The sequence below is a fragment of the Salvelinus sp. IW2-2015 genome, linkage group LG19 (assembly GCF_002910315.2).
Source record: "Salvelinus sp. IW2-2015 linkage group LG19, ASM291031v2, whole genome shotgun sequence".
Lineage (NCBI taxonomy): Eukaryota > Metazoa > Chordata > Actinopteri > Salmoniformes > Salmonidae > Salvelinus > Salvelinus sp. IW2-2015.
In genome coordinates this window covers 462268-606446 of record NC_036859.1, presented here as the reverse complement: position 1 = coordinate 606446, position 144179 = coordinate 462268, and the positions used below count along the sequence as shown (strand labels likewise).

Sequence of the window (144179 nt, the reverse complement as noted above, 5' to 3'; positions counted from 1 at the left end):
GCGCAAACCAGATTGGATGGCATATCACTGCAGAATACTGTGGTAGCCATGCTGTTCCATACATAGAAAAAGCTTCTTTCTCTCAAATTTTCTGCACAAATGTGTTTACACCCCTGTTAGTGAGCTCCAATAGGAGTGATAGCAACAATTACAGACCCACGTCAGACAACAGTCTTCATACAGGTTGTTGTAATATATTAATATGAAGACAACATCACCAATATTTCCCTGGAATAAAAACTTGAAGCACCACTAGCCTTAAGTGTGTGAACACGGGAAAAAAATACAACCCAAAACCATACTCTGTCTGTCTGCTATGCTAATGTATGGCAGATAGATAAACATTGGAAACTTATTTCTGACTAATAAAGTGGTCTCTCTCATACACACTTCTCTCAGGAAACTGTCCTATAAAAACGTCATAGGGTTAAGCCTGCACTGTCTCAATGGATAGGTAACACCTCTTAGATGGATCTAAAGATGTTCCACTCTCCTCATGTTCTACGTTGTATGCATCCCAAATTCCTTTATAGTGCACTACATTTTGTCAAAAATAGTGCACTATAAAGGGAATAGGGTGCCAGCTATAGACACACACTGAGGCAGACATGCTTTCCGTTCTTACGTATTAAGACATAAAATCAGATAAGTCACAACAGAAGTTTGTTAGCTTGTAAATTAGCCATTAGAGTAGAGCTCGAGCTGTGGCTACTGTTATCATTGTTGACTTACTCTCTTCGGACAAAGAACACTGTGGTTGTTGCCACAGATTGAGCTGCTTGCCTACAGAGGAAATAGAATCGGTTAAATCGCAAATGGCACCATATTCCCTATATTGTGCACTTCTTTTGACCAGAGCCCTAGTGGCTCTCTGGCAGTACAAGTCAAGGTCTGTACATCACATCCTCCTTTATCCTCTTCCTGTTACTGCTTCTCAGGACTCGCTCATTCACACTATAGGGCCAACCTGATCTGTACTGCACTGGCTCAGACATTTTCTTTTTACATTGTCCTTTCATCCATTCTATGGTGGATAGATAACCAGGCCAGCCCAGTACAGCTCAACTTGTGTGTGTGTGTCTCTCTCAAAAGACTATCTATCTTAGTCCTGTTCTTCCTGGTCTCACATTGTCCGTGGAGTTGTCTGAGTGAGTGTGTATGTGTCCTGTCGTCACTGGTCTCACCTCGTCTGTGGGGTTGGCCATTTTGGGTTTTGGGTTCTTTCCCAGGGCCGTCTACTGCGTCCAGATCAGTCAGCTCCATGTGGAACAGATAGAAGATGAAGCCATAGAATGCTGGGCCCAGACTGTTACACAGACCATGGATACCTGTTATCATCCCCTGGACCACGCCTAGAGACAGACAATGAGGAGGTTACACAATGATCGAACACAGTAAACATACTACAAATGAAGGTGGTCCATTGCAATGAACAAGCGGAACTTTGCAGGTACCACCGTGATAACGCTGGTTTACTTAAAATGCTACTAAACGGGAGATTACATGAACCTGCACGTTAAAGCAAACTTGATTTCAACCAAAAACCCCCAAGGATAAACCAGCAGTTCAGCTGAGGGTCAAGTGATTATAATAACAGACAGCTGCTTCTAGGTTACATTTTCAATTTTCATTAAAAAAATTAAAATAAATGTTGACTACATTTTCATTTGATAAAAAAAAAAGATTATAAAAGGCCTAACTTAATCACAATTGACTTGATGTAGTTACACATTTGGACAGTCCAGGGATATTTTAGAAATATGAAATATGAACAGTCCAGAGATATTTTACACCCAATCTTGATAAGAACTGACCATACCACACATGTTTACTTTAAAGACAGTTGTCAGGGTAGCCTAGTGGTTAGAGCGTTGGGCCAGTAACCGAAAGGTTGCAAGATTGAATCCCCGAGCTGACAAGGTAAAAATCTGTCGTTCTGACCCTGAACAAGGCAGTTAACCCACTGTTCCTAGGCCGTCATTGAAAATAAGAATTGGTTCTGACTTGCCTAGTTAAATAAAGGTAAAATAAAAATAAAGAATTTGAAAAATAATAAGAGTAGGCTAGATCAACATTAGTTTTTCATTCGTAAATTGCCACAGTAAACAAGGAAATAAGCCTACAATATTTCAGTTATACGGAATGATTGTCAAATAGATAAAAGCGCCCTTAGTCCGCTCAAAAAGTAGGATTAAGTTGTTTCCGATTATAATACCCAACAGAGGGCGAAATTCTTTGAAAAATGCTTGATACAGTAGCAAGCAGGATTAAGGTAACAGAGAGCGGTAATGAGGTGACCAATAAAGATTGCAATTGAGATAAACTGTGCGGGTGAATTCAGCTCATATTGGCGGTTTGACGAGAGATCTGCTGGCGATAATCTGGTGGCCATCGATGGTTGCAATAGACCCAAAGGCTTTATAGGGCATTCATAACGCCTTCATAAGGACTAGATAAACGCTTCAGAAAACACAACTCCATTTTCCCGACCATTTGCATGTGTGTGTGTGCGCGCCGAGAGAAACCTCAGCTCAAACCAAACAATCGCTGTAGAAAAATTAGGTTTTCATTTGAGGTAATTCTTTAACAAAGTATTTTCCAACTCCGGAGAGGAATCAGCAGGCAACAAATCAGACTGTACGCACATAGTACACTGAAAAGGTCATATAGTCAGGAGGTGGAAACATGGAAATCCTCCTCACAGACCGATATCACAGAGACAGGACTAATCTGGCCTGTATTCAACCTCTCTTCAATGCATCTATCAGAGTCAACACTAACAACAGTAACCGTCCTAAGACCACGTTCAGAGCATCAGGACTGCATCAGGACTACCTTCTCTCCCCTGTCCTCTCAGTCTCCTGGTTCAAACCACTAACAGTAGATTAGTGTTAAAGCCAGAACAACAAAGTCAAATCAACTCTCCTCTGCTGACCCCAAGATAAAGGATCGTCGCAGTGTGACCTGTTCAGTGCTGTGGATCATTGGGATACACTAGATGCAATGCTCTGGTCAGTGAACTGTATCGTTGTTGGTGTTATGCTGCTCTCTAATGGCCTGACAGGATAGCGCCGTTTAATGCGACACGGTATACTTTGTCAACTCATGGAAATTGTATTCCCATTTCATTTCGGGTTGATTAGAAGAAAAGAAAGCAATGTCTGCTCACTGTTTGCTGACTGCTCCACAAAAAGTGGTGCTTAAAGGGGTTATTGTGACCAATATGTTAGGGTAAGGCCTGGGTCAAGATTGGTGATAGGGACAGTACATTAAAAGGTAGTTGCTATTGTAATATCTGGAAGCCAAGGCCCAGTAGGATGGTGTTCTTATTCCCTATGGAGCGCATCAGGATCCCGAGAACCACCGTCTGACACAGAGAACACAGCAGGTAATCAATCATAAAGATCATCAAGGACAACAACCACCCGAGCCACTGCCTGTTCACCCCGCTATCATCCAGAAGGCGAGGTCGGTACAGGTGCATCAAAGCAGGGACCAAGAGACTGAAAAACAGCTTCTATCTCAAGGCCATCAGACTGTTAAACAGCCAGCACTAACATTGAGTGGCTGCTGCCAACATACTGACTCAACTCCAGCTCACTTTAATAATGGAAATTGATGGAAATTGATAAAAAATGTATCACTAGCCACTTTAAACAATGCCACTTAATATAATGTATATGTATATACTGTACTCTATCATCTACTGCATCTTGCCATCTTTATGTAATACATGTATCACTAGCCACTTTAAACTATGCCACTTTTATGTTTACATACCCTACATAACTCATCTCATATGTATATACTGTACTCGATACCATCTACTGCATCTTGCCTATAGCTTATGCCGGTCCATACCATAACCCCACCGCCACCATGGGGCACTCTGTTCAATGTTGACATCAGCAAACCGCTCGCCCACACAACGCCATAAACGCTGTCTGCCATCTGCCCGGTACAGTTGAAACCAGGATTCATTCGTGAAGAGCACACTTCTCCAGCATGCCAGTGGCCATCGAAGGTGAGCATTTGCCCACTGAAGTCAGTTACACGCCTACCTGCAGTTAGGTCAAGACCCTGGTGGGGACGACGAGCACACAGATGAGCTTCCCTTTCTGACAGTTTGTGCAGAAATTCTTCAGTCGTGCAAACACACAGTTTCATCAGCTGTCTGGGGTGGCTGATCTAAGACGATTCCGCAGGAGAAGAAGCCGGATGTGGAGGTACTGGGATGGCTTTACAGGTTACAGGTGGTCTGAGTTTGTGAGGCCGGTTGGACGTACTGCCAAATTCTCTAAAACGACATTGGAGGTGACTTATTGTAGAGAAATTAACATTAATTTCTCTGGCAACAGCTCTGTTGAACAGTCAGCATGCCAATTGCACTCTCCCTCAAAACTTGGAGACATGTGTGGCATTGTGTTGTGTGACAAAACTGCTTTTCGACTTTAATTTCCCCCAGCACAAGGTGCACCTGTGTAATTATCACACTGTTTAATCAGCTTCTTGATATGCCACACCTGTCAGGTGGATGGATTATCTTGGCAAAAGAGAAATGCTCACTAACAGGGATGTAAACAAATTTATCCGATCTCAACCCAATTGAGATGGTTTGGGATGAGTTGGACCGCAGAGTTATTTTTAAAATTTTATTTCACTTTTATTTAACCAGGTAGGCTAGTTGAGAACACGTTCTCATTTACAACTGCGAACTGGCCAAGATAAAGCAAAGCAGTGCGACAGAAACAACAAGCAGAGTTACACATGGAATAAACAAGCTTACAGTCAATAACACAATAGAAAAAAAAGAAAGTCTATATACAGTGTGTGCAAATGGCATGAGGAGGTAAGGCAATAAATAGGCCATAGTAGCAAAATAATTACAATTTAGCAGATTAACACTGGAGTGATAGATGAGCAGATGATGATGATCAGATGATGGTGTGTAAGTAGTGATACTGGTGTGCAAAAGAGCAGCAAAGTAAATAAAAACAATATGGGGATGAGGTAGGTAGATTGGGTGGGTTATTTACAGATGGACTATGTACAGCTGCAGCGATCGGTTAGCTGCTCTGACAGCTGATGCTTAAAGTTAGTGAGGGAAATGTAAGTCTCCAGCTTCAGCGATTTTTGCAAATCGTTCCAGTCACTGGCAGCAGAGAACTGGAAGGAAAGGCGGCCAAAGGAGGTGTTGGCTTTGGGGATGACCAGTGAGATATACCTGCTGGAGCACGTGCTACGGGTGGGTGTTGTTATCGTGACCAGTGAGCTGAGATAAGGCAGAGCTTTACCTAGCATAGACGTATAGATGACCTGGAGCCAGTGGGTCTGGCGACGAATATGTAGCGAGGGCCAGCCAACTAGAGCATACAGGTCGCAGTGGTGGGTAGTATATGGGGCTTTGGTGACAAAACGGATGGCACTGTGATACAATTTGTTGTGTAGAGTATTGTAAGCTATTTTGTAGACGACATCGCCGAAGTCGAGGATCGGTAGGATAGTTAGTTTTACAAGGGTAAGTTTGGCGGCGTGAGTGAAGGAGGCTTTGTTGCGAAATAGAAAGCCGATTCTAGATTTGATTTTGGATTGGAGATGTTTGATATGAGTCTGGAAGGAGCGTTTACAGTCTAGCCAGACACCTAGGTATTTGTAGTTGTCCACATATTCTAGGTCAGAACCGTCCAGAGTAGTGATGCTAGTCGGGCGGGCGGGTGCGGGCAGTGAACGGTTGAAAAGCATGCATTTGGTTTTGCTAGCGTTTAACATTTACATTTAAGTCATTTAGCAGACGATCTTATCCAGAGCGACTTACAAATTGGGTTTAAGAGCAGTTGGAGGCCACAGAAGGAGTGTTGTATGACATTGAAGCCTGTGGTACCCCCATAGAGACTGCCAGAGGTCCGGACAATAGGCCCTCCGATTTGACACACTGAACTCTATCTGAGAAGTAGTTGGTGAACCAGGCGAGGCAGTCATTTGAGAAACCAAGGCTATTGAGTCTGCCGATAAGAATATGGTGATTGACAGAGTTGAAAGCCTTGGCCAGGTCGATGAAGACGTCGATGAAGACGGCTGCACAGTATTGTCTTTTATCGATGGCGGTTATGATATCGTTTAGTACCTTGAGCATGGTTGAGGTGCACCTGTGACCAGCTCGGAAACCAGATTGCATAGCGGAGAAGGTACGGTGGGATTCGAAATGGTCAGTGGCCATTTCGTTTATTAACTTGGCTTTCAAAGAATTTAGAAAGGCAGGGCAGGATGGATATAGGTCTGTAACAGTTTGGGTCTAGAGTGTCTCCCCCTTTGAAGAGGGGGATGACCGCGGCAGCTTTCCAATCTTAAGGGATCTCGGACGAAACAAAAGAGAGGTTGAACAGACTGATAATAGAGGTTGCAACAATTGCGGCGGATCATTTTAGAAAGAGAGGGTCCAGATTGTCTAGCCCAGCTGATTTGTACGGGTCCAGGTTTGGCAGCTCTTTCAGAACATCTGCGATTTGGGTGAAGGAGAAGCTGGGGAGGCTCAGGCAAGTAGCTGCGAGGGGTGCGGAACTGTTGGCCGAGGTTGGGGTAGCCAGGAGGAAAGCATGGCCAGCCGTAGAGAAATGCTTATTGAAATTTTCGATTATCATGGATTTTTCGGTGGTGACCGTGTCGCCTAGCCTCAGTGCAGTGGGCAGCTGGGAGGAGGTGCTCTTGTTCTCCATGGACTTTACAGTGTCCCAACACTTTTTGGAGTTACAGGATGCAAATTTCTGTTTGAAAAAGCTAGCCTTTCCTTTCCTGACTGACTGTGTGTATTGGTTCCTGACTTCCCTGAACAGTTCCATATCACGGGGACTATTCGATGCAATTGCAGTCTGCCACAGGATGTTTTTGTGCTGGTCAAGGGCAGTCAGGTCTGGAGTGAACCAAGGGCTATATCTGTTCTTAGTTCTAAATTTTTTGAAAGGGGCATGCTTATTTAAGGTGGTGAGGAAATTACTTTTAAAGAACGACCAGGCATCCTTGACTGACGGGATGAGGTCAATATCCTTCCAGGATACCTGGGCCAGGTCGATTAGAAAGGCTTGCTCGCAGAAGTGTTTTAGGGACAGTTTGACAGTGATGAGGGGTGGTCGTTTGACCGCGGACCCATAGCGGATGCAGGCAGTGATCGCTGAGATCCTGATTTAATTTTTTTTTCATTTCCCTTCACCAATTTTGAATATGTTGTGTATGTCCATTACCTGAAATCCCCCAAAAATCCATTTCAATTACAGGTTGTAATGCAACAAAATAGGAAAAATACCAAGGGGGATGAAGACATTTGCAAGGCACTGTATAGCGTACATCTAAAAAAAAGTAGGGACGTGTATTAGAAAACCAATCAATATCTGGTGTGACCACCATTTGCGTCATGCAGCGCGACACATCTCCTTCGCATAGAGTTGATCAGGCTGTTGATTGTGGCCTGTGGAATGTTGTCCCACTCCTCTTCAATGGCTGTGCGAAGTTGCTGGATCTTGGCGGGAACTGGAACACACTGCCGTACATGTCGATCCAGAGCATCCTAAACATGCTCAACGGGTGACATGTCTGGTGAGGATGCAGGCAATGGAAGAACTGGGACATTTTCATCTTCCAGGAATAGTATACAGATCCTTGTGACATTGGGCCATGCACTATCATGCTGAAACACGGGGAACTATGGGGCACTCTGTTCAAAACATTGACATTAGCAAACCACTAAAACGACGTTGGAGGCGGCTTATCATAAAGAAGTGAACATTCAGAGCAAAAGCTCTGGTGGACATTCCTGCAGTCAGCATGCCAATTGCACGCTCCCTCAACACTTGAGACATCTGGCCTCCCAAGTGGCTCAGCGGTCTAAGGCACTGCATCGCAGTGCTAGAGGCGTCACTACAGACCAGGGTTTGATCCCAGGCTGTATCACAACCGGCCGTGATCGGATGTCCCATAGGGCAGCACACAATTGGCCAAGCGTCGTCCGGGTTAAGGGAGGGTTTGGCGGGGGGGGGGGCTTTACTTCGCTAATTTCTGGGATCTTGTATTTCAGCTCATGAAACACGGGACCAACACTTTACATGTTGCATTTATATTTTGGTTTAGTGTATATTAGTATTTAGTACAGTATAGTACTCACAGCGAAGGGGTCAGCCTACTCACAGCAAAGGGGTCAGCCTGCTCCCAGGATATGGGTGCCCCCCAGGAGGCCGGTCTCATCTTCTCAGGCAGTGACTCAGGGACAGCTACCAGGATGAAACAGATGTCTAGCAGGGCGATGGCAGTAGCCAGGATCACTACCAAGGTGTCCGCATACGTCACAGACAGGTACGCTCCGATTGCTAGGGCTGGTCACTAGGCTAGCTGCAAACGTGGCCGACACCTGGAAGGGGAGAAAAGGGAAAGGAAGTGGGAGAGGAAGGGCGAGCGTGGAGGAAAAAGGAGGTGAGGAATAGATGGAAGGGAGAAGAGGGAGACCTGGTGTCATTCTAACATTACGAGAATATATGACAGCAAAAATAACACTGACAGGTATTCCATCTGGGTTATCATTAAAATCTAGTCATTCAGCATCACTCATTCAGCATCACATCACACCAAACCATAGGCTGTGCTCCTCTCGTGTTCTGCTGTGATGTCTGCCACATACGCAAAGATCACAGAGAATGTGACTGCAAACACACCGGACATGGATATGGCTGCAAAGTACCACCTGAGGAGAGGAGGAGAAGAGGAAATAGGAGGAGAGATGATGAGGGAGAAGAGAGGACAGGGAGGAAGGAGAGAGGAGGAATGTTAGCAAGTCTGTAAAGCTCTATCGTGGCTGTGGAAACCACTACAGTGATGGTCCACTTCAACATAGGTTGAACCACAGCAGAATGCCAGAGATTTAGGGCCAGTTGCATAGACTACTCCTAGAATTTAAAACATGTTCATGTCTCTACACACTTGAAGTTGACAATGCTTTTTATTCCATGAGTAGGCTTAATCCGCCTCAGTACAATCACAGCCCATAGAGTAAAGTGTGTGTTATCGTAGAGGTGTTCTCACCACGGGCTGATCTTCACGAGAGGAATGGGGGCGCAGGTGAAGAAGACTGTTAGCAGTAGAAATGACTTCCTCCCCCGTACGTCTGACAATGCTCCAATCAGAGGAGCACTCAGGAACAACAGCAGACCCTAGGGAAAGGAGGAAGAGAGGGGGGGTGGAGAGAGGGCGGGAAGAGAGAGTGAGGGCGAGAGGGAAAGAGGAGAGAGAGAAAGAGAAATAAAGAGAAGGAGGGAGAGAAAAAGAGGAGAGAGGGGCAGGAAGAGGAGCGATAAAAAGAGAGGGAGATAGAGGGAGAGAGGAAGGGACAGAAATAAAGAGGGGAGGGAGAGAGAGGAAAAAGAAGAGAGAGAAATAAAAAGGAGAGAGAGAGAGAGGAAGAGAGGAGAAGGAGAGAAGGGGGGAGAGGAGAGAGGGAGAGAAATAAAGAGGGAGAGAGAAGAAAAAGGAGAGAGAGAGAAAGAGGAGAGGGAGAGGAGGGGCAAGAAAGAGGGAGGGAGTGTGAGAAAAAGGGAGAGAGCGGTAAACACAGAGAAATAAAGAGGGAGAGGGAAGGAGAGAGAGGAAAAGGAGAGGGAGAGAGGAGAAGGGGGAGAGAAAAAGGAAGATGGAGCAAGAGAGAGGAAGACAGAAAGAGATGGAGAGAGGAAGAAAGAGGGAGAGAGAAAAAAGGAGAGGAGAGAAAAAGAGGAGAGAAAAAGAGGAGAGAGGGAGAGGAGAGAGACAAAGGGGTGAAAGAAATGAGACCTCATTGAGCTGTGCACTGAGCTACTGAGTAACCAACTACAGTTATGTACAATCATTTACACATGTAGCTCTATTCCAGTAGTCCATGCTTTCCCATGACATAGCCTACTACACTGAGTATACCAAACATTAGGAACACCTTCCTAATGCTTCCCACAGTTGTGTCAATTCGGCTGTATGTCCATTGGGTGGTGGACCACACAGGAAACCCATCCCCGTAAAAAGGCACTTAAATATTTTGGTTTGCCTATTCACCCTCTGAGTGGCATGCATACACAATCCATGTCTCAAGGCCTAACACACCTTCTTTAAAACTGTCTCCTCCCCTTCATCTACTCTGAATGTGATATCAATAAGGGATCATAGCTTTCACCTGGATTCACCTTTTCAGTCTATGGACAGAGCAGGTGTTCTTAATGTTTTGTATTCTCAAGTGTATACTATCCATACTGCCATCATCTACACACCCCACTAAACAGACCACCGGAGATTAAAATGTAACGTTTTGAGTTTAGGCTACATGAGATAAGATGCCATGCACTACTGCAGCTGTCAGTGGTAAAACAAACACAGTACTTGGCAGAGAGAGTTCTACCATGACGGGTCTCTCTCTTATCTAACCTAGTGAGTGACGAGTCTCCTCGCTAGGCAGCGGCTAGCTTAGCGTTTTCTTACCTACAGGGTGTCCTAGCTACAGACTAGAGCAGGGTTTCCCAAACCTCTCCTCGGGGATCACCAGACATTTCACATTTTTGTTGTAGCCCTAAACTAACACGCCCGATTCAATTAGTCTAATAATTAGTCTGTAACCAAACTGTTACAGACCTATATCCATCCTGCCCTGCCTTTCTAAAGTCTTAGAAAGCCAAGTTAACAAACAGATCACCGACCATTTCGAATCCCACCGTACCTTCTCCACTATGCAATCTGGTTTCCGAACTGGTCATGGATGCACCTCAGACACGCTCAAGGTCCTAAATGATATCATGACCGCCATCAATAAAAGACAGTACTGTGCAGCCGTCTTCATCGACCTGGCCAAGGCTTTTGACTCTGTCAATCACCACATTCTTATCGGCAGACTCAATAGCCTTGGTTTCTCAAATGACTGCCTTGCCTGGTTCACCAACTACTTCTCGGATAGAGTTCAGTGTGTCATATCGGAGGGCCTGTTGTCCGGACCTCTGGCAGTCTCTATGGGGGTGCCACATGGTTCAATTCTCGGATCGACTCTTTTCTCTGTATATATCAATAACGTCGCTCTTGCTGCTGGTGATTCTCTGATCCACCTCTACGCAGACGACACCATTCCGTATACATCTGGCCCTTCTTTGGACACTGTTAACAAACCTCCATACGAGCTTCAATGCCATACAACACTCCTTCCGTGGCCTCCAACTGCTCTTAAATACTAGTAAAACTCAATGCATACTCTTCAACTGATCGCTGCCCGCACCTGCCCGCCCGACTAGCATCACTACTCTGGATGGCTCCGACTTAGAATATGTGGACAACTACAAATACCTAGGTGTCTGGTTAGACTGTAAACTCTCCCTCCAGACTCACATTAAGCATCTCCAATCCAATCCAAAATTAAATCTAGCTTTCTATTTCGCAACAAAGCCTACATCACTCATGCTGCCAAACATACCCTCGAAAAACTGACTATCCTACCGATCCTCGACTTCGGCGATGTAATTTACAAAATAGCCTCCAACACTCTACTCAGCAAATTGGATGTAGTCTATCACAGTGCCATCCGTTTTGTCACCAAGGCCCATATACAACCCACCACTGTGACCTGTATGCTCCCGTTGGCTGGCCCTCGCTACCTATTCGTCACCAAACCCACTGGCTCCTGGTCATCTATAAGTCTTTGCTAGGTAAAGCCCCGCCTTATCTCAGCTCACTGGTCACCATAGCAACAACCACCTGTAGCACACGCTCCAGCAGGTATATTTCACTGGTCATCCCCAAAGCTAACACCTCCTTTGGCCGCATTTCCTTCCAGTTCTCTGCTGCCAGTGATTGGAAAGAATTGCAAAAATCACTGAAGCTGGAGACTTATATCTCCCTCACTAACTTTAAGCATCAGCTGTCAGAGCAGCTTACCGATCACTGCACCTGTACACAGCCCATCTGTAAATAGCCCACCCACCTACCTTATCCCCATATTGTTTTTTTTGTTGTTGCTCTTTTGCATCCCAGTATCTCTACTTGCACATCATCATTTGCACATATATCACTCCAGTGTTAATGCTAAATTGTAATTATTTCGCCACTATGGCCTATTTATTGCCTTACCTCCCTAATCTTATTACATTTGCACACACTATATATAGATTTTACTATTGTGTTATTGACTGTACGTTTGTTTATCCCATGTGTAACTCTGTGTTGTTGTTTTTGTCGAAACTGCTTTGCTTTATCTTGGCCAGGTCACAGTTGTAAATGAGAACTTGTTCTCAACTGGCCTATCTGGTTAAATAAAGGTGAAATAACATAAAACATTTATTGAAAAAACGGTTGTTATCTTACCTAAAGTGTCCTGGCTCCAGACTAGAGAGCAACAGGCTAGGCTGCTGTTAACTGTTGTTATCTTACCTAAAGTGTCCTGCCTCCAGACTAGAGAGCAACAGGCTAGGCTGCTGTTAACTGTTGTTATCCTACCCAAAGTGTCCTGGCTCCAGACTAGAGAGCAACAGGCTAGGCTGCTGTTAACTGTTGTTATCCTACCTAAAGTGTCCTGGCTCGAGAGAAACAGGCTAGGCTGCTGTTAACTGTTGTCATCTTACCTTGACACCGTGAACAAGCCCATTCATCAGGAATGTGTGTTGAGGGAATGTTTCATGTAAGACCTGGGAAATAAACACAGATAAGACATTATCAACTTTTGTGTCCATACAGTAGCCTACATTAAAGTGACCCACACAGTACAGTGACTGCTATACACTTCAGCATTCGTCAAACTAAAGCAAAGGAAAGCACACACACACACACACACACACACACACACACACACACACACACACACACACACACACACACACACACACACACACACACACCAATATAAAGTGACACTGAGAAAACAAAACTGTTGTGTCCATATTAGTACAGTGTAACAGATCTTTGTAATGACATACAGTGGCTCATGTTGACTACAGGTAACTTCTGCTAGTCAAACTACAGCACACTGACCTGACGGTACCCATTAACAATATCCGCTCCATTACCTAATAGTGACCTTTCTGGGTCTGAGATACTGAGGGAACAAACTTTCAGCTAGATAATGGAAACTGATATAGAAAAGGTTGAGGGGAGAGACTCTAGCACACTGTGTAAATGACACACTTAAAGTAAACCTTTATTACCTAACGAAATGTACTCTGAAGCAAGCAGGCAGATGGTATAATTTCCCTCAAATTCACAAACAGAGGTCAGGCATGATGGTGCAAATTCAGCCTAAATCAATGTGACGCAGTTCAAAGTCTACAGACAGTATTGGCGAGGAACTCCGTTTGAGAGCAAGTGAGGGAGGGGTGATTGACACCAGTAGGATCATGACCCTGTGAGTGTTTAGACAGGACTAAGAGAACAAACACATACAGGGTTTGACTATTGGTCAGGGGCACATGGACCAAACCAAATGCAAATGGAGAGGAGGAGCCATTCAAGGCCCCTAAAACAGGGTTACCCAAACTCAGTCTTGGGGCCCCCCTTGGGTGCACATTTTGTTTTTTAACCTAGCACTACACAGCTGATTGAAATAATGAAAGTTGATCATCAGTTGGTTATTTGAATCAGCTGTGTTCTAGGGCAAAAAAACAAAAATGTGCACCCAGGGGGGGGCCCCAGGACCGAGATTGGGAAACCCTGCCCTGAGAGAGTTTTCCTGCACAGATGCCGAATACAGTGGGTTTGGTGAGGCTGAGAGAGGCTCTGGCTGTGGCTAATGAAAGTGGGAACCTCAGTGGGTGCAGTGAGAGAGGGTGATGCATGCGAGAGTACTGTAACAGCAACAGGTGAATGGATAGAGCACAGTGGGAGCTCACTGTGCACCTAACTAAGGAGGACCTGATTGGAAACAGTGAAGCCGGCGTCTCTTTCCACCGCTCTCTGATTAACCCAACACGCAAATGTTAACCGCCCCCTGGGAGATCCAGTAAGTGGAACAGATTTTCATAGTCAGAATAAGCACCACTAACCCTCCACACAGACCAGGGTCGTGTTCAGTGGGTGCGAAACCGAAGAAAAACAGTCCGAAATGGAGTAAAACGAGATATCTCAACTCGTCCAGTAAGAAACACTAATGAACAACACATAGCACTGACTTCAAACAAATCATTTGAAACTGACCATAATGTGGGCTGTAGATTTAGTTGTTTCTCATTTGTTTGGTGGGGAAAAGTAGCCCAGCTGTAGTGAAGGTAAATGTAGGTTCCAGGAAATGGATGAAAAACAGATCTCGTGGTCCTGAACACAAACAATGCATTTTCAATTCATATTCACTACTATATAGTTTGTCGGACATGATTAGTCCGTCCATTGAGGGGAGTCGTGTGTGCCCGGATGCGTCTACAACATCTATAGTCGAACAACAGCCCCTCACTAACCTTCTCTCTCCCACTCCCTTTGAGAAGCCCTTTCAAAAGCAAAAGATACACTACTCAAAGTCTTTTTCATATTGCTCAGCCAAGTATCATCTGTCGACACTGAGCCTCTCATTCCCACAACACAGGCTGCATTATCAGGCCCTGAACATTTGATTATCAATTAAATTATTCATAGCTGTTTGTGGAGCCGTTTGTTGGGAAATGTCACTCCCTGGTAGTCTGGTTGGGTTTAGGACAGAATTATGAAGGAGTGGGGTGGGAGGAATGAAGGCATTATAACCAGTCATTATGAATGCATTATAACCAGTCATTATGAATGCATTATAATGCATTAAACAGTCCTGTTGGGGGGATGTGATTATTAACATACATTTAGGTCATTTAGCAGACTCTCTTATCCAGAGAAACGTATAATGAACGTGTGTTTAGTAGGGCTGGGAATTGCCAGAGAATTCACGATACGATATTATCACGACACTTTGGTGCCGATACAACGTGTAACAAAACTCACAATTCTATATGTACTGTGATTTTATTGCGATTCAATGTTGCAAACATGTTGCTCACCATATGCCTGTTGCAGAGGGATGAGAGGGAGCCATGAGAAAACACGTTTTTGATCAGTCATGGAAATGAAACTGCTGAAAACAAATTGGCTCCCTTATTTAAAAAGAAGATGGAGAACCAGCTATGAGGGAGAAATACTGGATCTTTGGTGCAGGTACAGCCAACTAGCGCCAAAATAATATTGTGATATTGTGAAAACGATACATCGTCAAAAACAATATCCTGATATGTAACTGTATGGATTTTTCCCCCCTTCGCTAGTGTTTAGTGGCGGGTGTGACTCAGAGACTAATACAGAGATCTGAGATATTGATGAAAGACATTACATCGTAATGTAAGGCTCTGCGTTAGGCTGAGTATGCGGTTTCTCATGAGCAGTCACACATTATAGTTATGAGAGTAGAGTATTACTTCATTAATCCCAATTGGTTTTATTTTTATTTTTATCACAGCATGCATCATCAATGACAGGACACGCAACAATGACCAACACATGATGAAACATTTCAGTTGTAGTTTACCCTGATCATGGGCAGGGTGAGCAATGAGCATGTATTGTACAGGAAACTAACATAAAGTGTCTTAATAGGGTGTTGGGCCACCACGAGCTGCCAGAACAGCTTCAATGGGCATTGGCATAGACTATCTGTAACTCTGTTGGAGGGATGCGACGCCATTCTTCCACGAGAAATTCCATCATTTGGTGTGTTATTGGTGGTGGTGGAAAACACTGTCTCAGGCACCGCTCCAGAATCTCCCATAAGTGTTCAATTGGGTTGAGATCTGGTGAACTGACACAAAGAGGGGTCTCAAAGGACCAACGTTACCGAGATCTCTTCTTCTAGCCATGGTAGGCAAAATAAATGTGCAACTGGGCATTTTTATAGGTGACCCTATGTATGATGGGATGTTTTAATTGCTTAATTAACTCAGGAACCACACCTGTGCGGAAGCACCTGCTATCAATACACCTTGTATCCCTCATGTACTCAAGTGTGTCCTTTATTTTGGCAGTCGCCAGTACATCCCAACTGTATGTATCCCTAAGCTAGGGAGGGGAGCAGTTGGGCTTAGGTGCATGTGTCACACTTGAGCCCAAGTTGTGTTTAGTCTAGCATGACGGGGTCCTGCGCATGACGCTTGCAACGCCAGGCTTGTGGGCTAGATTCCCACGGGGACCAGTACAAAAAAGTATGAAAAATGTATGCAGTTTCTCAAACTCGGTCCTCCTAAGCGGTACACGTTTTGGTTTTTGCCCTAACACTACACAGCTGATTCAAATGATCAAAGCTTGATGATTCGTTGATCATTTGAATCAGCTGTGTAGTGCTAGGGCAAAAACCAAAACGTGCACCCCCTGAGGTCCCTAGGACAGAGTTAACCCTGCTCTACTGTAAGTCGATCTGGATAAGAGTGTCTGTTACATGACTCAAATGTAAACGCATGTGTTGTCTCTACTGTATGTACATTATGTACCCTACTATGTACTGTAGCCCTAAGTAAGCTTGTTTTCATACAGGATGTAAGGGGAACAGTTGGTGGTTAACCTACTTACAGTGATCATGGGCGTGGTGAGCATGTGTTGGCCTATACCTACTGTGGGTAGCACAATGTACAGTAAGCTTGGGAATAGGTGGGCTCAGGTGTGTGGACGTTTACTTACCATGAACATGGTGAGCATGTGTTGTGTCCCTACTGTAACGTAGGCTTAGGTAAGCTTGTGTTCCAGCAGGTGGGCTCAGGTGTGTGGTGGTTTACCTACCGTAAGCATGTGCGTGGTGAGCAGCCCCTTCTGTACTGTATGTATCCCTAGCTAGGCCTGTGTTAGTGGAGCGGCTGGGTGGGCTCAGACGTGCGGTGGTTGTTTACCTACCGTAAGCATGGGCGTGGTGGGCAGCCCCCAGGAGAAGAATTCCAGGAAGATAACCACCACAGCATGGCAGACGCTGGGCTCAACCATCCCCTGCGGCTAAAGCATGGCGATGAGAGAAGAGGATGGAAAGACAAGAGAAGAGAGGGTGAGAGAAAAGACGAGAGATTAGGGAAAACCGTAAGCTGACAGACAATATACATTTCAAAAGTAGTGTGCACAAAATCCACCACATTTGAACAGGTGCTGGGTAATAGGTTAGTCAGTGAGTGAGCGAGCGAGACTGCCCTAAGTGTGCACTTGTTCATTTCTCTTCATGGATTTAAAAGCAAATGACTGGTGTGAGACATATGATGAAAACTCCTTCTAGTCCAGCCCATACTTACACCAATCCAAGGCTTTTTAAAAGCACAGGGAGGAAGCCAACGGTGTACACTTCCCAGAGAGGGAAGCAGGGACATGGGAGCCTTGACGGGGAGGTGTGAAAGCCATGGTGGCTGTAAAGTAGGGCAGGTCCAGCTCAACAAGATAGCGTGTGTGCGTTCCAGACCACAAAGTATGCAATACAATGTCAAGAATGGCAACTCTGACTGACATAGCCTAGGTCAAGGATCTTCAACCCAGTTCCTGGAGAGCTACCATCCTGTAGGTTTTCACTCCAACCCCAGTTGTAACTAACCTGATTCACTTTATCAACCAGCTGAGTATCATGGCCAAGCCTACACTACCGTTCAAAAGTTTGGGGTCACTTATACATTTCCTTGATTTCCATGAAAACATGCATGAAATGAGTTGCAAAATGAATAGGAAATATAGTCAAGACGTTCACAAGGTTATAAATAATAATATAAATAATAAATCATTGAAATAATAATTGTGTCCTTCAAACTTTGCTTTCATCAAAGATTCCTCCATTTGCAGCAATTACAGCCTTGCAGACCTTTGGCATTCTAGTTGTGAATTTGTTGAGGTAATCTGAAGAGATTTCACCCCATGCTTCCTGAAGCACCTCCCACAAGTTGGATTGGCTTGATGGGCACTTCTTACATACCATACGGTCAAGCTGCTCCCACAACAGCTCAATAGGGTTGAGATCCGTTGACTGTGTTTGCCACCCCATTATAGACAGAATACCAGCTGACTGCTTCTTCCCTAAATAGATCTTGCATAGTTTGGAGCTGTGCTTTGGGTCATTGTCCTGTTGTAGGAGGAAATTGGCTCCAATTAAGCGCTGTCCACAGGGTATGGCATGGCGTTGCAAAATGGAGTGATAGCCTTCCTTCTTCAAGATCCCTTTTACCCTGTACAAATCTCCCACTTTACCACCACCAAAGAACCCTCAGACCATCACATTGCCTCCACCACGCTAGACAGATGGCGTCTAGCACACCTCCAGCATCTTTTCATTTTTTCTGCATCTCACAAATGTTGTTTTTTTGTGATCAGAACACCTCAAACTTAAATTTGTCTGTCCATAACACTTTTTTAATCTTCCTCTGTCCAGTGTCTGTGTTCTTTTGCCCATCTTAATCTTTTATTTTTATTGGCCAGTCTAAGATAGGGCTTTTTGTTTGCAACTCTGTCTAGAAGGCCAGCATCCCGGAGTCGCCTCTTCACTGTTGACGTTGAGTTTTCAGCTGTGCTAACATCATTGCAAAAGGGTTTTCTAATGATCAATTCACCTTTTTAAATGATAAACTTGGATTAGCTAACACAACGTGCCATTGGAACAAAGGAGTGATGGTTGCTGATAATGGGCCTCTGTACGCCAATGTAGACATTCCTTTTTTTATTTTTTATTTTATTTTTTATTGGCCATTTCCAGCTACAATAGTCATTTACAACCTGAATGTCTACACTGTATTTCTGATCAATTTGATGTTATTTTAATGGAGAAAAAAATGTAAGTGACCCCAAGCTTTTGAACGGTAGTGTACATTGTCCATCCTAACAATTAGGAAAAAGCAAAGGCTTTGATTTCTTGTCAAACAGATGGAAAAGGGGTCTAGAAAATATCTACCAAGAAAGTCTTAAAGGTATTAGAAATATACATCAAATCACAATAATGTTGAAGTAAAGACCCCTGCCAACTAATATTTTTTTTTTAAAGTAATCCGTTACGTTAACCGCAAAAATATTGCAATCAGATTACAGATACTTCTGAAAAACTAGATTATTACTTCTTGGATTACTTTGAAATTCAGAAAGGATGTTCACAAAAAAACAGAATATGACACCGGTTTTCTCAATTACATAAAATGTTAAGTTTGTTCCAACCCTGGGTACAGCAAAAAAAAAGTGGAGTTGAGTGCAGCACAGTATACAGCAGAGCGCACTAGATTCGAGAACACTATGATGTACTGTACTTTACTGCACTCTACTGTTCTTTGATGTCCAAACTTGTGAAACAGTCGTCTATGATTGGTTCAGATTTGGTCCGGACCAACCAAATTTGGTCTTGTTTGGTGGCGGAGCTCATTAAAATAATAACAAGTGAGTAGAATAATACCAAATATGCAAAGGCGGATATTGCATATTCATATACCCATTTAAGATACTCTCTTCATGGTGATTGTGACATTCATATCCATAATTATGCATTTCTGTGTAGTACAGATCAGGGGTCCATGATGCAATTCCATTACCACAATTATTTTACCAGATGTAAATCCACTTCACTTAGTGTAGTTCAATAACCAAAAGCTATTTTTTTAAACTCAAGGTGTCACGTCAYAGCTGACACCCCACTGTGTCTGCAGACATCTTTGAATCTGTTTTCAGAGCAGATATTTTAGAGTTTTTAGAAAACGTGGTCACAAACTGAGGGAGATTTTACCAAAATTCTGTTACCAAACTTTGCAACTGCAGTGAATGTGTTTTTGTAAAATGTTCAGTGAAAATTGTTCAAAATGATCGTCGTGTATAGAGTTGTAGGGTTTGTTAAACTTTGAAATCAAGGGTTTTTGTTTGGCATACATTTTAAGTGAAACATCTGAGCCTCAGCCACGTGAGCTGTTGAGCTGTCAGAAATCCCGCTCATCGCTCTACTTAAGCACCGCTCTGGCACTCCACTTCCTTTCCAACCGCTCTGCTAAAAACCACTCATCGCTCACAGGAAGAAAAAAAAAACTGCGGCTCCAAATTCAATCTGTTCATTAAAGTCACCATTTAACCAACTACCTGGACCACCTGGACCTACCATTTGGTTTCGAAGTATTGAAACCAAACTATATGATTTGAATGAAAAGTATTTTAATAAACAACATGAAAAGATGACTAAGAAGCGCTCATCATTTAAAATAGGCTACATGTCATACTAAACAGCAAATAAACACAAATAGGTCAGGAGCGAAACAGGTAGCCTAAAATGAATTTAGGATATACTATTAGCCTATTATTTCAAGACTATAGCCTGCAAAATAAATAAATTGTGAAAAATTTGCGAGAGTGACACACTAGGCTGGCAAGAACATTAAGGCTATTAAATCCTTATATAGGCTGTGACTTAGAATTAAATAATACTGCCTTATTAGGCTCAGTGCCTGGTGAGCAGGCCAGCAGGGGAGAATACCCTCTCCGCGCTTGCAAAGCCACTGAGGATGCTAAATACTCGTTGGGCCACTCTTGCCAGGCTGGGCTGCATAGTTCTTTTGTAAAAATGTTTCTATAGGTAGGCCTAAAAGGTTTTTAGGCGAAATAACCCTAATAGAATGGAAAGCTCCTTGAAAAAGGTCATTACGTCAGGCCTATTGAGGCAAAAATCAACGATAGCCTATTGTATAGATCATAGAACATAAATGAAAATCAGATTTTTTTGTTTATACAGTGCATTCGGAGTATTTAGATCCGTTGACTTTTTCAATATTTTGTTGCGTTAGCCTTATTCTAAAATTGATTAAATTATATTTTTTCACCTCAATCTACATACAATACCCAATAATGACAAAGCGAAAACAGGTTATTTATTTATATACAAAAACAGAAGTATCGTATTTACATAAGTATTCAGAACCTTTGCTATGAGACTCAAAATTGAGCTCAGGTGCATCCTGTTTCCATTGATCGTCCTTGAGATGTTTCTACAACTTGATTCGAGTCCACCTGTGATGAATTCAATTGAGCGGACATGATTTGGAAAGGCACACACCTGTCTATATAAGGTCCYACAGTTGACAGTGCATGTCAGAGCAAAAACCAACCATGAGGTCAAAGGAATTGTCCGTAGAGCCCCGAGATAGGATTGTGTCGAGGCMCAGATCTGGGGAAGGGTACCCAATTATTTTTTCAGTATTGAAGGTCCCCAAGAACACAGTGGCCTCCATCATTCTTAAATAAAAGTTTGGAACCACCAAGACTCTTCCTAGAGCTGCTGCCTAGCCAAACTGAGCAATTGGGGGAGAAGGGCCTTGGTGAGGGAGGTGACCAAGAACCCAATGGTCACAGACAGAGCTCCAGAGTTCCTCTGTGGAGATGGGTTGTCCTTCTGTAAGGTTCTCCATCTCTGCAGCACTCCACCAATCAGGCCAGATGGAAGCCACTCCTCAGTAAAAAAGCACATGACAGCCCGCTTGGAGTTTGCCAAAAGGCACCTAAAGGACTCTCAGATCATGAGAAACAAGATTCTCTGGTCTGATGAAACCAAGGTTGGCCTGAATGCCAAGCGTCACGTCTGGAGGAAACCTGGCACCATCCCTACGGTGAAGCATGAGCATGGCAGCATCATGCGGTTTTTCAGAGGCAGGGAGACTAGTCAGGATAGAGGGAAAGATGAAAGGAGCAAAGTACAGAGAGACCCTTGATGAAAACCTGCTCCAGAGCGCTCAGGACCTCAGACTGGGGCGAAGGTTCACCTTCCAACAGGTCAATGACCCTAAGCACACAGCCAAGATAACAAAGTCTCAATGTCCAGGCAGAGCATGGACTTGAATCCGATCAAACATCTCTGGAGACCTGAAAATACCTGTGCAGCAACGCTCTCTATGCAACCTGACAGAGCTTTAGAGGATCTGCAGAGAAGAATGGGAGAAATCCCCCAAATACAGGTGTGCCAAGATTGTAGCATCATACCCAAGAAGACACGCGGCTGTAATCGCTGCCAAAGGTGCTTCAACAACGTACTGAGTAAAAGGTCTGAATACCTATGCAAATGTTGATTTCAGTTTTTGTTTCATGTATTTTTTGGCAAAAATGTATAAACCTGTTTTTGCTTAATGGGGTATTGTGTGTAGATTGATGAGGGGGGAAAAATATTTTAATCCATTTAAGAATAAGGCTGTAATGTAACAAAATGTGGAAAAAGTCAAGGGGTCTGAATACTTCCTGAATGCACTGAATATGCAGATATTACAGTAACAGCACATGAAGTGTTATAGGCAGTACTGGAACTGCAGTATTCCAGGCACATGTTTTAACTACTACTGTGCCCATCAAGAGAGAACTCTTACTGACCGCAAAAGTAAAAAAAAAAAAATTATAATAATTTGGTGTGTCTAGTTTAAAAGTGCAGAAGCGTTAAAAAAATGTCCCATTGAAGTGAATGGGACGTTGCAATTCACTAACTAATTAGCAAAATTCATAATTATTTAGTATTGCTTTAGGAAATTGTTACAAGCTCTCAGTTCTGCATAAAACATCAATGTATGTTAATATGACCACCTTACTTGAAATGAATTTCCTTAACATGCTTTTAAAATTCCGTACATACTGTCACGTTCTGACCTTTATTTCCTTTGTTTTTGCCTTTATTTAGTATGGTCAGGGCATGAGTTGGGGTGGGCAGTCTATGTTTGTTTATCTATGTTTTTCTATTTCTGTGTTTGGCCTGATATGGTTCTCAATCAGAGGCAGGTGTTAGTCATTGTCTCTGATTGGGAACCATATTTAGGTAGCCTGTTTTGTGTTGGGTTTTGTGGGTGGTTGTCTTCAGTCTTTGTGTGTCTGCACCAGATAGAACTGTTTCGGTTTTTGCGTTTGTTGTTTTGTATTTTGGAAGTGTTCAGCTTATTGTCTTTTATTAAACATGATGAACACTAATCACGCTGCGCTTTGGTCCTCTCCTTCTTCCACAGAAGAAAACCGTTACACATACAAATTAGCGTAAATACCTAATTTGCATAAAGTAGTATACAAAGTTGTGGTTCTTGCTGTTTAATCTGCCCACGAAAGATTGCTTGACCCCTAACACCCCTCAAAAAGGTCAGTGTTATCCTGTATCCTTGGGACGTCTGAAGGACCCCTACCGTAACCATTTCAATGGAGTAGGTATTAAAAAAAATATATATATTAACAACAAATCAATACAGGAAGTACATGTGGGAACACAAGTATATATAAATAATATACAAAGGACAATTGGGCTAGGGGGTACAAGATCACATTACACAAGGACCTTAAGGGGCATACATGCACTTATAATTCTAACAGCTTTTTTGTTAGTAGAGTAATTGTCTAAAAATATAGTTCAATTTCTTTTTGTAAGGTTAGAAAATGTGGTGTTTTGTTTGTAAATTTACATTTGTGAATATGAAATTTGGCCAAAAGAATTATTAAATAAATTACAAAATTGTTTCAGCTTATTTCTAATCGCAGGTAAAGAATCCAAGCAGTACATCTCTCCACAATAGTGTAAAATCTTCATAAATGTGTTCAATTATAAATCTACTGATGTCTTGCCACAGTTTCCTTACATGAATAGAATGCCAAAAAAGATGCAACACTGTTTCTCGGTGGTCATTACAAAAGGTACAATTTGAGTTTGTTTTCCTTAAACTTCTTCATATAGTGGTTGGCAGGATAATATTTACAAACCATTTTAAAGGAAACTTCCTTAATTTTAAAGTAGGTATGTGTGTGGCAACATCCAAACATTTTTCCAACAGATATTATCAATCAAACAATTCCAATAAGGCATGACATACAACATCCTGCTGAAACAAGGTTGGTATCGCTCTGTTGTTGAATGGACCAAAAGAGAAACAAATCTTTCCTACTGATGAGTCAACAGGGTTAATGGAAGGTAAGCTCTGAGGGTCAGGTCTTGACACGTTCCTGAATAATAAAGCAACACCTAAGGGAATGGCATCTAAAACAATTGCAAAATCTGTAGGTGTTACAGCGAACTTGTAAAGTGATAAGAATTCCTTATAACTAAGTAAAAAAACCTCTGCATTTACAAGTAGGCTCACCAATAGGATATTATTTTGGAACCAATTGTCAGGTCCCGGTGCGAGAAACAGTCACTAATAATCGTCAGAACCCAGAAGATGAGGCAGACACAGCAGTACTAGAGATGGTGGTTTAATTAAAGAACAAAATCTTCAGGCAAAGAAAGTAAATCCACAATGTCCAAAAATAAAGCCAAGAGGCACAAAATGGAAATCCTCCAAAATACAAAAGAAACTCCACAAAGTGGTAAAAAACAGCAGGGAAAAACAAACCTCAAAAGACTACTCAAATAATACACAAGAACTAAACCAGAGAACCTCTGGAAAATCCAACAAGAGAAATATCTGTATAAAACAAGGCTTGGGCTGGGGCTGGGTGCTAACTTACAAACACTGAGCAAGGAACTAAGGAACACACAGGGTTTAAATACTAACAAGGGAATGACCTACAGGTGCAAACAATAATTAGAGCAAGAAAAACAAAAGGTACAAAAAAGGTGCAATGGGGACATCTAGTGACCAAAACCCGAACAGTCTTGGCCAAAACCTGACACCAATATCCTAAAAACAAAGAAGTATTTTTATACAATATATCCCGATTATTCCATATATAATATCTGTGTGGAGAAATATTATGCTTATAAATTAAGGACCATGGCAAGTAGAGGTCAACCGATCGGCATGGCCGATTAATTAGGGCCGATTTCAAGTTTTCATAACAATCGGTAATCGGCATTTTTGGACACCGATTATGGCCGATTACATTGCATTCCATGAGGAATGCGTGGCAGGCTGACCACCTGTTACACAAGTACAGCAAGGAGCCAAGGTAAGTTGCTAGCTAGCATTAAACTTATCTTATAAAAAAACAATCAACCTTCACATAAATCACTAGTTAACTACACATGGTTGATGATATTACTAGGTTAACTAGCTTGTCCTGCGATGCATATAATCAATGCACCGCCTGTTAATTTATCATCGAATCACAGCCTACTCCGCCAAACGGGGGATGATTTAACAAAAGCGCATTCGCAAAAAAAGCACAATCGTTGCACGAATGTACCTAACCATAAACATCTATGCCTTTCTTAATATCAATACACAGAAGTATATATTTTTAAAACCTGCATATGTAGTTAAATGAAATTCATGTGAGCGGGCATTATTAACTAGGGAAATTGTGTCACTTCCCTTGCATACAATGCAAGCAGAGTCAGGGTATATGCAGCAGTTTGGGCCGCCTAGCTCTTTGCGAACTAATTTGGCAGAATTGTACATAATTAGGACATAACATTGAAGGTTGTGCAATGTAACAGCAATATTTAGACTTACACGGAACCCAAACCGGCTGCGCGCGTGTGCCATCGTGCATAAATATATTTTGTCCCCCTACACCAAACGCGATCATGACACGCAGGTTAAAATATCAAAACAAACTCTGAATCAATGACATTAATTTGGGGACAGGTCGAAAAGCATTAAACATGTATGGCAATTTAGCTAGTTAGCTTGCACTTGCTAGCTAGCTAAATTGCCATACATGTTTAATGCTTTTTTTTTTTACTGGGAATATTGAACCACCAGTTTTCATATGTTCTGAGCAAGGAACTTAAACGTAAGCCTTTTTACATGGCACATATTTCGCTTTTACTTTCTTCTCCAACACTGTTTTTGCATTATTTAAACCAAATTGAGCATGTTTCATTATTTATTTGAGACCAAATAGATTTTATTTATTTATTATATTAAGTTAAAATAAAAGTGTTCATTGAGTATTGTTGTAATTGTGATTATTACATAATTATTATAATAATTGTTTGTTTTTAAATCGGCATCGTCTTTTTTGGTCCTCCAAGAAATCGGTATCGGCATTGAAAAATCATAATCGGTCGACCTCTAATGACAAGAAAACCTGCCGATGAAAAGCAGTTTCACTGGAACTTTGTCAATATTATAATTGCAAACCAACATGAAGTTAAGGCCACCAAAAGTAGAGAAGACATGATGAGGAAAAAAATTCCACATAGAAGTGGATCTTCTTCGGAATTGTTCTATCCAATTGATCTTAAAAGTATTATTTAAGGTAGTAAAGCCCACCATACTCATGTGTTCATTACAACAGTTTTCCTAATGTAATGGCTACGGTTTCTCCACAGAAAGTTGAAAAGCATCTGGTCTATCGCCTTGCTTATTTTACCGTCAAGATATAAAGATAGAGCGCCATATGTTAGTCTAGAGATACCTTCGGCCTTGGTTATTAGGACTCTTCCTTTTAAAGATAAGTCCCTCTTTAGCCATTGATTTAGCTTCTTCTGTTTTTTTTTAATAAGAGGGTTAAAATTTAGTAAGCCTCTAGACTTCTGATTCTTTGTAATGGTTATGCCTAAATATAAGTTATTTCACTGGAATACCATAATATGAAGGTGTCACACAATCTTTGACAGCCATGAGTTCACATTTATTCATGTTAAGATATAGACCAGACGCTTTGGAAAAGGATTGTATCACATTGATCGATATGGGAATTTGGTTAGCGTCTTTCAGAAAAAGTGTAGTATCATCAGCCAGTTTTATAATAATTGCCTAATTCCTCTCTTTAACTCAAATCTAGGTGAGGTGCCATATTTCAATTTGATAGAGCTGTTACCATTTGTATAGAGAGTCTTAATAGCCTTACAGAAAAAATCCTTAAAGCCAAGTCTCTCAAGGGAGTGGAAGAGAAACTGATGCTCTACTGTGTCAAATGCTTTATAAAAATAATATGAAGCTATCCTCGGTTATTAGGTCTGAGTAGTCAAGTTTGTCTAATAGTAGTCTGATATTGTTAGAAATATGTCTGTTCCTCATAAAGCCAGACTGTGTTTCATCAATGATTGCATCCAGGACTTCTTTAATTATTTTTGCAAGTAGTAAGGCTAATATCTTATAGTCATTATTAAGAAGACAAATTGGACGGCAGTTATCGATGAGCAGCACTTCTTTGTATTTAGCAATACATTTTTGGTCCTCTGTAATAACACCATCAATGTTTAACTTTTGGATAGTGTTATTTGTAGAGYGAAATTTAGGATGAATTCTGTTTTCCCTCCATTTTTTCCCTAGATCTAATAAAGGCTCCTTCTGCTTTTAATCTATATATATTATCCAGTTTATTTTGTAACTCAATCAGTTCCATCTTCTCCTCCCCCCAGGGGCCGGCTGGGGTTCTCTGAGAAAGGAAGTTATCTTAATGATCACCTTTTCCTCCTCAGCTCTTCTGGTCTTAGCAAGATTACTACCATGTTTCTAAGGTATTTGGACACCTACATTTAAAGAGCTCCCAGTTCTTGCAATTAGATTTTTGTTAAAGTAATGTTAAAGTCCCCTCCTATCAATAATAACAAAATGGGAAATTTAGGTAACCAATTAAGTATATGTTTCTCTACATATTCAAGCAAATCATCCTTCTCATTTTTGGTGTTGTACCCGTAGAAGTTTCCAGTAATGAGCGTAATGTCATTGTAACTGATCACAAGACAAATAAAGTGACCAAAGGGGTCACATTCCGAGTGTAGAATTTTAACACCAAAGGTATTTTTCATTGTAGTGACACCAGCGGAGCGTTCAGATCCATGGGAAAGCCAAATATTGTTGCGCCACTGTGACCTCCAGAAGTTGGCATCAGCAGAAATTGAGTGAGACTCTTGAAAAAAGCAAAAATATGTTTTTGTTTAGCAAATAAAAATAAGGCCTTTCGCATTGTTTCGTAACCCCCTAGCATTAGGAGAAACTAGACAAAGACAAACCAACAAAGATTATATAAAAGTATAAACTGTGGGATGAGTCAAAAACGTAGGAGTAGTGAACGAAAGCGATAAGGAACCGAGATCTGCGCCATTTAAGTCAACTTAAAGTGTGAAATAGCTTATACCATAAACTCTGAGTTAGTTGTTATCCGGCTTTTGAAATTCAACTCATCAGAAAATTATGTTCAAGACCAAACCAAGGGTTCTCAGTAGTAAGAGAGACTAAAAACCCTCTTTAGTGTAATCAGGAACTACTCTGAGAAATAAAATACAAAATAATAATTTAAATAAAAAGGGTAGGTACTATTTTAAGTGCATATGAAAACTGATCAGAAAAAAATTGAATAAAAAATGTTTTACATATACACGTTCCTAAGACCTTTTTCACTTGGAAATAAGTATTAATAACTAAATAGAACAATAACCGTGCAAATTAAGTAGGGAGGAGCCAAGGATTCCGGAGAACGCGGACAATTCCCAAAAAATCCGTGACCCAGAAGTGCGATCAGGATGCCTTGGGTCTTACGATTAAACAAATGTCACGAGGAAAGGGAAATACCTCGTCAGTTGTACAACTGAATGCCTTCAACTGAAATGTGTCTTCCGCAGTTAACCCAACCTCTCTGACCCCCCCTCACACCTTATTATGAGCAGTACAGTAAACACATGCTCTGAGACTATTGTTCATTAATTGGTTAATGAACAATAGTAATTTTTTCATATTTTTTTTGCATAGAAAAAATAGCAGAGACTTGTCCATCAAATAATATGTAAGGGAAAACCTTCATCTAAATATCATAGTCTGCGTTTACAGAGGCAGCCCAATTCTGGTCTTTTCCCCACCAATAGTTTTTTTTGCCAATAATTGGTCAAAAGATCAGAATTAGAGGAATATCACATTGTTTTTCCAATAAAATAACAAATGATCATATTAATATGAGAAACTCACCTGTGCTTTTCATAGTGAGAGTGAAATTGGATACAGTACGTGTTGTTTATTACTGGTTCTACATAATCACACATTGGCCAGTGTAGAGATCACACACACATAAGTCTGTGTGCTTGAAGGTCCACGTAGGCAAAATCAACTCCAACACTGAAATGTCTGTTTATTTCGTTGAAATACAAAACACTAAGGATTGCAAACAAAATGTATATAATTCTGAATTACCCCATTCATAATACACAGACATGCTAAAATGGATGAATTTGTGATACTTGGTAAAGTACTGTACAAAAAGACGTTCTGAGCAGGCAGTTAGTCAATCAATCTATTAGGAGGCAGCGAGGCGGGACGACCACTACTTCCTTCAAAGCTGTGTCCTTCTAGCCTACTCCAACTGAGAGGAACTTGAAAGAACTTTTCTTTACATCACAATTTATGTCCAGCAATATCCACTAGTGTTGCTGCAGCTAGAAAAAACGGTTAAGGTGTTTTGGCAGTTGCTGGACCCGGGTTCAAGTTCACTACAATATACTTCCATGGTTGGTTTCATTGGGTACGGTTACAGGCACACAAGAATACGATTATTGTTAGTCAGATTAATGTAATAGTTTGATTAAAGCGTTTACATGCTTTGCGAGAACGATCGCCAATCAAAATAAATGTTCTACTACAGCAACAATCTTCTTTTTGGGAATCCTATTTGATTCGGAGTTTGGACATATAAAGTTTATATGTAAAACCTGTCTAAGATGCATACTTTCAGTTCTTCCGAACTCAAACTTGCGTTGTTGGTGCTAGCACATGCACAGATCACATTTTTGATTTATTTAACTAGGGAAGTCAGTTAGGAACAAATTCTTATTTACAATGCCGTTATTGTAACTCAGATGAAGGTGTTAACATGCTCTTATAATTCGGAAAGATTGCTCAGAAAACCAGGTGTTTTAATCAGCGTATGCTTACTTTGATTATGACCACACAGCTATTAAGATAAGCTGAATAAGGCGTTTACGTGACTAATGCATACTCGGTCTACTGCAATTATCAGTTTAATATCAAATTATTAGTGAGCATGTAAACATACTCATTGACTCTCCCTTTTAACTGCCCTTAATTTACCCATTTTTAGCAACAACTTCCGAGTCCATTGGAGAGTATCTGCTTAAACAAAAGTGAGGCGTAGAATAGTATTCCCTGCTAAATAATAGTTTTTGTGCGATTTAATATTCACAGACCTACGCCTCCCCTGAATCAGATGATCCCCCGCCAAACACACAGGCACAACCACACACATTGATTGGAGACAGCTTGTTTCAATTACAGAAGTTTCCCAAGGATTTTCTACCTGCAGCAACACTAGTGTAGGATAATGGTGGAAATATTGGTAAAGCACAGTGGCTTTATATCCCTCACTTTTACATAAAAACGGGGGAAAAAACATATACACCCACTAATAACCCTAAATACAATCTTGCATTAGTTTTATGTTAATTATTAATCAATAAAATAACAATTTATTTCACACAGTACCAGAAAAAGAAAAAGACAAGCTAAGCGGCATATTAGTAGTCCATTACAAAAAAGGCACTTGGTATAAAATATTAAAATGATTTGGTCCTCGTTACAGTATTGTCCACAGGCAAGACACATCCAAAATACTTTGCTTTAAAATAATATGAGAATGTATATGGCTAAAATCAAAGGCACATCTCTTTACTTGGGCTGTGTTTACACAAGCAGTGCAGTTTTGGGCAAAATACCAATTAATGAGGAGAAAAATCTGAATTAGGCTGCCGGTGTAAACGCAGCCTTTATGGTTCATGATGTATTGGTACAATAGACTGCACTGTGTCTTGTGTTATTCCATTATGTTTCCCCATTAGAAAACCACAACCGCTTTGGTCATTTTACACACACACACACACACACACACACACACACACACACACACACACACACACACACACGAGTTACCATCAGTACCAGAACACATGCACCACATAGTCAACAGTGTAGTCAGTTTCCACCATATAGTCAACAGTGTAGTCAGTTTCCACCATATAGTCAACAGTGTTGTCAGTTTCCACCATATAGTNACACACACACACACACCTTAACGGACGTAGAAAAATGTACAGAAAGTGCATGGTTCTTGTTTGTGGTGCCATAATACAGCTCCACTGATTACTCCTGTATTTCAGAGGTATTTCTAGTTCTCAAGTTGACTGCAATTGTTTGAAATGACAATTCAATATGTAACAAAAACAGACTGGCACCCAGACTAGTCCTCCTCATCTATGAAGGGGATGTCCAGGTCTGAGAGGTTCCTGCTCATTGCCTTGGTGTTGGGCTGGGGGTTATGTCCATCTGGTTGGTCTCTGGGGCCTGTGGCTGTAGTTCTTTGGGCCAGGTCAGCAGGCTTAGGAGGGCACTCCTGCCTCTGGCTCCTCCACAACAGGTTCACTCTGCCTGGTGGAGACACCAGTCTGGATTAGTCTAATAGTAGACAGCCTGGTAGAGATACTCTGGATTAGTCAAATAGTAGCTGATCCCAGATCTGTTTGTGCTGGGCATGACAATTATAGTCAGAGGAGTTCATATAATATTATACATGTAGGCAGTCCCGGGAATAGAAAACCCAATATCCTGGGGTTGCAAGCACCATGCTCTACCAACTGAGCTACAGAAGACTAGTTGGCTAAAGCGCATACAGATCTAGGACCAGATTAGTGTTATGATATGGGGGTAATTTAATGTTAGCACACAATTAGGCAACACACTACCATGACACACATCCACACTCCATTCCCAGGTGGTAGCATTAACCGAATAGGGGCTGGAAGCCTTGATAAGTCCACATGTGCGAGAAATCAGTGGATTAGCTACCTGTGACCAGAGGCCTCTTGGCCTTTTTAGTTCAGGCATACCTCTTCGTAGTTTTCTTTTTGTATATCTTTTTTTTGGGGGGGGGGGTCACCCTTTTGAACAACAAACAATAATTTGCTTGGACTGGCTGATCTACAAGGTAATGACGGAGCTGATGCCGGTAAGTTTGCTGTCACCTGGGCACATGTACATACAACACAGTCCTCATAAGCTGATTTGTCACCGTCCTCTGCCGATTTTTGAACTTCAACTCCTATTGAATAGTGAAATCCTAAGTATAAATATGTTTTGTGCAAATGTTTTTTTATTTTTTTATTTTTTACAATTGCAAACTTCAAAGAATAGGGCATCAAGGAGTTGGTCTGATGGTGCCTGCTGATGTCATTGGCCTCACCACTTGGTTACAGACCAGTTAACTAGGCCTAAGATTGGCGCCGTCTTCTAGAAGAAGAAGAACATGGCTGACGTTTTACATTCTCCCAACCAATTGTGCTATTTTGTAATTTCTTTTGCGTTTGTGTAACTTATTTTTTTACTTATTGTGCACATAATGTTGCTGCTACCGTCTCTTATGACCGAAAATAACTTCTGAACATCAGAAAAGCAATTATTCACCGCAGACTGGAAGAAACGTATCTTTTAACGAGTCAGACGAGAAGGATTTCCTGCTTTCACTGGAACAGGCCCAGATCCATGCCTTTAGCGTGAAGAAAAGACGCCGGAAAAGAGGACGCAGATCGGGCAGACTTCTGAGAATCCGGGGGCAAACGAGTAAACTCCCACTGCCTTCCATTCTTCTCGCTAAAGTGCAATCATTGGAAAATAAAATGTATTACCTACAATTAAGATTATCCTACCAACGGGACATTAAAAACTGTAACATCTTATGTTGTTTCACCGAGACGTGGCTGAACGAAGATACGGACAATATAGAGCTAGCGGGATTTTCCATGCACCGGCAGAACAGAGACGCTACCTCTGGTAAGACGAGGGTGGTACCGCGATGTCTAATATTAAAGAAGTCTCGAGGCATTGCTCCCCTGAGGTAGAGTACCTTATGATAAGCTGTAAACCACATTATCTACCAAGAGAGTTCTCATCTATATTATTTGTAGCAGTCTATTTTACCACCACAAAACGAAGCTGACACTAAGACCGCTCTCAACCAACTCTATAAGGCCATAAGCAAAGAAAATGCACACCCAGAAGCGGCGCTCCTAGTGGCCGGGGACTTTAATGCAGGAAAACTTAAATCAGTTTTACCAAATTTTACCAAAATCCTAGATCACCTTTATTCCACACACAGAGATGCATACAAAGCTCTCCCCCACCCTCCATTTGGCAAATCTGACCATAATTCTATCCTCCTGATTCCTGCCTACAAGCAAAAACTAAAGCAGGAAATACCAGCGACTCGCTCAATACGGAAGTGGTCACATGATGCGGATGTTACACTACAGGACTGTTTTGCTAGCACAGACTGGAATATGTTCCGGGATTCATCCAATGGCATTGAGGAATACACCACCTCAATCATTTGCTTCATCAATAAGTGCTTCGATGACGTCGTCCCCACAGTGACCGTACGTACATATCCCAACCAGAAGCAGTGGATTACAGGCAACATCCGCATCGAGCTAAAGGCTAGACTTGCCGCTTTCAAGGAGCAGAAGACTAATCCGGACGCTTATAAGAAATCCCGCTATGCCCTCCAACGAACCATCAAACAAGCAAAGTGTCAATATAGGATTAAGATTGAATCAAACTACACCGGCTCTGACGCTCGTCGGATGTGGCAGGGCTCGAAAACTATTACGGACTACAAAGGGATACCCAGACCTGAGCTGCCCAGTGACGCGAGCCTATCAGACGAGCAAAATGCCTTTTATGCTCGCTTCGAGGCAAGCAACACTGAAGCATGCATGAGAGCACCAGCTGTCTCAATGATTAGTGCCGCCCCGTGGCACTCAAATCGGTAGACATGAAGTGCTTTGAAAGGCTGGCCATGGCTCACATCAACAGCATCCTCCTGGACACCACTCCAATTCACATACCGCCCCAACAGATCCACAGATGACACAATCTCAATCGCACACAACACTGCCCTTTCTCACCTGGACAAAAGGAACACCTATGTGAGAATGCTGTTCATTGACTACAGCTGAGCGTTCAACACCATAGTGCCCACAAAGCTCATCACAAAGCTAAGGACTCTGGGACTAAACACCTCCCTCTGCAACTGGATCCTGGACTTCCTGACGGGCCACCCCCAGGTGGTAAGAGTAGGCAACACCACGTCTGCCATGCTGATCCTTAACACTGGGGCACCTCAGGGGTGTGTACTTAGTCCCCTCCTGTATTCCCTGTTCACCCACAACTGTGTGGCCAAACACAACTCCAACACCATCATTAAGTTTGCTGACGACACAACAGTGGTAGGCCTGATCACCGACAACGATGAGACGGCCTATAGGGAGGAGGTCAGAGAACTGGCAGTGTGGTGCCAGGACAACAACCTCTCCCTCAATGTGAGCACGACGAAGGAGCTGATCGTGGACTACAGGAAAAGGAGGGCCGAACAGGCCCCCATTAACATTGACGGGGCTGGAGTGGAGCGGGTTGAGAGTTTAAGTTCCTTGGTGTCCACATCACCAACGAACTATCATGGTCCAAACACACCAAGACAGTCGTGAATAGGGCACGACAAAACCTTTTCCCCCTCAGGAGACTGAAAAGATTTGGCATGGTCCCCGGTTCCTCAAAATGTTCTACAGCTGCACCATCGAGAGCATCCTGACCGGTTGCATCACCACCTGGTATGGCAACTACTTGGCATCTGAGCGTAAGGCGCTACAGAGGGTAGCGGGAACAGCCCAGTACATCACTGGGGCCAAGCTTCCTGCCATCCAGGACCTATATAATAGGCGGTGTCAGAGGAAAGCCCATAAAATTGTAAGAGACTCCAGTCACCCAAGGTATATACTGTTTTCTTTTCTACCGTATGGCAAGCGGTACCGGAGCGCCAAGTCTAGGACCAAAAGGCTCCTCAACAGCTTCTATCCCCAAGCCATAAGACTGATGAACAATTGTGGCGGAAGAATCAGAATTAGTTGTGTAACATAGATCATTAAGATGTCTTATCTGCATAATATGCTTATGTGATATACTTGTTATTAGAATGTATCCCTTCGGACCTCGTCTTAGGGGCCAAACTGAACGATAATTTATAGCGAATGCTATCTGGCTACGGGATACTCATGGCTACGGGATACTTCCGTTCAAAACATCTGTGGTTTGTTATGTGGACTAGGGGGTGGATCTTTGCTATAAAAGATCTCAGTAGCCTTTGTGTTGGCGCTCTCAACGGATCATCAGAGATGGTGATTCGTCGACCAGCCATCGCTATTGCAAAGCTCTCACTATTAAAGATTTAGTTTAAGTATAACTCTGACTTGTGTGATAAGTTTGTCTCTCCTCATTTGATAGTAAAGAAATGAACCACCAAACAATTCATCAAATCGCCACCGGACAATTTACATCGACCCCCCCCTCCCTTTTGTACACTGCTGCTACTCGCTAGTTGTTTGTTACCTATGCATAGTCACTTCGCCCCCACCTACACGTACAGATTACCTCAACTAGCCTGTACTGAGAGCATTATTGAAGCTAGTAGTTGAGTACAATTTGCTAAAGACCAAGTGGCAATAATGTTTTTGCAGATAGATTTGGACCCATGCAAAGCGTTAAGATGGTCTGCGGTAACAATGACTATCCATTTTATAAATTAACTAGAGAAGTGTTTTTGCAAGTGCAGTTCCATTGGGATTTCACTAAAACAATTTAAGAAATGATTTATTTGCAATCGCACACTGACTCGGTACTGGTGCCCCCTGTATATAGCCTTGTTATTCTTATTGTGTGTTACTTTTTATTATTACTTCTTATTTTAGTCTACTTGGTAAATCTTTTCTTCTTGAACTGCAATGTTGGTTAAGGTCTTGTAAGTAAGCATTTCATGGTAAAGTTTGATTTGATTAAGACCCTTAGACTTAGCAGGTGGAACAATATTAGCAAGCTAGTTAATCGGTTTCGTAACACTTGTACAACAGGGACTGGCTGACAGTCGGCCTGCTTGTGATACTAATACAAAAAGTCAGTCAGAAATGCAGTAGATTGAGCAAGCACACACCCTGAAATACCATTGTAAACGGTAAATTCTTTTCCTGGTTACACAAAACCAGCGCTAAAAGCATGCAGACCCACTTTACAACTAGCTACTGTAGAAGGTGGCATCTTGAAAGGGAATCCACCACTTGTTTCTTCAAAAATCTCTCCCCTAATATAGCCAGTAGTTCGCTAGCAGGAGTGGGGAAAACACAAACGGATATGTCAACCATGCGACTTCCAATGCGCCAGACGTAGAAAACAAGACTTTGTTTTACAGCCTGGTTTAAGAAAGCAAGTGCAATCACAACACAATTATTTTCACATGTAATTTCAAAGTAACTACCTGGGCTGTAAAATAAAGTGTAGGCTGTAAAAGAATGTGTTACCGAAAACAAAGAGTTGAAGTGAATGAAGGCAGAGGATGGTGAAGGCTTACCGTACCTCTCTACTGACCTTCTGACTCTAGGCTTCTCACTCTATCCTCCAGCAGGCTCTCTGAGCTGATAGACAACGACAATCTGGACTCTGAGTCGTCAAAGTTCTCCTGCTCCAACTCTGGCAAGCTGCACGCCAGTTCCTCCCTGCACATACACACACACACAGGAACCAAACAGCATATATTGTACCACTAAGACAGTGTCTCTTAATATATTCCTGGGACTGCACCTTTTTGTTCTAGTCCAGCACTATAACACACCTGATTCAACTAACCAAGGGCTCAGTGATTGTTTGAATCAAGTGAGTTAGTGCTGGGTTTAACAAAACTGTGCACCCAGGAATGGTCCAGGAATGTATTGAGGAACGCTGAGCTGTATGGTATATTGTGCATAGTTCAGTCAGATGTGTTAGTGCTGGGCTAGAACAAGATTTTGCACCCCATAACAGAGAACTAGAGGAGCCTCAGTCTCTTCACTCACTTCTCCTGTTTGATGGATTTGATCCTCTCGATGAGGGTCCTCTCTGAATTCATGTCTATATCCGACCGGTTAAGATCGTCCATTTGAGGTACATCCAGCTCTGATGAAGGTTTCTCTAAGAGCTGCAGATATATAGTATGAGTCAATATACCAGACAAGACAAATATTTTTGGGAACGAGGGAACCATATTCCCAAAGTGAAATTCCCAGTGGGAATTGGTATTTGGATCACCAGGTTTACATATTCTCAGATGTATTACACACAAGAGTATACCAAACATTAGGACCACCTCCCTAATATTGAGTTGCACCCATCCCCACTTTGCCATCAGAACAGCCTCAATTCTTCGGGGAATGGACTCTACAAGGTGTCGAAAGCGTTCCACTGGGATGCTGGGCCATGTTGACTCCAATGCTTCCCACAGATTTGTCAAGTTGGCTGGATGTCCTTTGGGTGGTGGACCATTCTTGATTCACACGTGAAACTGTTGAGCGTGAAAAATCCAGCAGCGCTGCAGTTGTTGACACAAACCGGTGTGCCTGGCACCTGTTCAAAGGCACTTACATCTTTTGTATTGCCCATTAACCGTCAATGGCACACATGCACAATCCATGTCTCAATTGTATCAAGGCTTAAAAATCCTTGAACTTGTCCCCTCCCCTTCAACTACACCGATTTTGAAGTGGATTTAACAAGTGACATCAATAATGGATCATAGCTTTCACCTGGATTCAGCTGGTCAGTCTGTCATGGAAAGAGCAGGTGTCCTTAATGTTTTGTATACTCAGTGTATATCAAGTTTATAAAGTATGTTGTAAACACGTCATTGATCTAGGGTTGCAAAACCCCAGCTTTCCCCAAGCTCGTTTGTTTTTCCTGGACGATTTCTCAGAAACCTGAAAACGTTTTCAGAATTTTGCAACCCAATGTGATATCAAAGCAAAGTTACGGTGGAACCAAAGTGTTCTTCCAGTGTCCTGTCTACAGTGTGAAATGGTAGCGACAGTTATTCGTTATTTTATTAGCAGGATCCCTATTAGCTGTTGCTAATGCAGTAGCTACTTTGACTGGGGTCCACACAAAACATGACATAATACAGAACATTAATAGACCGGAACAGCTCAAGGATATAACTACATACATTGTAAATACAAATAACAGAAATAAAAAAGGTCCTGTACTAATGTAATGTACTTACAGTGTTCTGTCTCTTGAGCATCAGCTTGTTGACGGCCAGGGCCTCAGCGAACTCCAGCTGTGTGATCTCCTGCATCTTCTCAGTGTACCGTCTAAACTGTTCTAAGATCAGGATCTCTACACACCTGGTGGGAGAGAAAGGACAGGGCTTCTCACAGCAAAATACACACAAAATGTTTACTAAAGACTACATCTTAAACTCAAGTGCAAACATCACATCAGTGCATTGGCTGTACATGAAAGTGAGTCTACAGGCGTTTCTCACATTAGAATGCCACTAACAATAAAATGTGTTTAAAAAAAAAAAAACGCCCTAAAATAACCACATCAGCCCTCTTTGTCAACATTACTACCACTGTAGTGATGTAGTGTAGTCTCACGTGGTTATCTTGGAGATGTCCTTCATGCTAAGGAAAGGGTCTGTGGTGTCAGGGGATCGCAGGATGCAGGGGGCAAACACTATGGCCAGGGAGTTAGCAGACATCCTGTTGTGCTCTTCCTCCTTTGCCACTCTAGAGGAAGGAAATATCCATCAGTCTGACACAACAGGTCTATTCTCATACTGTAACATGGTTAACCTGTCATGTGGCATAATCAGGGCCCAAAAGTTTTTCCTGGTCAAGTGTGATTAGGAAACACTCCGGGACCGAAGGAAAAACTCAAGGCCCAAAGCATAGCATACGAAAGCCTTTGTATGGAAGATGGTGGATTGCTACTGTCAGTCAAGATGCATGGCGATGTACTGTACAGGTTATTGAGTGATGTGAAAACGAGTGATAAGTAGAAAGACCATTATACCCATATACTGTAGATAAAACTGATCCATCGGTCTGCTGCTACCTACCTGACCAGGTGAAAGACCAGCCTCTCCAGCGTGTTGAAGTTAGAAGGGGGGAGGTCGTCCAGTTTCTGGTAGACCGCACGCAGCTGTTCAGATTGCTCTGGCAACTCTGCAGATGAAATGAACAGTGTCAAATACTTTGACATACTGTACTACTAAAGTACTTCAGGTGGCTAATTTAGCTTGATTGGCGTGCAAGGTGGACGAAGGACTATTCCATTGAATCCAGTGTATGGGGCTAAATCCAGTTCAACACAAGTATTTGAAACGGATTTCTCTGGCATTTCTTAATGAAAAAGAAATGGAAAAATACTTATTGAACTTCACACAACTATGACAACTCAATTTCATTTTTTGCTACGTTGTGCCCTACTGAACACAGCCCACCAGACAAACTCACCCACAGCGTGCAGGAAGTCGTTGTAGAGGCTGAAGGTAAGGAGGGGCTCAGGCAGCTCTCTGAGCCAGCGTTTCACCAGACCTGTCACCGTGTGGATGGAGTAGTTCTCAAGAGTTGCCCTCTCTGGGTCTGACAAAAAATACAATTGTCTTGTGTTTTTTGTGTGTGGTAAGAATTGTACAAATAAATTGAATGAATGTATAAATGAAAAACAGAAACATGACTTTATGGTAAATGCTGTAACTACCAGTATACTACAATAGTGCGTGAATGTAGTGCCATTATTGATTGACCAACAATTAGAACAGTTTAATACAATAAAAAAAGGTTTTGTTGATTGTACTAAACCAAAAAGGACATTCAGGGTTAAGGTAGTGGTCTTACTGGTCTCCAGTAGCTGGTGCAGTTCCCTGGCGCGGCAGGCAGAGCCAGACTTGCGGTAGATGCCCTCTGTGTACAGGCCGTTCATCTCCACATGCTCCAGCATCATCTGTACCACCATAGGGATTGGGTAGGTCTTACTGGTCAGAACACACACCTCTACCCCAAAGTGCAGATGGCCTGGTACCCCATCGTCCTAACACACAGACATAGGATGCACACTGGATCAAACAATAGTCCTGACAAACTTTACTTGACAAACTTTAAAAACACTTGACCCATGTAGTGCTGCTTACCAGCCTGGCGCATCGTGTTGAGCAAGCGTTGATGATTTTGGAGAGGCATTTCTTGTGACATATCAATTTGCAAGCTAAAGGACCGAACAAGGGGGACAAGAACACAATGGTAAGAAATGTGGAGTCTGTTCTAATGTTACAATTAGGGGTGCTGGCAGCGAAGCTCGTTTTTGAATGAATTCCATTTTTTCCTCCACCTTTGTCACAATATCTCAACGCCCAATTGGTTAAAAAAAAAGTATACTTTGGCAATACACGTGCAAGTGACACTTTCTTACGGCATAATTCCATATTCATGTCCCTGGTCTTTTCAATGGGCTTGACGATTATATCATAACATTGGATTAATATATTTCTGCCGGATGCAGAAATGTTTGCCCATTGAATAACATTCAAAGCCTATAGAACCAACAAGCCAACAACTGCTACTCAGACACCAAAAACAGCACAAATTCCCCCATAGGTGGCGCTCTAATAAGCATTCAAAGTCCAAGGCTCAGCCACGCTGCCCAGTTTAACGTAGAACAACAAAACTATAGGAGGAGGAAGATTATTTAAGATACTTTTTCAGAAGACAGGCAAGGACTCTGTTGTCCTGGCACCATTGGGGTGGCACAATTGGGGTGCTAGGACAGAGAAGAGCTTGGACTGGGCTGAGCGGGAGCCAAGAGACCTGAGGTGGCAGAACGGAGTGCTCGGGTTGGGGTGTAGGGTTTGAGCATAGCCTGAAGGTAGGGAGGGCAGTTCCTCATGCTGTTGCCTAGGTAAGCACCATGGTCTTGTAGTGGATGCGAGCTTTGACTGGAAGCCAGTGGAGATTGTGGAGGACCGGGGTGACATGAGAGGACTTGGGAAGGTTGAAAACCAGGTGGGCTGCAGCATTTTGGATAAGTTGCAGGGGTTTGATGGCACATGCGGGTAGCCCAGCCAACAGCGAGTTGCAGTAGATGGGAGAGGACAAGTCCCTTGACTAGGAACTGCGCTGCTTCCTGTGTGAGTTAGGTTCTTACTCTAGCGATGTTGTAGAGCATGAACCTGCAGGAGCTAGTCACTGCTTTTGATGTTTGCAGGGAACGAAAGGGTGTTGTCCAGGGTCACACCGAAGTTCTTTGTACTTTGGGAGATTACATGGCTGTGTGCTCGATTTTATACACCTGTCAGCAACAGGTGTGGCTGAAATATCCGAATTCACTAATTTGAAGGGGTGTCCACATACTTGTGTATATATAGTGTATATTTCTGTTGTAATGTTCTCATCTATGTTATAAATATACACTCGCCGGCCAGTTTATTAGGTACACCACCTCGTTCACAAAAATGTATCGCTCCTACAGATTGTCAGGTGGCCGTGGCTTGCTATATAAAGCAGGCAAACAGGCATATAGTTACTGTTTGAGTAAACATTAGAATGGGCAAAACGAGTGATCTAAGCGACTGAGCAAGGTATGATCGTAGTTGCCAGGCGCGCCAGATCCAGACACGGCCGCCCTCCTGGGCTTTTCACACACGGCAGTGTCCAGGGTTTATCGAGACAAACAGACATAACTGAGCAGTACAACAGTGGTGTACTGTTGTCACAGATGGGCTATTGCAGCAGACGACCACACCATACACTCCTATCAGTGGCGGCTCCAGTGGGCACGCAATCACCAAAACTTGACAATTGAGGAGTCGGAAAATATTGCCTTGTCTGACGAATGCTGTTGCGTCATGCTGATGGCAGAGTCAGGATTTGGCGTAAAGTAGCATGAGTCCATGGACCAATCCTGCCTGGTGTCAACGGTACAGGCTGGTGGCGGTGGTCTTGGCACACGTTAGGTCCCTTGATACCAATTCAGCAACAGACGTTTCCGACACCTTGTAATCCGAAGAATTCGGGTTGTTCTGGAGGCAAAGAAGGGTGTCTGACCCGGTACGAGATGGGTGTACATAATAAACTGGTTATTCTATGTTCTAGTTTTATGTTCTAAGATGGTGAACAACAGACAGTGTTATCTGTAGGCTACTCACCGCTGCACATGTAGGCCTTCTCCATGCCCCAGATGTAGGAACCACACAGGTCACAGGTCTGCATGATGTTCACCTGGTACGTACTGAACATGTGATCTAGAGGGCTGTTGGGCTTGAAACAGTATAACACACATCAGATAGGGAGAATGACAGGCAACCTGGGACCTTACATACCAAAGTTGCGTGCGACAAAAAAAATACTAAACCCTGCGTGAACTTGACAGGAAAGTGTGCATATCTCCACGCAAATCTCAGACCTTGCGTACGAACAACTTCTAATGGTTGATCAACTGTATTGGAAGCAAATATTGTTCTTTGGGGGAAATGGTGGTGTTTGATGCACAGGAATTATAATAATGATAGGCTAATAAAAACATTACAACGTAGCCCTAATGATAAAATATGAATTTTCCTTTGGTAAGAGAATCGCATAGCAGCATGCCGCCTAATATATTTATTTTACTTTTATTATATGCTGTGTGTTCGGAAAATATTCAGACACCTTGACTTTTTCCACATTTTGTTACGTTACAGCCTTATTTTAAAATTGATTAAATATTATTTTTTACTCAATCTACACACACTACCCCATAATGACAAAGCGAAAACAGGTTTTCAGAAATTTGAGCACATTTATTAAAAAAAGATACCATATTTACATAACTATTCAGACCCTTTTCTATGAGACTTGAAATTGAGCTCAGGTGCATCCTGTTTCCATTGGTCATCCTTGAGATGTTTCTACAACTTGATTCGAGTCCACCTGTGGTAAATTCAATTGATTGGACATGATTTGGAAAAGCACACACCTGTCCCATAGTTGACAGTGTATGTCAGAGAAAAAACCAAGCCATGAGGTCGAAGGAATTGTCCGTAGAGCTCCGAGATAGGATTGTGTCGAGGCACAGATCTGGGGAAGGGTAACAACACATTTCTGGAGCATTGAAGGTCTCCAAGAACACAGTGGCCTCCATCATTCTTAAATGGATGAAGTTTGGAACCACCAAGACTCTTCCTAGAGCTGGCCGACCAGCCAGTCACTCTGACAGAGCTCCAGAGTTCCTCTGCAGAGGTGGGAGAACCTTCCAGAAGGACAACCATCTCTGCAGCACTCAACCAATCAGGCCTTTATGGCCAGACGGAAACCACTCACTCCTCAGTAAAAGGCGCATGACAGCCCACTTGGGAGTTGCCAAAAGGCACCTAAAGAACTCTCTGACCATGAGAAACAAGATTATCTGATCTGATAAAACCAAGTTGAACTCTATGGCTTGAATGCCAAGCATCACATCTGGAGGAAACCTGGCACCATCCCTACGGTGAAGCATGGTGGTGGCAGCATCATGCCGTGGGGATGTTTTTTTAGCGGCAGGACTGGGAGACTAGTCAGGATCGAGGGAAAGATGAATGGAGCAAAGTACAGAGATCCTTAAGGAAAACCTGCTCCAGAGCACTCAGGACCTCAGATTGGGGCGAAGGTTCACCTTCCAACAGGACAATGACCCTAAGCACACAGCCAAGACAACGCAGTAGTGGCTTCGGGACAAGTCTCTGAATGTCCAGCCAGAGCCCAGACTTGAACCCGATCTAACATCTCTGGAAAGACCTGAAAAAAGCTGTGCAGCGACGCTCCCCATCCAACCTGATAGAGCTTGAGAGGATCTGCAGAGAAGGGGAGAAACTCCCTAAATACAGGTGTGCCAAGCTTGTAGCGTCATACCCAAGAAAACTTGAGGCTGTGATCGCTGCCAAAGGTGCTTCAACAAAGTACCGAGTAAAAGGTCTAAATACTTATGTAAATGTGATATTTCATATTTTTTTTTTTTTTAAACCTAAACTTTCTAAACCTGTTTTTGCTTTGTCATTATGGGGTATTGTGCGTAGATTGAGGACACACACAATTTAATACAAGGCTGTAACGTAATAAAATGTGGAAAAGGTCAAGGGGTCTGAACACTTTCCGAATGCACTGTAGGCCTAAATCATACTCATATTGCAGGGCATGTCTCTCCTTTACTGACATGACTGGTTTAGTCCCACTACACCACAAATATTAGGCTAACATTTATCCATCGCTCATTCAATAGCCAACCAATGCTTGAAAGTAAATAGACTGTTAGCAGTATGGGTTGGCTACAGTATTGCTGTGCGATAGGAGTGTGATACCCTATTCAATCTCAGAGCCTATACTAAAGGCAGGAGATAGAAACACAATCATGTATTGATAAACAAAATATTGAACAATTCGTATTTTTCATGGAAGTGTGGGGTGTAGGCAGCATTTACTTTTAAATTGTTCAATAGACAATCAATCTTACAGAATGCACAGCCAGTGTTTGGCACTCGCTATAGGCGTCATGCATTTTTTTTTAAGTCACTGCAAAAGATCAAAACATTCTGGCTACACCTCTACAGAAATGTGATCAAATTTGCCATTGCTCTTTCTTTTATACTGTCATGTCACAGTTCCAACATCTCCAAATCATACAGAAAATGAGGGAGATTTTGTTACCATAAAAGGTGAATGGAGGGAGTTTCAGGCGGGTTGTAAACGCTTGTTCAAGAGCGTAGAAATCAGTGTTGGAAAAAGTACTCAATTGTCATAATTGAGTAAAAGTATAGATACCTTAATAGAAAATGACTCAAGTAAAAGTCACCCAGTAAAATTCTTTGAGTAAAAGTCTAAAAGTATTTGGTTTTACATTTACTTATGATACTTAAGTATATTTTAGCAATGAAATATACTGAAGTATCAAAAGTAAAAGGATAAATCATTTCAAATTCCTTATAGTAAGCAAACCAGATGGCACAATTTTCTTTTTTAAATTTATGGATATCTAGGGGCACACTCCAACACTCAGACGCCATTTACAAAAAAAGCATTTGTGTTTAGTGAGTCCGCAAGACCAGAGGCAGTCGATATGACCAGGGATGTTCTTTTGATAAGTGTGTGAATTGGACCATTTTCCTGTCCTGCTAAACATTCTAAATGCAATAAGTACTTTTGGGTGTCAGGGAAAATGTATGGAGTAAAAGGTAAATCATTTTCTTGAGGAATGTAGTGAAGTGAGTTGTCAAAAATATAAAAAGTAAAGTACAGATACTCATAACTACTTAAGTAGCACTTTAAAGTATTTTTACTCCACTGCTAGAAATATAGTATGGCTCTGATTTATCAATGAAAATGTGTATATGTTGCGTGCGACAGTTTGATAAATCCCAATCATTTGTTGTGCATGCAAATCCTAGAATCTCCACATACACCAGAATTTAGTGAGAAATCCATGCACTGTTAACAAATGAGGACCCCGGACCATTAATCTGGGTTTACTTTTGACAGTGCTATTCAGAGGTTATTATCATACAATTTAACTTACACATTTGCTCTTTTTCCCTTTCACCTTTGTCTTTTTCATGGTCTGCAACACATTGAAAAGTAGACATGGAACATCTGCACCTCTTAAAATAACATACACAGCTCTTAAACTTTCAAAAGTGTATTCTGCTCACAAGCAATGTAAAAGAACTGTTGCGAGTGTGTGTGTGCGTGCATGGTCTGTGTGTGTTTATTCAGAACTACCTTGACCGGCCCAAACCCCTCTCGTTTGATCTCTCCCCGTATGAAGCCATCCAGGACGGACTGGAACAGGTTGACCACCGACTGGACCTCAGTCTGCTGCTTGGCTTCGGCAAGACTGGACACCCGGTTCTGGTAGCCCTTCATCAAGCCCTTGTAGCTGATGTGGGGCTTCTGTTCGGAGAGGACACATGGGAGAGGAGGACAGGGTTAATGAAGAGTGTGGGGGTGATTTGATGTACAGTATAGCACATCCCAAATCTTTACATCCGTCTTGGGCAGTGAATGCCAATCTATTTTAAAACCAGTTTCAAGACACCCTTTCGAACTTGGTTAATTACCCCCATGCATAGTTCCTTATCAAAATACCTAGAGCTCCATAAAACGATCTCTGTATTCAAGGTGCCTAGATCAGTAGGCTTGCTCCTACCTATCTTTCCGATTTGGTCCTGCCGTACATACCTACATGTACGCTACGGTCACAAGACGCAGGCCTCCTAATTATCCCTAGAATTTCTAAGCAAACAGCTGGAGGCAGGCTTTCTCCTATAGAGCTCCATTTTAATGGAATGGTCTGCCTACCCATGTGAGAGACGCAGACTCGGTCTCAACCTTTTAAGTCTTTACTGAAGACTCATCTCTTCAGTGGGTCATATGATTGAGTGTAGTCTGGCCCAGGAGTGTGAAGGTGAACGGAAAGGCTCTGGAGCAACGAACCACCCTTGCTGTCTCTGCCTGGCCGGTTCCCCTCTCTCCACTGGGATTCTCTGCCTCTAACCCTATTACAGGGGCTGAATCACTGGCTTACTGTTGCTCTTTCATGCCGTCCCTAGGAGGGGTGCGTCACTTGAGTGGGTTGAGTCACTGACGTGATCTTGTCTGGGTTGGCGCCCCCCCTTGGGTTGTGCCGTGGCGGAGATCTTTGTGGCTATACTCGGCCTTGTCTCAGGATGGTAAGTTGGTGGTTGAAGATATCCCTCTAGTGTGTGTGGGGCTATGCTTTGGCAAAGTGGGTGGGGTTATATCCTTCCTGTTTGGCCCTGTCCGGGGGTATCATCGGATGGGGCCACAGTGTCTCCTGACCCCTCCTGTCTCAGCCTCCAGTATTTATGCTGCAGTAGTTTATGTGTCGGGGGCTAGGGTCAGTTTGTTATATCTGGAGTACTTTTCCTGTCTTATCCGGTGTCCTGTGTGAATTTAAGTATGCTCTCTCTAATTCTCTCTTTCTCTCTATCTTTCTCTCTCTCGGAGGACCTGTGCCCTAGGACCATGCCTCAGGACTACCTGGCATGATGACTCCTTGCTGTCCCCAGTCCACCTGGCCCTGCTGCTGCTCCAGTTTCAACTGTTCGCCTGCGGCTTTGGAACCCTATCCTGTTCACCGGACGTGCTACCTGTCCCAGACCTGCTGTTTTCAACTCTCTAGAGACAGCAGGAGCGGTAGAGATACTCTTAATGATCGGCTATGAAAAGCCAACTGACATTTACTCCTGAAGTGCTGACTTGCTGCACCCTCGACAACTACTGTGATTATTATTATTTGACCATGCTGGTCATCTATGAACATTTGAACATCTTGGCCATGTTCTGTTATAATCTCCACCGGCACAGCCAGACGAGGACTGGCACCCTCATAGCCTGGTTCCTCTCTAGGTTTCTTCCTAGGTTTTGGCCTTTCTAGGGAGTTTTTCCTAGCCACCGTGCTTCTACACCTGCATTGCTTTCTGTTTGGGGTTTTAGGCTGGGTTTCTGTACAGCACTTTGAGATATCAGCTGATGTAAGAAGGGCTATATAAATACATTTGATTTGATCAGTCCGGTGGATAGACTTGTATACTCACCGAGACGGAGTACATGCCCTTGATGGTCTCTCTGAGCTGCATGGTGGCTGTGAGGAAGATGCTCTCTGTCGCTGACAGCTCCTTCGCCCTTGTACGCAGCTCATTTACCTGGAGAGATGGTGGGTATGAAGTTACATGGATTTTTTTGTTACATAAAAAAAAAAAAAAAAACTTTATTTAACTAAGTCAGTTAAGAACAAATTCTTATTTATGGATCTCTACATGTATCATTATCTATCATTCAAAATGGCCCTGACTACGTGTTCAGATCGGTATGTTATAAAGATGCACTGCAAGAACATGCAAGTAACCAAGCACGTGAAGGAAAATGTTAGTGCACTAAGTCTATAGACGCCTATAGCGCCATGTCTCAGAATTATTAGTACACATGTGAGTGTGTCAATGAGTGAGAAAGAAAGATGGTGAATGAAAGACAGGGCGATCTTAGTCAGTCAATAACTGCTCTTGAAAAACTCTGAAGACTAAAACACATCCTAATTAACCAATAGGCAGTACGATACTGTTTTTTTATAAAACAATATGCAGTTGCAATAGGGCTAACTCCTAAGCCTGATGTGAATACCAGGTGAGTGAAAGACAGGTATCCCACCTGGTTCCCCAGGAACTCGTCCAGGTTTCGGAGCTCGTTGGTGTTGGTGATCTCCCGTTCCAGAGAAGCATTCCACTTCTCAGAAACTCTCGAGGCTTGGCTGATCCTGATGGTGGGGTTATGAGGCTGCCCGCTGCCCTCGCACGACAAGGGGTAGGAGTATGGAGAGATGGCTGTAGGTAAGGGAAGGATGTGTGTGTGCTTTTAGAGGGGACATGTGGTTGAGATTATACCATTGACCACTAGATGGTAGTAAAGAGACACGATTTGAAAGGCACTAAAAAATGTATCAGTCATTGGGCTCTATTTTAACAAACCTAATGCAATGTTAAATCTAAACGATACCGGTAACGCTACAGGTCCAGGGGTGTGTCAAAATTATCGGTGCACTTGCTGACGTTGGCACAAAAGGGCTGGGTTTTGATGAATAAGCAAGGTGTGGGTGTGTCGAGGCTTGGCCCCTCACTGGCCAATCAGAACGTGCTCCATGGCAAAATATGTGGTTGTTTCAGATTGTGTGTTTACAATCTTTTATGTATTGCCTTGGAATCAACTCCAATTTCAATGTAAGTCTGTTATAGTTTGTTAAATGGCTTACAGAAACTAAATGTAGACCTATCCCCTCTTTGCTAAATAGGTTAACTTGAACCCATTTGCAGTCCATATTGTTCTAAGTAATTGTATGTCTTCAATAGCATTCACACTGAAATAGGGTCTAGGCCTACTGTACATTTCATTATGGCTGAGCATGGACATGCCAAACATTGTCAATAAGCAACATTAAATTCATTATAGTTACGGCCTAAAAATAACTAATTCTAATCAAAACAACAACTTGTTTTAAATAGGCTATGTCACACTTACAGGCACCATCATTTCTCCCCGTGGGCATATAATATTAAAAACAACACATTATGGAGGGTTTTTACGCACATCCAAAATGGACCTGCATGGCTAAAATAATGTGGGACTGTCTACAATGCATAGATAAAAAGGTTAATTTCAGCTCACTGTTTGATTCCTCTCAAACGTGATATTTTAATAAAGCTTTGGTGATTAAGATTTACTTCCAAGTGGTCTCAGGAGTTAAACCCTTTATCAACAGTCTTGACTACTTCCAGATTACATTGGGCAGACAAAAACAACCTTAATTGAGAGGAGGGGAGGCTATGGTTTGTTTTTTATCAAATAAACCGAAAATGGGGTAAACACTTTTTTTCTTTCTAAATACGAAGTCTACAGGCACCAAAAGCACATTAGTCTACTCTTGTTCCATGCGCATATGGGAAGTGTGCGTCACAGCTGGATAGGCTGAGTTTTCGCTGTCAAAATTCATGTCATAACCAACTTTGTTACCGCTAGAACCAGCTTTTGGTTGGCCTTAAATATCCCTATCAGCGCTGCCTGAAATTACCAATTTGGATCATGTTTTTAAGGACACACCGCAAATATTTCCACCCTGCCCATCTGAGCGAAAGCGAGCTGATATAAGACAGGTAAATTGCCAAACCTGGCATTCAGGCTGGAAAATGCAGGGCTCCAGTTTTTACATGATGAACTTGCAAACTAATGTGCGTTTGACACTAGCGCCACCTTAACGCCAGCCTAAAATAGAGCCCTAAAGCTGGAAGGCACAGTGAGCAGTTTGCTGTAGGGGGCAGGACTACAGTACCTTCTTTTTCAGATTGTGTATTCGCATTAGTCCCCTTCCCGTACTCAGGTGGCTGAGCCTCTCTATTGGGCCATTTCTTCCTAATCTTACTGAAAAATCCAAACCTGTGGAACACAAAAGGATAACATTTAACCATGACAAAGAACACAGTATCATCTCCATTCAATATGCAGGAAATAACTAAAAAACAAATAAATTATGGTTTACAGCCTCCCGCCTTTACCTCTCAAATGTGGCCGGTTGGGATTGACTGTAGTCTTTGATGATTGATTGGTACTCCTGGCTCTCATTGGTACTCCTGGCTGGGAGGCTGAACCTTCCAACATTCGTGGTAATATCTGAAGATTTCTGAAACTGAGGGAAAACAATTACTGAACATCTAAGATTGTATGACATGAGACAACAACCATGCTGGGGGCAAATCAGATACATCATTATTAACTGGTAACATGTGGGGAATGATTGTGCCTAGATAGTAAGAAAATATTGAGAACAGATGTCATGCCATTTCCCCAGCAAAACTCCCAGGCCCAGCCACACCAGTTAGTTAGTTAGTTCCAATGATGTTTATAAACCCTAGATGACTGTAGGGAGTGATGTTTTGAAGCCAGTGCGCAGCCATTTTTGTGCAGCCATTTTTCCTCCATTGTAAAAAATATTTTTGAAGTTATAAAAATGCCTTTAATGTCTACATTCGTTTTTGAGAATTCTTAGTTGCTACATACATTATAAATGAATGATAAACCCATTGATTCTTGATGTTTTTTGTTGTTGAAGAATATACCTTATAAATGCCTCCTTGAGCTTAGTTCAACTGTCGTACGCCATCATAACCCAGCATAAGCTTTTTTTTTTACTTCAATGTTTGTAAACAAGTTAAATGTAAACAAACACTGTACATCCTCAAAACATGGTTAAAAAAAACAATTACCTCAATGATCAGTCATTGCATTCATAGCATCGATCCCTCCGCTTTTTTACCAAAACAAAGGCCGAGTGGCCGCTTAGTTATTGTTTTAGCTGCGGATTTCTAGCTTTAAAGCATTCTTTAAAATTATATTATGTGAAATGAACATAAAAATAAACTAAAAATATATTTCAACATTTTCCTTAAAGTATCATTTTTAGAGAGTACTAATGCTACTGTCCCCACTACAACAAAGAAATACTTAAATACAGGTATTTGGTCCTTGAAACATTTGATTGAAATACTGTAGAATTCCATTCATTCCTATGGAGGACTGCTCCTTCTGAGGAGTACCAATGTGGCGGCCAATGGCTTCAAAGCCGCTCATTGGCCAATACATAGCATAATCAATCACGGATGTATATACATCATTGGTTAGTACCCATTCCCCAGCAGGAACGCCTGTCTGCCTGCAGCCACCACACCCATAGCCGAGTTCAGTCTCTCCCCCTTCCTGCTCCCCGAAGAGTGCTCTCTTACAGTAATCTCCCACCATGGACGTCAAAGGAATGGAATGAGATAAAGGAATACGGTGGAAACTCCCTCTTAACCCATGTTTACACCTTCCGCAGCATCATGAGCCTAACCTCCGCCTGACCTATGACCTTTTTTGCTGTAGCCAATTGAGGGCAGCAATGACCATCCCAGACTAAAATATTAGTTATCATTGTGTATCTTGATTGCCACAAACCTGTGTGCTATATGAGAGGCTATAGTTTGTAGAACAAAACAATTATTCTCTCTCTCTACCAAGAGGGAATACACACAAGGACAACTGGGGAACTAATCCCATTACCGGTACTACTCCCATAACATTGAACTTGTATCACTGGGATGTGAACTGTACATGGTTTTGATGGTGTTGCCTCAACATTGTGACAAAAAAGGTCAGAAACAAGCTGCAGCAGCCAGAGCCATCCAGCCACTGTGTTTAGGTGGATGGTTCATGGTTGTGACTAGCTCTGTTTTCTGGGTCTTTCCCTGGCCTTAAGAAGAGAAGCCAGTATATAGAACCCGCAGAACACTGTAGAACATTGCAGACCCATCCAGCCGGGCACTGTGAGACGAGCGGAGATGAGACCCTGTCTTAACATACACAAAGCCTGCAGTGCATGCACAGCAAGAGTCAGTCAGCGTGCAGTGCCAGGGCCCGTAGTTTTCCATTGTCAGGCCGGTTGGTACCTGGACCTCAGGTTTGCGTGGACAGATGTTGACCTCTGATTGGTTGGACTGGCCCATGCCACTGACCCCCGGTGAGGGGCTCATGGGGGGGAGGGGGAAGCTCCAAAACTCGCTCTCCTGGGACCCCTTAAGGTTAAACATCAGCCCGCTGCGGGCGTAGGCTAACCTCCGCTTGTGATTGGGCCGCTTGCAGGAGCGCACCCTGACCTATGGTGGCCAGGAGAGGTCAAGAGGCACGGGTGAGTTGAGGGACTGAGAGACCCCTCACTGTCCAAGGGTTGTGTTCAGTAGGAACAAAATGGGAAAAATACATTTTGAAACAGGTGGTAGCATGTAGAATTTTCTTAAGAGTTAGAAAGTGGCTATCAGAAGATTTACAATGTAAGTTTACTTTTAATCCAACTATTTCAAGACATGGCATATGAGGGTGCAGTGGGTTGGACCATTCTTTTGTCATCAGTAATAAAAAATTTAAAAACATTCCCTAATTGGGAATATTCTTTTTTTTAAATGTTTTACTTCATATGTTGGTGGTGCTGGAGATGATGAATATGAAGTAGAATCTTTTTTAAATTTCACTTTAAAACCTGGAAATCACATGATCATTAAGACAGTGGATGAATCAAAGGCATTATTATTTAAGTATTGAAAAAATGTGGGCTACAGATAAAACAGAACAATTGGCATAAAGTATAACAAGCCCTAGAAATATCCAAATGATAAGTTAGATATTTTTTAAATTGAGAACAAACAAGATGAGTTTGGATACTGCGGGAACATGTAGGTTTGGGCAAGTATGATAAACTCATTTTTCAACCACTCCACAAATTTCTTAATTTTAGTTAACAAACTATAGTTTTGGCAAGTTGGTTAGGACATCTACTTTGTGCATGACACAAGTAATTTTTCCAACAATTGTTTACAAACAGATTATTTCACTTAATCACAATTCCAGTGGGTTAGAAGTTTACACGAGTCCTATATCGACATAACCTGAAACGCCACTCAGCAAGGAAGATGCCACTGCTCCAAAACCGCCATAAAAAAGCCAGACTACAGTCTGTACATGGGGACAAAGATAGTACTTTTTGGAGAAATATCCTCTGGTCTGATGAAACAAAAATAGAACAGTTTGGCCATAATGACCATCGTTATGTTTGGAGGTAAAAGGGGGAGGCTTGCAAGCCGAAGAACACCATCCCAACCGTGAAGCACGGGGGTGGCAGCATCACGTTGTGGGGGTGCTTTGCTGCAGGAGGGACTGGTGCACTTCACAAAGTAGATGGGGCAGGAAATGTATGTGGATATATTGAAGCAACATCTCAAGACATCAGTCAGGAAGTTAAAGCTTGGTCGCAAATGGGTCTTCCAAATGGACAATGACCCCAAGCATACTTCCAAAGTTGTGGCAAAATGGCTTAAGGACAACAAAGTCAAGGTATTGGAGTGGCACAAAGCTCTGACCTCAATCCTATAGAAAATGTGTCGGCAGAACTGAAAAAGCGTGTGCGAGCAAGGAGGCCTACAAACCTGACTCAGTTACACCAGCTCTGTCAGGATGAATGGACCAAAATTCACCCATCTTATTGTGGGAAGCTTGTGGAAGGCTACCCGAAACGTTTGACCCAAGTTAAACAATTTAAAGGAAATGCTACCAAATACTTATTGGGTGGTGCAGTGGTCTAGGGCACTGCATCGCAGTGCTAGCTTCGCCACCAGAGTCTCTGGGTTCACGCCCAGGCTGGGCTGGGTTCGCGCCCAGGCTCTGTCGCAGCCGGCCGCAACCGGGAGATCCGTGGGGCGACGCACAATTGGCATAGCGTTGTCCGGGTTAGGGAGGGTTTGGCCGGTAGGGAGGGTTTGGCCGGTAGGGATATCCTTGTCTCAGTATGTAAAAAATGTAATAAAATGTATGCACTCTACTGTAAGTCGCTCTGGATAAGAGCGTCTGCTCTTGGCCGGTAGGGATATCCTTGTCTCAGTATGTAAAAAAAAAATGTAATAAAATGTATGCACTCTACTGTAAGTCGCTCTGGATAAGAGCGTCTGCTAAATGACTAAAATGTAAATGTAAAATGTTATTGAATGTATGTAAACTTCTGACCCACTGGGAATGTGATGAAATAAATAATTCTCTCTACTATAATTCTGACATTTCACATTCTTAAAATAAAGCGGTGATCCTAACTGACCTAAGACAGTGAATTTTTACCAGGATTAAAATGTCAGGAATTTTGAAAAACTGAGTTTAAATGTATTTGGCTAAGGTGTATGTCAACTTACGACATCAACTGTACCTGTGTGTGTGATAAGTAATGAGGCAATAGAATAACATTAATGACAGTCACATACAGTATGAGACCAGAGTACCTCAGTGGCAGAGGGAGAGCTGTGATACGTAATGGTGTAGTAGTGTAATAGTAATAACTACATTACGAGAAAAGAATACCTCAGTAGTACATATCTAACGTGTATGAAGGAACAATAGTAGAGTAGTAGTACCTCAGTAATGGAGGAAGAGCTGTCCGAGCCTGACCCTGAGGAGCTTAGCTTGGACACGTTGTCCAGCGAGATAGACTTCCCTCGGTTCCTGAGTTAAGAGATAGAAATATGTCAACTGTAAACTCTGTTAGAATTCAAGACATTGCTAGAAGATATTGATGAAAGAAAGATACATCAGAGAATGGGGAAAGAAACAACTTGATATATATCTACCTAGTGATCCAAGATCATATTGAGGGGACATTGAAGGGTCTTGGTTGAGAGAAACACTAAGACATGACCTAACCAGTGATGTAGCGGTAAGAAAATAGGTGGGTAAACAATGTCCGCGGTGAGTAAAGTAACACTCCCTATACTTTCAATGCCTTTTCCCGCAATAGGTGAGTCAACACCGGTGCATAAATGGCGTTTACTCTCCACTTCACCACTGGACATAACATTATGATAACATCACATAATAATATGTCATACAGCAGCAACCCCGCCATGCGTTTATCCCTGGGCCGCTGGATCTCAGGGCTGGAGTCCTCCGGATGTCTTCCCTCCCTCCTGCTCTTCCACCTCTTTGCATGCTCCTTGATATCCTCCAAGTGGGAGTAGCGCTCCAGGGTGCCTGTGTAAGGGGACAGGCTGGTGAGCGCCCCCTCTCCATCCCTGTTAAAAAAACATAATATGGATTGGATTTACAGTACCAGTCAAAAGTTGACACCCCTACTCAATCAAGGGTTTTTCTTTATTTTTGCTATTTTCTACATTGTATATTTTAGATTCTTCAAAGTAGGCACCCTTTGCCTTGACAGCTTTGCACACTCTTGGCATTCTCTCAACCAGCTTCATGAGGTAGGTCACCTGGAATGCATTTCAATTAACAGGTGTGCCTTGTTAAGTTAATTTGTGGAATTCATTTCCTTCTTAATGGGTTTGAGCCAATCAATTGTGTTGTGACAAGGTAGGGATGGTGTACAGAAGACAGCCCTATTTGGTAAAAGACCAAGTCCATATTATGGCAAGAACAGCTCAAATATGCAAAGAGAAACGACAGTCCATCATTACTTTAAGACATGAAGGTCAGTCAATCTGGAACATTTCAAGAACTTTGAACGTTTCTTCAAGTGCAGTCGCAAAAACCATCAAGCTCTATGATGAAACTGGCTCTCATGAGGACCGCCACAGGAAAGGAAGACAAAGAATAACCTCTGCTGCAGAGGATAAGTTCATTAGAGTTACCAGCCTCAGATTGCAGCCATATAAATGCTTCACAGAGTTCAAGTAACAGACACATCTCAACATCAACTCTTCAGAGGAGACTGCGTGAATCAGGCCTTCATGGTCGAATTGCTGCAAAGAAACCACTACCAAAGGACACCAATACAAAGAAGAGACTTGCTTGGGCCAAGAAAAAAAGAGCAATGGACATTAGACCGGTGGAAATCTGTCCTTTGGTCTGATGAGTCCAAATTTGGACTCATCAGATGATCTCAGCATGTGTGGTTCCCACCGTGAAGCATGGAGGTGTGATGGTGTGGGAGTGCCTAGCTGGTGACACTGTCTGATTTATTTAGAATTCAAGGCACACTTAACCAGCATGGTTACCACAGCATTCTGCAGCGATGCGCCATCCCATCTGGTTTGCACTTAGTGGGACTATCATTTGTTTTTCAACAGGACAATGACCCAAAACACCTCCAGGCTGTGTAAGAGCTATTTGACCAAGAAGGAGAGTGATGGAGTGCTGCATTAGATGGCCTCCACAATCACCCAACCTTAACCCAATTGAGATGGTTTGGGATGAGTTGGACCGCAGAGTGAAGGAAAAGCATCCAACAAGTGCTCAGCATATGTGGGAACTCCTTCAAGACTGTTGGAAAAGCATTCCAGGTGAAGCTGGTTGAGAGAATGCCAAGAGTGTGCAAAGCTGTCATCAAGGCAAAAAGGTGGCTACTTTGAAGAAGCTCAAATATAAAATCTATTTTGATTTGTTTAAAAAAATGGTTACTACATGATTCCATATGTGTTATTTCACAGTTTTGACGTCTTCACTATTATTCTACAAAGTAGAAAATAGTAAAATAAAGAAAAACCCTTGAATGAGTAGGTGTCCAAACGTTTGAATGGTATGGTGCTTTTCCACCTAACAAAACACTTTACATTGAATAATAAGACATTTACATAATATTTTTCAGCAGGTGCTAAAAACACTTAACTTGCATTGAGGTGGGTGGGAGACTGGGCACTCACTTCATCCACTACCAATATGTAGAGAGCAACCACCTGGGGGATGCCACTGCCATGGCAGCCATTCTGCACCATAAAGGTCACCACACATCAGCTATCACAGTGGATAGGTCAGAGGTGAAGGATGGGGTGAGCGGGAGAGAGGTGAGGGATGGGAGAGAATCGTACCTGCCAGCCTTGAGGTCTAGGGGAAGGGAGAGAGGTCTGCTGAGAGGTGGAAAGCCTCTACCCTCTCTCTTCTTCAATTCTGTGTTCCTCTGGGTAGCCTGCTGTCTGTTAACCTCTGGGCCTGGGTGGAGGCTCCTATTGGGGCTTGGTTCCAAACTGTGCTGCCTCCTCAGCTCCTTCCTCTCCAGGCTTCTCTGGTGCTGGGTATGGTGCTTGGGCTGCAGCTTGGGCGGGGGCTGGGGCTTGGAAGGTAGCTGGGGAGGTGTGGGCTTCTCTACCTCAGCCATTGAGCTAGAAGTAGGGTCAGATTTGTGCTGGTCAGAAAAACTCAGGGCCCTGAAGTTCAAAGTTCTATTGTACATTTTTAGGATATAAAAAGATGAGTCTTAGTACCTGTTTGGACCTCGTTTGTTCCTGAGCAGTGTCTGCATCTTCTTGATGCTGTTCCTCTTTCTCAGGTAGTCGGTCCTCTTCCGAGAGCCTCGCCACGCTGCCTGGATCACTGTGGCCGCACGGCATCTGGTGTCCGCCCGGAACGCACGCCAACATCGCTATAGGAGAAGATGAGATCAACTTTGTTATCTCCGAGGGGAAATTGGGCTAGGACACAGTAGCCGCACCGCTGTAAAAATACATTAATCTTACCCTATCACACAGGGGCTTTCTATACAGCGCTCCCTGAAAATTATTTTACAAGGGCTGGGATCGGTCTTGTACACGTTGTTGTGATTTTAATCAATAGTTACCAGTGTGATCATGGTTTCTGCCATATAGGTACAAACCTGTATTCTGATGGCGGCATCTTTCTTGTAGAGGAAGTGGCTCCTGCTGAGACAGGCCCTGAACCAGCGCTGCAGGATGATGATGTGACGCATCACTTCCTTGTTCAGGGTGTCCTGGAGATGCTGCTTCTCCCTCTCCTTCAGGAACACCTGGGAGAAAAAGGACATTTAGATGGGACTACATGTTTAATATAAAGTCAAATTATGATTTTAGTTGTTTAAGCAAGAATTACTAATCACTTTTCAGCTTTTCTATGGAGGCTATAATGGCTATGATGTAAAGTGTTACCTTGGTTTTCCCAATCTGGTACGTGCTCTGTCCTAGGCCCATCTTCTGCAGCAGGTTAGCTATGTCCTCTGGTGCTGTGGTGGCTTCTTTAGGCAGCAACACTTTGAACTGCTCTAGGAACTCCGCGAAGGTGAACTTGGCATTGTAGCCAGACTTCTGGATGCGTACCGTCTCCAACATGCCTGTGCACCTCAGCTGCTGTTGCACCAGAGCATTGTCAAACAGCATCTCCTTCTACAAGGAACACAAAGAGTTGCATCCCAATGCATTAAACAGAGAAATTCTGTCATCAGTAGTGACTTAAGCGTCCGCTAAATCAGGGGTTTTCAAACCGTTCCTCGGGGACCCCAGACATTCCATGTTTTTGAAATATTCCCAGAGCCAGCTAACCTGATTCAACTTGTCAAGTAATCATCAAGCCATTGACTAGGTGAATCAGGTGTGCTAGTTTAGGGATACAAAATTGTGATATGTCTGGGGGTCCTGGAGGAAATTTGAAAACCCCTGTGCTAAAATTGCCATTATGCAAATAAATATAAGGGTTGGGTTCAATTCAGGAAGTACACAAATTCAAATTCTCTTCAATGCTTTTCAAATAGAAAAATTCTGAATTGGAATTTGGTTTACTTTCTTAATTTAAATGGAATTGACCCCAACCCTGGTAACTACTGTATCGTCCTAGGTATTCCCTTACGGAAAAACCACATGAATTTCACATGACCACATGTGAAGTGCTCAACAAAAAAAAAGAAATCACATGTGAAATATCACGTAAAATGATGTGACCTTTTCTTTAAGGGACAGACATAGACAATCTTTATACAGTACATGTAATCCTACCTTCTCAGCATTGGAACGGATACAGCGGATGAAGAAAGGCTCTGCTTTCCCCACAGTCTCCAGCAGCTTATTGAGAGACGCCTGCAGAATAACATTACAATATATCACACCAGTTAGCTGAGGGAATGCTGTTTACAGCCTCCATTAGTGATCTTTAATGGAGTTTTAATGACATACACACAATGCTAAGACAAGCTCATTGTTCTGGTCAGCTCTCAGTGGGAGGAGGCTGGTGTGTGTGCCTGCATGTGTGTGTGCATGCGGCCTGCGTGTGTGTTGGGCAAGCAGACCTGGAACTGAGCGCTGATGCTGGGTGTTTTCTTCCTCTGATGTGGGTGGAGCAGAGAGCGGGAGGCGCGGTCATGGAGCGTCAGGCCGACGATGTGCTTCAGGGACCGAGTGTTCATCAGATTCTGTAGGACGTACTACATCAATCAATCAATCATCACCACACATTGTTACACAACTACAATGACACAGTATTGTAATATGCTTATACATAGGGCCAGGAGACTGTCCAGTCTATGTGAACTGTAAAGACAGTACAGAAGTAACATAAACCAATAAAAAGACCCAAGAAACTACTAATACATTACCGTAGGAATGAGCTGCTTGTGCTTGCTGGCCTTGCTCTTCCTATGGGGAGAAAAGACAGAGAGATGGTGGTGACCTGGATTTTACAGGCAAGATGGATGACAATTGTTATGTATTCATGGCTTGACAATGATAGAGTTGGCTACAGCAGGCTAGTTTTCAGCATAGTTTCTTGTTGATAATGTGCAGTATGTAACATCCCCATCAATAACCTGGCTCCTGCTTTTTTCCCTCCAGTCCACTTACTTCTTTTTCTCGTAGTTGGCAAAGATGTCCTCGATCACCTCCAGAGGATTGTCATCGGACCGATCGAACGAGAAGTCCAGTTGGGAGCTGTGGGTGGAGAAACATGTTAGTTGAATCAGATGACGCAATCTCTATTGCACTCCACACCTGGACAAAAGGAACACCTACGTGAGATTGCTGTTCACATTCAACACCATAGTGTCCTCCAAACTCATCACTAAGCTGCTAAGAACCCTGGGACTGAACACATCCCTCTGAAAACGGATCCCGACGGGCCACCCCAGGTGGTGAGGGTAGGCAACAACACATCCGTCACGCTGACCCTCAACACGGGGGCTCCCTCAGGGGTGCGTGCTCAGTCCCCTCCTGTAATTCCTGTACACCCACGACTGCGGCCACGCACGACTCCAACACCATCATTAAGATTGCCGACGACACGAGTGGTAGGATTGATCACTGACAACGATGAGACAGCCTATAGGAAGTAGGTCAGAGACCTGGCAGTGTGGTGCCAGCATAACATCCTCTCTCTCAACGTGGGAAGGACCAAGGAGCTCGTCGTGGACTACAAGAAACATCGACGGGGCTGTAGAGGAGCAGTTCGAGAGCTTCAAGTTCCTCGGTGACCACATCAATCAGAACCTATCATGGTCCAAACACACCAGCACAGTCGTGAAGGAGCCTGAGAAGATTTGGCATGAGCCGTCAGATCCTCAAAAGATTCCACAGCTGCACCATTGAAAGCATCTTGACTGGCTGCATCACCGCTTTCTATGGCAAGTGCTCATCATACGACCGCAAGACGCTACAGAGGGTAGCATGTACAACCCAGTACATCACTGGGGCCAAACTTCCTGCCATCCAGTACCTCTATATCAGGCAGTGTCAGAGGAAGGCCCCAAAAATTGTCAAAGACTCCAGCCACCGAAGTCATAGACTGTTCTCTCTGCTACCACACGGCAAGCGGTACCGGAATGCCAAGTCTGGGACCAAAAGGCTCCTGAACAGCTTCTACCCCCAAGCCATAAGACTGTCAAACCGGTAATCAAATGGCTACCCGGACTGTTTACATTGACCCCCTTAATTATTTATTTCTACACTGACACTCCCACACACTGTAAAGTCCACACCTGTTGTATTTGGCACATCTGACCAACAAACTTTGATTTGATGCGTTTGGCTGGAACAAAAACCTGCCCCTACATCAGCCCTCTGTGGATACGATAGCACACCCCTGGACTAAGGCCTTCTGCCTCTTCTCTTTAGATGAAGGTGAAACATGCTCAACTATAACGTTGCAACTGTAACGAGTGGCAGCATAGTCTCTCTCCTCTTGCCTGGACAGTCTCTGCAGAGCCGAGCTCGGTCTCCTCTTCAGTTCCCCTATGGACCGACGGGAGGTGCGTTCCACCAGACCTGTAGAGTAAACAGGCCTTGCCATGTTAGTCATCTTATCATCATCGTTGCCACCAAAGTGTAGCAAGTCATATCTCAAGAGACTCACAACTAAAAACTCTTGACCAGTTATATGCTCATAAAAAGAGCACAGTTTTCTCCTGCCCGGCCAGTTCATGTAAACGTGAAATACCCTGATTGGACAGGTCTAGGAGAGAGGGTATCTAAAGTGAAGTCTACCTGGGACTGCCCGGCGGCTTCCGGCCTCGTTGAAGGCCGCTATGATGCGTATGGTGGCCCGGAGGATGCCCCATCGGAACACTGCCACCGGGTCTGACCCAATCAGCTGACGCATGAATGCCCGCTCGCTGCTACGTAGCAATGCCACGATGTCCGGACGCATGTGATCCGTGTTCTTCTTCCGGAAATCCTGATCGTGATAAGGAGAGGAGGGGAAGAGGAGAGGTAGAGAGAGGGAATGAGAGGAGATGACGAGGGAGAGGGGTTGAGAAGGGAGAGAGAGACACAGGGAGGTAGAGAGGAAGAGGGATGGAGGAAGGAGGAGAGGAAGGAGATGTAGAGGGAGAGGGACACAATGAGAGGAGGAAGACAGGACAAAGAAAGGGTTGGAAGCAGGACAGTTAGCTGTGTGATGTCCTTTCGACTGACAGTGTAGACTAATAGGTTGCTCCCCTTGCCCTTTCTCTACCTTGATCTGGTATTTGACCTTCCCAGCGAAGTGTTGGATGACGAAGGCTGGTAACATCACTGTGGTGGGGACGAAGTATGGGTTGTCTTGATGCTGCTGCTTGAACTTGTTCAGCAGAGTGTCATCCGTGGCCTGAGGGAGACTAAGGACACAAAGACTGGGTTAGACAAAAGCAATAGAGGAAGCCAACCAGTAAGCTTCTTTTCACCTGTCCACTTCCTCTAAATCAGTGGTGATAAAGGTACAAGACAAGACGTAACTACAGACTACTGAGATACAGCCCTTGCAGACAGGGCCAGGAGATTTTCCTGACCACGTGACCTGACTAGAAACACTCTGGGCCCTAGTTTTAGGTTCAAACTCTTGGCCCTCCCAGACTTACTTGCTCTCCTCATCCAGTAGGTGGAAAAGCCCAGTGGGTTTCTGGCTGATCAGATGGATACAGCCCAGGTTGTCCGTGTAGTCTATGGTACTCCAGCTGATCCCCTCTGCCTGGTACTCCTTCTGGAATAGATGGATGGACGGATGGATGCGTGAATAGATGGGTGGATGAATGAATAAATGACGATTGACTCCCAATTAGAGCTGATTTAACTTCACATGAAGGGACCCTTTTTAATGGGGTGAAGGGTTTATAGTGCATTCAGTTGTGCGACTGACGACTTATCCCCCTTTCCTTTCCCTTATAGAGCTCACCTGCTCCAGCTTGAAGATGTGCTGGTTGAAGTAATACTGTAGTTTCTCGTTGGCGTAGTTGATGCAGAACTGTTCAAAGCTATTCGTCTGGAAATCCTCAAAACCAAATATATCCAGGATACCTATGGACAAACACTAAAAATAATCTTAATATAAATACATTTTTCCCTGCTTACTTAACGGGCCCTTCCCAACAATGCAGAGAAAGAAAATTGAGAAAATTGAAAAGTTAAATGTGTAATAATAAAAGTCAAACTAATACTTTCTAAAGCTGCGTTGAAAGGTTGTCAAACAAATGCAGGGGCAGCACTTTTTACTGGAAGTGAAAGTTACAGATCGTGGCTTTAAAGCTGCAGTGAAAGGGTTAGGTTAGGGTTGTCTCTGGGTTTAGGGTTAGTCAGTGAAAGGTTGTCAAACAAATGCAGGGGAGCACTTTTTACTGGAAGTGAAAGTTACAGATGTGGCTTTAAAGCTGCAGTGAAAGGTTAGGTTAGGGTTGTCTCTGGGTTAGGGTTAGTACAGTGAAAGGTTGTCAAACAAATGCAGGGCAGCACTTTTTACTGGAAGTGAAGTTACAGATCGTGGCTTTAAAGCTGCAGTGAAAGGGTTAGGTTAGGGTTGTCTGGGTTAGGGTTAGTACAGTGAAAGGTTGTCAAACAAATGCAGGGGCAGCACTTTTTACTGGAAGTGAAAGTTACAGACTGTGGCTTTAAAGCTGCAGTGAAAGGGTTAGGTTAGGGTTGTCTCTGGGTTAGGGTTAGTACAGTGAATGGTTGTCTTACAGAGACGGCCTCCTCCATGTCTCGTCTGTTGAGCAGAGCGTGGTTGATGTGCAGGACAATCCAGTCAAACAGAGAGCTGTACAGAGACTTGGCCATGGAGTCCCGCGCTGTCACAGCCTAGGAAGGACAATAACAAGACAATGATTGTCACAGCCTGGGTAGGACAATAACAAGACGACAATATTTACAGCCTGGGTAGGACAACAACAAGACAACAGTAGTCACAGCCTGGGTAGGACAACAACAAGACAACAGTAGTCACAGCCTGGGTAGGACAACGACAAGACACCAATCGTTATGGCCTATAGGATAACAGCAAGAAACACCCCAAAAAAAGGCTGCAAAGCTAACAAGAGCCATATAAGTCCACAATACCAGGGCACCAATTTTTTTCTGACGACACGTGACATGACAAGGAAAATATCCAGGTCCTGGCTATAACTACATTCTGGAGTTTTCCCTCATGTCATGTGAGGAAGAAAAAGTCAAATAAATGTAACTGGTGTTAGAACCCCTACTTCTTTGAGAGTGTAGTGTAACACTAATTTGTCATTGGCTGTTGTTTGTTTCCTCTTGGTCAAAGCCTCCACCAGCAACTCCTGTTTGACCTATGAGAACAGAGCAGATTGTCAGTTAACGCTGTGTACAGGTGTTCCTCTAAGCAGGTGAGACTAAAGATAATGATTGATTGAATGATTACACAATAAATATATTGACTGACTGATTGATTCCTCTACCTTGAGCAGGTCAGACAGGGTTGAGAGGACATCTGCTGGCCCCGCTTCCAGCCCCTGGCCGTCTTCCGATTGGTTGTACGTCACGTTGCCCAGATACAGGATGGCAGAGAGCATGGAAAATATCCTACACAGAAACACACGATTATTATACAATACACCAGGATTACTGATCATATCCTGCACAAGAAAACATAGGGTCGCAATACACCTGGATAACAGTTTCACACACCATGAGCGCCTCTCACTGGCTAGTAGTATGAGTTATGGCATCATCCTTATTTCAAGGGTACAATACATATATACACGCATAATCGTTTACAAGCTACCATAAATTTACATTGAGAAACAGCCACAGTAGGCCACCAGGTGAGCAACTAAGTTCTACTGTTCCACCTGACACACCCTAAGGCCATGATCAGATGTCTGCTGCTGAAATGTTCCCTGCATTTTTCTCCTGCTAGGACTGACAAGCTCTAACCTGCTGCGGAAATGGGAGAGAGCGGTGGAGTTCTTGGAGAGTTGCACTGTTACATACGGACTGTTTTAGTTCCATCAGGTGTGACTGTGGCAGAAACTCTTCATGAAAAAGATAATATCAGGGATCATGACAGATGAAAAGAGTATGGTACAGGGGACGTAAAGAGGAGAGGATAAGGTTTCTGAGATATCTCTATAAACTATAGTTTGTCTCCCTCTGTCTACTTCACTCTTTCTCTCTTCGTCGCACACACTCTGTCTCGCTCGCCTGAAGAGGTTAACCCTAGAAATATCCATACGTACTGTTTCTTAGTGGAGGGCAGGAATCCCACCATCTCCATGGCCTGATGAAGCCTCTCGAACTCATGTCTGAGATTCTCAGCGTCTTCTAAATGAAAGTACTCCTGAGCAGAGTGACAGAGAGTATTTTAATTGAAACAATAAAAAAAAATCTCAATACACTTAGACAGAAAAAAAGAGAAAATAGAGAGACAATTGACAGAAAATAAAGAGAAAATATGAAGACATGCTTTTAGCATCTGTATTGCTGGAGTACAGGCTTATGGACTTTAATGGGTTACAGAGTTAATGTTTGCAGTTAATTCATGGAGCTGTATCTAAAGATATTTTATTTTACAGTTATTTACATATGTAAGAGTACTTGTATTAAAATTCATGTGATGGAGATTGAGAGAACTATGTACATATTTCTGTTGTATTGGAATACGCTATTGACGCAAGTACCAGAATGCCTTGCGTCAGAGACTAGAGATTAACTCTGTTTGACACTAACATGCTGACCACACCGCTCGCATCGCGTGCGAGAGTGTTGCAAAAATAAATGTACACATACACGTTATTCAATCATTGCACCCACACTGCTCACACGCCTCAGCGAGGTCCTGCGTGGCCAGGCGCTAAAATAGAAATAGGTTCTATTTGTGACACTCAACGCGCTGCAAGTCCGGCCTCTCCCATCTCCTCATTGGTGTGTAGGAGTATATACCCACGTGGGTGATTGAAAGATGAACTGACATCCACACTCCAGTCGGTTGTAGTAATGCACTGTAAAGTTGGTTGCCAACCGCCATATTAAAGTCCAAAGATGTAAAAAAGAAGCCTGTGGAAGGAGGAGAGATGACGAGAAAGGAATTCGGTTTACCGTTTTATTTATGAATTAATTGTAGGAGTAGAGGACCTTGTGCATTTCATTTAAAATAACAACCCAATGTTAATATCACAGGACAAATTAGCTAACAACAGCAAGCTAGCTAGCTACATTGCCATGAATGTTTAATGCTTTTCGATATGTCCCCAAATGAATATCATTGGTTCAGAGTTTGTTTTGATATTTCAACCTGCGTGTCCTGATCGTGTCTGGTGTGGGGGTACAAAATCAACATGTGAACGCGTGCATTCGGTTTGGTCAGCATGTAATGTTCGTCCCAAATGTCACCGTATTCCCTACATAGTGCATTACTTTTGATCAGGGCCAATGGCACTCTATTCCATACATAGTTTGCACTACTTTTGACCAGAGTCCTATGGGCCCTGTTCAAAGGTTGTGCACTACATAGGGAATGGGGTGCCATTTGGGACACATTTTTAATAATAAATAGAGCAATACGGTAGAGCTCTCCAAACCAGGCTTTCTATGAAAAGTTATAAAATATTGACTTCCATACATGCTCCACATCTTTTTTTATCTTAACTTCTCTAGGATAGGGGGCAGCATTCGGAATTTTGGATGAAATGCATGCCCGAATTAAACTGCCTGCTTCTCGGGCCCAGAAGATATGATATGCATATAACTGGTAGATTTGGATAGAAAACACTTTAAAGTTTCCAAAACTGTTAAAATAGTGTCTGAGTATAACAGAACTGATTTGACAGGTGATAAACTGAGAAAAATCCTTTCAGGAAGTAGTTAATGTTTTGGTTTTGTCGTTTTCTATTCAATGCCATTACAGTATCCATTGACTTAGGACTCAAATTGAAGTTTCTATGCCTTCCACTAGATGTCAACAGTCTTTAGAAATTGTTTCAGGCTTATATTCTGAAAAATGAAGAAGTAAGAGCAGTCTGAATGAGTGGACCCTAAAGTGTCACAGAGCTTTTTCATGAGCGCGACCGAGAGAGTGCGTCTCTTGTTTACCTTTTAAATTGACGACGTTATTGTCCGGTTGAAATAGTATCGATTATTTAGGCTAAAAACAACCTGAGGTTTGAATATAAACATCGTTTGACATGTTTCTATGAACTTTACGGATACAATTTGGATTTTTTGTCTTCCTGTTTTGACTGCGTTTGAGCCTGTGGATTACTGAAGAAAACGCGCGAACAAAACTGAGGTTTTTGTGTATAAAGAGACTTATCGAACAAAAGGAAAATTTATTGAGTAATGAATGTCTGCTGAGTGCAACCATATGAAGATCATCAAAGGTAAGGGATTCATTTTATCTCTATTTCATTGTGTAACTGTTCTACCTGGCTGGTTACTGTTTGTAATGATTTGTCTAGTGGGCTATGTTTTCAAATATCGTAAGGTATGCATTCGCCGTAAGGCATTTTTTAAAAATCTGACACCGTGGTTGGATTCACAAGAAGTTAATCTTTAAACTTATTTTTTATTTTATTTTTTTATTTAACCTTTATTTAACCAGGTAGGCTAGTTGAAAACAAGTTCTCATTTGCAACTGCGACCTGGCCAAGATAAGCATAGCAGTGTGAACAGACAACAAGCAGTTACACATGGAGTAAACAATAAACAAGTCAATAACATGGTAGAAAAAGAGAATCTATATACAATGTGTGCAAAAGGCATGAGGTAGGCAATAAATCGAATATTACAATTTAGCAGATTAACACTGGAGTGATAAATCATCAGATGATCATGTGCAAGAAGAGATACTGGTGTGCAAAAGAGCAGAAAAGTAAAATAATAAAAGCAGTATGGGGGTGAGGTAGGTAAATTGGGTGGGTAGTTTACAGATGGACTATGTACAGCTGCAGCGATCGGTTAGCTGCTCGGATAGCAGTTTTTTAAAGTTGTTGAGGGAGATAAAAGTCTCCAACTTAGAGATTTTTGCAATTCGTTCCAGTCGCAGGCAGCAGAGAACTGGAAGGAAAGGCGTCCAAATGAGGTTTTAGCTTTAGGGATGATCAGTGAGATACACCTGCTGGAGCGCGTGCTGCGGGTGGGTGTAGCCTCGTGACCAGTGAACTGAGATAAGGCGGCACTTTACCTAGCATAGCTTGTAGATGACCTGGAGCCAGTGGGTCTGACGACGAACATGTAGCGAGGGCCAGCCGACTAGGGCATACAGGTCGCAGTGGTGGGTCGTATAAGGTGCTTTAGTAACAAAACGAATGGCACTGTGATAAACTGCATCCAGTTTGCTGAGTAGAGTGTTAGAAGCTATTTTGTAGATGACATCGCGAAGTCGAGGATCGGTAGGATATCAGTTTTACTAGGGTAAGTTTGGCGGCGTGAGTGAAGGAGGCTTTGTTGCGGAATAGAAAGCCGATTCTTGATTTGATTTGGATTGGAGATGTTTGATATGAGTCTGGAAGGAGAGTTTGCAGTCTAGCCAGACACCTAGGTACTTATAGATGTCCACATATTCTAGGTCGGAACCGTCCAGGGTGGTGATGCTAGTCGGGCTGCGGGTGCAGGCAGCGAACGGTTGAAAAGCATGCATTTGGTTTTACTAGCGTTTAAGAGCAGTTGGAGGCCACGGAAGGATGTTGTATGGCATTGAAGCTCGTTTGGAGGTTAGATAGCACAGTGTCTAAGGAAGGGCCGGAAGTATATAGAATGGTGTCGTCTGCGTAGAGGTGGATCAGGGAATCGCCCGCAGCAAGAGCAACATCATTGATGTATACAGAGAAAAGAGTCGGCCCGAGAATTGAACCCTGTGGTACCCCATAGAGACTGCCAGAGGACCGGACAACATGCCCTCCGATTTGACACACTGAACTCTGTCTGCAAAGTAGTTGTGGAACCAGGCAAGGCAGTCATTAGAAAAACCGAGGCTACTGAGTCTCGCGATAAGAATATGGTGATTGACAGAGTCGAAAGCCTTGGCCAGGTCGATGAAGACGGCTGCACAGTAATGTCTTTTATCGATGGCGGTTATGATATCGTTTAGTACCTTGAGCTGGCTGAGGTGCACCCGTGACGGCTCGGAAACCGGATTGCACAGCGGAGAAGGTACGGTGGGATTCGAGATGGTCAGTGATCTGTTTGTTGACTTGGCTTTCGAAGACCTTAGATAGGCAGGGCAGGATGGATATAGGTCTGTAACAGTTTGGGTCCAGGGTGTCTCCCCCTTTGAAGGGGGGATGACCGCGGCAGCTTTCCAATCCTTGGGGATCTCAGATGATACGAAGGAGAGGTTGAACAGGCTGGTAATAGGGGGTGCGACAATGGCGGCGGACAGTTTCAGATAGGGTCCAGATTGTCAAGCCCAGCTGATTTGTATGGGTCCAGGTTTTCCAGCTCTTTCAGAACATCTGCTATCTGATTTGGGTAAAGGAGAAGCTGGGGAGGCTTTGGCGAGTAGCAGCGGGGGGGCGGGGCTGTTGGCCAAGGTTGGAGTCGCCAGGAGGAAGGCATGGCCAGCCATTGAGAATGCTTGTTGAAGTCTTCGATTATCACGGATTTATCGGTGGTGACCGTGTTACCTAGCCTCAGTGCAGTGGACAGCTGGGAGGAGGTGCTCTTGTTCTCCATGGACTTTACAGTATCCCAGAACTTTTTGGAGTTAGAGCTACAGGATGCAAATTTCTGCTTGAAAAAGCTGGCCTTTGCTTTCCTGACTGACTGCGTGTATTGGTTCTGACTTCCCTGAACAGTTGCATATCGCGGGGGCTCTTCGATGCTATTGCAGTTCGCCACAGGATGTTTTTGTGCTGGTCGAGGGCAGTCAGGTCTGGAGTGAACCAAGGGCTATATCTGTTCTTGGTTCTGCATTTTTTGAACGGAGCATGCTTGTCATATGGTGAGGAAGTAACATTTAAAGAATGACCAGGCATCCTCAACTGACGGGATGAGGTCAATATCCTTCCAGGGTACCCGGGCCAGGTCGATTAGAAAGGCCTGCTCGCAGAAGTGTTTTAGGGAGCGTTTGACAGTGATGAGGGGTGGTCGTTTGACCGCGGACCCGTGGCGGATACAGGCAATGAGGCAGTGATCGCTGAGATCTTGATTGAAGACAGCAGAGGTGTTTTGGAGGGCAGGTTGGTCAGGATAATGTCTATTAGGGTGCCCATGTTTACGGATTTAGGGTTGTACCTGGTGGGTTCCTTGATGATTTGTGTGAGATTGAGGGCATCAAGCTTGGATTGTAGGACTGCCGGGGTGTTAAGCATATCCCAGTTTAGGTCACCTAACGAACAAACTCTGAAGCTAGATGGGGAGCGATCAATTCACAGATGGTGTCCAGGGCACAGCTGGGAGCTGAGGGGGTCGGTAGCAGGCGGCAACAGTGAGAGACTTATTTCTGGAGAGATTAATTTTTAAAATTAGAAGTTCGAACTGTTTGGGCATAGACCTGGAAAGTATGACAGAACTTTGCAGGCTATCTCTGCAGTAGATTGCAACTCCTCCCCCTTTGGCAGTTCTATCTTGACGGAAAGTGTTATAGTTGGGTATGGAAATCTCAGAATTTTGGTGGCCTTCCTAAGCCAGGATTCGGAAACGGCAAGGACATCAGGATTGGCAGAGTGTGCTAAAGCGGTGAGTAAGGCAAACTTAGGAGGAGGCTTCTGATGTTGACATGCATGAGGCCAAGGCTTTTTCGATCACAGAGTCAACAAATGAGGGTGACTGGGGACATGCAGGGCCTGGGTTTACCTCCACATCACCCGAGGAACAGAGGAGTAGTAGATGAGGGTGCGGCTAAAGGCTATCAAAACTGGTCGCCTAGAGCGTTGGGGCAAAGAATAAAAGGAGCAGATTTATGGGCGTGGTAGAATAGATTCTGGGCATAATGTGCAGACAGGGGTATGGAGGGGCGCGGGTACAGCGGAGGCAAGCCCAGGCACTGGGTGATGATAAGAGAGGTTGTATCTCTGGACATGCTGGTCTCAATGGGTGAGGTCACCGCATGTGTGGGGGTGGACAAAGGGGGTATCAGAGGTACGGAGAGTGGAACTACAGGGTCCATTGCAAACCAAAACAATGATAATGAAAACTAGCCTGAACAACAGTATGCAAGGCATATTGATATTTGAGAGAGACATACAATAAGGCATAAAGTGATTGCAGGTCTTGATTGGGAGAGCTAGCTAAAACAACAGGTAAGATAACAGCAGCAAAACAGGGTGCTAGTCTAAACACAGCAAACAGGTAAAAATGGCGACGACTAGGCAGAGAGGGTCGGATTAACTACACACAGATCCTGAGTTAAAGCACAGAGCCGACAGATAAAACACAATAAACAGAATGGAGTACCGTGAATTAATGGACAGTCAAGCATGCATCAGCTATGTAGCCAAGTGATCATAGTGTCCAGGGGCAGCCGTAGATGGAGCAGGGAGGCTCCACTAAGCTAGCACGCGGCGTTTAAAGTTAGTAAGCCCGGGGGGTGGTCTGCTCAGACGGAGGGGGTCTGCTCAGACGTGGTCGTGTCGACAGAGAATCCAGAGAATCCAAGCCGAATGGCGAAAGAGAGGTTGTGAATTGTAGAATTGTGTTTGCTAACTGGTGCTAGCTTCGTGGCAGTGGCGCTAACTGCGCTAGCTGCAAGCTAGCTGTGAGGATCAAAGTAGTGGCTCAGGGATTACGGCAGGAATCCGGCGTTGTTGTCGAGAGACAGTCCGATGCTGGTAAATTGGTGAGTAATATCCAGGCTAATAACAGGGCTGGTGTCTGTGCAGAAGGTAAAAGCTACTAGCAGCGGCAAAAAAAAATCACCAGTTGTGATGGATTGGGGGCTCTGTGTCGGCAAAAAAAAGGTCCAGTCCAATTGGCAAAAGAGGTATTGTAGCCCAAGAGTTGCGGGTAGACCTCTTCGGCTAGCCGGCAAGATGGGCTAGCTCGAGGCTAGCTCAAGGCTAACTGGTGCTTGCTTCGGGACAGAGGTGTTAGCCAGTAGTAGCCACTCGGTTGCAGCTAGCTAGCTGTGATAATACGGTGTAATTGTCCAGAGCTTGCGTCAGGAATCCGGTGATGTGGTAGAGAAAAAGCAGTCCTATATGCTCTGGGTTGATATCGCGCTTGCAGACTGGCAGGTATTGGCCCGGTATTGAAGCTGGCTGTGTCCGAGTTAAGGGCGAGACCGCAGCAGTGGCTAACTGACTACTAGCTAGTAGCTAGTTATCTGGCTAGCTTCTGATTGGGTTACGGTTCTAAAGTATAAAAAAATAGCAGTCCGTACCACATTGGGTGAGGCGGAATGTAGGAATGTATATTCAGTTCCTAGATGGAAAGTGAAATTAAAATATAATAGAAATGTATACGAAAAATACGAATACTATTTACACGGGACAGACAGGACAAAGACACATCCGACTGCTACGCCATCTTGGATAACCTGGATAATGGATAATGGATAATGTAAAATATGTTTTATTTTCTGAATTTCTATAATGAGTATTTCTGTATTTGAATTTGGCGCCCAGCAGTTTCACTGGCTGTTGAAGAGGTGGGACGCTAACGTCTCACGTACCCAAGAGAGGATAAGTATGTGAATGGAATTTATATGTTTAAATGAATGATTAGAATATTCCACCCTGAAACTATATAATTGTATGTAATTGATTAGAATCATCAATGAAATACATTAGAATCATCAAATTATTATTAATGATGTCTGTCGTCTTAGTCAGTAAAATTATAATAAATGAAGTGTGTAGTTTTAGTCAGAATTAGGGTAAAACAATATATCTGTACAATATGTCTCTATAGTATCTTAAACACAGATTCGGTGCCGACCTTGTCTAGGGCCCAGAGATTTGAGGGAGGACAGGGAATGCTTCTCATGGTCCCTAATCTTTGCCGGCTGGGTATTGATACAGTATGTGCGTAGGATACCTACTGTTTGTGTGGAAGTATGTGCGCCGCTATAAAATGGATGTCTTTGTATTGTGGACTTCAGAACGTTCTCGTGAATAAACATTTTGACTATCATAGCTGGGCCTCCGTCTGTTTCATTCAACCAGTATCTTATAAATTCTGGGTTGCAGACCGAGTAGTTTAATTGAATAGGGTTATGAACATTGAGAACATAATTCTCGTGACAAAGTAATAAACATAGATTTCTGCATATTTCACACAGATATACTGCACTGTATCAATATTGCTCAGATGGATTTATAGCACAATGTATATCATATACACGAATCTGAGAATAAAGACCACTAGGGGAACGACGTTCTCACTGGAACACCCTGCACTCTCAGTTGATTACAGCCACAGGATGTGTGTAATAAGATTTCATATTTTCCCTGTATTTTACACTAAATGTTCCCTCCTGAGAATAAATCACTTTTCTCCCGGGTATCCCGGTATTTCCTGCCAAAACCGGAAGTGATAGCTTTGATCGGCATGAAAATTCAGGCCTGACGCTACCGGAGCTAGATGAACCCTACATTAAAAATACATTTTATGAGACCAAGCCCAAATGATTGTGCCGTTATGCAATACATATAATGGGCTATAGGCTACCGCACGTTACGCACAACAGAAAAACTTAAAGGCCCATAGATGTATGCTCTCTTGGGTAAATAAATGAAACACGCTCCAGTAATCATTTTGAGTGTGTACTGTATTACTGTACTGTGATTCTGGTGCAGGACATGCGGCCTGCAAAGTTACAATTAAAGGCTAGTGAATTTGATTTAAAAAAATGTTGAAATCTAATAGGGCCTATGTCACATTTTTATAATTAGTAGGCTGACAGATATAGCCTACCTTTCATAATAAATCCCCTAATATTGTGCAACGTGTTTGAGAGCAAAGTCTTGCATCTTGCTCATTTCAATATCTGTGGTACCGCTACTGGCAACGTATATCCGCTGAGTCTACCTTTAACTTAAATAAGATTAGTTGTTCTTATCTTCATCATTGTAATGACATGCTTGAATAATATAGGACTAGAATAAGATGCAGACGGCTTTCTCTTCTCTTCACGAAGATTGAATGGCTATGGGTCTGACATGAATAAATAACTGCTATAGCCTATTGCTGTCGCGCATTCTCTTCTTTCAAACTCGTTGGGAGTTTGAAAGAATGTATTTAACATTCAGCAAACAAGAGCAAGCTTGCATCCCTGCTCAAACAATTTTCCAACAAGCTATTCTAGTTATTCGAGGCCATAGGAGCGCAGGTGCGTATTGTGCAAGAGAACATGATGACAGAGGCTATAAGTTAGAAGCTTATGCATATTAACCCATCATTCATTAGGTAAATAAACTGGGTGTACGAAACATTAGGAACCCTTGCTCTTTCCATGACATAGACTGACCAGGTGAATCAAGGTGAAAGCTATTGATGTCACTTGTTAAATCCACTACAATCAGTGTAGATGAAGGGGAGGAGACACGTTAGAAACCTCTAAGATCGTACCCTTTTTTTCAAATTTCGCCTAAAATGACATACCCAAATCTAACTGCCTGTAGCTCAGGACCTGAAGCATGGATATGCATATTCTTGATACCATTTGAAAGGAAACACGTTGAAGTTTGTGGAAATGTGAAATGAATGTAGGAGAATAACACATTAGATTTGGTAAAAGATAATACAAACAAAAAACATGCGTTTAAATATATATTTTTTTATCATCTTTGAAATGCAAGAGAAAAGCCATACTTTCAGGTAGGAGTCTAGGTGTAATTTAGATTTTGGCCACCAGATGGCAGCAGTGTGTGTGCAACGTTTCAGACTGATCCAGTGAAGAATTACATTACTGCACAATATTTTGTATCAAGTCTGCCAGGAGTTTGCCCAAATGTGCCGAATTGGTCAATTGATACATTTTGAAGTGCATAACTATAGAGAACATACAAAAATGCTATGGTTATAAAGAATTTAAGTTTACACACTCCCAGGAATGTCATATATGATGGATCATTAGCTTATACACTAACTTTCACACATCTCGATGGCCGGGCAGGGTGGGTGTGGAGCCAGAGACAGCAGTGGGATCAAACTGTAGACCCCAGTTCCTACATTTGAACAAACATTTATTTTAGAAAACAAAACTATGCTACATTTTATCACTGGGACCCTCAGGATGACAAATCAGAGCAAGATTACTGAATGTAAGTACATTATTTACCTTCAGAGGTGAATGTATTTATGTATATGAATTTGAAAAGAAGGTCGACGACATCCGATCCTCGTTTGCTAAGTCAAACGACACCGCTGGTTCTGCTCACACTGCCCTACCCTGTGCTTTGACCTCTTTCTCCCCTCTCTCTCCAGATGAAATCTCTCGGCGTCTTGTGACGGCCGGCCGCCCAACACCTGCCCGCTTGACCCTATCCCCTCCTCTCTTCTCCAGACCATTTCCGGAGACCTTCTCCTTACCTCACCTCGCTCATCAACTCATCCTTGACCGCTGGCTACGTCCCTTCCGTCTTCAAGAGAGCGAGCGTTGCACCCCTTCTGAAAAAACCTACACTCGATCCCTCCGATGTCAACAACTACAGACCAGTATCCCTTCTTTCTTTCTCTCCAAAACTCTTGAACGTGCCGTCCTTGGCCAGCTCTCCTGCTATCTCTCTCAGAATGACCTTCTTGATCCAAATCAGTCAGGTTTCAAGACTAGTCATTCAACTGAGACTGCTCTTCTCTGTGTCACGGAGCGCTCCGCACTGCTAAAGCTAACTCTCTCTCCTCTGCTCTCATCCTTCTAGACCTATCGGCTGCCTTTGATACTGTGAACCATCAGATCCTCCTCTCCACCCTCTCCGAGCTGGGCATCTCCGGCGCGGCCCACGCTTGGATTGCGTCCTACCTGACAGGTCGCTCCTAGCAGGTGGCGTGGCGAGAATCTGTCTCCGCACCACGTGCTCTCACCCTGGTGTCCCCAGGGCTCTGTTCTAGCCCTCTCCTATTCTCGCTATACACCAAGTCACTTGCTCTGTCATATCCTCACATGGTCTCTCCTATCATTGCTATGCAGACGACACACAATTAATCTTCTCCTTTCCCCCCCTGATAACCAGGTGGTGAATCGCATCTCTGCAGTCTGGCAGACATATCAGTGTGGATGACGGATCACCACCTCAAGCTGAACCTCGGCAAGACGGGCTGCTCTTCCTCCCGGGAAGGACTGCCCTTCCATGATCTCGCCATCACGGTTGACAACTCCATTGTGTCCTCCTCCCAGAGTGCTAAGAACCTTGGCGTGATCCTGGACAACACCCTGTCATTCTCAACAACATCAAGGCGGTGACCCGTTCCTGTAGGTTCATGCTCTACAACATTCGCAGAGTACGACCCTGCCTCACGCAGGAAGCGGCGCAGGTCCTAATCCAGGCACTTGTCATCTCCCGTCTGGATTACTGCAACTCCTGTTGGCTGGGCTCCCTGCCTGTGCCATTAAACCCCTACAACTCATCCAGAACGCCCGCAGCCCGTCTGGTGTTCAACTTTCCCAAGTTCTCTCACGTCACCCCGCTCCTCCGCTCTCTCCACTGGCTTCCAGTTGAAGCTCGCACGTTACAAGACCATGGTGCTTGCCTACGGAGCTGTGAGGGAACGGCACCTCCGTACCTTCAGGCTCTGATCAGGCCCTACACCCAAACAAGGGCACTGCGTTCATCCACCTCTGGCCTGCTCGCCTCCCACCTCTGAGGAAGTACAGTTCCCGCTCAGCCCAGTCAAAACTGTTCGCTGCTCTGGCACCCCAATGTGGAACAAACTCCCTCACGACGCCAGGTCAACGGAGTCAATCACCACCTTCCGGAGACACCTGAAACCCCACCTCTTTAAGGAATACCTAGGATAGGATAAAGTAATCCTTCTAACCCCCCCCCCCCCTTAAAAGAGTTAGATGCACTATTGTAAAGTGGTTGTTCCACTGGATATCATAAGGTGAATGCACCAATTTGTAAGTCGCTCTGGATAAGAGCGTCTGCTAAATGACTTAAATGTAAATGTAAATGTATCAAACCAGTTGCCGTGATAAAAGTTGTTGTTGTGCACTCTCAAACAATATCATGGTATTTTTTCACTGTTAATAGCTACTGTTAATAGGACACTGCAGAAAAATTAACAAGAATTTAAGTTTTCTGCCCATATAAGACATGTCTATGTCCCAGAAAGTTGGCTGTTGTATACGACGCCATTCTAGTCACATTGGCGCTCGTCAGCAACAACCGTCCCCGTTTAGGGACACTCATCCCGTAGAGGTTTTAAAGAATGATTTTTAAGCCTTGAGACATGGATTGTGTATGTGTGCCATTCAGAGAGTGAATGGGCAAGACAAATTATTTAAGTGCCTTTGAACAGGTTATGGTAGTAGGTGCCAGGCACATCAGTTTGTGTCGAGAACTGCATTGCTGTTGGGTTTTTCATGCTCAACAGTTTCCCATGTGTATCAAGAATGGTCCACCACCCAAAGGACATAAAGCCCACTTGACATCAACATGGGAAGCATTGGCGTCAACATGGGCCAGCATCCCCGTGGAACACTTTCGACACCTTGTAGAGTCCATGCCCCGACGAATTGAGGCTGTTTTGAGGGCAAATCAGGGGGTGCAACTCAATATTAGGAATGTGTGTGTTCTTAATGTTTTGTACACTCAGTGTACAAGGCTAATACTGCATTGAATGTTTTACCTGAAAGGGGTGGATGGGACATCCATCCATCTTGAACAGGATTATCTATTTTGGATGCAATTTGAATGGGATGGATGGAGAGAGGGTAAGACTGAGAAAGTGCTCGCGTGCACACTGATTTAAAGCAACGATATTCGAGTGATTGACTGTATTAAAACTCTGCAGTTGCAATAAAATAAAAAATCTTTACAGTGCAAAAATAATGTGACCCCCAAAACCTAGATGGAGATATGTAAATTAGACGAGGATTCAGTCCTAATATTAGGCTACTGTAGGCCTACTCGTCACAAGAAAAAAAGTTACCAGCTGATGAGATGATACATGCATTGTGAACTGCGCTCCATACTGACATGCACTGTCTGTCCCCACCCTGAGCGTTGATGATTGATCATATAGATAGCAGAGAAGGCCATAGAGAAGCCAGATTTAGACATCGCATATAATTTTAACAGTTTTATTTCACGTCATGCTGTTCATAGAAATAATTTATTATAATTGACCAGTTTCTCGCAGTTATTTATCCCGGGAAATGGTAGTGGGTTTGGTTGGGAAATCTCAGTAACCCGGTTCCCGCTATTAAACCCTAGTGTGTAATGATTATGACGTTAATGAACTCAACTGAACTGGTGTATACCCTGTGTTAGTGTGTATGTGAGTGAATGTGTGTGTGTGTGAGAGTGAGTGAGTGTGAATGTGTGTGAGAGTGAGTGAGTGGGAATGTGTGTGTGAGAGAGAGTGTGAATGTGTGTGTGTGAGAGAGTGAGTCAGTGAGTGAGTGAGTACCTGTTGTAGATATGTGTAGTCTTCAGGCTGCAGCAGACTGAACTCTCTCTGCTCCTCCGTGGATGCTCCCACCAGCAGGTAGTAGAACACATGGTAGTTCCTAGAGGTCAAGGGTCAGAGGTCATACTGTGTGTGTTTCAGTCAGAAGCCCCCACCAGCAGGTACTAGAACACATAGTAGGTCCTAAAGGTCAGATGTTAGAGGTTATACTGTACTGTAGAGAGGGCAAGGAGTTTTTCTCTGACTGCATGACCTGACCAGGAAAAATTCCAGGCCTTAGTTATAGGAAACAACTACTGTAAGGCTCTGGTTATTCCCTGGTCAGGAAAAACATAGGTCTCCAGTCAGACTGTTAATCATTAGTGTGTATATATAGTACATTCATCTGTAATAAAAATTGTAACGTGATTCAAATGGTGTGATTGTGTGATTTGTATCATATTGTACAATAGCTGATGAAACTAACACTAAACTTTCAAAAAATGTATTTATCAGTGTTATTACCTAATCGTTGCTGGTTGAAAAAACAATCTACACAGGACCATCTAATCAGCAGGTTTGCATGGGCGGGAGTTTCAGCTTGCCTGGTGACAACACCAGGTGGTAAATGAGTTAATAGACCAATAAAAAAAAAGTTCCACTCCCAGACAGTCCTAGTAAAATTAAGCTGAAAAGCTATTTTTGTCAATTTTAATGGAAAACTATTACAGTAAGGTACTTTTAACTGTTACCCAGAAAATATTTGATATTTATATAAAAACGCTGCACTGGGCCTTTAAAGCTGAAAATCCTAAATAGTGAAACTGCAACGTCTGTTTGGGATATTACAGCAACAAAGAAGTGACAGCAAAAAAAAACATGTTTTACACCCCTCGGACGACATAGAACAGCAGAATATGTACTGCAATTTTTTTTTACCATGCTGCTCACCTGTTTAGTCAACAAAACAAAAAACAAAGGCGCTGGAGGGCGTTTCCCCTAATGTGGAGTCCATCTTTAAGTGTTTCCATCATTAGTTTCCATTTTGCAGCAAGAGAGTAATGTATAGTGGTGCTATCACTTATACCTTCTCTATGCTTTTCCGCATGATTTGAATTAATAAGAAAGTGAAGTAGACTTTAAGTTACACTTCAGACCAGGGTTCAACTTTAAATAAGAGAAGCTAATAAAATAACAAGCCTTTTATGCACTACAGTCACAGGAGCGCATGCTGTTTGTGTGGCATTAACCCTACAGCCTGTGAAAGTAAGAAGCACAAAACTGCTTCATAGAATAGTTGATGTGATGCTGCTATGACAAATGATCTGAGCGTGAATTTCCTGAATTAGTGTTGAGCACCTTCATAAAAAATTGTTCTTGGATGCACTCATTTCAATATCCCAAACAAGGACTCATTCAGTAAGGGACAGAGTCAAAATTTAGATAAGCCAGAGTTGCACCTGCTTTCGCTTGAATCATTAATTTACGTCAATAGCGGGAAAATGTTTGTCGAGCGCCAGTTCTTCCCTTCTACTCCATCTATACCTGTGTGTGTGTGTGTGTGTGTCAGATCTCTGCTAGTCCAGCCATACCTTTCATTCTTAGCTCTGAACACCAGTCGACACTTCTCCAGCAAGTACTTCTCAACTACTGCCCTGCAAGGGAGACACACAGATCAATCAATTCAAAATCGATACCAACAACTGATAGAAGTGTGGCTTGTGTACAAATGTCTGATTTATGTACTTATGTCTGATTTCAAAAATAAAGCCAAATAAGTGTGCTGTGAACTAAAAAGAAAGGTTATGACAGCAGTCATGTTTGAGAGACAGGCTCCCTTCACTGTGACACTGGCAGCTAGGAACTACATAAATAAACCAAATCAATTTTACCCAGAAACTCACTGATGAAAATGTGGTTGCCATTCAGTGAGGAAATATAGCCTGGTCCCAGATCTGTTTGTGCTCTTTGCTATAAGACGTTGGCAAGAAAGCAGAAACAGACAGGCACCCAGGCAAGTCTAAAAAAAATGAACCATCGCACTGATTTAAAAGTGAATGGTATCTTGTTTCTGTGATGATACAGCCATCATGCAGCAACAGGTGTTGCTATGGTGTGAAAAATGTCATGCAATACATGATAACACAAACACACTGCCTCACCCTCTCACCACCCCACTCTCTAGATAGTTGAGCCGGATGAACTTCCCAAAGCGGCTGGAGTTGTTGTTCTGTGCCGTCTTCGCGTTGCCAAACGCCTATTTAGAAACAGAGCGAGAGGAGATATTATTTACAGTTACAAAAACTGATGAGGTACTGTAAAGGGCTGGGTCACCATAAGCTAAATCTAATATTTGGCATTTTTACAAACACTACAAATACAGTGCCTTCAGAAAGTATTCATACCCCTCGACTTATTCCACATTTTGCTGTGTTACAGCCTGAATTAAAAATGGGTTAAATATATTTTCTCATTCATCTACACACAATACCCCATAATGACAAAGTGAAAACTTTGTCATTATGTTTAGAAATTTTGGCAAATTGATTTAAAATGAAATACAGAAATATCTAATTCACAGAGGTATTCACACCCCTGGGTCAATACATGTCAGAATCACCTTTGCCAGCGATTACAGCTGTGAGTCTCTGGGTAAATCTAAGAGCTTTGCACACCTGGATTGTACAATAGTTGTACATTCTTTTTTTATCATTGCTAGACAGCCATTTTCAATTCTTGCTATATATTTTCAAGCCAATTTAAGTCAAAACTGTAACTAGGCCACTCAGGAATACATGTCGTTTTGGTAAGCAACTCGTGTAAGTGCATTCGGAAATTATTCAGACCCCTTAACTTTTTCCACATTGTTACATTATAGCCTTATTCTAAAATTGATTAAAATAAAAATCTCAATCTACACACAATACCCCATAATGACAAAGCAAAAACAGGTTTTTAGAATTAAAAAACAAAAATACATTATTTACATAAGTATTCAGACCATTTGCTATGAGACTTGAAATTGAGCTAAGGTGCATCCTGTTTCCAGAGATACTCCTTGACATGTTTCTACAACTTGGAGTCCACCTGTGGTAAATGCAATTGATTGGACATGATTTGGAAAGGCACACACCTGTCTATATAAAATGCACCATAGTTGACAGTGCACGTCAGAGCAAAAACCAAGCCATGAGGTCGAAAGAATTGTCCGTAGAGCTACGAGACAGGATTGTGTCGAGGCACAGATCTGGGGAAGGGTACCAAAAAATGTCTGCAGCATTGAAGGTCCCCAAGAAAAGTGGCCTCCACCATTCTTAAATAGAAGAAGTTTGGAACCACCAAAACTCTTCCTAGAGCTGGCCACTCAGCCTAACTGAGAAATTGGTGGAGAAGGGTCACTCTGACAGAGCTCCAGAGTTCCTTTCTGGAGATGGGAGAACCTTCCAGGAGGACAACCATCTCTGCAGCACTCCACCAATCAGGCCTTTATGGTAGAATGGCCAGACGGAAACCACACCTCAGAAAAAAAAGGACATGACAGCCCGCTTGGAGTTTGCCAAAAGGCACATGAAGGACTTTCAGACCATGAGAAACAAGATTCTCTGGTCAGATGAAACCAAGATTGAAATATTCATCATCCCTATGGTGAAGCATGGTGGTGGCAGAATCATGCTGTGGGGATGTCTTTCAGCAGCAGTGGAGCAAATTACAGTGAGATCCTTGGTGGAAACCTTCTCCAGAGCGCTCAGGACCTCAGACTGGGGCAAAGGTTCACCTTACCACAGAACAACGACCCTAAAGTACACAGCCAAGACAATGCAGGAGTGGCTTCGGGACAAGTCTGTGAATGTCCTTGAGTGGCCCAGCCAGAGGCCGGACTTGAACCCGATGGAACATCTCTTGAGATACCTGAAAATTGCTGTGCAGCAACGCTCCCCCATCCAGCCTGACAGAGCTTGAGAAGATCTGCAGAGAAGAATTGGAGAAACTCCCCAAATACAGGTGTGCCAAGCTTGTAGCGTCATACCCAAGAAGACGCAAGGCTGTAATCGCTGCCAAAGGTGCTTCAACAAAGTACTGAGTAAAGAGTCTGAATGAATATGTAGATTTTTTATAAAATGTCCAAAAATTCTAAAAACCTGTTTTTGCTTTGTCAGTATTGGTATTGGGTGTCTATTGATGAGGGAAAACATATATTTAATCCATTTTAGATAAGGCTGTAACGTAACAAAATGTGGAAAAAGTAAAAGGGGTTTTAATACTTTCTGAATGCACTGTATACATATATTTGGCCTTGTGTTTTAGGTTATTGTCCTGCTGAAAGGTGAATTTGTCTCCCAGTGTCTGTTGGAAAGCAGACTGAAGCAGATTTTCCTCTAGTATTTTGCATGTGCTCAGCTCTATTCCTTGCCGGTTACAAGCATACCCATAACATGATGCAGCCACCACCATGCTTGAAAATATGAAGAGTGGTACTCAGTGATGTGCTGTGTTTGCTCCAAACATAACGTTTTGTATTCAGGATATAGGTTATTTCTTTGCCAATATGTTTTGGAATATTTGTATTCTGTACAGGCTTCCTTCTTTTCACTCTGTCACTTAGGTTAGTATTGTGGAGTAACTACAATGTTGTTTATCCATCCTCAATTCTCCTATTACAGCCATTAAACTCTAACTGTTTTAAAGTCACCATTGGCCTCGGTGAAATCCCTGAGCAGTTTCCTTCCTATTAAGAAGGACGCCAGTATCGTTGTAGTGATTGGGTGTATTGATACAGTATTAATTACACTTTGAATGGTGTAACTTCACCATGCTCAAAGGGATATTCAGTGTCTGCTTTTTTTTGTTTACCCATCTACCAATAGATGTCCTTCTTTGCGAGGCATTGGAAAATCTCCCTCATCTTTGTGGTTGAATCTGTTTGAAATTCACTTCTCGACCGAGGGACCTTCCAGAGAATTCTATGTGGGGTACAGAAATGCTGTAGTCATTAAAAAAAACATGTGAAACACTATTGTTGCACACAGATTGAGTCCATGCAACTTATTACATGACTTGTTAAGCAAATGTTTACTTCGAAACTGATTTAGGCTTGCCATAACTAAAAGGGTTGAATATTTATTGTCTCAAGACATTTTAGCTTTTCATTTTAAATAACATTTGACTTTGACATTATGGGGTATTGATGGAAGGCCAGAGAAACAAAAATCGCAATTTAATAAATTTTATATTCAGGCTGTAACACAACAAAATGTGGAAAAAGACAAGGGGTGTGAATACTTTCTGAAGGCACTGTAAATGCTTCACAATTCACAAAAAAATGAAATTAGCTGATGAAGATATCATAGAACCAAACGTATAAGATCTCCTAAGCCTGAGTTTACCACACACGGAACTCTGCTATTCAACCAGAAGGCTTCTTCATATTCCGAATATATCGAACGGCGGCTTCTGGTAAGAGTCGAGGGGGAGGGGTGTGTTTCCCTACAAACAATTCCTGTTCTACCAAAATTGAAAACAAAATGTCCACTTTGACATTATGGGGTATTGTGTGTAGGCCAGTGACACAAAATCATCATTTTATAAATGTTAAAAGGCTGTAACAACAAAATGTGGAAAAGTCAAGGGGTGTGAATACTTTCTGAAGGCACTGTACAGTATGGTGTTGCTGTGAGACATTAACTAAATCTGTTTGACGAGCAGATACTGTATGTTTAAAAGGGCCAATGCAGCATTTTTTTTATTATTATCTCAATATCAAATCATTTCTGGGTAACAATTACCTGGGAGCGGTTTGAGTGGGGAGGTGAAAAGGGAAAATGTGCTGTTATCGGCAGAGAGGTTTAGAACTCTCTTATTGGTCTATTAACTTTTTACCGCATGTTTAGATCACCATGGAAGGCCAACACTGACACCGTGATGGTTTTCAGAGGGATGTTGTGATTATGACGCCGTGACAATTATGAAACCAGTCCTTCTCAGATTACCACGTTAGTCAAAGAGAGTCATAAGCACAGTCACAATCAGAGTCCTGATTGATAAGATGATTTTGTATGCGATTTGTAGGAAATATGCACTAGTTACTGAGAATAAAATGGAATTTTCAGGACTTTTTGGGGAGTAAAAATGGATATCCATTCAAAATCCTATTTTCACTATACCTTAATCCCAAAGCCTAAAATAGAACAAATTCAGGACATGGGGGAAAAAATATTTTAAAAATCATGACTTTTAACATTCTTTCTTGTTTTCATACCTTGACAGGACGTTCTGGTCCTGATAATGTAGGAAAACATGCACGCGCACACACACACGTACACACCCCTCCAAAAGTATTGGGACAGTGGACATGTTGTTGTTGTTTTGGCTCTGTAGTCCAGCACTTTGAATTTGAAATGATACATACTGGGTGAACCCTTTAGAAATTACAGCACTTTTTGTACATAGTTTCTCCCCCCCTTATTTTAGGGGACCAAAAGCAATAGAAATCAATGGTAAATTATGTATTGTGTCATTCTGGAGAAACTATTTTTTGTAAATAAAAATAGAATATGTTTCTAAACACTTTAATGTGGATGCTGCCATGATTACGGAAAGTCCTGAATGAATTGTGAATAATGATGAGGGAGACAGTTACAAAATGCTAACCTCCCCTGTTATTGTAATGGTGAGAGGTTAGCATATTTTCACAATTTTGGGCCCACTGAACATGACCCAGACTCCACCCCTACAGAAGAACAGTATTTGGGTTGAGGTGGTGGTGGTGTATTGGAGGATTCCAATGAGGGCTACAGTACAGTAGGGGATCCTGTCTTGACACGTCAGGGCTGTGCCTTCACAGGCCTCTATACAGCCTCCGTACATACAGTATTACTTTGAACACTCTGATCCTCTCTCTCCCCCCTCCCCCCATTCTGTCTGTCTTTCACATTTTTCAAATTTCTCTTCCCTCCCCCCCTTCCCATCTCCTTTGTCTCTCTCTTGCTCTCTTTCTACCTCTCTCTCCTCTCCCTCCAAATCTGCCTCTTCTATATCTCGCTCCCTCCCCCTCCAACAGCCAAGTGTGCCAGTAAAACTGACTGCTAGCCTGCTAGAGCCTGAGGAATGTTCCTCCCTCCTCTCCATAGTGAAGTAAACACTATGAGTTATCATCCTCTTTCAAACACAGCTTTTACATTCCAACAAGTAATATCTGGAAATACGTCTTGGCTTGTTCTGGGTTCTCCACTCCTCTTTCCCTCTCTCTCGGTCTCTCCACCTCTCCTCTTACTCTCTCTGTCTCCTCTAGCCAACGCCCCAACATGGCCTCCATAATACACATTCCCCTATGGAGCTGTAGGGCCCGAACAGAGCAGCAACCAACCCCTCCCTCACACAATAACCAGCTACTCTCTGATTGGCATGTGAGGGATAGAGATATTCCCCATAACAGTTTGACTCATTACAAAAAAAAAAAAAAAAAAAAAAATGAAGAACGAGACCCTAAACATAGGGACCTGGCTGCTAGAAATAGTCAACAGCTCTTGGTCTTGTGTGTTTATTAAAAATAGTGCTCCTAACCATACATCTCGGTTTGCCTCTGCTGTGTTCAAGGAAGTGAAATGGAGCTCAACCAAAGAACAATACACAGAAGAAAAAGTTCCAGCTCTAAATGGTCACTGCCCGAGGTTTTGCTGTAGGCCACTTCTGGAAAGACACGTTTATTGCAGGCCTACGTCTCCTAACCATGGGAAGTGACTGTCGTTTTTGGCATGCTCTCAGATAGAGGGAAGTGGGGCCTAGGTCCCTGCAATCATAGCATTAACTCTCATAATGGGGAGTCCATCAGGACACCAGAGGTTGGTCCAAAACACTGTAGATAATCTGGGCCTGTTTTAATAAAATGTCTCAGAGTAGGAGTGCTAGCCTGACGACTCACACTTAATGATTCCGCTGCTCTGTTGTTCGCTACATACTTTAATCTGAGACTGCCATCATTGAAGTTGTTTGTGGTGATGAGGGGCAAGAGGGGCCTTTTACAAAACAAAGTAATCATCGATGGGTTCATCTCCAACCAATCACAGTATCAAAGTCTATTGCGAACTTTCAAACTGCTGCTATACCTACGTGTGTTCTGGCTCTGGCCAAATCAGACAGCCCTGAATGTGTTCGCATTCGGTGAAGGGTCGGGGAGGTAACTCAGATCCAGGCTCATTGCGGATAAGAAACTAACGTCCGTGAGCGTGCCGTGGCGTTTGGCCGGCGCAAGGAGTCTGGGTAGCCAGGCAATAGGAGTGCTGGTCTAGGATCAGTTTTGCCTTTTAGATCATAATGAATAAGATTGGAGGGGGACACGGCGTAAATCACATTACTTCCAAAATACTATAGTTTACTACATTGCCTAAAAATAAAAATGTATCACTCATATGTCTCCCGCTCTTAAAAGGTAGGACATAGAAAGAGCTCAAGATAAAGTGCAAGTCTCTCCAACTCTGCCCTCTTCAAACTAAGTGAAGCCTATTGGCTGATTATAGCCCAGTAATACTGATAGCTTAATATAAATGCGCCATGGGAGAATCTCTGGTAGTTTAACCTATGCTATTTCTTATGTTATTTCGATATTGCCTATAGGGCGCAACATTTCTGGGACCATGGCTGTCAAGTGAGCTGCGTCACATATGCCTACAATAACATTGAGGGACTGCGGTTGGGCTTGGGACCAGTTATTGCGGTAGTGGGTGGGAGTCGGACAGAAAGCCAGAGGGTGCAGTATGAAAAGCTACGGGTGCAGGAGGGATGAAGAAATCAGTCCCATGCAGACCTCTACCCTGGACTTTGTTGCTTATTAGTGCCAACTGCAGAGGCACACCTTAACAAGGCACACCTGTTCATTGAAATGCATTCCAGGTGACTACCTCATGAAGGTGGTTGAGAGAATGCCAAGAGTATGCAAAGCTGTCATCAAGGCAAAGGGTGGCTACTTTGAAGAAGCTTTTGATTATTTTACTTTGAAGAATCTTTGATCCGGGAACAGACTATCTTGGGAAGAGGTGGGAGTGTGGGGCACAGCCCTACTTTGTGCCTTGTGTAAGTTGTTACTAATGACAGTACTGCACTTACACAGTAATAACAGAACAGTGGTCTAAGCAGACATACGCGGCTTTCAGAAATTATTCATACCCCTTGACTTATTCCACATTTTGTTGTATTACAGCCTGAATTCAAAATGTATTAAAATGCATCTTTCTTTGTCATCTTTGTCTTTGTCATTATGGGCTATTGTGTGTAGATGGATGAGGGGCATCCATCTACACACAATAGCCCATAATGACAAAGTGAAAACATGTTTGCAAATTTATTGAACATGAAATACAGAAATATCTCATTTATATAAGTATCCACACCCCTGAGTCAATACATTGTAGAAGCACCTTTGACAGCAATTACAGCTGTGAGTTTAAGAGCTTTCCACACCTGAATTGTGCAACATTTGCCTGTTATTCAAGCTCTGTCAAATTGGTTGTTGATCATTGCTAATATTTTTTATTCTGTACAGTCTTCCTTCTTTTCACTCTGTCAATTCGGTTAGTTTTGTGGAGTAACTACAATGTTGTCCTAAATTCTATCACAGCCATTACACACTCTGTAACTGTTTTAAAGTCACCATTGGCTTCATGGTGAAATCCCTGAGCTGTTTCCTTCCTCGCCGGCAACGGAGTAAGAAAGGATGCCTGCATCTTTGTAGTGACTGGGTGTATTGATACACCATCCAAAGTGTAATAACTTCACCATGCTCAGAGGGATATGGGAATGTCAGCTTTTTATTTTACCCATCTACCAATAGGTGCCCTTCTTTGCAAGGCAATGGAAAACCTCCCTAGTCTTTGTGGTTGAATCTGTGTTTGAAATTCACTGCTAGACTGACGGTATGTGTGGGGTACAGAGATGAGGTAGTCATTCAAAAATCATGTTAAAAACTTATTGCACGCAGTGAGTCCATGCAACTTATGTGACTTGTTAAACACATTTTTACACTTTAGGATTGCCATAACAAAGGGGTTGAATAGTTATTGACTCAAGACATTTCAGCTTTTCATTTAGAATTAATACAAATAAAATTAAAATCTATAAAAAATATTCTACTTCGTGGGGTATTGTGTGTAGGCCAGTGACACAAAACCTAAATTTAATCCATAAAAAAAAAAAAAAAAAAAATCAGGCTGTACCAACAGAAATGGAAAAAGTTAAGGGGTGTGAATAGTTTCTGAAGGCACTGTAATAGAATCAAGATCAAGTCAACAAGATATTTGTATCTAAAAGAAACAATGCTAAAGTAGTGTGTAGGTTAGTAAAGAAGCATGACCATAAATGAGAATGGCACCGGCACAACAACTATATGGAAAACCACACACAGATTTCTTCTGAAAGCGAACCAATGGCTCTCATTAACCTTTTTGTCAGAATTTTGTACAACTTCCGGCACGCATTAACTGTGAACACAGGCTGTACGTTACAGTTTCAGACAGTGGCCTATAAGCTAATGTGGCTAGTTGAGCATAATGTAGGCCTATCAACAAAACCAATGGACCAAATGCCATAACCCCACTGGAAAAAAAATGGTTGAATCAATGTTGTTTTCACATCATTTCAACCCCAAAATGCAATGCGATGACATTGAATCAAAGTGGAAAACACATTAGATTAGAAAAAAGTTAGCATAAGGGAATTTCATATTTTTTTCCCACCCAAGTTTGAACCAAAATCCAATGACATGGTGAAACTTTGTTGATTTCACGTTAGTTGACAACTCAAAACAAATGTAAATCAAAACTAGACGTCTGTGCCGTGGGACATTTTCACATGGATATAGCTGTTGACTATGATATCGCCAACAATAGCCAATATGTGGTGTTCAATGTAGGCCAACATTCCATGAGACTTTATCAAAACATTATGCTTGGCATTAACCATTTTAGGAATGATGTTTAACCTGTCACAATTGGTCAAAAAGGTGCCTGAAAGTGGCATTGTATCGTGATAGGATGCAAGAAACCGCTTTCAATTAATTGTTATCATTATTATTACCATTAAGAGAATCATACAGAAATGTGTGCTACCCTCTGCCTATTGGCTTATTTGCACTTTCAAGCCCGTCTCAAAATAGGACACTTTCCCTTTAAGACAAAAAAAAAGCTCACCTGACTTGCTTTTCAAATACAGTTAGACATGTACAACTTTTGTGATCTTGTAGGAAACAATCACTCCCCCATTGCTGAGCAAAATTAGCCAAAAACTGGGCAAGTCACTCACAAGCTAGGAAAGAATATCGACATATGTGCACAATCGGTTCTGTTCTGTGATCTCAAATGGGCATATAGGCTACTCTACAACCGCTCATGCATGCCTGTGAAATAGAACAAGGCTACTCCGACGCGCTCTTTAACCTACAACAAAATAACCATATATCCACAGTAGAGGAAAGATGGTGTACATTTTAGTGAAGTTCAATCTCGTGCATCTCTGCGTGAGCTTGCAATTCTTCAGCACGGGACTGCTCCAGGAGCTTCGTGGTTGCATGTACGTAGCTTAGAGGGAACACTGGCCAGAGCATAACTGAGACAGAGTGACTAGCTGGCTGACTGGCTGTTAAAGAAGCAATCACTGTAATGGTGGTATTAATTTAGCTGAAAAGGTGTTCCTCCGTCAAACCTGACTGAGCACTATTCACTCAGCAGCTGGAATGCAGCTCTGGCAGAACTGTTTTGCTCACTAGCCCTGAAAACTGAATAAGAAACAAACCGGAGAGACAACAGCTGTTTGTCGGGTTACTCATTGCTACTCATCCAGTTGTAAATAGCAGTGATAAATAAACAGAGGAACAACAATGTCTTATTCAATGAACCATGAAATATTGTTTGTGATGTGGTTGCAGTGGGTAGGTTGGATGTCACACTTCCAGGTGCAAACAGTAAGCTCTCTCTGTGTTTTCAACTCACGTACATAGTTTCCTGTCTGCCCTAGAGTGCCTCGTTTATTGCATAGTGAGCTGAGTTCTCATCTGAAGACTTTTCACAGAAAGAGAAACTCAAACTAGTGTAGCTCTGACCGGGATCTCGCCTCTGGATACAAGTCTAGCTCAGTAACACTTCTCACTTTATTATGAAGTCTCCTAATGCTTTATTAACATTAATAGTAGTGATGTGACAAATAGACACCTGCCTTTTTCTTTAAAAAATGGTTTTCCATTAAAACAAATAAGAATAAAATGACAAAAATCCACCTCAATTCACAATGCAGAATAATGGTCTTATTATGTACTGTGTGTATTAGAGGTCGACCGATTAAATCGGAATGGCCGTTTAATTAGGCCGATTTCAAGTTTTCATAACAAATCGGTAAATCGGCATTTTTGGACACCGATTATGGCCGATTACATTGCACTCCATGAGGAGACTGCGTGGCAGGCTGACTACCTGTTATGCGAGTGCAGCAAGGAGCCACGGTAAGGTGCTAGCTAGCATTAAACTTACCTTATAAAAAACAATCAATCTTAACATAATCACTAGTTAACTACACATGGTTGACGATATTACTAGTTTCTCTAGCTTGTCCTGAGTTCCATATAATCGATGCGGTGCCTGTTAATTTATCATTGAATCACAGCCTACTTTCCCAAACAGGTGATTTAACAAGCGCATTCACGAAAAAAGCACTGTCGTTGCACCAATGTGTACCTAACCATAAACATCAATGTCTTTCTTAAAATCAATACACAAGTATATATTTTTAAACCTGCATATTTAGATAATATTGCCTGCTAACATGATTTTTTTTAAACTAGGGAAATTGTGTCACTTCTCTTGCGTTCTGTGCAACAGAGTCAGGGTAAATGCAGCAGTTTGGGCCACCTGGCTCGTTGCGAACTAATTTGCCAGAATTTTACATAATTATGACATAACATGGAAGGTTGTGCAATGTAACGGCAATATTTTGACTTATGGATGCCATCCGTTAGATAAAATACGGAACGGTTCCGAATTTCACTGAAAGAATAAACGTTTTGTTTTCGAAATGATAGTTTCCGGATTTGACCATATTAAATGACCTAATTCTTGTATTTCTGTGTGTTATTATATTATAATTAAGTCTATGATTTGATAGAGCAGTCTGACTGAGCAGTGGTAGGCAGCAGCATGCTCGTAAGCATTCATTCAAACAGCACTTTCCTGCATTTGCCAGCAGCTCTTCGCTGTGCTTCAAGCATTGCACCGTTTATGACTTAAAGCCTATCAACTCCCGAGATTAGGCTGGCAATACTAAAGTACCTATTAGAACATCCAATAGTCAAAGGTATATGGAATACAAATCATATAGAGAGAAATAGTCCTATAATTCCTATAACAACTACAACCTAAAACTTCTTACCTGGGAATATTGAAGACTCATGTTCAAAGGAACCACCAGCTTTCATATGTTCCCATGTTCTGAGCAAGGAACTTAAACCTTAGCTTTTTTACATATATATTGCACTTTTACTTTCTTCTCCAAGACTTTGTTTTTGCATTATTTAAACCAATTTGAACATGTTTCATTATTTATTTGAGACTAAATTGATTTTATTGATGTATTAAGTTAAAATAAGTGTTCAAAAAGTATGGTTGTAATTGTCATTATTACAAATATATATATAAAATATAAGAAATTAAAAAGGCAGATTAATCAGTATCGGCATTTTTTGGTCCTCCAATAATCGGTATCGGCGTTGAAAAATCATTAAATCGGTCGACCTCTTGTATGCATGACCGCTAGGGCTGGGCAAGGGAATTACACGATATATACAAAAGTATGTGGACAACCTTTCAAATTAGTAGATTCGGCTATTTCAGCCACACCCGTTGCTGACAGGTGTATAAAATTGAGCACACAAGTCAGTTCGTCAAATTTATGCCCTGGTAGAGCTGCTCAGGTCAACTGAAAGTGCTCTTATTGTAAAGTGGAAACGTCTAGGAGAAACAATGGCTCAGCCGTAGGCCACACAAGCTCACAGAATGGGACCGCCGAGTGCTGAAACGCTCAAAAATCATCTGTTCTCGGTTGCAACGCTCACTAGAGTTGCAAACTGCCTCTGGAAGCAACGTCAGCACAAGACCTGCTCATTGTGAGCTTCATGAAATGGGTTTACATGGCCGAACGTGGCATAAAGCTCGCCGCCATTGGACTCTGGAGCAGTGGAAACGCATTCTCTGGAGTGATGAATCACGCTTCATCTGGCAGTTAGAAGGACGAATCTGGGTTTGGCAGATGCCAAAAGAACGATACCTGCCTGAATGCATAGTGCCAACTGTAAAGTTTGGTGGAGAAGGAATAATGGTCTGGGGCTGTTCTTCATGGTTTGGGCTAGGCACCTTAGTTCCAGTGAAGGGAAATCTTAAGGCTACAGCATACAATGACATTCTAGACGATTCTGTGCTTCCAACTTTGTGGCAACAATCAGCATGACAATGCCCCCCATGCACAAAGCGAGGTCCATAAGAAATGGTTTGTCAAGATCGGTGTGGAAGAACTTGACTGGCCTGCACAGAGCCCTGACCTCAACCCCATTGAACACCTTTGGGATGAATCGCAGCAATGTTCTAACATCTAGTGTAATGCCTTCCCAGAGGAGTGGAGGCTGTTATAGCAGCAAAAGGGGGGACCAACTCCATATTAATGCCCATGATTTTGGAATGAGATGTTTGACGAGCAGGAATCCACATACTTTTGTTCATGTAGTGTATGACTACTGCAGTCATATACCCTTGAAAGCCCCTCGGCACGTTTGTTGGTTTTTAAGGCTACACTACGGCTTTTTAAATGCAGACACAACACCTTCTCTGGAGATAGAAACTATGCGCCACTGAACGGGCCTTTTACTTGCCTGCAAAGGAATGCTGCTTCTGAAGCAGGCCTAACACCCCCCCACACACACTTACCTCCAGCACAGGCCCAGCTCCCAGTATGGTTCTCTTCACCCCGCTGCTGTAGCCCTTCTGACCCAACGCCGTCAGACAGTGAATAAGGAAGTTGGTGCTCTGGGTCTTCCCTGATCCGCTCTCCCCTGATATCACCACACACTGGTTCTCCTGCTGCTTCAGCATGGTGTGGTATGCCACGTCCGCCACTGCAAAGATGTGAGGGCTTAATTTTCCAAGTGGCTGGTTGTTGTACATCATGACATACTTAGGGTTGTAGATGGGCAGGAACTTGAAGGGGTTAATTGCCACCAGGATGCCCCTGGCGTACGTGTAGATGTTGTGTTTGTAGAAGCGCAAGCGTAAGGCGGCCAGGATAGTGTCCTCGGTCAGGGTGGAGAGGCTGCACAAGTCATCATATTCCTCTAATGAAGCTACCCCACCACCATCCGTCTCTGACCCCAGAGCCCCTGCACCTCCCTGGGCTTGGAGGATGAAGTAATACCCCTTCTCCTGGGGATGCCGTTTTCTGGCCCCTGGGGGCCAAAGCAGCACCCTCTCCACAGGCATCTCAGTGTCCCCTAGCCTCCTCTCCTCCCCTTCAGCCTGCCTGACTTCCAGCAGGGCGTACGGACTGGTCATGTCCAGGCCCAGAGTGGCCACTGCTTTCTGGATAACCATGGCCGCTGTGGCCCCTGGGATGACCTGGAGAGTACAACATGCTGCCTTGTCCTGGGACAGACGTGGGTAGATCTGGAGGAAGACGGCCTGCGGCTGCTGTTGTTGATCTACGTCCAGGCTGGCCGCTCCTATCACACCGTCAGACACACTCATCCTGCTGGCTGACACACAAACAGGACCTCTCCAGCATACCTCACTAGCACTGCCCTCCTCCAATCATGATGTAACCACTGGGTAGGGAGAGAGGGAGAAGAATGCGGTAGAGTCAGGGAGGAGTATGGGAGATACAGTGGAGTCGGAAAGCATTCAGACCTTTTCACTTTTCCCACATTTTGTTAAGTTATAGCCTTATTCTAAAACAGATACAATTGCTGTTTTTTCTCATTAATCTACACACAATACCCCATAATGACGAAGCAAAAACAGGTTTTTAGAAATGTTTGTAAATGTAAAAAAATGAAATAACACATTTACATAAATATTCAGACCCTTTACTCAGTACTTTGTTGAAGCAACTTTGGCAGTGATTAGTCTCAAGCCTTTTTGTGTATGACTCCACAAGCTAGGCACAGCTGTATTTGGGGAGATTCTCCCATTCTTCTCTGCAGATCCTCTCAAGCTCTGTCAGCTTGGATGGAGAGCGTCGCTGCACAGCTCTCCAGAGATGTTCGATCAGGTTCAAGTCCGGGCTCTGGCTGGGCCACTACTGCGTTGTCTTGTCTGTGTGCTTAGGGTTGTTGTTCTGTTGGAAGGGGAACCTTCGCCCCAGTCTGAGGTCCTGAGCCCTCTGGAGAAGGTTTCCACCAAGGATCTCACTGTAATTTGCTCCCTTCATCTTTCCCTTGTTCCTGACTAGTCTCCCAGTCCCTGCCGCTGAAAAACATCCCCACAGCATGATGCTTCCTCCACCATGCTTCACCGTAGGGATGGTGCCAGGTTACCTCCATACATGACGCATGGCATTGAGGCAAAAGAGTTCCCATCAGACCAGAGAATCTTGTTTCTCATTGTCAGAGTCCTTTAGGTGCGTTTTGGCAAACTCCAAGTGGGCTGTCATGTGCCTTTTACTGTAGAGTGGTCACTCTACCATGAAGGTCTGACTGGTGGAGTGCTGCAGAGATGGTTGTCCCATCTCCACAGTGGAACTCTGGAGCTCTATTAGAGTGACCATCGGGTTCTTGGTCACCTCCCTGACCAAGGCCCTTCCCCCCCAATTGCAAAGTTTGCCCACTGTGTTCTTGGGGACCTTCAATGCTACAGAAATGTTTGGTACCCTTCCCCAGATCTGTGCCACGACACAATCCTGTCTCTGAGCTCTACGGACAATTCCTTTGACCTCATAACTTGGTTTTTGCGCTGACATGCACTGTCAACTATGAGACCTTATATAGACAGATGTGTGCCTTTCCGAATCATTTCCAATTAATTGAATTTACCACAGGTGGACTTCAATCAAGTTGTAGAAACATCTCAAGGATGATCAGCTGAACCTGGATGCACCTGAACTCGAAATCGAGTCTCGTAGCAAAGGGTCTGAATACTTATGTAAGGTATTGTTTTTTATTTGGAATACATTTGCAAAACATTTTTTTTTAAACAACAGTTTTTGCTTTGTCATTATGGGGTATTGTGTAGATTGATGAAGAAATTTTTTGAATAAGGCTGTAACGTAACGAAATGTGGAAAAAGTGAAGGGGTCTCTATACTTTCTGAATGCACTGTAAACATTACAAATGGCATTAGACTGGCAATATAAGTAAAGTATTTGCATGACAGTAAATACTTATTTATCAGAACTTAAAAATGGCATAGGATTATTAGAATAATTCTCCCCTTTAATTTAAGAATAAATCTGTTTAGCCATTGATAGTTGCAGAGATTTAATAGGATACTGCATCTATACAGTATAGAGCTCCACTGAAGCAGTGAGGGAAGAAACACGACACAACAAATTAGCCCAGCTTCTAAGAGAAGTGAGTGCATAGTTGTCTGTCGAGCCTGTATGCATGCAGACACCAGAAAAGAGAACAAATGTTTTCTACAGTATTTGTTCCACTAAGACAATAGCCTCTATTCCCTCCGAGCAACCAACTTTCCCACGACTGCCCTAACCTCCATTCCGTACAATATATAATATTTTGTCCACTAACAATGAGATTCAGCAGCTGAGTCATTCTTACTCTCCGGTGACATTTTGGACCTCATGACTTGAAGGAAAAAATCATTCATTTTTGGGGTATTCTATCAGAAAAAGGTCATGTTTGACTTTCAGAAGAACATATTGGTCAAGCTCAGGCACTTAAATCCTAATAATTATAGGGAGATTGTTCACACAATCATATTGCAACACTGTTAGGGACATTCACATAAAACTATTTGGAAGTGTTAACAATGCATGCATGTACAGTACCAGTCAAAAGTTAATAAGAAGAGACTTGCTTGGGCCAAGAAACAGGAGCAATGGACATTAGACTGGTGGAATTGTTTCCTTTGGTCTAATATATCCAAATTAGAGATTTTTGGTTCCAACCGCCGTGTCTTCGTAAGATGCAGAGTAGGTGAACGGATGACCTCCGAATGTGTGGTTCCCAAGTGAAGGATGAAGGAGGAGGTGTGATGGTGCTTTGCTGGTGACACGGTCTGTGATTTATTTAGAAATCAAAATGACCTCCAGCAGGCCACAAATGTGCATGTGTCTGCTCAAACGGTCAGAAACAGACTCCATGAGGGTGGTATGAGGGCCCGACGTCCACAGGTGGGAGAACACCAAGATTGGCAAATTCGCCACTGGCGCCCTGTGCTCGCCAATGTGCTCGCCAGAGGTAGCCTGACTGCCATTAGGTACCGAGATGAGATCCTCAGACCCCTTGTGAGACCATATGCTGACACATGCACATTTGTGGCCTGCTGGAGGTCATTTTGCAGGGCTCTGGCAGTGCACCTCCTTGCACAAAGGCGGAGGTAGCGGTCCTGCTGCTGGGTTGTTGCCCTCCTACGGCCTCCTCCACGTCTCCTGATGTACTGGCCTGTCTCCTGGTAGCGCCTCCATGCTCTGGACACTACGCTGACAGACACAGCAAACCTTCTTGCCACAGCTCGCATTGATGTGCCATCCTGGATGAACTGCACTACCTGAGCCACTTGTGTTGGTTGTAGACTCCGTCTCATGCTACCACTAGAGTGAGAGCACCGCCAGCATTCAAAAGTGACCAAAACATCAGCCAGGAAGCATAGGAACTGAGAAGTGGTCTGTGGTCACCACCTGCAGAATCACTCCTTTTTTGGGGGTGTCTTGCTAATTGCCTATAATTTCCACCTTTTGTCTATTCCATTTGCACAACAGCATGTGAAATTTATTGTCAATCAGTGTTGCTTCCTAAGTGGACAGTTTGATTTCACAGAAGTGTGATTGACTTGGAGTTACATTGTGTTGTTTAAGTGTTCCCTTTATTTTTTTGAGCAGTGTATATATTACCCAAATATAAATAATTAGTGACTGTCATTTATTTACTGTCTTTTCTAACAACATTTCCACCTTGTTAGGTGGTAATGTGGAGCCTAAACTAGCCATAGCTCTGTGGGTGATTGAGTTTGAGCTAGCATAATGGTAAAACTTGAAGAGGATTTTATATGTTTCTATAACAAACATATTTTAACATTTTGAAATTCTCTATAATTTATCCGAAACAGGTATGAGTGAGACAATTAGACAAACATCATTAAACATGTAAAAATAGATAAATCCGAGTGTATATATTTGTTTTGGAGTGGCTATACGGACACACCTGGTGCCCAAATTGATGATGTATGTCACACAGTTAAGTCGAGTGGAGACGGATTTGTTGCAGTCAGTTGCTGCAGAGCCCTTCCGAACTAGCTAGTTTAATGCTGGCAATAGCAGCATTGTGGTAGTTAACTTGTAAAAGAAAGTTGTTTATTTCGATGGGCGAGGGAGAAATAACTTGTAGTATTGATCACCATCTGTATGTCACCTTCACATGCCAATTAGCAAACGTAACGACAAGCTCGTGTGAATGACCGGTACAACGGTGTTGTGTCTAGGTGCTTCCCACTGGGCAGTAGTTCCTTCACCGGGCAGCTGTATTGTGTCGCTGGCAGTAGCTAACGTGGCCAATTTGTTCCATCCCACTTGATTATATTTCGAGTAGGATAGCAGCCTACACAAGAAATAACTTGTAATATTGGTACTAGTGCCAGGGGTTGGAACCGGTTCAAGGAACAGAACAGAAAAATAAGTACATTTTTACAGGAAAATAATCAGGACCGGGAACAAAAGTGATCTATACTGTTCTGAACAGTACTGATATTTTGAAAAAATGGGAACCAGTTAATTACTAACATTATTTTACGTTCCAAGCATTTTTTCCAGTCCCACAACAAACGCAACAAAGCCCCTATGCAAAGCCCTCACTCGGTCACGCAGAAACGTATTCCAGTGTCTGCCTGCTTGCCATCTGAAAATCTTTGCCAGTGTGTGCGTGTGTAGGCTTCAAGCCCCTCCCTCTCCGGAGCATAGTCTACTAGCCTATTGACTTCACAAGCATGATTCAGAAATTATAGATATTTTTAATTACAGAAGAATGGATCAACTTTTTCAATGCTCGTTAAGGATACTATAGTTATCACGTTTCACATTGGATTTAATTGTTTTTAATTCTGGTGCTGATCTGCACACACAGCTAGCTCTGGTCCAACATTAAGCAAACACTCTGAAGTTCAAAGACATTCAATGTTCCTTCATTGAAGCCGCTCTTCTGTAGGTATAATTGTGAGCCCAAGTCAGATAATGTATGTCATAAGATGGCCAGCTCTTCAAGCCAAGCCTGCACCCTCTCCCCACCCACAAAATCAGTCGCTTCTTGCGTCCTACACATGTCTGTCCAATGTATGTAAACAAATTGCCTGCCCGCTCCATATAGCAAGCTTCTCTACCCGCACTGATTGGTGAAGAAATTTAATGTCGAGCTAATTGGAGAAAACAAACAATGTGATTTCAGAGGTTTAAAAAGTAACAATATCAACCGTAACTTTTTTTGGGGTCCAAACTGGTTTAGAACTTTATTTTGCTGGTTGGAACAGTGGAACGGAACAAAAAATTAATGTTTCCATTCAGATAGAACGATAAGAAAATATTTCAGTTCCAACCCCTGATTGGTACTAACCATATGGATGTCATTGTACAGTAGGGATTAATATTTTCAGAAAATGTAACAACTTTCAATACCGGGAATAATTCATATTTATCCTGAGAGTCCCGAGAAATACCGCAAAAATCAGAAGTGCCCATTTAAAGCTTTTAAAACCTAGATATGACCACTATGCCAGGGTTCTCCCAAAATAAGATTGTGGCTGCAACACATTGCCGGCTTGGCTGTGCCACTATATAAAGATTTCACAGCAAGTGAAACTGATATTTAGTAATGATGATAGAGCAATGTTGTTAACAATGACATCGTTGTCAATTGTGAAACAGGCCAATATTTTCACCATTCAGTTGATCTTAACTAAGGTGAGTTTTCCTTTCTCTGCTCATTTTCTTGGCCCAATGGCAGTTTCCTCCTCTCCTCACTCCACTGTCGCCAGCCTCTGCCGCGTTGTTCTCAACACCAGTTTAAAATCAATATAGTCGACTGTTTTCTAGAAACCTGGCTTTTGTGAAAAGTGGTCCTGGGATCCTGGTTACAGGTTTTAATCCCTACCGTAGTCTACTACTGTGACTTCTGCTACCTAGCATAAGTATGAAACGGGGAGTTTTCAGGGAAAACGAGCAGTTGTTTATTCTTCTTGTTGTAACAGTTAGGATAATGGGACAATTCAGAGTAAAATACATTGTAGGCTACCTGGATTGAGGTACATTTTCCGAGACATATCTCATGCCACTTCTGTGTTTTAATCTACACAGGAAGCTTGTCTGACCCTAGTGCAATTGTAAACAAGCGGGTCGGATCTGCTGGTGAGCTTGCCTGCTGCTGTCCTGCAATGAGGAGAGGAAAGTAGCTAGATAGTGTAGCTAATATCAGGCCTGGGTGAAAGCTAAAACATTTATTGTAGTGATTTTAACAGAAAATGTAGAAATACAGCATTAAAACCTGTTTGGGATAGGGGGCAGCATTTTCACTTTTGCATGAAATGCGTGCCCAGAGTAAACTGCCTGCTACTCTGTCCCAGATGCTAATATATGCATATTATTAGTAGTATTGGATAAAGACACTGACGTTTCTAAAACTGTTTGAATGACGTCTGTGAGTATAACATAACTCATATGGCAGGCGAAAACCTGAGAAAAATCCAACCAGGAAGTGGGAAATCTGAGGTTTGTAGTTTTCCAAAGCTTGGCCTACCGAATACACAGTGTCTATGGGGTTAAGTTGCACTTCCTAAGGCTTCCACTAGATGTCAACCATCTTTAGAAACTTGTTTCAGGCGTCTGCTATAAAGGAGGGGGGAATGGGAGCTGAATGAGTCAGTGGTCTGGCAGAGTGTCTCAGGCTCGTGACGCACGCTCCCGACAGAGTTAGCTCTCGTACCAGTGCTTTGCTACAGACGATGGAATTCTCCGGTTGGAACATTATTGTTGATTTATGTTAAAAACATCCTAAAGATTGATTCCATACATCGTTTGATATGTTTCTACGACCTGTAACGGAACTTTGAGTTTTTGTCTGGGCCTAGTGCTCATGAAGATGGATTACTGGGCTGAACACGCTAACAACTAGTGGCTATTTGGACATAAATTATGGACTTTATGGAACAAATCAGTCATTTATTGTCGAGCTGGGATTCCTGGGAGTGCATTCTGATGAAGATCATCAAAGGTAAGTGAATACTTATCATGTTATTTCTAACTTCTGTTGACTCCAACATGGTGGAAATTTCTTTGGCTGGATTTGGCTGGATTGGGCTCTGAGCGCCGTACTCAGATTATGCTTTTTCCGTAAAGTTTTTTTGAAATCTGACACAGCGGTTGCATTAAGGAGATGTCTATCTTTAATTCTGTGAATAACACTTGTATCTTTTATCGATGTTTATTATGAGTATTTCTGGGATTTCTGTGGCTATCTGTAATGAACGTCGTCGGGAGAAGGAGAGGAGGACCAAAGTGCAGCGTGGTACRTATCCATAATACTTTTAATCACGATGAATACATGAACAAAAAACAACAAAACGACCAACGAACAGTTCGTTAGTGCAACACACACTAACCAGAAAATAGTCACCCACCACTCAAAGTGGGAAAACAGGCTACCTAAGTATGATTCTCAATCAGAGACAACGATAGACAGCTGCCTCTGATTGAGAACCATACCAGGCCAAACACAATAGAAATAGAAAACATAGACATACAAAACATAGAATGCCCACCCCAACTCACGCCCTGACCAAACCAAAATAGAGACATAAAAAAGAAACTAAGGTCAGAACGTGACACTATCTGCAAGATCACCGGATGTTTTGGAATCAAAACATTACTGCACGTAACGCGCCAATGTAAACTGAGATTTTTGGATATAAATATGCACATTATCAAACAAAACATACATGTATTGTGTAACAGGATGTCCTATGAGTGTCATCTGATGAAGATCATCAAAGGTTAGTGATTAATTTTATCTCTATTTCTGTTTTTGGCTGTGTGTTCTTTGAACTTGGTGGTGATCTAACATAATCATATGTTGTGCTTTTGCTGTAAAGCATTTTTGAAATCGGACACGATGGGTAGATTAACAAGATGTTTATCTTTCATTTGCTGTATTGGACTTGTTAATGTGTGAAAGTTACATATTTCTAAAAAATATTTTTGAATTTCCCACGCTGCCTTTTCAGCGGAATGTTGTCGAGGGGTTCCGCTAGCAGAACGCCAGCGCTAGAAAGGTTAACATCTACATTTTTTAAAAGAAAATACTCAGATAAAAACAATGATTCTGAAGACTCTCCCAAGTCCCAATTTAGGCAGACAAGTTTCAAATTATCATTGAAGTTTCTAGCCATGAGTATAAACTAGCAAGCTGGGAAGGGCTCATTAGAAAGAATGACTGAAGATAATTTGTTCATCCCTGTAAAACTTTAGCTGTGCGACATATGTCATCAATTTTGGGCACTAGATGTGTCTACATAGTCTCTCTCTGTTAATTTCACTGAGGTATAATGATTTATTTAGCTTTCCACTATTGTTTTCCCACCCCAAAAATTAAGATAGTTCCTGAACATTTTTTTTACGGAGAATTACTACAAACTAACAGGGTAGAAAGTGTTCAGGGACACACAGAAAACCATAATAATATTAAATACAATAATTCAGAAAAAAGTTGAGATTAAGTAGGATAATAAAATAATGAAGGATTTAATATTTTATTATTTGATGGCTTATATTTCTCATAGAAGTTGATGAATAGGACCCGGGGACATGGCAATAACGCCTACATCCACAAAAAACTAAATACATAAAATTCCCTTTGAGATCCATATCTGAGTTATGGTTAACGACACCTAACTTTACAGTTGAGAAATTATTCAGACCCCTTGACTTTTTCCACATTTTGTTACATTACAGCCTTATTATAAAATATATTAATTCACTTTTCCCCCCTCAATCTACACACAATATATAAATTGCACAAATTTCTAAAAACTTGTTTTCGCTTTATCATTATGGGGTATTGTATGTAGATTGATGAGGATTAAAAAAAAAAAATTATACACAAGGCTCTAACGTAACAAAATGTAGAAAAGGTCAAGGGGTCTGAATACTTTTCAAATGCACTGTATATTTAAAGCCCTTTGGAATCCACATTTTAGACTAAATGAGGTGATAAGAGGTTATATTTCCTGGGGACAGAAAAGGCACCGGATAGTAGGGATGACCTAGCCCAATAATGGACTAAAGGAGCCTAATGTTGCTCCTTATAGCCCAAGGACAGGTATGGGGTTCCACAATTGCGGTACGGTTCTAGAAACATAAAACCCTATACTTTCATATCACATCAAAATAATTTCACAAATGCAAAATATAAAAACTTACTGTCCACTGTTTTAACAGATTTTAACAGTTGCAGCCAACAGCATTTTTCGACCCGGTCTTCCGTATGCTAAACAAACGCTGTAACATGGAAATATGGCTGTGTGGGACCACTAACCCTAAAAAAAGGTGTTTGGTAATTTCATCTTTTGTTTTTCTAAAATTATTTCTCACTGATATGAAAGATGTTCCTCCTGTTTCCAAAACCGTACCGCAAGTGATACATGTTAACGTTTAGAACAGGCTTCGGGGCTCTTAACAACACCAATAGTGTGCAACTGCAGCCTGCAATTCAGGGCGTTCCTGCATGTGGGCGTTCCTGCAGTGCCCTCGAGCATCCCATTGGGTCCTTCATAAACACCCCCCAGCACCCCCCTCGAGCAACCCAATGGTTCCTGCATGAACGTCCCCCCCACCCCTTCCACCTAGCAAAGCAGGTGGAAGGTTGGGGAAACACTGTGTACTAGCTAACAGTCGCCAACAATGTTCCGTACAGATTTTGCGTACCACGGCATTCAAACGAGGCTGCGATAAAAAAAAAATGTAATTGTAGACTGTTGGCATTAAAATACGTGGTGTAAACGAAGTTTCTATTCAAGTGTTGATTGACATGGTAATAGACCAATAGTATTCGAGAAAAGTTGGAAAAAAACAGACCCCTCTGACGCTGTATGATACATTGTGATGTATCAGGACGTATCGTACGCGCTTCTCACGCAGATTAAAAACAAGAAAGTGAAAAGGACAGGGAAAGGGGGATACCTAGTCAATTGCACAACTGAATGCATATATTTTTCGCGTCATCACTGCAAGCCATCATGATTCGCAAAGCCGCAGTTTAATGTGTGAAGATAACTTTAGCGCCACCCTAAAAACCCTATTCAAATTCGACACAAACCTTCAAATAGATATGTAATGACACAATATATAAAAACTCTTCATAGTGTTTTATTAAAAATCTTGAGGTGATAAGTTGGACAAATCGGGTGAAAAAAAAGTTTCCCCACAGACATATCTTTCACTATTACTGAGTAGCCTTCGCTTCCCCCTACGCCATTAAAAAAAAAGACCAGGCGGAGATCCATTGCCTTCTTCAAACATGCAGAGACGGGAAGCATGAAGGTCGCGTCATTGATTTTGCTGGAAAGCGGAGGTTGGTATTCATAATACAGTTGACCTGGAAGTATACATTTTTAGGGGGGCTAAAATACGGTCACATGTACGGGACACGGCCAAGTACGGAACTGAAATGTGTCTACCGCATTTAACCCAACCCCTCTGAATCAGAAAGGTGAGGTGCCATAATCGACATCCACGTCAGTTATCGTTAGTTTGCGAGCTGGCACACGGTGTTGCCCCTGCCTCCCGTCTGCTGTGTACAAGAGTCATCCTTACGGCTAGCACAGTGTCCTTTGTTAGCTCGACACTGCCTACTAGTCCTACAGCTAGCTAGCTAGCTACCGTTGTCATCCCCGCCCCTTCTCTGTGGTGTTTATCGGTGGCTGGCATCCAACGTTATTGTGCATTAGCACCACCTACTGCACTGKAGCGCTCCCACCTGGCCTAATTTTAAAATGGTCCACTAAGTATAAAAAGGGGTTCCTGCAGATACAGGAATGCCCCGAATTGCAGGAGGCAATTGCACCCTTCTCGACAAAACGACCCCTGCCAGAAGATAGACTACTATAGTCACTGCGCTATAAGTAGTTCGCCTCTATGAATGGGCTAGGTCTAGGAATGTTCCTGCTATGTAATAACAATGACCAATCAAATGTTATTCCTCACCTGGCATTATGGTCCATTTATTTTAATCCTGTACATGTGAACATTAATGACAAGGAACTCCCTTTTTCCACCAGTAGTAAAAAACTAGTTGATAAGGGGAGAAAAATTGTTCAACTGCGCAACCGAAAGTTGAGCGAAAAAAAGGTGTTCCCGTCCTTATTGCAAAATATACAAATAAACGCAACAATGCTTTAGTCAGTTGGCAGTGACTGTACGCGTAAAGTAACATCGAAAATCTTCTTGACAAGTTCATGTGAATTGTAACTTCCTATATCTTATGTCCACGCGCTTTCATTGATGGGTTGGGTGCGGGTGACATGCTGAGTTCACGTGCAAGTCGCAATTTGGAAACTCGAAAAGTTTGGACTCGTTATCTGGTTGTAGTTATTCAAGTGCCGCGTTCAACAAGTTAGCACAGTGGTTCCAAACCTTTTTCGATTACTGTACCCAACAACTGCATTTTGCTCTAGTCGGAGTACCCCAGAAGTACCCCCTCATGTGCATTTTACTAGTAGAATAATGGTCTCATGAGGCGTCTCCTGGTACCGCTGGTAGGGAACCACTGAGTAAGCGAGTCAAACATTTTCGAGTTTCCTAATTCCGATCAGCACGTGAACGCGGTATCATTCCCTTTCAATAAAACAGAAATGGCAACAAACTCGGTCAACTAAAGTTCTATCAACGTTAACCGACCTAAAGGCTACTACTTACATTGCCAAATAGAATGACAACAGGCGTTGATTTTCTTACCATAGGCCTATGCGTTTTAACAGCTATTACTGTCTCTGGGATTGAAAGATTGTATTTGCATGTAAGAGTTTAGGCCATCTGGTGGCCATATGAAGTACTGTTTAGTTTTCTATACCTGTGGAATTCACCTGGGAAGAGGTGGGACTCCATTAGTTTGACTACAGTAGTATTGTGTGAGTATTGGCTACCACCAGACTCCATTGCCTACAGTAGCCTATACACCCACAAAGTCACTTAACACCTAAACATAAATACTAATCAAATGTTATTCCTCACCTGTCATAACGATCCATTTATTTGAATCCTGTAACGTTACACATGAACATTATTGACAAAAGGGAAGCTCCCTTATCCACCAGCATTACAAAACAAGTTGATTAGAAAAAACGAGTTCACCTGCGCAACCGAAACGTCAAATAAACAATACTTTAGTTGGTTTGCAGTGCTGGACGCTTAATTAAGATTTAATCCAACATGAATGGTCATCGAAAATCTTCTTGACAAGTTGTTTCTAGTTCTTGCGAATTGTAATTTCCTGTATCGCCTGTTCACGCGCTTTCATCTATGGGTTAGGTACGGGTGACATGCTGCGTTGACGTACTAGTCGTAATTTGGAAACTCGAAAATATTAGACTTGCTAACTGGTTGTAGTTATTCACGCGCCGCTTTCAACCAATTAGCTCGTCGGACATTTTCGAGTCACCTAGTTCCGACCAGCACTTGAACGCGGCATCATACCCTTGTGCTCATTAGCGCGTCTGCTTCGTCAATAAAACAGAACAACATGGAGTGTGTGTGCATTTTATTTCAGTCAGATTAACTGAAACTGAAACTATTTATTGTAGAAGATAACATCCTGTTTTAAACTCTCTGCCCCTTGTCCTCAGAAGCATATGCATTATTCACGGATCATACATCTCTATAAGAATACCCACAATATACAGTATGTTTTATCAGTGGGTTAGTGAGAATGACATAACTAGCCTACGCCTACAGCAAACATTATCATTCATTCATAAATGTATGCAATGAAATAAAAAGTGAGATATGATTTAACTTCAGTATCATTTTCCATACTTCCACTGCTCCTCTAGTAAACAAATACTGAATTTAGACACAGAATCTGATGTATTTTTCCACAAAGATATGTTTAATTTCAATTCAACCCTGGTGTGCTAGAAAATGCTAAGTGACACAATTCAGTATGATGTCATAGCTTTCTTTGAACCCGCCAAGTCCTTTTGTGTGTAATAACAATCAGCTTAATCTCTGGTTGTTGTGTTCTGTGGATTAGGTTCCTTGCAGGTGTAACACTATCCCGTTTATTGTACATTTGACTCTTTGTTATGCCTTGCACTGACTGGCAACAGTTACTTAAAGGACACATATGCAGACACTTCTTTACAACTGTATTCTATTACAACTGTGTTGACGCTGTGCTTCACAATCAAGATGAGAAGGTTTTTTAAATCCATTTGGCATACTGTAGTCTCACTAGACAGATGGGTTGCCTGGAATACTGTACAGAACAAGACAAGACAGGTGTTGGCATATTCATTACGTAAGTCTATTGTGTTGGTATATTTATCACGTTTATAGCTGTTTCATGCATTGTTGAACATTGCACAACATGATGATAATAACATGATGATGAAGATAGTGATGATGATAATGATGATGAAGATGATGATGTCACATTGGACGCCACTCCTGTTCCTGCTGAACTGAGCCAGCAGTCAACAGACACACACTGATTCCAGATCAGTAGGCACCGGAGTACACAGCCCTGTACTACACATTCTATAACACACACACACACACAGGTTCCAGGCACCGAAGTGAAAAAAAAACTATAACGCTCTGGAGTGTGATCTAGGGCAATTTTCCCCTGTGTGTCGGAACATGCAAGTCTTTTAAAGAACATTCCTGCTAATTTTACAGGTGGCCTGTCCTTTCCATAATCGGATCTGCGCTCCTAGAGTGTATGGCTCTCCTTTTCTTTTTCAAGTGTTCTACTCCGCTAGCCAGCACCTCTCCTAAACAGGTGTGTGTTTCTTTTGCCACTAAATTGTCTTTTCCAACCTCAGGATTCTGTCCTCTTCTCGTCCCTTTTTTCCCATCTCCGAAGTGGTAGTCAAGACACCCTGGTATGCTATAAAATTGTTTTCATTCCAGACACTGAACTTAGCCACTGTGAACAAATCATTGTAGCTCAATGCTCACCAATAAGCTAAGTTCTGTATCTTCAGAAAGTATAGCACCAGTTTGCTCTAGCCTATAGAGGAAAAGAGAGATTCCCCATCATTCACATCATACACAAGGACAATATCAGAAAGGATGCAGTGTTATAGTCAGTGCTGTAGTAGAGGATACATAGACCATTGGACACCGTATTACAAATGGTTAACATAAGACCAATTTAATCCATTACACTAACCTTCCAGTAATGGTTTTGGATGAACACAGATTTCATAACTTGATGCAGGTATTCAATAAAATCTTGGATAATGTAATCCCAGAAAAAAAGTTATTTTCCAAAAGTGGAGGGAGGGATTAGATGTAAATATGTATCTTCTGTCTTTTCACTGGATGGGTATTTTCCCTGTCCCCTGGGACCTGGGTGTGAGGAGAACAAAGTCTCCTAGCTGAGTGTTTGTTCTCAGATAGTGTGCCTGAGCCTCAGGACAGGAGGATGTGCTTACAGACCAAGGTAACTTCCCAAATGGTACCCTATTCCTTATATAGTGCACTACTTTTGACCAGGGCCCTATGGTCCCTGGTTTAAAGAAGTGCACAAGGTGAGGAATATGGTGCCATTTGGGATGCAACCTGATACACTGTTAACCAGCCGAATAGAGATGGTATGACATCACCGTATTGCTTCACTGGAACAACAACTCTCATGTTGAAGTTCTTTTAACTGGAGCCCAAGACACTCTCTCGCTCACTCATGCTGAGCTGGTGTCAGTCAAACACACAAGCTAGCACATGTACGCACACACACGCAGATGTACGTATGCACACACACACACACATATACACGCACACACACATATGCGCTAAGCCAGTGTTGGTCAAACACACCAGGGGAGGGGACTTCTGTACAGCACTTTGAGATATCAGCTGATGTACGAAGGGCTATATAAATACATTTGATTTGATTTGACTTTGTCAAAATAATATACGCCACAGGAATGTTATACTACTCCCACAGATCCACCAAGTCTATTGAGATGTCATAATACTTTGAGAGCAGGTGTCATATACCTGTAACAATCCTATTCTTATTGATGCCTTTGTGGTCATACTGCCTATAGTGAGTGATAAGCCATGTGGGCAGATGTATAGATGACATGATTTCAGTTGGCCTCTGTTGGCATTTTCTTCTATTCATCTTTGTTTCTTTATGTACAAAATTGCAGATGTTAAATAAGTTAATTTGGTTTCAATGCAACAGTATAAACATTGTTAACATGATTCAGACTTGGAGTTGGAATAGTTTCAATGGTATCCATGTCAGAAGTCAGTTACCTGTTCGACTGTCATTATGTCACTGCTGCTCCTCTCAGGAGAAGAAAAGACTGCTGCCATCTTTGTGAGGCAAGATCCTGATATTGAAGCTAAGTAAATAGGACCAACTGTCTCAGCTCAATAGACAGTAGTATTACAAAGATATGGAACAATTATAAATAATACGTTTTTGCTGTTGCTGTAGTGCGTTGACAGGAATTGTATTCTTCTGCTTTAGTGACAAATTCTTCAGAAATTCTATACTGCATGTCACTGGCTTCCGCCGAAGTCGGCTCCTCTCCTTGTTCGGGCAGGTTCGCCAATCGACGTCACCGGCTTTCTAGCCATCGCCGCTCCATTTTTCATATTCCCATTTGTTTTGTCTTGTTCCACACACACCTGGTTTTCATTCCCTAATCACACTGAATGTATTTGGTTCTCTGTTCCCCTCCATGTTTTTGTGTGAAATTGTTTTGATGTTTTCTGGGTATTGTTACGCGCCAGACTTTTGTTTATGTTCCGTGTTTTGGGCACATTTTATGTACTTATGTGCTTTCGTTTGGACCGGAATAAAACGTGCGCCTGTTAACTACACTCTGCTCTCCTGCACCTGACTTCGCTTCCAGTACACACCGTTAACACTGCATGTATTTACTATTTGGCATTGCTAGCAATATTTTTTATATTATTACATAACTCTGAGCTGAATTGGTCTCATTCCGTTGGTAAAGACATCAGACCTACTGTATTTAGTGATACAGATAAGGTATTGGATAAGTAAGGAATGGAATAAAAACTCACCTGGTGTGGATCAGGAGGACAGTGTCAAACCTCAGATGTATTACCTCTGTATCCTGTTGCATGGGAAAATGATGCTCCTTAAAGCGCTGCCTTATGAAGTATGTGTGAGGGTGTGTTAAGGAGTCTGTGTGTGAGAAAGAGATAGAAGGTGCAAGAGAGAGGGAAGGAGATGAGAAGCAAAAGAGAGAGGGAGCGAGGGAGGGCGGATGGGATGGGACAGGTGTAGAATTTACACACCCTGCTAGCAGTACAGATTTGATGTAATGTGATAAGTCTCTCCTCCACCGCAGCATGACACAGACAGAGAGAGAGAGAGAGAGTAAAGAGCAGAGTGAGAGAGAGGGAGAGAATGGGTGAGTGAGTTAGAGAGACTCAGATAAACAAGGGAGATAGCATTATCAGGCATCAAAGGTATTTTTCAGGACCATTACTCTATGTAGAGATGAAAGACTTTCATCCTTTCTTCTCTGCCTGTAAATTACTGCCGTCAGAGGAGCATACTTCTTTCACACTCACCAGTCCAGATATGTGTTTTGTTTTCAAGTCTAGAACTTGATAGGTGGCACTTCCAGGCAAGGATTGTCGGATACCTGTCACTGTCCCTCTACACCAGGGCAGACAGCTGACAATGGGGAAGCTGTCTTGTGTTTATAACATTGTATACCTCCCAAATGGCACTCTATTCCCAATATAGTGTGCTACGTTTGGCCATAGACCTATGGACCCTGGTCAAAAGTAGTGCAATATATAGGGTATAGGGTGCCATTTGGGACATATTCTGGGTTTTCATGTTGCCTTTTAAGACTAGTCTGATACAAGCTCCTCTCCAGCCCTAATGCATCCAGTCCACTTAGCAGAGAGGAGCCAGTGAAACCAAAGATAACAGATGAGGTAGAAAACACTTTTACCCACAGATTGAGTCAATGTCCACTTCTGGACTTTGAAATACAGACACCCTGTATGGATTACTGTGTGCGTGTGTCTAGGGTCCATTACACCTCTGTTACCTGATCATCATTTCAGAGTTTCACTTCTGGATGTTCTGCAAGGATAAACAGTTCCCTCATAGCTTCATGGAAAGTGTATCTTGATGGTATTGAGGTGGGGAGGAGAGGAGAGGAAGAGAGAGGAGAGAGGAGAGAGAAAAGGAGAGGAGAGAGGAAAAGAAAAGAGCTGGGAGAAGGCGGCAGGTAGCCTAGCGGTAAAAGCGCTTTGGGCCAGTAACCAAAAGATTGCAGGTTTGAATTCCCGACCCAACTAGGTGAAAAATCGGTTGATGTGCCCTTGAGCAAGGCACTTAACCCTAATTGCTATAAGAGCGTCTGCTAAACGACTAAAATGTAAATGTAAGAGCGAAGAGAAGAGAATAAAGAAGACGTGAAGAGAGGAGTGGAGTTGGGAGAGTAGATACAAAAAGAAAGAAGAGGAGGGGAACCAGAGACGAGAGGAGAAGAGAGGAGCTGTATGAAATCAGATCCAGTATAAAGTGATGGCAGCACTGTAGGGTTAGGGTGTCCTGGCTGGCTCGATGCATTAACAGCTAATGGGCTAGTTGGCACCGCTGGACCTCTTTGGTCATTATCTGTGGCTCTGGCTTCAATATAGGCATTCCCATGTGGTTGTGTTGTCTGTAGTTTCTGTCTTTGTATAGTCCATATAATTTGTCCACTAGACTAGAGGGCACTATATGTTGGTTCATGGGTCATTGGTCATGGCTCACAGGACAGCGTTTCTCATTTGGGAAAATGAACGAGCGTTTCAAATAACGAGCGTTTCTCATTTGGGAAAAAGTCATTCGTCCACCCTCTCTCCTCCGTCCTCTCTCCTCCGTGACCCGGAAACCGATAAGTGGTTGAGTGGTCAATTTGAAATCTCAATTTGTTAGTAGGCGAACAGAAGAGTGTCCTCCCCTCTTCGATAGCCACCTGTCATCGAGGATAGTCATGCGTATCCTACCCATAGAGAATGATAGAGCCCTCTAGTGGCCAAAATGTTGTTTTAGCATGAGCAGTGCCACTGGGCCAATTCCTCCTGATAAACATGTTGGAGTCACATCCAACCGGGTCATCAGGAGGGATCAGCCACTCATGAAGAAGAAAATGGACTACCTCAAAATGGAGATTGCCTCATTGGTGCTGCCCATGTGCTCACAGACACCATAATAGGAAGTATATAGGGATGCACTCTCTATCATTCTTTATGATCTTACCTAAGTCCTTCACAGAATATTTTTTACATCTGCCACACCCCCTTTGAATCAGCTCTTGTTTTGTCAGAGGGGAAAATCATGCACACGTTTGAAAACAATATGCTATTTATCGTTTTATCTATAAAATGTCTTGCACAACTAACTTCATTAGTTTGGATCACTTTACACATTAATTTTGGGATCCACCCCTGTAAACGTAATTTTCCTGATGACGTGCAAGTGGAGGAGAGTCTCATTTCATACAAGCGCATTTTCGTCCACGTTCCCTCTCCTCGCCACCTGTCCCCAATTACCTTTTGACCTTTTTCAAAAGGAGGCGAAAGAGGACGGAGGAGAGAGGACACAGTAGTTGAGCAAATCCAATTGAGAAAAGGCCATGACCATGTCTCCACCCTAACAATGGGAGTCCTTGTCCTAAAGGCGGGAGGCAGACAATCTACTTATCGGTCTGCTTATCACTGTATTCCCGCATGGACACATTTTGACGGGAGTGGACCCTCTCGCTTCGCCTCTTCCTCTCTGATAGGGGAGAGTGAGGTAAGTTGAGCCATTTTTTACATTCAGCATCACTACTTCAATGGACATATAGTATTCTTTCTAACAAAGACATCTACATACACTGAGTGTACAAAACATTAGGAACATAACAGTTTTGAAAAGATAGCTTGTCCAAAAAGAGGTCTCTTGGAACAACTTACCCCGGTATGGGGTAAATTGAGCATAGGGACTGGGTATGTTGAGCCGCCTTGGGGTAAGTGGTGATGGTGCTGGTAGGTCAAAATTTTATTCATAGAATGTTGGTGTGGTATATTGTATATTTCAAATGCATTCCTACTTTCGGATATACTGTAGATCTCTGTTCAATATCACTTACCCTTCCATTTCTTCACCACAGTCTGGGACAGGGATGTTGTTTTCGATGTGCCAATTCGTAGACAAGTCTCTGCATTTGAGGCTACTATGCCCATGAAACTGTTCCTTGAAATTCTTAATATGTTTAGCAAGATCAGACTCCGTGTCATCAGATAATACCTTTTTGTGTGCCTCTGCTACTCTATCATAGCCTCTCTTTCATTTTTCTTTTTTGTCAATGTACCAGTCTATTTTTTCATCCCTTGCTGCTGCTGCTCGAATGGACTTCTTCCCTTCTATCACTTCCTAGGCTGCACTCTCAAGAACCTCAATGGGGCTAGACCCCTGCTTGTTTTATGTTTGTATACATGCGGCATGATGATGTCACTGGTTGGTATTTATTGTCATGAATCTTGCCCTGGAGGCAGCTCTGCAGAGTGGTCCATAGCTGGCACAGCCACAAAGTAATAAAATCAGATTTTAAACCTTACCTTAACCTTAACAAAACCGCTAAAATTAATGCCTACCCCTCACCTTAAATGAAGAATGAAAAAATAGCACATTTTGACTTTTCAGCTGGCCTATCTAGCAGAAATCGATCAGTTCTGACCAGCATCCCGGAGTCGCCTCTTCACTGTTGACGTTGAGACTGGTGTTTTGCGGGTGCAATTTAATGAAGCTGCCAGTTGAGGACTTTTGAACGGTAGTGTGTGTGTGTGTGTGTGTGTGTGTGTGTGTGTGTGTGTGTGTGTATATATATATAAATATATATTTACCCCAAAATATATGGGGGATTGGAAATGATGGAGACAATTACATTTTTGTACCTTTATTTGACTAGGCAAGTCAGTTAAGAACAAATTCATATTTACAATGACGGCCTAGGAACAGTGGGTTAACTGCCTTGTTCAGGGGCAAAACAACAGATTTTTACATTGTCTTCTCAGGGATTTGATCTAGCAACCTTTCGGTTACTAGCCCAACGCTCTAACCACTAGACTACCTGCCGCCCTTGATGGAAGCAACAATCTATCCACAATTTTAAAGCTGATCCAAAGCCTAAAAATAAAATACAAATAAAATACAAAAAATATGAAACAAATACATAATTTCAAAAAAAGAATGACGTGAATAATTAAGTCAATATTCATTGGGTAGTTGCAGCTGCAGACTCGTTGAAATAGAAATCTTCATCAATATTGAGGTTAGGGATCGATGTCCAGAAGCTGTTTTTGGTCTTAGGAAATGATAGCGGGAATATTATGTGCAAAAACAGTTCAGAGATCAGTGTAAAAAAAACACAAAATAGCAGAATTGGTCAGGAACCCGTGATACGGCAGCTATCCATCTCTGCAGCGCCATGATTGCAATTACATGCACTCAGTAAATGTTTACATTAAAAAGTAATTTAAAAAAATTGTTTATGAGGGAATATGTTTTGTCCTGGAAGGCCAATAAATGAGAATTTCAGAACATGTAGCATACAGAGAAATGTTATCTCTTGTTATGTTATAGATAGGTAAGTGAGCACCACTTAGTGCTCTTAATAATGGAAATGAACAATTATTTCAGAAAAAAAAGCATCCAAACTCAACCAAACCAAACAAAGCTGTTTGCAGAAAGAATAAAGCATCAAACATATCCCTGAATAGAGGAGTTCATGTCACTGTATAGTTATGTTTTCATTTTCACAGAAAACTACTACAGATGGATGTTATTTTACACTGATGCAGTAAATCTGGCCCCAGAATGTTAAATATGTACATAATCTCAACACCTTCCGCGTCACACCCTGAGTTCCACTCCCAGACCCATGAGAAGGTCCAGCAGTGGGGAGGTAATGGCTTCAGCGCCGAAGGAGATGGCCGCCGTTTTACGATCCCGTAACCTATTGTGCTATTGTGTATGTTTTTTAGAGTTGTTTGTAACTTATTTTGTACATAATGTTTCTGCCACCGTGTCTTATGACCGAAAGAGCTTCTTGATATCAGAGCAGCGATTACTCACCCCGTACTGGAGGAATTCTTCTTCAACGAGTCGGATTGGAAGGATTTACTCCAGACACCCGACAAGGCCCTCATCCCGTCATTCGCAGGAGGAAAAGATGGAGGTATTGTGGACGACGGTCCGGGTGCCTTGTAAGGATCCGTCGCCGAGAGAGTAATCTACCTTTACCATCGGGCCTATTAGCCAACGTACAATCAATCAATAATAAAATAGATGAACTACGAGCACGTATATCCTACCAACGGGACATCAAAAACTGTAATATCTTATGTTTAACCGAGTCGTGGCTGAATGGCGACATGATTAACATACAGCTGGCGGGTTTTAAACTTTTTCGTCAGGAAAGAAAAGCGGCCTCTGGTAAGACAAGGTGGCGGCTGTCGATGTATATTTGTAAACAACAGCTGGTGCACGAAATCTAAGGAAGTCTCAAGGTTTTGCTCGCCTAAGGTAGAGTATGTTATGACAAGATGTAGACCACACTATTTACCAAGAGAGTTTACATCTATATTTTTCGTAGCTGTCTATATACTACCGCAGACTGATGCTGGCACTAATACCGCACTCAATGAGCTGTATACGGCCATAAGCAAACAGGAAAACACTCATCCAGAGGCGGCGCTCCTAGTGGCCGGGGACTTTAATGCAGGGAAACTCAAATCAGTTTTATCTCATTTCTATCAGCATGTTAAATGTGCAACCAGACAGAAAAAAAACTCTAGACCACCTTTACTCCACACACAGAGACGTGTACAAAGCTCTCCCTCGCCCTCCATTTGGCAAATCTGACCATAATTCATTCCTACTGATTCCTGCTTACAAGCAAAAACTAAAGCAGGAAGCACCAGTGACTCGGTCAATAAGAAAGTGGTCAGATGAAGCAGACGCTATGCTACAGGACTGTTTTGCTAGCACAGACTGGAATATGTTCCGGCATTCTTCCGACGGCATTTAGGAGTACACCACATCAGTTACTGGCTTCATCAATAAGTGCATCGATGACATCATCCCCACAGTGACCGTACGTACATCAAAATTGTTTTTATTTATTTCATTTATATAGCCCTTCTTACATCAGCTGATATCTCAAAGTGCTGTACAGAAACCCAGCCTAAAACCCCAAACAGCAAGCAATGTAGGTGTAGAAGCACGTACATACCCAACCAGAAGCCATGGATTACAGGCAACATCCGCACTCAGCTAAAGGATAGAGCTACCGCTTTCAAGGAGCTGGACTCTAACCCGGAAGCTAATCCCGCTATGCCCTCCTACGAACCATCAAACAGACAAAGTGTCAATACAGGACTAAGATTGAATCGTACTACACCGGCTCCGACGCCTGTCGGATGTGGCAGGGCTACCAGACGAGCAAAATTACTGCTAAGCTCGCTTCGAGGAAAGTAACACTGAAACATCCATGAGAGCACCAGCTGTTCTGGACGACTGTGTGATCATACTCTCCGTAGCCAATGTGAGTAAGTCCTTTAAACAGGTCAACATTCACAAGGCCACAGGGCCAGACGGATTACCAGGACCTGTACTCCGAGCATGCGCTGACCAAATGGCAAGTGTCTTCACTGACATTTTCAACCCTGACTGAGTCTGTAATACCAACATGTTTTAAGCTGACCACTATAGTGCCTGTGCCCAAGAACACTAAGGTAACCTGCCTAAATGACTACCGACCCGTAGCACTCACATCTGTAGCCATGAAGTGCTTTGAAAGGCTGGTCATGGCTCACATCAACACCATTATCCCAGAAACCCTAGACCCACTCCAATGTGCATACCACCCCAACAGATCCACAGATGATGCCATCTCTATTGCACTCAACACTGCCCTTTCCCACCTCGACAAAAGGAACACCTATGTGAGAATGCTATTCATTGACTACAGCTCAGCGTTCAACACCATAGTGTCCTCAAAGCTCATCACTAAGCTAAGGACCCTGGGACTAAACACCTCCCTCTGCAACTGGATCCTGGACTTCCTGATGGGCCGTCCCCAGGTGGTAAGGGTAGGGAACAACACATGTGCCACACTGATCCTCAACACGGGGTGCGTTCTCAGTGGTGCGTGCTCAGTCCCCTCCTGTACTCCCTGTTCACTCATGACTGCATGGCCAGGCACGACTCCAACACCATCATCAAGTTTGACGATGAAACAACAGTGGTAGGCCTGATCACCAACAACGAACGAGACAACCTATAGGGAAGAGGTCAGAGACCTGGTCGAGTGGTGCCAGGACAACAACCTCTCCCTCAATGTGATCAAGACAAAGGAGATGATTGTGGACTACAGGAAAAGGAGGCCCGAGCCCGGTGCCATTCTCATCGACGGGCTGTAGTGGAACAGTTTAAGAGCTGCAAGTTCCTTGGTGTCCACATCACCAACAAACTATCATGGTCCAAACACACCAAGACAGCCGTGAAAAGGGCACGACAAAGCCTATTCCCCCTCTTGAGACTGAAAAGGTTTGGCATAGGTCCTCAGTTCCTCAAAACATCCTACAGCTGCACCATCGAGAGCATACTGACGGGTTGCATAACCGCCTGGTATGGCAACTGCTCGGCCTCCGACTACAGAGTGTAGTGCGTACGGCCCAGTACCTCACTGGGGCCAGGCTTCCTGCCATCCAGAATTTCAATGTCAGGCGGTGTCAGAGGAAGGTTCTAAAAATTGTCAAAGACTCCAGCCACCCTAGTCATAGACTGTTATCTCTGCTACCGCACGACAAGCGGTAACGGAGCGCCAAGTTGAGGTCCAAAAGGCTTCAACTTCTTGCCACTATAGGGGGTGCTGTTTCGCATTAGCATAATTTGCTCAACAGATTAAACGGCTTCCTAATCAATTCTTGCTCGTACAATATGCATATTATTGTTATTATTGGATAGAAAACACTCTCTAGTTTCTATAGCCGTTGGAATTTTGTCTCTGAGTGGTACAGAACTCAATCTACAGCACTTTTCATGATAGGGAGTCAGATTTCAGACATCCTGGCGCCTGATCTGGAGTCAGTTTAAAGGTCCCTGTAAATGCTATGGAGAAACAGACACTTCTTACGTCTTCCCCTGGATGTCAGTACGTGATGACGCTTTGAATGGAGTCGATTGCGCAATCAGGGGCTGCATAAAAGAGCAAATACCGGAAGTAGCATCCCTTTGCTGCCTGCGCCTTGCGCACGGAGGACRTCGGACTCGCCTCCTTCCAAGCGTTTGTTTAGCCAGTAATATTTCTCTGGTCATGTTTTTACTCGTTAGAGGTGTTAAAAACATCATAAGGTAGTTAATTTAAACCGTTTTATAGCAATTTATATCCGTTTAGTGCGATTTTGAGCCATTTATTTATGAGGCACTTTGAACCGCTGGGCACGTTTCCAGTTCATGCCGAACGTTAGTGGGCATTTCCACATGGCAAGAGGACAGCTTTCGACCAAAAGACGATTAGACCCAAGAAAGGATTCTTTGCCCAAGATTCTGATGGAAGAACAGCTCACAGTAAGAACAATTTATGATGATAAATCGTGTTTCTGTCGAAAAATGTTAAACGCTTATGCCGCCATTTTGTTTTGTATAGCTTCGCTTGGCGCAACCTGTATTGAAAAGTAAGGATAATTTAAAAAATGTAAATCAGCGATTGCATTAAGAACTAATTTGTCTTTCGATTCCTGTCAACCCTGTATTTTTTAGTCAAGTATATGATTAGCTTTTGATTAAACTAGATCACTAAAAGATGGCGACCGACATTTCCAGGCTTGTTTTGCTACTATTTTCATTGTATAACCACGTTTTTTTATGGCTAAATATGCACATTTTCGAACAAACTCTATATGTATGTTGTAAAATGATGTTACTGGAGTGTCATCGGAAGAATTCTGAGAAGGTTAGTGAAAAAATTAATATATTTTGGCGATGATAACGATATCGCTCTCTTTAGCTTGAATTCATGCTGGGTAACGTTTGCATATGTGGTATGCTAATATAACGATTTATTGTGTTTTCGCCGTAAAACACTAGAAAATCTGAAATATTGTCTGAATTCACAAGATCTGTGTCTTTCCAATGCTATGCTTTGTCTATTTTTAAGAAATGTTTTATGATGAGTAAATTGGTAATACACGTTGCTCTCTGTAGTAATTCTAGTCGCTTTGGTGAGATTTTGATGGTGGCTGCAATGGCAAACTATGATTTATACCTGAATATTGCACATTTTTCTAACAAAACCTATCCTATACCATAAATATGTATCAGACTGTCATCTGATGAGGTTTTTTCTTGGTATGGGCTATCAATATCTTAGTTTAGCCGAATTGGTGATAGCTACTGGTGGAGAGAAAAAATGGTGGACAAAGAAATTGTGTATTTTGCTAACGTGTTTAGCTAATAGATTTACATATTGTGTCTCCTGTAAAACATTTTAAAAATCTGAAATGGTGGCTTTATTCACAAGATCTGTCTTTCATTAGGTGTCTGGACTTGTGATTTAATGATATTTAGATGCTACTATTTAATTGTGACGCTATGCTAGCCGATGCTAATCAGTGTGGGGGGGGGGGTGGGGGGTGATCCCGGATCCGGGGTTGAGGCTCGTTAGAGGTTAACAGCTTCTATCCCCAAGCCATAAGACTCCTGAACAGCAAATCAAAGGGCTACCCAGACCCCTCTTTTACGCTGCTGCTGCTCTCTGTTTATAATCTATGCATAGACACTTTAACTAACCGGTGCCCCAGCACATTGACTCTGTACTGGTACCCCCTGTATATAGCCTCGCTTGTTATTTTACTGCTGCTGTTTAATTATTTGTTGCTTTAATTTTCTATTTTAAATTTTTTACTTATCAATTTTTTTTAAGCATAGTTGGTTAATAAGGGCTTGTAAGTAAGCATTTCACTGTAAGGTCTACACCTGTTGTATTCTTCGCATGTGAAAAATTTGATTTGATTTAATGTAACAACATCTGGGAAGTGTGAACTAGCTCTATGACCCTCGACCTCATAGTGGTTTGTGGGAGTCACTTACTGCCAAATTCCAGAATCATGTTCAGTAAGTACTGAGCACAGAATAGAAGAGATGAGATGTTATAGTTTGAGTAACTACGTTGTGGTAAACCCGTGGTGGAGCCTTGAGTCACCAATAATACCAGTAACCAGTAAATAGACAGACATTCTTTTTTTCAAAAGGGGAAGAGGAACAAATCCTGTTTCCGTGTTGAGGATGTGTTAACGTGGTACTAGCAGTAGCACTGACCGCTCTTGGAACTTTATTGAAAGACAACTAGCTTCACCATTCCTGTGGAAATCCTTATGATACAGTTCTCAGAGAACTGTGAATGAAAGAGAGTTGAGGACATTTCTTATACAGATGTCAATTAAGGTGATTTGTCATACAAAAAACTACGATATCAATACAGATTTGTCATACAGAAAACAGTGAATGCAGGACATTTCTCAGAAAGCTGTGAATGAAAAATATGTATTACATAGAAAACTGCTGTATCAATACAGATTTGTCATACAAAAAAACTGTGAATGCAGGAGTTCTCCTATTCAGTACATGAGCTAATCTCACAATTATACACGGTTAGTTACAACTTAAAGATAAAGAGGCAGTGAGGCTAGCGTTCAGCACATTTAGACAACAGTAAACAATACTAAACATGCCAATGTTAGGGAGAATAAGAGTTGGCTCAGGTCTGGAGGCCTGCCCAGATAGATGTGGAGTGGTCCCAAATGGCACCCTATTCCCTATATAGTGCATTACTTTTGACCAGGGCCGATAGGGTGCCATTTGGGACTCAAGGTGGTGGTGTCAGCGCAGTGAGGTTAGCCACCACCATCTTGCTATCCAGGGAGACACTCAATATTCAGCACACACATCACATAGAACTGGCAATCTCTTTTTAATGGTACTTTACTCAGCATGAAAGTATCTACTGAATCTGTACTGACCCACAGTAGCTTTGACTTAATGCAATGAACTGGTAAGATCTGACTTGATTTATTTGTAAACTTTCTCTTGGAGGCAGAGACACCATGATTGTTCAGTAGTTTAGAAGAGGAGGAATATGGAGGACTGGTCTGTCACCCTCTGGAGAAAGAAGACAGCTTACACACACACACACACACACACACACACACACACTTTGTATATTTCCACCACTATAACATTCTTGAAATCTTATATTAGAGACACGGCTGTTGGTTTTACAGCCCTGATGTTAAACATCAATTTATTGTTCTTGTCCATCTACACACAATACACCATAATGAGAAAGTTCTTCCATGCAGGCCATGGAAGAACTGGATGAATGGCACGACAATGAGCCTCAGGATCTCGTCACGGTATCTCTGTGCATTCAAATTGCCATCGATAAAATGTAATTGTGTTCGTTGTCCATAGCTTATGCCTTCCATTACAATAACCCCACCGCCACCATGGGGCACTCTGTTCAAAACGTTGACATCAGAAAAACGCTCGCCCACACAATGCCATACATGCTATGCTGTCTGCCATCTGCCCGGTACAGTTGAAACCGGAATTCATCCATGAAGAACACACTTGTCCAGAGTGCCAGTGGCCATCAAAGGTGAGTCTTTGCCAAATGAAGTTGGTTACAAGCCGAACTGTAGTCAGGTCAAGACCCTGCTGTGGAAGACGAGCACGCAGATGAGCTTGCCTGAGATGGTTTCTGACAGTTTGTGCAGAAATTCTTCGGTTGTGCAAACCCACAGTTTCATCAGGTGTCCTTGAAGCTGGTCTCAGATGATCCTGCAGGTGGAGGTCCTGGGCTGGCGTGGTTTCACTTGATCTGCGGTTGTGAGGCCAGTTGGACATACACCTAAAATCTTTAAAACGGCTTATGGTAGAGAAAAGAACATTCCTGCAGTCAGCATGTCAATTGCGCGCTCCCTCAACTTGAGACATCTGTGGCATTGTGTTGTGTGACAAAACCGTACATTTTAGCTTGGCCATTTATTGTCGCCAGCACAAGGTGAATGAATCTGTGTAATGATCATGCTGTCCAGTCAGCTTATTGATATTCCACAACTGCAAGTGGATAGATTATCTTGACAAAGGAGAAATGCTCAATAAAAGGGATATAAACAAATGTGTGCACATAATTTGAGAGAAATAATATTTTTGTGCATTTTAAACATTTCTGGGATCTTTTATTTCAGCTCATGAAACATAGGACCAACACTTTACATGTTGCGTTTATATTTTTGTTCATTATAGATAAGTATTCACACCCCTGAGTCAATACATGTTAGAATCACCTTTGGCAGCGATTACATCTGTGAGTGTTTCTTGGTACGTCTCTAAGAGCTTTGCACAACTGGATTGTACAATTGTTTTTAAAATTCTTCAAGCTCTGTCAGGTTGGTTGTTGGTCATTACTAGACAGCCATTTTCAAGTCTTTCTATAGATTTTCAATCCGATTTAAGTCAAAACTGTAACTAGGCCACTCAGAAACATTTAATGTCATCTTGGTAAGCAACTCCAGTGTATATTTGGCCTTGTGTTTTAGGTTATTGTTTTCCTCAAGGATTTTGCCGGGGCTTAGCTCTATTCCGTTTATTTTGTTTGTTGTTGTATTTTACGCCCTTTTTCTCCCCAATTTCTATTTTGTCTCATCGCTGCAACTCCCCAACAGGCTTGAGAGGTAAACATTGAGTAATGCGTCCTCCGAAACATGACCCACTAAACCGTGCTTCTTAACACCCGCCCACTTAACCCGGAAGCCATCCACACCAATGTGTTGGGGGAAACACCATTCAACTGACAACCGGGGTCAGCCTACAGGCACCCGGCCCCCACAAGGAGTTGCAAGAGCGTGATGAGCCAAGTAAAGCCCCCCCAGGACAAACCCCGGGATCAAACCCGGGTCTGTAGTAAAGCCTCTAGCATTGCAGTGCCTTAGACTGCTGTGCCACTCGGGACGCCCTATTACGTTTATTTTTGTCTTAAAAAACTCCCTAGTCCTTGCCGATGACAAGCATACCAATGACGTGATGGAGCCACCACCATGCTTGAAAATATGAAGCGTGGTACTCAGTGATGTGTTGTGTTGGATTTGCCCCGAACACAACACCTTGTATTCAGGACATAAAGTACATTTCTTTGCCACATGTTTTTGCAGTTTTACTTTAGTGCCTTATTGCAAACAGGATGCATGTTTTGGAATATTTTTTATTTTGTACAGACTTCCTTCTTTTCACTCTGTCATTTAGGTTCGTATTGTGGAGTAACTACAATGTTGTTGATCCATGCTCAGTTTTCTCCTATCACAGCCATTAAACTATGTAACTGTTTTAAGGTCACCAAAGGCCTCATGGTGAAACCCCTGTATCTGTGTAGTGACTGCTGGGTGTATTGATTGATACACCATCCAAAGTGTAATTAGTAACTTCACCATGCACAAAGGGGATTTTCAATGTCCGTATTTTTTTTATCTACCAATAGCTGCCCTTCTTTGCGTGGCATTGGAAAACCTTCCTGGTATTTGTGGTTGAATCTGTTGTTTGAAATTCACTACTCGATTGAGGGACCTTACATATAATTATGTCAATCATGTTATTTTTGCACACAAGGTGAGACCGTGCAACTTACTGTGACTTGTTAAGCAAATTTTACTCCTGAACTTATTCAAGCTTTGCATAAAAAAGGGGTTGTAAAATTATTGACTCATGACATCTTTTCATTTTGAATTAATTTGTAAACATTTCTAAAAACATAATTCCACTTTGACGTTATGGGGTATTGTGTGTAGGCCAGTGACACAACATCTACATTTAATCCATTTTAAATTCAGGATGTAACAACAAAATGTGGAAAAAGTCAAGGGGTGTGAATTCTTTCTAAAGGCACTGTATATTGCGATATACTGTATATGGCTCTGATGCTATCTTTAAATCCTCTCCCATTTTATATAAATATTAAATATATTTATTGCAGCCAATGACTGTGGGAATTCTGAATTGACTTTATTCACTGTAACAATATGTTATTAATAACCTTGATCCGTGTGCATCATATTATTCATCAACACTTTCAATTAAATTACACACACGACAGAAATGTATTTTGGTCTCAAACCTTGCCAAGGCCATCACTTTATATGAGTTGAATGAATTGGTCAGACACTGTTCCAGACACTCTGTACTGTCCTGTACTTTCACTGAGCTATGCTGTACCCAGATAATGTCTGCGTCCGAAATGGCACCCTATTTCCTATATAGTGCATTACTTTTGACCAGAACCCTATGGGCCCTAGTCAAAAGTAGTGCACTGCATAGGGAATAGGGTGCCATTTGGGGCTCAAGTAATGTGAGCCTGTTACAGAGCAGCGTTATATTTGGGTCTTTCCATTTTCAAATGTTGTCTTGGTATCTCTCAGGCCCTCCAGATGATTGTGTTTCTCCTTGTGTGTCGTTGTCATTTGTCTCTCTTTGTCTCTGTCTCTTTCTCTAACTCTCTCTCCCTCTACCCCTCTATCTTGCTCTCTCTCCCGTTCTCTTCCTCTACCTCTCTTTGTTTCCCTCTATCTCCCATTCTCTCTCTTTCTTTCCAGTCCTTCACCTTGTAGTTCATGTTCAATCTCAGCCAAAAGAAAGAGAGCAGAGAATGTGTGAGTGATTTTCTTTAGCATTACTTTACTGTTGGCCACGGCAACAGGGTTGTCTGAGTGCTCGCTGTGCCCAGACTGTCATTACTGAGGACGGTGTAGTCAGTACCATTACCATAATCATTTACTGTTTACTGCTATTTCTGTTAACCAAATCTCCTGGTGTTTGTTTCAAAACGCTCAGTGGCTGTCAAGGCCTGTCAGTCACCACAGCGTCTGCGTGTGGGAGCCGTGTCAGTACCTGTGAACTGAGACGAGGATATCTGTCTGTAATATCGCAGTGTTTCACCAGTGGGAGTCATTGGGTCAGATGCGGGACTAACGCCATTAGTGTCATTGTAAGGGGTGACAGTCCCTCACAAACCGGAAAATGTATCATCGGAAGCAGAGTACACTCTACACGTTGATGCTTTTATTCCTGAGATGGCCGCGGTGTTTGCGGAGGTGTCCGAAGGGCAAGAGAAGTTCATCTCAACTACAGTATTGCACGACTCCAAGGAGGAGGGAAGTTGCTTGTTCACAGAGACTGCTGGCTCAAAATCATGAAAATAATGGGCCATTTGTTGATGGAATGTCTTGAGATGCCGTAATATCTCCTTGGATCGGATTCTGCACCAAGGGGTTTCGAAATGTATTTTTCCCAAGGGGTGCTGTCGACAGATACCCCTCGTGGATGTCTGCGTTGCCGCTAGCGTTAGGAGAAGACAGTGAGGTCAGTGGAGACGGCACTGTGACCTGTGACCATACGTGGTTGGTTTTCAAATCCATCAGTGGGAGTAAACAATCCATCAAGTCTGCTGCAAGAAGCAGGGGTTCATATTTGTGGCTGGTAAGATACACAGGGTGAACAAGCGATGCGTCCTGGAATTGTAGTTTCAGCATCATTCTCAATGTGAGAGGTGAGGTAGTCTGAGTGAAACGTCGAAGTGTAGTCACATCGTTCCCTTTCTAACCAACGTTTAGTTGGCTTCAAAGCCCTTTTGAGATCATTGAACAACGTTTGAGAGGTGAGCGATATTGTCAAGCCCAAATCATTTAGCACATGACAGGTTAAGCAGTCCTCCAGGACTGTTTCCAGGTATGGCTGTTTTGAGTTGTGTTTAGTGGACATATTGTCACGTTCCTGACCTGTTTTCTCTTGTTTTTTATTGTGTTTAGTTTGTCAGGCGTGAGTTGGGGTGGGCATTCTATGTTTTGTGTTTCTATGTTGGGTTAATGTGTTGCTTGATATGGTTCTCAATTAGAGCAGGTGTTTGACGTTCCTCTGATTGAGAACCATTATTAAGGTAGGATGTTCTCACTGTTTGTTTGTGGGTGATTGTCTTCTGTGTCTGATGTATGTTCGTACCACACGGGACTGTAGCGTTTGTTTGTAGACTGTACCTGTTCGTGTGTTCTTCGTGTATTTGTAAGTTCTCATGTTTAGGTCAGTCTACGTCGTTTATTTGTTTTGTAGTTTGTTAAAGAGTTTTCGTGTTTCGTCGTTCTGTTAATAAATATTCATTATGTATTCATCACCCGCTGCGCCTTGGTCCGCTCATTCACCACAAGACGACCGTTACAGAATCACCCACCACAAAAGACCAAGCAGCGTGGGAGGAGATCGACAGGTGGGCGATCGACCCAGGGCGAATGCCGGAGCCCGCCTGGGATTCTCTGGCGCAGTGCGAGGAGGATACCGGCGAATGGAGGCAGCACGACGACGCGGTAGGAAGCCTGTGAGTCAGCCCCAAAAAAATTCTGGGGGGGGGGTCTAAAAGGGAGTGTGGCGAAGTCAGGTAGGAGACCTGCGCCTACTCCCTGTACTTACCGTGGAGAGCGAGAGTACGGGCAGACACCGTGTTACGCAGTAGAGTGCATGGTGTCTCCTGTACGTGTGCATAGCCCGGTGCGGTACATACCAGCTCCTCGTATCGGCCGGGCTAGATTGAGTATTGAGCCAGGTGCCATGAAGCCGGCTCAACGCGTCTGGTCCCTCGTGCGTCTCCTCGGGCCGGCTTACATGGCACCAGCCTTACGCATGGTGTCCCCGGTTCGCCTACATAGCCCGGTGCGGGTTATTCCACCTCCCCGCACTGGTCGGGCGACGGGAGCATACAACCAGGTAAGGTGGGCAGGCTCAGTGCTCAAGGAGCCAGTACGCCTGCACGGTCCGGTATTTCCGGCGCCACTCCCCGCCCCAACCCAGTACCACCAGTGCCTACACCACGCACCAAGCCTCCTGTGCGTCTCCAGAGTTCTGTGCGTCCTGTTGCTGCTCCCCGCACTAGCCTGAAGGTGCGTGTCCTTAGCCCGGTACCTCCAGTACCTACAGTGCGCCTCAGCGGCCAGAGTCTGCCGTCTGCCCAACGCGTCAAGCTACCCGTCTGCCAAGCACCGTCAGAGCTTCCCGTCTGCCAAGCACCGTCAGAGCTGCCCGTCTGCCAAGCACCGTCAGAGCTGCCCGTCTGCCCCAAGCCGTCAGAGCTGCCCATCTGCCCGAGCCGTCAGAGCTGCCCGTCTGTCCCGAGCCGTCAGAGCTGCCCGTCTGTCCCGAGCCTCAGAGCGCCCGTCTTTCCCGAGCCGTCAGAGCCGCCCGTTGTCCGAGCCATCAGAGCCGCCCGTCTGTCCCGAGCCATCAGAGCCGCCCGTCTGTCCCGAACCTCAGAGCCGCCCGTCTGTCCCGAGCCGTCAGAGCCGCCCGTCAGTCAGGAGCCGCTAGAGCCGTCCCCAGACAGGAGCCGCTAGAGCCGTCCGCCAGACGGAGCAGCCAGAGCCTTCCGCCAGACAGGAGCAGCCAGAGCCTTCCGCCAGACATGAGCAGCCAGAGCCTTCCGCCAGACATGAGCAGCCAGAGCCGTCAGCCAGCCATGAGCAGCCAGAGCCGTCAGCCAGCCATGAGCAGCCAGAGCCGTCAGCCAGCCATGAGCAGCCAGAGCCGTCAGCCAGCCATGAGCAGCCAGACCGTCAGCCAGTCCGGAGCTGCCGTCCTCAGTCCGGAGCTGCCGTCCCTCAGTCCGGAGCTGCCGTCCCTTCATTCCGGTGCTGCCCCTCAGTCCGGTGCTGCCCCTCAGTCCGGTGCTTCCCCTCATTCCGGTGCTTCCCCTCATTCCGTGCTGCCCTTCATTCCGGTGCTGCCCCTCATTCCGGTGCTGCCCCTCATTCCGGTGCTGCCCCCTCAATCCAGTGGGGTTAAATTGGAGGGTGGTCATTTGGGAGGAGGCTACAAAAGCGGGGATTGACTATGGTGGGGTGGGACCACGCCCAGAGCCTGAGCCGCCACCGTGGACAGATGCCCACCCAGACCTCCCCTAGACTTTATGCTGGTGCGCCCGATGTCGCACCTTGAGGGGGGGTTATGTCACGTTCCTGACCTGTTTTCTCTTGTTTTTGTATGTGTTTAGTTGGTCAGGGCGTGAGTTGGGGTGGGCATTCTATGTTTTGTGTTTCTATGTTGGGTTAATGTGTTGCCTGATATGGTTCTCAATTAGAGGGCAGGTGTTTGACGTTTCCTCTGATTGAGAACCATATTAAGGTAGATGTTCTTCACTGTTTGTTTGTGGGTGATTGTCTTCCGTGTCTGTATGTTCGTACCACACGGACTGTAGCGTTTGTTTGTAGTCTGTACCTGTTCGTGTGTTCTTCGTGTATTTGTAAGTTTCTCATGTTTTAGGTCAGTCTACGTCGTTTATTTGTTTTGTAGTTTGTTAAAGAGTTTTCGTGTTTCGTCGTTCTGTTAATAAATATTCATTATGTAATCATCACCCGCTGCGCCTTGGTCCGCTCATTCACCACAAGACGACCGTTACACATATTCCCATATTTCTGTTCAAGGTGAAAGCAGATTGACTTATCGGGTTTTAAGTGGACTTGGCTTTTGCAAAGCTTTTGACCTTTTTCTTCGCAACTTTTCTATCAGAGTCCTGGGCCCAGGGCTCTGCTCAAAAGTAGTGTGCTATATAGGGAATAGGGTGCTATTTGGGATGCAAGTGAAACATCTTCTATGTTACTGTTGTCACGCCCTGACCTTAGAGATCCTTATTATTCTCTATGTTTGGTTAGGTCAGGGCGTGACTCGGGTGGGAAAATCTATGTTTTCTATTTCTTTGTGTTTTTGGCTGAGTATGGTTCCCAATCAGAGGCAGCTGTCTATCGATGTCTCTGATCGGGATCATATATAAGTTGTAATTTTCCTTTTGGGTTTTGTGGGATCTTGTTTTCTGTTTAGTGTCTTTTGCCTGACAGAACTGTTCGCTTTCGTTTTTTGACTTTCGTTATTTTGTTTGAGTGTTTTTGAATAAAAAATCATGAACACTTTCCACGCTGCGTCTTGGTCCACTCTTCCTACCACAAACGAGAGCCGTAACAACTGTGTTATTTTCAGCTCTCCGGCTCAGGAAACCAGTCTGATTGTGACTCTGAGCCTGACCCTGAGTGTGTTAATGACAAACACATTTTTATTTATTTATTTATTTCACCTTTATTTAACCAGGTAGGCCAGTTGAGAACAAGTTCTCATTTACAACTGCGACCTGGCAGTTGTAAATTAGATATAAACTGGTAAGAATATGGTCTCGGACTAATTGTTATAGAACTACACAGCTGATTCAAATAATAAAAGTTTGATGATGAGTGTGTTATTTGAATCAGCTGTGTAGTGCAAGGGGAAAAACCAACGTGGGCCCCAGGACAGAGCTCGGAAAAACCCTGCTTTATATGAAGAACAGCATTTTTAAATGCCTGCTGCCTCTAGGTACCCCTTTCAGAAAATAATGGGAATAATGTGATTGTTTAAAAAAAAAAAATATTGGGATTATTCAGCATTTGTTGACAGAACTTTGGCAGAAATGTATAGATTCCCTCCACAATTAACACAAATGTACAATTGTTCAGTAAAGTTGGTGATTGTTAAATTACATATTTTATCCATCATGATTCATGCATACTATATTTTCAAATGTCTTAGTTACCTTTGGAGAGGATGGTTTCCATAGGAATGTGATTGTAGAGTATGGTGCAATTTGGGACGCAGCCTTAGAACCACAGTATCCATATGGCAAACTAGTCTCCCCCTTCAAAAAAACATAATGTATACGTTTTTAATTAAGGAACTCCGTCCGGCTTTCAACTTACTCTTGAAAGTTGTAATAGTAGAATGTACAAGTTGCAATTTCGAAATTGGGTAGTGCATCATCAGTTTTCCTCTTGTCATGTCAGTCATTGCATACCTTAGAGGGCTATTTATAACTGGTCAGAAATGTCCAGAAATGAACAAATGTGTAGAATTGCAGGAAATAAGCTTTAAACCTGCATAACTTTCTCTCTGCCAACAAGAGAGGTGTGAACATTTAGTCATGAACAGTGCTTGTGCCCATAGAAACAGACGTGGCGTTTTGCAGTGGGCGCATTGCAGCGGCGGCGCGGGATGTTCCCCAATGCTGGAAGGGGGGACTGAGTGAAAAAGTTTGGGAACCCCTGAACTACAGTGGAGGAAAGATTGACTTCATCACTACTTGTACTTATAAGAGGTATTTACATGTTGAATGCACCGAGCTGTCTGTCTGAACTGCTGGCGCACAACTCGGACACCCATGCATACCCCACAAGACATGCCACAAGAGGTCTCTTCACAGTCCCCAAGTCCCGAAAAGACTATGGGAGGCGCACAGTACTACATAGTGCCATGACTACATGGAACTCTATTCCACATCAAGTAACTGATGCAAGCAGGTAAATTAGATTTTTAAAAAGCTGATATAAATGCACCTTTAGGAACAGCGTGGACTGTGAAGTAACACAAACATAGGCATAGACACATGCATACACACACACGATAACATACGCACTATACACACACACCTGGATTTTGTACTGTAGATTTGTGGTAGTGGTGGAGTAAGGGCCTGAGGGCACACAGTGTGTTTTTAGGTCTGTGAATGTATTGTAATGTTTTTAAAATGGTATAAACTGCCTTAATTTTGCTGGACCCCAGGAAGAGTATGGGGATACATAATAAATAAAAATACAATACAATACAGTAGGTTCTCCTGACCGTTACTAGGACATCACGGTAACTAAGTGTGTATTCAATTCTATACCTTCATCTCCATTCTATGTCCCCCTGCAGTTCAGCCATGCGGGAGGCAACCGACTCAAAGCATTGTGATCTAAGAGCAGCATAACAAACTCCTTTTTGACAAGAGCAGACAGACCCCCTGTCACGATCGTTATAAGACGAATGAGTGGACCAAGGCGCAGCGTGAAAGAAAGCCATCTTCTTTTAACGAAGAAAAAACAAACACTTACTAAATGAACAAAAAACAAACGATCGTGAAGCTAAAACGAACTAAGTGCACACATGCAACATAGAACATAGACAATTACACAATCACCTAAAGCCTATGGCTGCCTTAAATATGGCTCCAATCAGAGACAACAATAAACAGCTGTCTCTGATTGAGAACTAACCAGGCAACCATAGACTTTCTAACCTCTCTACTGAACACAACCTCATACACTCAACAAAAAACCTATACAATACAACCACCCAAGACGAGACAAAACACAAAACATCCCTGTAACACCCTGACCTAACTAAAAATAATACAAGAAAACAAAGATAACTAAGCCAGGGCGAGACAGTACCCCCCCCCCAAAGTGCGGACTCCGGCCGTAAAACCTGAACAGAGAAGGGAGGGCGGGTGGGCTTCCTATGGCGGCGGCTCAGGTGCGGGACGTGGACCCCCCCCACCCATAGTCACTACCGCTTTGATGGCGCCTCTGGAGCGGCGACCCTTGTAGCAAGTCCCGGACTGAAGACCATCCAGAGGGCGCCACTGGACGGAGGGGTAGCTCCGGCTGAGGGGTGCTCCGGACTGAGGGTAGCTCCGGACTAGCTCCGGACTGAGGGTAGCTCCGGACTGAGGGGTAGCTCCGGACTGAGGGTAGCTCGGACTGAGGGGATCTCATGACTGGCTGACGGCTCTGGCTGCTCTGTCTGGCGGAAGGCTCTGGCTGCTCCTGTCTGGCGGAAGGCCTGCTGCTCTGTCTGCGGAAGCTCTGGGCTGCCTGTCTGGCGAAGCTCTGGCTGCTCTGTCTGGCGGAAGGCTCTGGCGTCCTGTTGGCGGAAGGCTCTGGCTGCTCTGTCTGGCGGAAGGCTCTGGCTGCTTCCTGTCTGGCGAAGGCTCTGGCGGCTCCTGTCTGGCGGAAGGCTCTGGGGCTCCGTCTGGGCGAAGGCTCTGGCGGCTCCTGTCTGGCGGAAGGCTCTGGCGTCTCTGTCTTGGCGGAAGGCTTGGCGGCTCTGTCTGGCGGAAGGCTTGGCGTCCTGTCTGGCGGAAGGCTCTGGCGGCTCTTCTGGCGGCGGCTTCTGCGGCTCCTGTTGGCGGCGGCTCTGGCGATCTGTCTGGCGGACGGCTCTGAAGGCTCGGGACAGATGGCGGCTTTGAAGGCTCGGGACAGACGGGCGGCTTTGGGCTGGGACAGACGGCGGCTTTGAAGGCTCGGGACAGACGGGCGTTTGAAGGCTCGGGACAGACGGGAGCGCAGGCGGCGCTTGGCAGACGGACAGCTCGATGGCGTTGGGCAGACGAGCAGTTCTGGCGCCGTTGGGCAGAACGAGCAGTTCTGGCGCCGTGGGCATGCGGCAGACTCTGGCCGGCTGCGGGCACTGTAGGCCTGGTGCGTGGTACCGGAACTGGAGGTACCGGCCTAAGGACACGCACCATCAGGCTAGTGCGGGGAACAACAACAGGGCACACTGGACTCTCAATGCGTACTATAGGCCTGGTGCGTGGTACCGGCACTGGTGGTACCGGGCTGAGGGCACGCACATCAGGGGAGTACGGGGAGAAGGAACAGTGCGTATAGGACTCTGGAGACGCACAGGAGGCTTGGTGCGTGGTGTAGGCACTGGTGGTAATGGGCTGGAGAACGCAGCACAGGGTTAGTGCGTGGAGGAGGAACAGGGCTCTGGGGACGCACAGGAAGCCTGGTGCGTGGTGTTGGCACTGGTAGTACTGGGCTGAGGCGGGGAGGTTGGCGCGGAAATCCGGACCGGCAGGCGTACTGGCTCCTTGAGCACTGAGCCTGCCCAACCTTACCTGGTTGTATGCTCCCCGTGGCCGACCAGTGGGGGAGGTGGAATAACCCGCACCGGGCTATGAACACGTACAGGAGCACCATGCTCTACTGCGTAACACGGTGTCTGCCCGTACTCTCGCTCTCCACCGGTAAGTACAGGGAGTAGGCGCAGTCTTCTACCTGACTTCGCCAACACTCCCTTTTAGCCCCCCCAAGAATCTTTGGGTTTTACTCGCGGGGCTCCAGCCTTGCTTCCGTGCTGCCTCCTATATCGCTCCTCTCGGCTTTTAGCTTGCCTCCAGCTCTTCACGAGGGAGGCGATATTCTCCCCGGTTGTGCCCAAGGACCTTTCCATCCAGTACTCTCCATGATTCCTGAATCCTTTGTGTTTGCTCTGTTGCTGCTTGACACGCTGCTTGGTCCGGTTTTGGTGGGTAATTGCTGTCACGATCGTTATAGAGCGAATGAGTGGACCAAGGCGCGAGCGTGAAAGAAAGCCATCTTCTTTTATGAAGAAAAAACAAACCTTACTAAATGAACAAAAAACAAACGATCGTGAAGCTTAAACGAACTAAGAGAACAATGCAACATAGAACATAGACAATACCACCATCACCTAAAGCCTATGGCTGCTTAAATATGGCTCCCAATCAGAGACAACAATAAACAGCTGTCCTCTGATTGAGAACCTAACAGGCAACCATAGATTTTCCTAAACGCTCTCTACTGAACACAACCCATACACTCAACAAAAACCTATACAATACAACCACCCAAGACGAGACAAAACACAAACATCCCCCCTGTCACACCCTGACCTAACTAAAAATAATACAGAAAACAAAGATAACTAAGGCCAGGGCGTGACACCCCCTTCACACACATGGAAGCAGCAACACAAACACACACACATTCTCTGTCTGTGTTTTAAAGAGGAAGACAATGTGGCTGTGGTTATGCATGAGTCTGTTCAGTTTATCATCTACTGTTTGTTGTCTCTTTCCAACATCAGACTCTCAGAATTGTTCCTCTCAGCATAGAGTGATGAAGCCCTTCTGAGTTCTGTGTTTAATTTTAGCACAGCTCATTTCAGCCCATTGTCTTCAATGCTGCAACTTTTTTCTTTGCTTGTGTCTCAAATCGCACCCTATTCGGTATAGTGCACTACTTTTGACCAGGCCTCATAGCAGACTTTAGAAAAAAATACCTCAGACAACTCAGATTGGACACATTCAGTCAAAGAGTAGCAACACAATGTAACTCTGCTATTTTAGATCACTCAGTATGTTGATCCTCAGGCTCTCTAAATTATACAAACTGGAGATGTTTTTGAAGGAGTCTTTTTTGTCAGTCACAAATTATGCATTTCTATACTTACTCAGCTTTCAAATGATAATGTCTGTTGCAATGTTGTCTTTTTCCAGTTCTGTACAACTCACAAAGAGAGAGAGAGAAAAAAGTTATTGTTGATAGAATTGTGTGCATACTGTAGCTGAAAGCAATTGGGGTTTAGCTCAGCCCCACAGACTGCAGCTGACCATAGATGTTGGCAATAGATGTAAGGCCTATGGTATGTAAGCGAAGTCAAGGTAGGGCTGTGGCGGTCATAACATTTTGTCAGCCGGTGAATGTCAAGCAAATAACTGCCGGTTTCATGGTGATTGACCGTTAATTAGCATAAACACATTTAGCATCTCCTGGCTTCCACGCATAGCCTACAAGCCACTGATTCAGACCTTCGGAGCATCTACATTTTAAAAAGTCTAATAAATCAATTTAGAATTGCCTACACCGTCAAAATATATCCATTATTTATTTTAGACAGGTCTAAAGAAACATGATATGAAGAAAATGTAGTCTATTTCAGAAGAACAGAATAGCATGCTCTGAGTTGTCCTTATGTTATGCCCTGATATGGCTATGCCATATGGCTGTGGGCTACACTAGTTATTTTAACAGACAATATTTGCATACTTTTTTATTATTTTATAGTATGAAGAATACAATTGAACATAGCTGAATAAAATAGAAAGGATATTTTCTCTAAACAATTTCCAAGGAAGTGCGCACATGCAGCTATTTTGTGTTGAGTGGTCAACAAAGAAACAGGTCCTCCTATATGCTTAAGAGTTTTTTATGCAACATTAGTTGTGATACAAACGTTGGGCTATATGTTTTGATTTGCAATACATTCTAAGGCTGCAGGATGCGAGACTCTTATGATCATTTGAAGAAAGTTGCATGAAAGACATGAGCTCTGTTTTGTTTCTTGTGCAGGCTGCACACACTTCATCAGTCTCTCATTCACAATTTGAGTAGCACTTGATAATATTCTCCCAGGCCTCAAATTTCCTTGCGACATCCCCTTGTATGGCCGTTACGCCCCCTAAAAAATCCATGCCTTTTGCGGCCAAAGTGACTTTAATTATAATTCCCTTCTCCCGGCTGCCGTGCTCCAAAGCATCTCTCACTCACATGGTTCTCTCATGTATCTAAATTCTTACTAGCCAATGCCGTCACGTGATCAATTCCTTCTCACAGTCATCTCAGCAAGGAAGTAGGCTAAGTGAAGACAGACTCAATGGGGATGCAACTGCGCATGTCCCTTTTGTCGAAATCCGAGGCGCATATTGAAGATGTTAGAGGAACTGTCCATATTTAGCCTACTTTGTCAGCCAACGAGATGAGTAGGCCTAACGAACAGCAAAAGCACTAGACTACGTCAATCTACTATCCCCCATAGTACAAAAGTTGATCTATTCTATTGGAATGCAGGCTTCCTGTCTCTCTCCCTCACTTGGCTTCAAATGATCAAACTATTAGGCCATTTCTTCACATTATAAGCTATTATAGGCTATAAGCGCGAATGTACTGTTCTCAAAAGTGACCGCAAATGCGATTTATTGTTGTAATGCTTTATTATAAAGGTGCATTTTTATGGTGAAAATTATATTCCCCAAACTTGAAAGTCACGCGCCGACCTATGTATGCCAGTTCGGCTCTACACCCGTTGTAAAGCGGATTAATGTGCTTAATTTTAAGAAGTTATTTAGCCACTTTAGTTGTGACACAAACCTTATCAAAACATATGGGCTAGGCTACATGAGATGTCCGACTATGATTTGAAAAAGTCACAACAAAAAATGGCATGTGCTGTTTCTTGCCTGACTGCACACTCTGGGCAAGTGATAGGCTAATATGGTCACCCATCAGAATATTGTTCATTTAATGTTGTCTTTACATATTCTAAAATGAATGGACCATTATCAGTCACCTGTCTCAGAACAAGGGCATAAAAAAAGACATGTCTTCTACGCACTTAAATAGCGAATGGAGGACGCTTTTTCAGTGGTTAATTATAATGCCAGCCAGGTAGGCTATACTCCTGTTGTAAAGCAAAGCAATGCTATAGAAAACTGATGAGATCCTCCTCTTTTTAATAGAGACCATCAAAACTCTGTTTTCTCATGCAATTGTTACGCAACATGAGCTCATGGGCTCTCTTGAAGTGTTTGATTTGATTTTGGAAAACATTTGCATTGATATCAGAGTGATTAGAGAGCAATTGAGTGCTAAGTACCAGGCTGTTAGCAAGATTGGTGGGCTACTAATAACCATCAGCAGCATCAGAGCTTGGAAAAGCCTAGTTACCATGACTTAACAGGTCACTTGGAATTTGACTGCGGTCATGACTCGTGAACGCCGATATGGCGGTAATATGGTCACCGTAACAGCCCTAAGTCAAGGTAAATATACTGTCGACACCATATGTTTCGAAAAGAGTTTAATTTAGTTTAACTGTGAAGATGTACAACCTTATTGCTTTATTGTAAACTCAGACCATAGAGAGCAAGAGAGAAAGAGAGAGAGAGAGAGAAAAAGAAAAAGGAGCGAGAGGTAGAGTCTGAGAGTTGAAACCCTCCCTCTACAGGGCAGTGCTTCATTCTCTCTAGTCAGAGGCGTCCGTCGGGTCTGTTCAGCCGTGCAGTCTGTGGCTGCTGAAACCCCTCTTCTCTCATCCGTCTCTTCCTCCTCTCTCACTGGCTGAGGATTCCCTGACTGGCTCTATCCAAGCTGCATTTAATTGAAGGGTGCCAGGTTGTAACCACCTAGCAAGCAGGGCTAATTAGCCCAGGAAGCTGTACTGGAGCAGGAGACTCACATAGCTACACCGCTGTCTGACGGACTGACTGGACGATAGAAACACACAGAACTAGATCTCCGGTGGAGGAGAGAGAGAGGGTGAGAGAGGGAGAGGAGACATTTACAGGCGACTGTGTGTGAGAGAATGAGAGAGAAGAGAGAGAGTTAGAAACAGCAGCAAGACTCGGAGTGTGAGAGGTGGAGAAATAGGAGGGGAAGGGAGGAAACGGGAAATGCAAAGCCAAGTGAGGGAGAGCGACGGGAAGCCTGCAGCAGCAAATAAGACTGAGGAACGAAACAGGAGAGGTAAAGAGAGAGAAGGAGAGAGAGAGAGAAGGGATAGGGGGAGGGAGGGAGGTGGAAAAGAGGGGCCACGAGCAGGAGAGAGGGCTGCAGGGTGAAGGAGTGAGAGAAAAGTTAGAAAAGTGAGAGAGGGGGTCAGGGGAAAGAAAGAAAAGAGCATAGAGAAAAACAAATATAGGAGAGAAGGGGAAACAAGAGGCAGGAAGAAAGGGGGAGGGAAGTCTTAGGTAAGAAAAAAAGAGCAGAGCTGAAAAAAAGTTTTGTTTTGCGGTGGAGTCAGTCATAGATGAGGAAAACAGCTTGAGTGGATGGCTAGTTTGGAGTTGGAGAGCAGCGTGGAGGAGGAGGGGAGGAGAAGGAAACCAGTTGTTGTTTAAGGAGTTTTCCACAGCAGCCTATACTCTAGACGGACTGTTTTCATTCTGACATGTACTCAGACAGCACACGGATGGGACACTATAGATTCATTCATCAAAACACAGATGACTACTGCTACTGCCTTCACTGTGTCCAATACGGACCCACGCTGTACCAGGGAGGACCAGGGGGGTACAGACCACCACCCACACACCCAGACCACCCAGAGTTGGACCTCAGAGGAGACATCAGCCTTCCTCCTTTCCCTGTGGAGCCAGAGGATATAGAACCTGGACTAGAGAAGTGTGAGAGAGGAGGTGAAGGAAGAGGAGATGGTGGAGGGGGAGAAGGTGGAGAAGGTGAAGGAAGTGGTGCTAAAGCTGGAGCTGGATGGGGTGTAAGTGGTCACAGTGCCCCACAGAGGAGGCCAGTGTTCACCGGGCCGGGTCAGTATGGTCAACCTCAGCCAGGCCAGTTCAGCCCCAGCCACCCCTGGAACTACAACCCTGCCCAGTGGACCTGCCCAGTGGAGCCTGGCCTGGGTCTGAGATTCTACTCCCCTGTGAAAGAACAGTGTGGCTATGTAGGACAGGGTGGAGGTGGCGCTGCTGGGACAGGGACCGGGACACACCCCTTCAACAGCAGCAGAAACGCGTCAGCCTCATCACTGGACCTGGCACACACACAGTTCAGGGGTCAGCGGACCAAACACAGACAGGCTAGCTACAGCTACGGTCCTGAGAAACAGATCTGGGATCAGTCAAAATATAGGCTAGAAAGACAGGCTAGCTATAGTCCACAGGAGCAACACAGACAGGCTAGTCTCGGTTTAGAAAAGCAGGTCTGGGGTCAGTCGAACCACAGGCTAGAAAGACAGAATAGCTTCAGTCCACAAGAAATACACAGACAGGCTAGCTACATTTACAGTCCAGAAGACAAGCTGACACACCGACAGACTAGCTACGGTCCAGAACAACAGGTCTGGGGTCAGTTGAAACACAGACAGACTAGCTACAGCTACAGTCCAGAGGAACAGGTCTGGGGATGTCCTGGAGATGAACACGATCATTTGGACAGGTGTGTACCGCTTGAACAAGGAGATTTACACCCTCACATGCCAAATGGACATAGTGGTGGTGGTGGTCCCAGCCCCAGGCATGTGTACTCTCAGGGCGTGGGATATAGAACTAACTACCAGGAGAGGACTACTAGATTAAAGGCTGGGGGAGCTGTAGGTGGGGCAGGAGTGGACAGCTGTAATGGACGACATGTCCCTGCTGGCTCTGGCTCTGTTCAGAAGACTTTCTTTTCCACTGAAGTCCCCCAGAAACAGTTGGTCAGCCAGCCCAGGCAGAGGAGTCATTGTGGGCCTGGCCTTGGCCATAGAACCCCAAGTCATGGAGCTACTGGCCCAGTGCATGGAGCCACTATAGGCAGGGAAGAGAGATTCAACCAAAGAGCCAAACAGGCAGCAAGCCAGGGGGTCAACCAGAACCAGGGAAGAGACCCAGACTCAGACCCCCAGAGACAGAGGGGGAAGCAGAAGGAAGGTCAGGGTTCAGTCCGGGAAAACCAGCGTTGGGTCTGGGAGAACCAGTGTCATGTCCGGGAAAACAAGGGTTCTGTCCAGCAGAAGGAGGGCTCGGTTCGGGAGCAGATCAGACAGGTGGTGTCAGACCTGGAGGGGGTCCTGGGTGGTCTCAAACAGGTCCACGTGGAGATGAAGGAGGTAAGAACCCTTTACTGTATTCTGGTTAATCCAGAAAAAATTGAATTGAAAGCATCCCAGTGTTGTCTATTATTTCATACCTTAGCTTGTCCATTGAGCTTTTGTCAAAACTGTATGTTAACCTTGCAGTTAGTCTGGTCCCAGATCTGTGTGGGGCCATACTTGGGAACTTTTGCTTAGACCATGGTTTAAACCATTGGTATGAAATGGCTTGCTGCTAGCTTTTCTCATAGACCAACCTGGCCAAATTAGCCCCGACGCTAAGGACGGCCAGCTGATTAGATAATTATATCCGTTAACAAATTCCATCTCAGCCAATTAAAACTACTCCAGGAATCCACTGAGGTGAAGCCTAGCTTCATCCTCCTGGCTTCACAACTTATGAAACAGATGCAGTAAAAGACACAAAATCTGATTGTGCTTTCCTGTCAATTCTGTTCCCCATGCTATTGATTGACTGGCCTAGCCTTAATAGACATTCAGATCAACAATAGAGCTATCATCATTGTCATGGATGTGCTATTAGCTGGGTTTAGCTGGGTTAACATATATCAGCACCATTTTTCTCCACGTCCTCCTTGCTATAACCTATTGCATTTGGGACTTTGGTGTAGCCTACACTTCAAATATTTATAGGCCTATACTTATTGTGGTTGTATTGTGAATCAAATCAAAATCAAATCAAATTTTATTTGTCACATACACATGGTTAGCAGATGTTAATGCGAGTGTAGCGAAATGCTTGTGCTTCTAGTTCCGACAATGCAGTAATAACCAACGAGTAATCTAACCTAACAATTCCACAACTACTACCTTATACACACAAGTGTAAAGGGATAAAGAATATGTACATAAAGATATTGGAAGAGTGAGGCTACAAACGCATAGTGCAGTAGATGGTATAGAGTACAGTATATTACATATGAAATGAGTAATGTAGGGTATATAAACATAAAGTGGCATAGTTTAAAGTGGCTAGTGATACATGTATTACATAAAGATGGCAAGATGCAGTAGATGATATAGAGTACAGTATATACATATACATATGAGATGAGTAATGTAGGGTATGTAAACATTATATTAAGTGGCATTGTTAAAGTGGCTAGTGATACATTTTACATACATTTCCTTCAATTCCCATTATTAAAGTGGCTGGAGTTGAGTCAGTATGTGGCAGCGGCCACTAAATGTTAGTGGTGGCTGTTTAACAGTCTGATGGCCTTGAGATAGAAGCTGTTTTTTAGTCTCTCAGTCCTCGCTGATGCACCTGTACTGACCTCGCCTTCTGGATGATAGCGGGGTGAACAGGCAGTGGCTAGGGTGGTTGTTGTCTTTGATGATCTTTATGGCCTTCCTGTGACATCGGGTGGTGTAGGTGTCCTGGAGGGCAGGTAGTTTGCCCCCGGTGATGCGTTGTGCAGACCTCACTACCCTCTGGAGAGCCTTACGGTTGTGGGCGGAGCAGTTGCTGTACCAGGCGGTGATACAGCCCGACAGGACTCTCGATTGTGCATCTGTAGAAGTTTGTGATACTTTTGTGACAAGACCGAATTTCTTCAGCCTCCTGAGGTTGAAGAGGCGCTGCTGCGCCTTCTTCACAACGCTGTCTGTGTGGACCAATTCAGTTTGTCCGTGATGTGTACACCGAGGAACTTAAAACTTACTACCCTCTCCACTACTGTCCCGTCGATGTGGATAGGGGGGTGCTCCCTCTGCTGTTTCCTGGAGTCCACAATCATCTCCTTTGTTTTGTTGACGTTGAGTGTGAGGTTATTTTCCTGACACCACACTCCGAGGGCCCTCACCGCCTCCCTGTAGGCCGTCTCGTCGTTGTTGGTAATCAAGCCTACCACTGTAGTGTTGTCCGCAAACTTGATGATTGAGTTGGAGGCGTGCATGGCCACGCAGTCGCGGGTGAATAGGGAGTACAGGAGAGGGCTCAGAACGCACCCTTGTGGGGCCCCAGTGTTGAGGATCAGCAGGGTGGAGATGTTGTTACCTACCCTCACCACCTGGGGGCGGCCCGTCAGGAAGTCCAGTACCCAGTTGCACAGGGCGGGGTCGAGACCCAGGGTCTCGAGCTTGATGAGGAGTTTGGAGGGTACTATGGTGTTAAATGCTGAGCTGTAGTCGATGAACAGCATTCTCACATAGGTATTCCTCTTGTCCAGATGGGTTAGGGCAGTGTGCAGTGTGGTTGCGATTGCGTCGTCTGTGGACTTATTGGGGCGGTAAGCAAATTAGAGTGGGTCTAGGGTGTCAGGTAGGGTGGAGGTGATATGGTCCTTGACTAGTCTCTCAAAGCACTTCATGATGATGGAAGTGAGTGCTACGGGGCGGTAGTCGTTTAGCTCAGTTACCTTACCTTTCTTGGGAACAGGAACAATGGTGGCCCTCTTGAAGCATGTGGGAACAGCAGACTGGGAGAAGGATTGATTGAATATTTCCGTAAACACACCAGCCAGCTGGTCTGCGCATGCTCTGAGGACGCGGCTGGGAATGCCGTCTGGGCCTGCAGCCTTGCGAGGGTTAACACGTTTAAATGTTTTACTCACGTCGGCTGCAGTGAAGGAGAGCCCGCAGGTTTTGGTAGCGGGCCGTGTCAGTGGCACTGTATTGTCCTCAAAGCGAGCAAAAAAGTTATTTAGTCTGTCTGGGAGCAAGACATCGAAGAACAGGCAACACGTAGTAAATTAATAATATGAATTTAGCTTCTTGGAGTCACTCAGACCAAAACACAGGCTATAGTATAGGCCTAATACAGAAATATGAATCACTACAATGAATATAGGTGAAGTTACATAAACGTATACACTTAATTGTACAAGGATTTATATGCATTTTGATAATCGGTGACTTCGTCACATTTGCACTATTTTTACTTGAGGACAAGCAGTGGAAGGTTTCTCCTTAAAAATAAGCTTGCCCCAAATAGGATTCGAACTCACAGCCACCATGTGTCGACACGTGGAGTAGATCACCTCAGTGATCACACCACCACTCCGGGTTAGCAGTATTGGGTAAATTACTGCTATTTGACAACACCACAAGAGTCATTGCCTTTGACTTTTGTCTGAATATAAAGTTACATGTTATATAATCCTCCTACTTTTTTCAGTCAAAGTACATGGATGTTTGTTAAATGGATGAGCAAAAACTTTGGTCATATACAGTATCAGTCAAAAGTTTGGAGGGGTTTTCTTCATTTTTACTATTTTCCACATTTTAGAATAATAGTGAAGATATCACAACTATGAAATAACACATATGGAATCATGTAATAACCAAAAAAGTGTCAAGAAAATCTAAATATATTTTATTTGTTAGATTCTTCAAAGTACCCACCCTTTGGCTTGATGACAGCTTTGCACACTCTTGGCATTCTCCTCACCAGCTTCATGAGGTACTCACCTGGAATGCATTTCAATTAACAGGTGTGCCTTGTTAAAAGTTCATTTGTGTAATTTCTTTCCTTGTTAATGTGTTAGAGCCAATCAGTTGTGTTGTGACAAGGTAGGGGTGGTATACAGAAAATAGCCCTATTTGGGGAAAGATCAAGTCCATATTATGGCAAGAACAGCTCAAATAAGCAAAGAGAAACAACAGTCCATCATTACTTTAAGACATGAAGGTCAGTCAATACGGAAAATGTCAAGAACTTTAACTTTTCTTCAAGTGCAGTCGCAAAAACCATCAAGTGCTATAATGAAACTGACTCTCATGAGGACCGCCACAGGAAAGGAAGACCCAGAGTTACCTCTGCTGCAGAGGATAAGTTCATTAGCGTTACCAGCCTCAGAAATTGCAGCCCAAATAAATGCTTCACAGACTTCAAGTAACAGACACATCTCAACAGCAACTCTTCAGAGGAGACTGAGTGAATCAGGCCATCATGGTCAAATTGCTGCAAAGAAACCACTACTACAGGACACCAATCAGAAGAAGAGACTTTATTGGGCCAAGAAACATGAGCAATGGACATTAGACCGGTGGAAATCTGTCCTTTGGTATGATGAGTTCAAATTTGAGATTTTTGGTTCCAAATGCTGTCTTTGTGAGACGCAGAGTAGGTGAACGGATGATCTCCGCACGTGTGGTTCCCACCGTGAAGCATGGAGGAGGAGGGGTGATTGTGTGGGGGTGCTTTGCTGGTGACGCTGTCTGTGAATTATTTAGAATTGAAGGCACACTTAACTGCCATGGCTAACACAGCATTCTGTGGTGATACACCATCCAATCTGGTTTGCACTTAGTGGGACTATCATTTCAACAGGACAATGACCCAACACACCTCCAGGCTGTGTAAGGGCTATTTGACCAATAAGGAGAGTGATGGAGTGCTGCATCAGATAACCTTGCCTCCACAATTACCCGACCTCAACCCAATTGAGATGGTTTGGGATGAGTTGGACCGCAGAGTGAAGGAAAAGCAGCCAACAAGTGCTCAGCATATGTGAGAACTCCTTCAAGACTGTTGGAAAAGCATTCCTCGTGAAGCTGGTTGAGAGAATGCCAAAAGTGTGCAAAGTGGTCATTAATGCAAAGGGTTTCTACTTTGAGGAATCTAAAATCTAAAATATATTTTGATTTGTTAACACATTTTTGGTTACTACATGATTCCATATGTGTTATTTCATAGTGTTGATGTCTTCACTATTATTCTACAATGTAGAAAATAGTAAAAATAAAACCCGTTGAATGAGTAGGTGTGTCCAAACTTTTGACTGGTACTGTATGCAAAAGCCGTTTTGAATCTTGTATGATGTCAGGAGCCTAGTTAAGGAAGTATATTGTCACACTTTACTTAGACCATGGGTAACAAATTAAACCAAGCAGTTAGCCACATGGGCAGATTGTTAAATCAACAATCTGCCTCTGGTGGCTACATTGAATGGTGGCTCTACCATTTAAGGTCTCTGATAGGTTGTTTCATTATTATGTTACAATATGTAATTATCTGATCAGCTGGCCATCCTCAGCATCGTGTTGAAATTATTAAGGCTTATCATTTTGAGTTCTGTCCTTCTCATTTTCCATTGACTGTACTTACAAGCCCTTGAAGTGTTCCAAAAACACATGTGATCTCACACTGAGTATACATTAAGAACACCTGCTCTTTCCATGACATAGACTGACCAGGTGAATCCATGTGAAAGCTATGATCCCTTATTGATGTTACTTGTTAAATCCACTTAAATTAGTGTAAATGAATGGGAGGAGACGGCTTAAAGAAGGATTTTTAAGCCTTGTGACAATTGAGACATGAATTGTGTGTGTGTGTGCCATTCAGAGGGCGAATGGGCAAGACAAAAGATTTCAGTGCCTTTGAATGAGGAATTGTAGTAGGTGTCAGGCGCACCAGTTTGTGTCAGGACATGTAACGCTGCTGGGTGCGTGCTCAACAGTTTCCCGTGTGTATCAAGAATGGTCCACCACCCAAAGGACATCAACTTATTATTAGGAAGGTGTTACTAATGTTTGGTATATTCAGTGTATGTGAAATTAATGTGATCACTTGTGAAGTGTTACAAAAACATGTTCTTTTCACATGATTTCATACATTCATCTGTAAGTGAGGACCCAGCAATCATTTTGATGGATATGTTTTTAATGTGTTTATGATGAATTGTAATGAAAGAATGGTATGAGTAAAATAGACATAGCATGACAACAATAGTGAGAGGAGTTG

At 43.3% G+C, this 144179-nt stretch overlaps 2 protein-coding genes and 1 pseudogene across 10 annotated transcripts in view; 1 reads left to right on the top strand and 2 right to left on the bottom strand.

Annotated features, from left to right (window-relative positions):
- Positions 1-794: 794 nt before the first annotated feature.
- On the bottom strand, positions 795-18259 carry LOC111979113 (hippocampus abundant transcript 1 protein-like; annotated as a pseudogene).
- A 12600-nt stretch (positions 18260-30859) lies between these two features.
- myo9b (myosin IXb) lies at positions 30860-105465 on the bottom strand. 8 transcript variants are annotated; one of them, XM_024009398.3, is made up of 41 exons: positions 105169-105465; positions 92661-93550; positions 79872-79966; positions 79302-79364; positions 77731-77830; positions 64458-64558; positions 63678-63801; positions 63459-63548; positions 62941-63057; positions 62159-62293; positions 61845-61966; positions 61463-61604; positions 60994-61183; positions 60696-60774; positions 59359-59445; positions 59115-59154; positions 58809-58931; positions 58519-58599; positions 57679-57912; positions 57390-57539; positions 57001-57158; positions 56608-56898; positions 54676-54858; positions 54205-54292; positions 51703-51909; positions 49777-49907; positions 49554-49657; positions 47882-48054; positions 47272-47379; positions 45434-45604; positions 45231-45272; positions 41854-41965; positions 39844-39917; positions 39551-39743; positions 39167-39295; positions 38770-38875; positions 38306-38437; positions 37927-38050; positions 36728-36849; positions 36264-36391; positions 30860-31226 (listed from the first exon to the last, which is right to left on the bottom strand). In XM_024009398.3, the coding sequence occupies exons 2-41, from the start codon at positions 93471-93473 to the stop codon at positions 31039-31041; spliced, it is 5850 nt and encodes a 1949-aa protein (XP_023865166.1). In that variant the 5' UTR covers positions 93474-93550; positions 105169-105465; the 3' UTR covers positions 30860-31038. The 8 variants fall into 8 exon arrangements, with proteins under 8 accessions (XP_023865166.1, XP_023865173.1, XP_023865167.1 ...); XM_024009405.3 differs by having other exon boundaries at positions 30860-31222; XM_024009399.2 differs by lacking the exon at positions 105169-105465 and adding an exon at positions 104143-104565.
- Positions 105466-135925: 30460 nt separating this feature from the next.
- The window catches only part of LOC111978875 (uncharacterized), a 32902-nt gene continuing 24648 nt past the window's right edge, over positions 135926-144179 (top strand). For both annotated transcript variants that reach the window (XM_024009113.2, XM_024009114.2), the window contains exon 1: positions 135926-138487. In XM_024009113.2, coding sequence (XP_023864881.1) covers positions 136829-138487 — 1659 coding nt within the window. In that variant the 5' untranslated portion in view covers positions 135926-136828. The remainder of the gene's footprint in view (positions 138488-144179) is intronic.

Excerpts from the sequence above, each read along its gene's own strand:
- myo9b (XM_024009398.3), bottom strand. The coding sequence starts at position 93,473 with ATGAGTGTGTCTGACGGTGTGATAGGAGCGGCCAGCCTGGACGTAGAT. Across the intron at positions 79,967-92,660 it reads GAGCTGGGCCTGTGCTGGAG|GCGTTTGGCAACGCGAAGAC; the intron begins GTAAGTGTGTGT and ends GTTTCTAAATAG. Across the intron at positions 77,831-79,301 it reads TTCAGAGCTAAGAATGAAAG|GAACTACCATGTGTTCTACT; the intron begins GTATGGCTGGAC and ends CTTGACCTCTAG.